At 42.3% G+C, this 144,179-nt stretch overlaps 1 protein-coding gene across 8 annotated transcripts; it reads right to left on the reverse strand.

The window, feature by feature from the left end:
• Positions 1-30,588: 30,588 nt before the first annotated feature.
• KIT (KIT proto-oncogene, receptor tyrosine kinase) lies at positions 30,589-112,851 on the reverse strand. 8 transcript variants are annotated; one of them, XM_014853517.3, is made up of 21 exons: positions 112,335-112,851; positions 76,593-76,862; positions 73,723-74,004; positions 72,492-72,628; positions 67,678-67,846; positions 63,060-63,249; positions 60,824-60,939; positions 47,772-47,886; positions 45,906-46,087; positions 44,347-44,453; positions 44,127-44,253; positions 43,753-43,857; positions 43,556-43,666; positions 42,158-42,308; positions 39,891-39,982; positions 39,261-39,388; positions 38,089-38,211; positions 34,672-34,783; positions 34,456-34,555; positions 33,995-34,100; positions 30,589-32,852 (listed from the first exon to the last, which is right to left on the reverse strand). In XM_014853517.3, the coding sequence occupies exons 1-21, from the start codon at positions 112,717-112,719 to the stop codon at positions 32,724-32,726; spliced, it is 3,237 nt and encodes a 1,078-aa protein (XP_014709003.3). In that variant the 5' UTR covers positions 112,720-112,851; the 3' UTR covers positions 30,589-32,723. The 8 variants fall into 8 exon arrangements, with proteins under 8 accessions (XP_014709003.3, XP_014709001.2, XP_014709002.2 ...); XM_014853515.3 differs by having other exon boundaries at positions 45,894-46,087; positions 112,335-112,521; XM_014853516.3 differs by having other exon boundaries at positions 67,678-67,849; positions 112,335-112,502.
• Between the last annotated feature and the right edge of the window lie 31,328 nt (positions 112,852-144,179).

A 144,179-nucleotide genomic window follows, 5' to 3' on the forward strand; every position in this document is an offset into this window, starting at 1 on the left:
TTATTTGTTCTCTTCTCTGACCCTTGCCCCATCCACTAGGACCCTTTACAATCTTCTCTCTTATCCCTTTTCTCTCCCCTCCATTTTTTCCTTCTTTAGCACCTCAGCTGATGGCAGATACTGTTTTCATTTCTAAGCTTCCATCAGGATCAACACAGACAGCTTCACTCACATTTCCCTTCCTCTTTTTCTTGCCTGTCCCATTCCAATTCTTCCCCATGGAGGACAGGGGACTGTGTGCAAACTGGGACTGAATACAATCGACAAGGAACCTAATGAGCCAAGTCCCACCCCCACAGTACACTATATTCCAGGACAACATGCAGCAGTTCACAGGACCAAATATCAAGCCCTTCTTAGGATGGAATGTTTTTGTACCCTGTGGAGACTTAGCCTCTGTTAACTGAATCCCTTGACATCCATAATACAGAACGGGATAACACGCAAAGAAAGAACAGATCGCAGGTGGAGGTTATGGAAAAGAAGGAGGAGAGAGCAACCAAGTTAATTCAAATAGTGAGTGAGGGACAAAAAGCTAAAGGATACAAAGAAGGGTTTTATGCAGGGGGAGGGGAGGTAGTGAATGGGAACTGCAGAGTAATATGGGGTGCAAGAGAGTTGAGGAGAGAAAAGAGGAGATATGAACAATGTTGCCGGGTTGTAAGTTGGATCCCTTCAACCTTTTTTTTAAAGAGATGCGTCTTAGAGGCTAGATTCCCTCTTGATTACTTTTGGCTGTTTGATCTATAAATCTTTGAATATAAGTCTCTCTAGAAACTGAGCCATGTGGGTCAAGGAGACATACTGGTTACCCAGTAGAGTTTAGGTAAGTCTAGGAACTTCTGGGTTGTCTTTGGATTAAGCTCAGACCACTGAGGTTTAGAAAGAGTGATCATTGCAGGAACTACCCCTACAGGACTCTCTCATCAGACAGATTTTTCAGAGGGCAGTCATTTCAGCAGGATTGGAAAGAGATGAATGGCGGTCCTGTGCGTGTGATATGTGATACATTCTTCCTCCACTGAGAAACCAACACTTTAGTCCCAGTCTTCCCTGAAGCCATCAGGAGACTATCAAAGATGGAAAACTGTGCTGTGCTGAAAGTCAGTAGGTTTCAGAGCTAGAAGAAGAATGGTCTGCCTCTGCAGTTCAAATGGTGTTTAGAAATCCAATTAACGTTTCATTTTTAAAGCAGATCCTGCAATTGTGTTCAATACTGCCAACTGTTCAGTTTGATAATAAAACAGGCTTCTCTAAAGATGGCGTATAGTCATTAGGGAAAGTCTAGCTCTGTAGGGTAAACTTTCTCTTTGGAATAACAATACTTTATGTTTTTATAATTTCTTTCATCCAAGAATTTCAAAGCATTTTAAAATAGTTTGGGGTGACAGGAAATGTAGCATTTCGTAAGTTAAGCTACACATGTCAATACTTTGCCTGGGGACAGAAATTAATTACTCCACGGAAGTGATGTTGGTATCTAATTTTATTCCATTTATACTGTAAAAGTATCATTATTAATAAGTATATAGTTATTATTTATTGAAAGCAGAATGCTTATTCTGTTAGGCATCGTATTAAGTGCTTCACACGTATTATCTCATTTACTCTTCATATGAATGTAATTCTAAATCTAATGCCATTCTAGTATGATTCTTTGAGAAAAGTAACACTTTTATCCTCCTTTCACAGATTATGTAGATTAGGTTCAGAGAGGTCAACTAACTTGTCCACCGTCACATAGCTAGTAAAAGTGATAGAGTGTCCTTTATTGCATGAGGACAAGTTAATAAAAGTTCTGGTGGTCAGTTTCCTTTCCAAATGTCACCTGCAGGACATTTTAATCAGCCTTTTAGATCATGAAGAGATGGTCTTCTTAATCCTTGAACTGTGTGGCTGGAATCTTTGCCAATTCTTGAACGTGCCAAGGGTTCCGTTGTCCCTTGACAGCTGGTAAGTAGAGAAAACTCAAGGGTGATTTAAAAAATAGAGCAAATGAGAACTCTTCTCAACTGTCAACCAGTTTTCTAGAATTACAACTATAGCACATGCCATAGCCAAAAATTCTAGGATTTGAAAATATAGGGCCATCATCTTTCCCCTGGATTGTTGCAATATCCTCCTCTTTATTGGTCTCCCTGCTTCCATTCTTACTGCCCACAATCTAATGTTGATTGAGCATTTAGAGTGATCATCTTGATATGGAAAGTCAACTTCTCTGTTTAAAATCCTCCAGTGCTTTCCATCACATTTAGAGTAAAACCTACTGCTGAATGCTCTACATGATCCAGCCAAGCCTACTGATAATCTAATCTCATCTTATGCCACTCTCTTCCTGGCCCACTCCATTCCAGTCTGACTCACTCAGCCCTTTCCAGATCTTCAAACACATCAAGTTCAGGGCTGGCCAGGTGGCGGCGCAGTGGTTAAGTTCACACATTCTTCTTCTGCGGCCCGGGGTTCGCCGGTTCGGATGCCGGGTGTGGACATGGCACTGCTTGGCACACCATGCTGTGGTAGGTGTCCCACACAGAAAGTAGAGGAAGATGGGCACGGATGTTAGCTCAGGGCCGGTCTTCCTCAGCAAAAAGAGGAGGATTGGCAGGAGTTAGCTCAGGGCTGATCTTCTCAAGAAAACAACAACAACAACAAAAAACACATCAAGTTCTTCCTGCCTGAGAGTCGTTATATATGCTGTCACTTGCTGAAACTTCTTACCCCTACTTTTCTCCCAATTTCCTCCCACTATTTCTCAGGTCTCAAATGTCATCATCAGTCTTCAACAATGCACACACATACCCTCCCTGCATACAAACACACACCACATCTAAATTATGTCCTTGCTACATTTTCTTCCACCACCTTGTGTTTTTCTTTCATAGCTCTTATCTCTGTTTATCATTTTCTATTTTTTTGAGTACTTCTTTGTCTAATGAGCGTCTCTCCAACTGGACTGTAAACTCCACGAGAGAAAATTCCTCATGTCTTTGATCACATTGTATTCCCAGCACCTGAGACACTGCCTGACCATGTTAGGTACCAAGGAAATATTTGGTAAGTTGAGTGACTCTCAAGTTTGAGTCCTTATCAACCACATACATAATTGCTCTGTGACGTTTAGAAATATATTCAACTTCTCTAAGTCTCAGTTTTTTCATCTGTTAAATGGAACCCACAATAACAGCATCACAGAATCTATATGGGGAAGATATACAGTAATGTATGTAAAATGCTTCATAAACCATTGAGTCTTGTATTATAAAATTTCAAATTTGAGATTCAGCATCACCCCTCCGAAGCAAAAGACATTTCCTCCAGTCTGCTAGGCTAAACTTGCAGAAGGAGAAGACTTTGGACAGCATGTAGGCAATTTTTACAAGGCTTGTAACTGGGCTGCAGGGCAGTCAGAAGCTCAGAAAGGAGTGAAATAGGCCCAGCTCATCCCCTGAGGAGTACACCGGTCCCTCGACTGAGCCTACATGCTCATGTTTCTTATTCAGGTTTCATAAACTCAGCCACCTCCCGTTGGCCTTTCGTCCTCTTTCCTAACTGACTTCTCCTCCACAGCACAAAGCCAAAGGGAAACCCCCAAGGGCGTGTGTATCAACAGAGCACATGTGTTTGGAGCATCAGAGTGGCTCGTGATTATTTTGAGGGACGAAAAAATAGAAAAGCTCCGCAGGCATCTAACACAGAGGGTTCTCATCTATACTCAAAGCAGACATCACTCTCTTAACTGCTTATAGATGTTTGGAAGGAAGGACTGCGTCCGATGCACCCTACAACTTTTCCTAGGGTTTTTGGTTAAAACCCTCTTCCTTTTTGTTGACCTGGATTTGCAGTATCAGTCACTATACTAGCGGAGAAGTCAGAATGACTAGAGGTCATCTGGTAGGGGCACAGTCAGAGTAGGTAGAGGCCACCTGTCGAGATCAAGGTCTAACATATCTGTTTTCCTTTGACTTTCCTTTCTCACCAGTGGGTAGACTGATGACCTGGCCATCAGCATCCTTGGAACTTCCTAGAAGTTCTCTAATCCCCTCCAGGGTTTTGAGGTGAGCAGGGTTCCAATCATGTGGCTCCCCTGCTTAAAGCACTTCCCTTGCTCCCCATCGCTCTTGAAGTAAAGTCCACACCATAACATGGCCTATGAGGCCCGCCTACCTCACCAGCATCATCTCTTGTAATTCTTCCCTCCTCTCACTGCCCACCTCTGCCCACCTCTCTTCTCCAACCATGCTACTCTACCAGCCGGTCCCAAATGGGCTGGCTCTCTGTCGGGACTCGGGGTCTTTGCACATGCTATTGTCCACGAATGATAAAGTCTGTCTTCTCACCGCTATTTGTTAAAATATTTCCCTTGAGCTCCTATACTGTGCTTGGGAACAAATAAGGCAAAATCGCTGCCCTGAGGAACTCACAGCCCAGTAGGGCAGACAGATGGGTAAACAAATGATTACAGTTCAAATGTTAGTGAGGAGAATAAGTACAAACATGCTGGGAGCCCAAAGGAAGGGGCCACTGAGTTGGCCAGGGAGGAGTCAAGGAAAGCTTCACAAGGAAATCATAAAAAGAAGAATACTAACGAGAACAGCATGTATTTATTGAGCATTTACTTAGCTCTGTGCTAAGTGCTTTATGAACAGTATCTTATCAAATTCACAAAACAACCCTATGAGATGGATGTTCGCAGAAGACAAGAGAGCATAATGGTTGAGCACATGAGCCAGACCTCTGTCTCTGTCACTTGTAAGGTTCGTGGCCTTTGGTAAGTTATTTAACTCCCAAGGCACTTCCGTCATCTTTAAAATGGAGATCACAACTTTTTAATAAATCAACGTTTCTTGCGGATATTAAGAAAAAAAGAAGTATGTAAATAGCATGATGCCTAGCACCTGGCAAGCGTCCATTAAAAGTTGGCTACTATGAATATTATTCCTCTTGGTTTACAGAAAGATCTAGTAACTTTCCCAAAATTACACAGCTGGTAATGCCAGGTCCAAGATTCAAACCCAGATCTGTCAGCTTCCAGAGCCCAGGCTCTAATCTAGGATGTTTATCCGGAGTCTGAACAATGAGTAGAACTTTGGGACGAGTATTTGAAAGTAATTCTCAAAGTAGGAGTCATAAAGAAAAAAGAAAAAGGGGGCTGGCCCCGTGGCCGAGTGGTTAAGTTCGCGCGCTCCGCTGCAGGCAGCCCAGTGTTTCGTCGGTTCGAATCCTGGGCGCGGACATGGCACTGCTCGTCAGACCACGCTGAGGCAGCGTCCCACGTGCCACAGCTAGAGGAACCCACAACGAAGAATACACAACTATGTACCGGGGGGCTTTGGGGAGAAAAAGGAAAAAATAAAATCTTTAAAAAAAAAGAAAAAAGAAAAGGTGGCGTTGACTCGCACCAGCTTGGGAACAGATACTTGGAACTGAAATCTGAAAAATGGTGCATTCTGCCTAGAGAAGAATGTGCTGAGGCTGATCGACTCAGGTCGGTGGTGCACACCTGGTGAGAGAGCAGCAGCAATTTTCTCTGTGCCCTAGGCTGGCGGGGGGAGCTGGGCGGCCTCCAGGAGTGGACGACCAACTCTCCTTCCCCCCTCCCTCAGCTCAGGCTGCTGCTGCCAGGATCCACCTTGAATGCAAAAGAGCTCCCTCCTTAAACACCAGGTCCGGCCTCTCCCTGCTACTCTGACTGGCGTAATAGGAGCTAGGGGGATGCATCAAAGAAACAGCAGAGCCCGGGATCCATTCAGCAAACTTTAATTGCTCCAAAGGAGCATTTATGGTATGTCTACATAAAAGACCCTAATTATCTATTAACCCAGTAAAATAAGTTTCAAAGGGCTCACAAAGCCCTGTTAACCAAATGTGTAATCTGTAATTGCAATTCACTCGTTAGCCAATCTATAGATGTTTTAAGCCATCATTTGAAAGTTTACGTGCTTCCATGGGAGATGGTTTTCCTGAGGCCTTTCATGTTTGTTTTTAAGCTGAAATATACATAAGAAGTTGATCATGGGTATAAGCTACCCACTGTTATGGAACTTGCACAGTAAGATGGAATGAACTCTGATGGGTTGACTGCTACAGACTATGATATTGAGAACAGTCCCTGAATTGTACTAAAGGCAATGGATTTGGGCCCTGAAAACTGAAACCGAGTCTACACTAATAAAATGCTGATCTTAATTCAAGAACTAGCAGTTTTCAGTGTGTCTCAGCCATGAAACCAGAGCCTGCAGTGTAGGCAAATTGATCCTGGCTCTTGGGCTGAGGGAGGCTTCTGTGAGGTGATTTCATCTACATATTCGTTCATTCGGCCAGCAAATACTTGGACTGTGGTCCCACTCTCTGCCAGACACTTTGCTAGGTGAGGAAGGTTCGATTGACAAGGTCCTGCTCTTGTGGAGCTTATGCTTGGAAGACAGCAGAAATAACTAAATGGATAAGCTCATTTCAGAGAATAGTGGTTGCTATTGAGAAACTACAAGAGGTGACGGGATGGTGACTATCCAGTAGGAGGCTGGGGAGGGCCTGATTCAGACTGAATAAAGGGCCTATCTGAGAATATGATTTTTTAGCTGGAGATTAACTGATGAGAAGGATTCGGTAACACAGAGATCAGCAGTGAGCTTGCCATGTGTGAGAAGCAAACAGAAGGCCGACGTGGCTGGAGCATAGTGAGCAAAGCAGGATGAAATAGTCTTGGAGAGGCTGGCTGGGAGTAGCTCATATGGAGACATGTCATGGTCAGGAGTTTGCATTTCGTTTTAAGTGCAGTCAGAAACTATAGGACTGTTAAGTAGTGGGATGACATGAAAATGTACATTTAAAAAGACCATTCTGGCTGCTGAGTGGATGATGGATTGTAGGAAAGCAAGAGTAGACAGGTAGACGGCTAGGAGGCCATCGCAATAATCCAGATAAGAAGAAAACGTAGGCTTAGATTACAGTGATGACAGTGGAGATGGTGAGAAGTGGCTGGATTTGGAATCTATTTTGGCATCATAGCCAACAAGGCTTACTTCACATGGAAAAAGAGGGAAAGTGACCAATGGAAGTTAACTCCTGAGATCTCGACCTGAGCAATTGGGTGGATAGTGGAGGTAGTCACTGAAATAGGAGAAGAAGAGAAGGAGGAAGTTTCAGGGGATGGAGCCGCAGGAATCAACAGTCCTGTTTTGCAAACGAGTTGTAGCTGCCTGTTGGATATCTAACTGAATATGTCAAATTGCACCGTATGACTTAGAGTCCAGATGAGAGTCAGGGTTGGAGCTTTAGCATATTGAAAAGTAGCCCCATTTCAAGCAAACTGAGGCTTAGAAAGGCTAAGGGATTTACCTAAGGTCATACAGCTCTAAGAGCAACCTGTAAAGGCCCCTGTGATGTGGTCTCCTTCTGCCCCATCAGCCACATCCATGACTCCCTTGCCTGTGCTGTCAAACCTCCAGCCACACTGACTTTCACTCCATTTCTCAAAGGTGCAGAGCTCCTTCTGCCTTGGAGCCTCGCACCTGATCTACCTTCTGCTTGGACATTCTTCCAGTCCTCCATCTGCTTAACATCTAGCACAATGTCACTTCTCAGGAAGGCTTTTTCTGACTTCGTAAGATAGATCATGTATGTCTACAATATGCATTCATGGTTCCTTCTATGTGTTACATGTCGTAATCAGGTCTGAATATGTGTGATTATCTGATTGATTTCTGCTCATCTACTAGAATATAAGCTTCAGGAATGGTCTCTTACTACTGTATACCCAGGACCTGGGTAATCAGGAACTATACATTAAAATTGATCATTGACAAATAGTGGGAATCAATAAATATATGTTGAAAGAATGAATAATGTTTTTAATTGACGACTAGATAGATAGTTGGATAGTTTTATTACGTGGATAATGTTGGGGAAGTTATTTCGCTGTTCTTTATCTTCTACCAGATGAATAAAATTAAAATGAAAACTGAAATCTTCTTTATCCTTTTGGGGATGTTACAAAACTAAAGATGAAATGCTTTGTTAGTTTAAAAATAAGAACTATATAAGTACAGGTATTTTTAAATCCAGAGAAAATACCAAAACATCATTTAGTTAATAGTCATTCTACTTTTCCAAACCTATTCTTAGAGTTGCAAACAAATCCATTTAGACAGATTCCCATTTCCCCTCCCTTCTCATCTTTTGTTCACTCACTTTTAGAAAGTGAAAATTCTTTAAGAAAATGCCTCAAAAAAGAGGAGCCAGTAATGTCCCCAGTAATCTTCAATAACTGCAGAATTAATCTCCAGGCAGAGGTTAGAGATGCTGACTGCATTTTTCTTTCCTGTTGCCTTTTCACTGATGACCAAAAGACCTGGGACCCAATAGAGCCTTCAGAGGGCATCTGTGGGCCGGGGGAAATAAAGTGCTATTGGCCCTTGAGCCAGATGTGAGAAGTCCAGCTACTCTGCTGGAAAGACCATGTGCAGAGGGGGAGGTCCTGGGACCACATGGAGAGTGAGAGAACGGACCAGCAATTCCAGCATCTCAGCGAAGCCCAATCTTCCTGCCATCCCCACCAAGGTACCAGAAACGTGAGCAAACCAAGTCTGGAGATTTCAGTTCATCGACACCCACCCCCACCCCATCAGCATAGCTGATGCTATCTGTGAAGCAGAAAAGCTGCCAAATCAGCCACAGAATCATGAGAAATAATAAACTGTTGTTGCTCTAACCTTCGAATGTGTGTAGTGATTTGTTAAGCAGCAGTAGACAATAGAAATAGAAATTGCTACAGGAAATGGGATGCTTCCATATCAAAAGCCGAAAATATGTGGCATTGAAACCAAATGGCAGGCAGGTACTAGAAGGGCCTTGGAAATACTTTTAGTAAAGACTGGATGGACGCTAAGAACACTTTTACTGGAGCCTAGAGAAAAGGCCACCTGTATGATGTAGTTGCAGAAAGTTCAGCAAAATTGTCACCCACAGTCACAGGGAAGACAGAAAAGGTATTTAATTAATTAGTAGTTGGCTAAGGAAATTTCCAGGCAGAATGGTAAAAGTGTCAACTTGTTTCCTCTGGCTGCCTATGATAAGATAAGAAGAGAGTTTAACTAAAGAAAGAACTGTTCTATTTTCATGCAGAATTGAGAGGATATAAAAGGCCCCCAAATAGTTTTTCCAGCCTGAAAAATGTTCTGCAAAATTAAGAAATGTTCTCAAACAAAGATCAAATCCAAGGCACTGCCAGTTAAAAATGGCCTCAGGGTAGACTCAGCTCAAATATGTGGTAAGACTTTTTAAGACCCTGGAGAAGACGTAAGGTGATGCCTCAGATCCTCCCAGCTGGACAAGAACAGCCTTCTCTTCTTCAGGCACTGGGAAACAAAGGCGAGTTTTTGAGCATGTTAAGTGATGAGAAGAAAGAGATGCTTCAGAGCAATCCATCTGGCAAGACAATATATAATGGAAAACACTGAGAGATGGGGAGACCAAATAAGAAATATCCACCTTGGCGCTGGGGATTCCTTCTCAAAAATAGTTGCATTCTGCTCATGACCCTTAGAAGAATACAGAAGATTCAGCACCGATTATAGTGCCTAGTACATAGTAGCCATGCAAGAAATATCTGTTAAATGAATTAATGTATAAGTGATTTAAAAATATTTCACAATATTAACAGCGAAGCATAAATGGGAATATACTAGGTCTCACACAGACCCAGCTTCAGATCAACTCATTGGATGAAAGTGATCCAACTCTACTGTCACTGCCTGCAGAAGCAAAAGCAAACCTTCAACGTTTATGGAGCAAAGGTGACCCATCCAAAAGAGGAAACAGAAAATTCACAAACACGGTAGGAGATTTTAACACAGCTCTCTTAGTTATTGATAAAATAAGCAGGCAAAAATATTAATACAGATATGGAAGACTTGAACAAAACTACTAATAAAATTGATCTGATTTATAAATAGATATAAATACATAAGTGGATAATGGATATAAATTAACTTTATATTTATATATATACATGTATAGATATATGTGCACTATGCCCAATAACTGTAGAAAATAATACTTTTCAAATGCACATGTAATTAAGTGTCCAAATGCTGAGCTGCAGAGCAAATTTCAAAAATTTCAAAGGGTTGAAATCATATAGAATATGTTCTCTGATCACTGTAGAATTAAGCTAGTGATCAATAACAAAAATATCCCCCAATGTTTGGAAATTAAGGAAACAATTTGATTAGAAAAAGAAGAGCCATTTAAACATCAAGAAAGTAGAAGGAAGGGACTAATAAAGATAAGAGCACAAATTAATGAAAGAAAAACAATGTACAATACAAAGGATTAAAACTTCAATCTTTGAAAAGACTAAAAAATTCTCAGATTTCTTGATAACCTAATTAAGAGAAAAAGAGTCTGCTCAAATAACCAATATCAAGAATGAAAAAGTGATTGTCACTCTATACCTTACAGACATTGAAAATGTAATGAAAGGATGTTATGATCAATATTTTACCAATAAATTTAAAAATTTAGATGAACTGGACAAATAGCTAGAAAAACAAAACCTACCAAAACTGAACCTGGAGTAAATAGAAAATCTAAACAATCCTATATCTGTTGAAGTCATTGAACCTGTAGTGAAATATCTCCTGTAAAGAAAACTCAGACCCAGCTGGCTTCATCAGCGAATGCTTCCAAATATTTAAGATCGTTAAGGAAGAAACAGCATCATCTCATACAAACTCTTCCTGAGATAGAAAAAGAGAAAACATGTTGCAACTTGTTTCATTAGACCAACAAAACTTTGACAGTAAATCCTAACAAGCACATTACAATGCAGGCCAGACTGTGTCATAAACATAGACGCAAACCTCCAAGGAGATTATTACCAAATTGAAAATAAAAAAAAAATACATCAGGACCAAGCTGGGTTTATTCCAAGAAGCAAAGTTGATTTAACATTTGGAAATCAATAGATGTGATTCATCACATTAATGGAACAAAGGAAGAAATAATATAAATCATCTGAATAGAAGCAGGAAAAGCATTTCACAAAATTTAACACTCATGTACAATAAAAAATCTTGCAACCTAGAAATAGAAGTACACTTTGTTAATCTGATGAAGGTTATCTACAAAAGTCCTACAGGACACTGTACCTTGAGATCAGGAGCAAGATAAGAGTGCCTCTCATTACTGCTATTCAACACTGTATTGGAGGTCCTAGCCAATATAATGGAACAAATGCAATAATGTAGCAAAAAGAAATAAATGGTGAAAGGATTGGATGTCAAGAAATAAAACTGTCAGTATTTATGGATGATGTGATTTGCATCCGTACCCAAGAAATCTACATATAAATTATTATAAATAATAAGTTAATTTAGTAAGATTGTTGAATATGAGATCAACATAAAAGATTATTTGTATTTTTATATACCAGCCACAATTAACAAATAAATTTTTTTTCAGATGTCGTTTACAATAACATCAAAACAATCGAATACCTAGGGCTAAATCTTATAAAAGCTGTCCGAGATCTACATCCTGAAAATTATCAAATGTAACTAAGAGAAATTAAAGAAATCGTAAATAAATGGAAGAGTATGCCAATTTTCATGAACCAGAAAATCAACATTGTAAAGATGTCAGTCTCCTCAAATTGATCTATAGACTTAATGCAATGTCAATCAAAATCCCAGCAGTGAATTTTGTTAAAAACTGCCAAGGCAATTCTAAATTTTATGTGAAAATACAAAGGGTCAAGAACTGCCCCCCTCAAATTGTGAGGAGGTTCAAATTTAGAGAACTTAAATTACCAGACACCCAGACTTATTCTAAAGCCCTGGTAAAAAAGATAAATAAAGTGTGATGTTTGCACAAGGATATACAAATAAACCCAAGGAACATAATCGAGAGCACAGAAATAGATCTACACATATAGTGATGCTATATTGGCAATAAAAGTGGCAAAATAGAGCAGTGGGGAGCCGTGCTCTTTTCAATGCATGGAGCCATGTCAATGAAATATCCATATGGAAAAAAATGCTACTTGACTCTTACACCACATAAAAAAAAATCAGTTCCAGGTGGATTATAGTTTTAATGTGAAAGGTAAAACAATAAAGCTTCTAGAAGATAAAATATGAAAATATCTTCGTGGCTGTAAAGGAGGAAACTATTTCTTAAACACAAAACAAAGAGTAATAATCATAAAGGAAACAATTAATATAATAGACTATGTTGAATATATATATAGAGAGAGAGGAGAGAGTAAACAGAAGGCAAATGAAACGAATGTTAACAACTGGTGAATCTGAGTAAAGGATATTGGCTGTTTTTGTGTTCTATTCTCATTCTTGCACATTTTCTCTAAGTTTAAAGATATTTCCAGATAAAATGTTTTTTAAAATGACATTAACTTGTTGGACAACTTCAATGCACTGACAATAGTTAACATAGCCTCTGAGTTTACAAGAGTTACACATGAATGAATAAATGACTGAATAGCCTGCATGGCCCATTCTATGTGGTTCCTGACAAGATTCCACTTCCAGCCATACAGCTAGATTTAATGAAAAAGGGGGTCCCCAGCAACCCTATCAAATTGCTGCCTGTAGAATTAGCAATGACTTGCAAGTCATCTTAAGTCTGGGAAAATTGAATGTCTGTGACACTTGCATAGCTTTTCTCATCATTTATCAGTTCAGTCATTGAACACCTACCATGTGACAGTCCTGTTTTAGGCACTGAGGGTAGTGCTAGAAAGTGGAGAACATATATGCTACCTGAATTCCAAAAGGGACAACAAGAAGGTAACAATATAAGAACAAAATAATTCAACCAATATTTATTTTACAAATGCTTCTTGACTGAAGCCCAACACAATGCAAAAGGTTCCAGATGACAATTACGTACAAAGACAATACTGCTGTAAGAGTTCCGTCTCCCTCTTAAGGAGTCAGACTCACTGTGCTACAGAAGCATGTGTGGCAGAGGGGGTCCCTTCTACCAATATATTCAGAACTATCCAACACAACAGCTTCCCATGGAGTCCACACCAAGGAGAAGAAAAAAAATAAGAGTAGTCATTTATTGAGCAATCATTATTCACCAGAGAGTTAGAATCATATCTCTTGATGTGGGTTGAAACTGTGTCCCCTAAAAAGATACTTTGAATAACTAACCCCGGGTAAGTGCGAATGTGACCTTATTTGGGAAATAGGACTTTGCAGGTGCAATCAAGCTAAGATGAAGTCATACTGGGTTAGGGCTGGCCCCTAACCCAGCCACTGGTCTCTTTATAAGAGAAAGAAGAGGGAGATTGAACACAGAGACACAGACACATGGAGACATGCAGAGAGGGGGGAAGAGAATGCCACAATGTCAGAGGCAGAGAATGGAGTGATGCAGCTGCAGGTCAAAGAATGTCAAAGATCGCCTGCGACCGCCAGAAGCCAGGAAGAGGCAAGGAAGAATTCTTCCCCAGAGCCTTCAGAAGGAGCCCGGCCCTGCCTACACCTTGATTTTGAACTTCTAGACTCTAGAACTGTGAGGGAATAAATTTCTGTTGTTTTAAACCACTCAGTTTGTGGTACTCTGTTATGGCAGCTCTAGGGAACTAACACACCCCTGTTTTATAACTGAGGACCCCAGAGCTCAAAAGCGCATGCAACTTGCTCAAGTTCACACAGCTAGTAATTAGGAGAACCAAAAATCAAAGCAAAGCCGTCTGGCTCCAAAGTCTGTCTTGTCAATTTCTATCTCCAACCTTGACCTCTTTTCTGAATCATATCTGCAATATCCAAATGTCTACTTTATATTGTCACTTGGATTATTAATAGGCATTTCTTCCATGTCAAAATTAACATGTCAGAAATGAACTATTGATTTTTCCCTTCCTTCCCCCCGCCCCCAGACTCTCCATCCAGTAACTTGCATTAGCCGCCAAATTGTTTCATTGAAAAACTAAAATCACCCCTGATTATCCCCATTCCCTAGTCCCTTACATCTAATCCATGAGCAAGTCCTGTTCATTTCACCTCCAAACAGAATCCTGAATCTAACCCCTCTCTCACCTCCTTCACCGCAACCACGCTGGTCAAGTCAGCACTACCTCTTGACATTCACTCTTGCCTCCTTACCATCCGTCTCCACCCAGCAGCCAGGGGGACCTTTCAGAAATATAAATCGGATCATATCACTTCCCGTTTAAAGTCCTCCAATGACTTCCCATTGCACTTAAATAAAAAGCTAACTCTTGCCATCACGGAGTAGACACCTGCCATTTCTTTGGTTATCCAGAATCCGAACTCACTTTCTACATTGGGAAATTCCCTGACTTTTGAGTTTTGTTGGGTATACACTCTACTTCCCACTCAAGAATACTTCAGGCACTCACTTCCCCGGCTTTTTTGTCCTCGAGAAATGGCAAGTGACCACTCAGCCAATCGGCTGTACTTGCCCACTGTGATGGTTCATCTTACATGTCAACTCGATTGGGCCACTGGGTACCCAGATATTTGGTTAAACATGGCTCTGGGTGTGTCTGTCTGAGTGTTTCTGGATGAGATTAGCATTTGAATCTATAGACTGAGTAAAGTGGACAGCTCGCCCCGATGGAGGTGGGCCTCATCCAATCACTGAAGGCTGAGCAGAAAAAAAGGTTGAGTAAGGGAGAATTCACTCTCTCTTCCTGTCTTCGAACTGGGACGGTGGTCTTCTCCTGCCCTCAGACTTGGACTCGGACTGGAACTTACACTATCGGCTCTCCTGGGTCTCCAGCATGCCAACAGCAGATCTTGGGATGTCTCAGCCTCCATAACCATTTGAGCCAATTCCCTATAATAGTAAATACATAAAGACACACACGCACACACAATAGGATATAATATGTAACGCATATGTGTACCTACACATGCACGCACATCCCACATCCTGCTGGTTCCGTTTCACCAGAGAACCCTAAGATATCCATGTGCCCACCAGTGAAATCAGGCTTCGGTGACTGCAGGGAATCCATCTGCATGATAGTCCAGTGGAGGTGTCCGGTGACCAGAACTGGCAGGGATGGCAGCACAAGCACCAGCAATGCCAGTGTCCAGCTGCTGTCTCCTTTCTCTTGTCACTTTCCCGCATCTGTCCCTGGCAATTCTCTGGGCTACCTCAACTCCTTCCAATAAATTCCTTTTCTGATCTAAGCATCTACTCAGTCTCTGAGACTTACAAAGGGACTTAGAAACGTGGCCTACAAGGCCTTCCAAGTCCTGGTCGCTGCCTCCCTCCCCAATTTTATCATATACCACCCTCTCCACTCGGTCCCTAAGCTCCATCCCTCAGGGCCTGTTTCTCCAGACTCTTGGATGTCGGGTCATTGGCCTCCGGGTCTTTACATGGTTCCTTCTTGTTATCGAGCATCCAGTTCAAAGGGCTCCTCTCAGCGAGGACTTTCCTGATGGTGTGATTCAAAACAAACCCTTCCCCACCGAGACCTTTATATTGATTACTCTATTTTATTTTCTTGACAGCACTTGTAGCTAGCTAAAAGTATCTCATTCATGATTTTACTCCTTTGTGGTCTACCTTTCCCATCAGAAGTTATCCCAGGAGAGCAGGGACCTCTTCTGTCATGTCAGCACTACATCCCCTGAACCTTGAATGCCGTCAGGCACATAGTCAACACGCAGGAATCATGTGCAGAATAGAAGAAATGAAGGCCCTTCTCAGGAGGTGCCCAGGCCAGACTTCTCCGAGGCCTTCTGTCCTGCTCCAGGGCTCACTCTTCATGCCTGAGCATTCATTTCCGAGTGCAGGAAACTCGTGAATTTTGTCTTTCTGAGGATCTAGGCTTTGTCCCCCTCGGGGTGTCAGCAGGGGTGGTTCTGTCCATGTGATTACTGCCATTTAAACCCTGAAAACTGCTACCGTGTTTGACAGTGAAAAGTTGGAAGGCCAAAAGCCGCGATCACCCCAAGCTACAGATGTCATAAGGGAGCCCTGGCTGTGTTGGCAACAAAGGACACCCACTGGTGCTTTTCCCTGAGAGGCAACAATAACAAAAAAAGATTTATTTCTTTGTTCTGATCTGTTTTAATCCTATTCCCATGCTTCTTGTTGGAGGAAGGGGGTGCAGAGAAGAGGAGGGTCTGGTTTTTCAGGCTTTGGAGAAATATGTATAGGGCCAGCTTGGCTGGGGCGGGCAAGGGGAGGAAGAACACAGATACAGGGAAATGAGGAGGGAGGAGAAAGAGAGGATGAAAAGAGCAGATCTCAGAGGGCTGACAAGAGAGGAGGGAGCAGGGAGGACAAGATGGAGGCAGGGCCAGTAGGACTGAGTGATGGAAAAGCAGAAGGAACAAAGGAGAAGCACAGGAAGTACAAGAAAGGGAGGGTTACAGAAGGAAGAGAGCGTGAGACCAAGGGAAGGGAAGGCAGACAAGCGCTGGGAACTGCGGCTCCCGCGCCACTTTTTAAAATAATTCCAACAAGAGCACATTCCCTTAGTGGGTTACTGAAAGGAACTCCTGTGTTTTTAATCAGGATCTCATGCACTATCCTTTCTTCTTTTCTCTACCCTACAATCTCCTGTTCAACGCCTATGGTAATCGGCAAGCCCCCTTAGTGCGTCTATCATGTGCCAAATGCTGTTTTAAGGACCTGATGTGTATTAACTCTTCAGCCTCACAACAACCCTATGAGGTGAGGTCAGTACTATTAGCCCCATTTTTCAGATGGGAAAACTGAGCCACAGAGAGGTTAAGCCACTTGCCAAAAGTCACACATCTGACAAAGTGATGGAGCTGGAATTCAGTTCCAAGCAGTCTAGCTCCAGAATCCATCTTCTCAAACATCCCCACATTCACTAAATATTTATTGAGGAGCTACTATATTCTGGGCACCAGAAAGTGTCTTCCAACTCCACAGGCAAATCTAACTATTTCCTTCTCTGTGCTTTCAAGGCATTGTGTATACCCCCGATCCCAATGTAATAAAGTGGACATGTATGAGCTGCCTCCCCAGGAGACCGTACAGTTCTTGAGGGCATTATCTAGGCCTTATTTATCACTGTACACCTGGCACCTAGTCCTGGGCCTCATATAGAGCAGGTACTCAGAAAACGTTTTTTGGAAAATAGGAATTAAATGATTAATTAATTCATATTATCTGCCATGACTCTGGAGATAGTGCTTCAGATCCTAGAATTTCAGGCTTCACTTGGCTGCTATAGAAGATGCCAAAGCAGCAGTTAAGGCAGCCAAAAGAGAAAGCGTGCAATTGCCTGTCTGTGTCCCAATTCATCTACTTCAACTTGTGCAGCCCACAGCAAGACTGGGGGAAGGAAACTGGCAAGGGAGAGTGACCGCCAAGAACAGGGTAGGAGACCAGCAACTCATATTTCCCAAGGAGATGTCCACATCCCAGAGAATTTGGTCCTGATGTTGGATCTCTGGGTTCTGAGCCATGGCTAGGGCTGCAGCCCTCATCTGCTCACATCAAAGAGAGGGGCTAGTTAGGACAACACGCAAGAGAAAGGTCATTGCCTGTTCTCAGCAGATTCAGCTGTATTCACAGAATCACAGACACTAGAGACCAACCAATTCAGTGGTTTTTATAAACTTTTTCTTGTTTTGAGTAGCAGAACTCTTTCTTCTAACCAGATAAATGTCAGGGGGCTCTGGTTAAAGCCGAAGTGAGGATCAGAAGTCCCGCTCACTCCTGTTCTTGTGCTCACTGAGTATTTTGAAAGCCACTGATATATCACGATCATCTCATTGCGAAGATGGTGAACCCAACCCCCACAGAGCTTAACCAACCCTTACGAAGTCACCTACGTGTTCAGCAGCATACAGGTAGGATTCAAAGATTTGAAGAAGGGTTTCCTCCACTACGTCCCTCTTGTTCTTTTATAATAAATACAAGTCCACTAAAAACAATGATGAAAATGGTGCTCCGTATTTTCCAGTATGTGGTTTTCAGGGCACTCTCTGAAGCCTACAGCTGAAATGCTGCTGCTTGTTAGGACCAGCCTACAGCCAGAGTAGACAAATAGCACAGCCCTGAGTTACATTCTGTGCACTTGTATAACACTTGATGGGTCAAAAAACTCTTTTTCAGATGCTGCAGTATAATTTGTTGAGAGATTAATTTGTGTGATAGGTAGAAGTTGCCAGAAGATGACATCGCCTCCCTTTTGTAGCCATCACGGTCTAAAGCCTAGGGTCATGGAAGGCATTACGTGAGGTTTTCCCAGAGCAAGTGAGGAGGTAAGTAGGGACCTGCAGGGGAGGCTAGAGGACATTTGGGGAGGCTCTCTGGGACTCACAGGGTGTAAGAGTTTTGTGGCATAGCAAGCGGCCAGGACTCATATTCTGCACTGCCACAACATTCTTGAGGAGGCAAGTCCTCAAAGAAAATAGAGAGCCAGGGCCCTAGACATCCAGACTCTCAGCCAAGGCAAGGGCCATGTGCCCCAGTTGGCACGGAAAGAGCAGAAATGCTTGGCTTCAACGGACCAAGTGTGACTGTTTTTTTTTTTTTTAGCTTTATTGAGGTTTAACTGACAAAATCATAATATATTTAAAATGTACCACATGATAATTTGATATACGTATACATTGTGAAAGCGTTCCCACAATTGGGTTAACACATCCATCACTCACATATTTACCTTTTCGTGTGTGTGTGAGAATGCTTAAGATTAATCTCTTGCCAGGTTGGTAGGATGGGTGTGTACAGCAGATAACATTTAATTTAGAAAAATAAATGTGATGTCTTTTAGAGACAAAAGTGCTGACTGAGATCCTCATCATAGATGAGTTTGATGAAGCAAAACGTGCCTCACACCTTACCTTCATTGATCCCTGCAGTATCATGTGAGGTAGCTAGGGCAGCTGATAATATTACTCTCGTTTTATCAGGGAGGAGACTGGCTCTCAGAGTGGTTTAGTGTCCCACAGTTAGCGAGAGGTAGAATCAGAGCTCAGCTCTTGTCTACTAACTTCGAGTCTTCTCTTCTTTCCTCCAAGTATTACTCCCAAGATTTCTCTCAGAAGAGAAAGGTTTATTGGATATGACTTTATTGGAGAACTTACTACTTTTGTGTTTAAGAAAGTAAAGGTCTGGAAGTATGTTTTGAATTAGATCCCCCAAGCTTGTACCAGAAAGGATTTATGGTGAGTCATAAAAATACTTAGTCTAGTGTAGTCAATTGGCCCTTTGCATTCATTGCAACCTTCTTCTAGTTTGATTTGCAACATTGCACAGTACTTGGCTAAAGGGGTTTCCCGGGCTCTCCTGAAGCTGGTGTTCTGGCTGTGAATCCATTCCACCTGTTAGAAGTACTCACACGAGGCTTAGAGGTGGAAGTGAGGTGGAGGTCATCTTTTCCCTCCTGTGTCAACTATTGCTACTGGCAAACATGGGCAGGAGGACGTGTGGTTTTCTGCAGCAGTGCCCCATCGCCCAGCCCCTGCCTTCAGGGGTGTGAAAGGCAGTTGCAGCAGCCTCAGCAACCACAGTTCCCTCCTCCCGGCATTGCAGCTCTCAGGCGGCATTGCAGCTCTGAGGCGAGCCTTTGAAGTCAACAATTCCAGTGGCGGCCTCCTGATTTTCATTTCTTGGCTGTGCCAGAGGCAGCAGCTCCTTTTGTGGGTCAGTTCAGCCACGTTTTTCGGGGAGGCATTGTGGCAGGATCAGTCTAGAGCTCACCCTTCCAGCTCTTTAAACCATGCTATCAGCTCCTAGTTGCCTGTATTCAATCCCTCTCTGCCTGAAGGAGTTAGAACAGTTATGGGTTGTGAATCTGTGCCTTGAAGGATACATAAAATAACATAAACCTTAGAAACATTTAAGGGAAAAAGGAGTGAAGGGGAAATAAGGAGCCAGCTATGAGATTAGTACAAAGTGCATATCATCAAATTATCTCCATTTGCGAGGGGTAGATCACTAATTTGGTTCTAACCCTTCCAGGAGTGACTACAAAGAGGCAAAACAATTATTTGATTCACAAAATCCACTAAGCCAAAACGTTCCATTTTATGGAAAAGTACCACTTGTTCTGGGACCAGAAAGAGGTTTCTCTCATGGGTCTTAAGAATGCTGTTAATGATAATAATACAGTAGAAGTGATCTGGGCACTCACGGGTTGATTGAAAACAATAAAAAAAGTAACAACGCTGGTTAAAGTGGTGGAAATTATTTACAAAAACATCATGATACAGGCATACCTTTTACCTTTTATTTAAATAAATCCCATGAATATACATTCATTCCTCAATCTTTCTGTGTACGGCAATGCCGTTTCTTTGATTCTGAATCCTTTGATTTGAGTTATGGTGCCATCTTTCTTCTATAAATCATATCCACAATACATCATCTACAATTTGGACTTAAATTGGAGTGTAAAATTGGACAATTTGTGAAGCATTTTGAGTGTGTATTTCTTATAGTTTTTTTAATAGTCTTTTCCCTATTTTCTTATAGTTGTTATACCCACAGCTACTCTGACAGTATTTTTTCTTGGCCACTCACCTTTATGAAGTCTTTCCAAATATTTCCCTTGAGTTTTACTGAAATAATTCCAGTCATACTTTTTTGAATATTTTAATATAAATATCAAAATATATTATTACGATAACAAGTTCAGTTGACATTAATATGTTTGGGAACAAAACAACTGACTTTGGTAAGCACACAACTTGTGAGCACAAGTGGGTGAGGAAACCAGAGAAAAACCTATTGGTCCAGAGCGTTCATTGGGTCTGGACATCAGTCTTTATGATTCACATAGGGCCCAGAGGGCTCTGGTTAAAACAATGGCTTCTCAAGCAAGACCACAAATTGAGGACTCTACTGCCAGAACTTAACGTGGATTATCTCATTTAACTCTACAAATAGGCTATGAGCTTAGAGCTATTTTTACTTCTACTTAATAGATGAGGCAACTGAGGCTCAGGGAAATTACAGGACTTGCCTAAAGTGTTATAGATAACAGATGGCAGGGCTGGGATTAAAACTCAGGTCTTCTCAACTCCAGACACCGATCACAATAATGTTCTTTGTACAATTTCCTTAACCTGAGGTGGAAACTAATGGAATACCTCAAAGTATAAGTCAGCAAAAGCATTTCTGGGGTTAGGCTATAATACAACCTAGTTGGGGCACACAGCTCTCTTCTGTTCATGGACAGAACTTGAAATTCAAAGGGGAGGGCAGATGAACTGATCATTCTTTAGACAGTTGCGCATATGCATTGTTTCTATCATCTGGGCTTTTGATGGGTTCTGCGTGTCAGGAAGCTGGAGGTTACACTTCCTGACAAGTACCTGGAGTGCAGCTCTTTGCACTGTCAGTTAAGGCAGGCTAATGCTTACGAATCAGCCCAAACAGGGGTCGGGATTGACATTCTTGGGGGCAGGAGAGTTGCAATCTTTGGAGAGCAGTTCAAAGAGAACGTGATAACCTATTGTTATCTGAACAGTGAATATCTAATGTAACCCTGGGGTGGGTTGGCTTTATTTTAATCATAGGCAACTGAACGGTTGAAGCATGTGTGTGATTGGAAAATAACTCCTTTCCTTCCAATTTCCTTTAGACAGCTAAGAAAAGCGAATCATCTTACTTTTAAAATACGTTGAATAAAAATCAATCCAGGCACACTAATATTCCTTATACCTTCTCAGTCCTTTTTTCCTTACTGAAGGATGTTATACTTTCAGATTTCGTTAACCACCACTGAGCACATGCACGTTGCCTGGCACTGAGTGAGGCCCTCTCATGGGGATCCTCTTTATTTCATAAACTGACAAGTCTCTTATCACATACTTCCCCCTAACTTAGCTCTTAATCCAAACAAACAAATGCATGCCAACCTCTACATTTGTGAGAAGTGGACAAAACTATAAGGTCTGAGACTTCAGTAGCTAATGTGTTATTATCTGAAGACATCAGGCTTTTGGTATGCCCATACTATGGGAAACTATAAGTTTACTTTATATGTGGTGATCTGGAGTGATAATCATGATACATTGGAAGTTAAAAAGGTAAGTTGCAAAACAAACAGTGATCCCATTTCTTTAAGGAACAGGAAATATCTATCTATCTATCTATCTATCTACCTATTGCATACAGGAAATATATATGTATTGCATACTTATATAACATAGAAAGGAATGGAAAGAAACTTTTCAAAGTTAACAGTGATTATCTAATGGGGAGTAACAGTTGAACAAGTCTTTTCAAAATGATAGTATATTATATACAATTTAAAAGCAACAGCTTTGGTACTGGAGAAGTCTAGAAAACTTGCAGACAGGGAAGGTGTACTTCCTTCCCTATCTTCCTGTTGAGTCAAAAGAGGAGTCTGCATTTAAGTGGCTGGGGAATGCCCTGAAGTGCCCCAGGATGGGAAATCTCCCAGCGCTGGCAAGAGGAGACATAGTCAACCACACTGGGGCGGGATGGCAGGATGGGATTTTAAGCTGCTAAACTGCAGGGGACTTTCAGTGGTTTCCCAGATGTGGTCTGTGAAGGACCAAAGAGGCTGGGGGCAGCTGTGGGAAAAAGAGGCTCCAAGTCTGGCAGGCAGACTTCTGGGACCCCCATGGCCACTGTCTGCTTTGCTTACTGGGATTTTCATTTAAGTTGGAATTCAGCAGCAACAAAAACCAAAGAAGTTGAAAACTTCCGACTCCATTGAGAGGGACATTGGAGTCAAACAAAATTTACTTCATCTCCCTGAGTCTTAGTTTCCTCATCTGCGTAATGCAGATAAATGCCTACCTCCTGGGGCTGTTGTGAGGATAAGACGAAATCATGCAGTGAAGTGCTTAGCATTCAATAAACGATCGCTTAAAAGAAAAAAGGGTCACCTAAGAGGTAAATAGAGGCACAAGTGGGGCAAGTGAGGGGCCTGAAACATCTTACACTATACGGTTGTCTTTGACTTGCCCTGTCACCTTTAGACATTATGCATTTCAGAGATCTGGGTCAAATGGTCACCAACATGCACTCTGAGCACCTATTCATCCTGGGGACTCGCTCTTTGTTTGTTTGAAAAAGTCCTCTCCTTTTACAAGGTCAGGAATCTAAATCCTTGTCAGCCTGGGAGTAAAGAAGGGTGATAGACCCACAAAGCTCATATCTAGTAAGCATCATGGTAGAAAAGACCCCTTCTTATATCCTAAGCCAAGAAAAATGCGAGGCTTTTACTGAACCAGGCTGACATATGTAGTCTGTCTTGATCAAAACAGAAAAATAAATACAAGGAGAGGCAGTTTGACATAGTGGTTCAGAACCCAAACTCTGAAGCTAGACTCCCCTGGATTCAAATCCTGCCTAGGCCACTTACTATGTGACCTTGGTCAAGTTACTTGACCTCTCTATGCCTTAGTTTCCTCATCCATAACATAATAACTATTGCATATGGCTGTTGAGAGGATCAGATTCGTTAACATATGTAAAGCACTCAGAACATACTAAGAGCTATATAAGAATTAGCACATATGCCACATTCCCTATACCCACATCCAGGCAGACAGAACTAATCGACAACAGCATTCTTTTTCACTGAAGCTGTTTGAGGTCTTTGTATCCTTCTCAACAAAGCCAATCCACATAGTTGTTGATTGATTAGCTCACCAAATGAAATCTGCTCCACATCCTTTTATAATGTCAACTGGAATATCCGGATTTAAGCAGTGGAGAAAGTCAGTTCACCCATACCAGTTTTCTATACCAAACACTTCACAAGAGTAACATGTACCCTGATTAGAGGCAAATGATGCCATATAAGGGAGGTTTGGCACTCAAGCCAGGCAACATGTTGTGTGGACACAAATGTTTTCAGCTGCCCTAGTGTGCCTATTCACATCCTGAGACAAGCAGACATGAAAAGAGTCCATTTGCCTGTCCTCATTCTTCATTCGCTACAGAACAAGAGCGGCTGCTAAAGCCACAGACCACAAAGAAAAAGGTCAGTCTCATAAAAACACCACAGTCCTGCTGATGTGCTTGACGAAGCACGCACACTTCAAAGCCAACCATGAATGGAGACACGTAGGTGAGCCACTTGAGAATACTTATTTCAACCAGGAGCATTTCCCCTGAGGACCCAGCCTTTGTGAGGTTAAGCTCCTCATAGAAGAACCCACATCACAAAAGCTGCATTTAACCAAAGAAAGTAGAATCGACAGTGAAGGAGACATATGGGTAACGGCTTCTTAATCTATAACCAACAATAACAACTGTTGAAGCAAAGGAAAGGTGGTATTTTCACCCACTCTCATGGATCTGAAATTCTTGACTCGCCCTCTCTCTCTAATGCTCCTCTCTACTCTTCAGACCCAGCCTCCTGTACAAACCCAACATTTTGTTTTTCTCATGAGGCTCAAATGAACAACACTATTCTTTGAAACATAAAGGGAAAAATGTTCTTGGAAGACATGGAGAAGTTCACATGGTACGTAAGGGAGCGGGCAGATCATGAACCTGTGACATCAACACATAATTCTGCAGCCTTACATTAACCTTTACTTCAGCCACCATCTCACTAACATTTATAGGAGTTAGTAATGAGCAGCCAAGTGGTTGACTTGATTTCTTTACCTTTTCCTGTATTTTTGAAGGTGAACTGAAATGGCTAAAAGATCATCCAATGCCCTGAAAAGAACAACAATCTAGTCACTCATATACCAACTAGATTGGTGAAGTTGCTCTTTAAAATCCTAGGATTCAGGAGTCAAACAAAATAGAGTTCGCCTCTTAACTCCACTGCTTGTAGCCATGAGATTTAGGGCAAGATAGTGAGCCTCTCAGAGGCAAAGTTTACTCACCTCTAAATGGAGATAAATAATTCCCACTTCCTAGTGTTATTGTGACGCTTACATAAGGTAATATGTGTGAAACATCCAATATTGATCCAGGTACATAGTAAGCATTCAATAAATGATAGCTATCATCATCATCATCATCATCATCATCACCACCATCACTGATAACTACCCAAACAAGGCAACCTATCAATTATCACTGTTATTTATATGACCAAAATCCCTAGAAAGGTCCTAGAGATAAGAAATGACTCGATGAGCGAGTGTATCTAAATAGTCAAATATGTGGCATCATCTTACAAGGCAAGAATAAATGAAAATTAACTCACTAAAACTACTTAAATACCTACTAACTGCAGGCAGGCAAGAGGGAAATTTGGGGATGACAGCAGTGCTCAAAAATTGCATCATAGGAATGGTTACACAACTCTATAAATTTAATGAAATCATTGAATGATACACTTAGAATGAGTGGATTTTCTGGTGTGTTAATTATACCTCAATAAAGGAGCTAAAAAAATTCTCCAAGGACAGGATCTGAAGGGAGATTCAGATAACAGGAAGAACAGAAATTACCTAGCATGCAGCACAGAAAGATACAAAGAAGGAAAATATGAAAGATAGGTTAAGAAACATGGAGGATAGAGTGAGAGGCTCTAAGATCTATTGAACTGGAATCACAGAAGGAGAAAAGAAACAGGATGGGCAGAGGCAATTTAGAAAGGGGTGAGAATTTCCCAGTATTGACAAAACACATCAATCTACAGATTCAAGAAGCCCGAAGAATCTACTGATTCAAGAAGCCCGAAGAGTCCCAAATAAGATAAATCAAAAGAAATTTGAGCTTAGAAATGTCATAGTGAAACTACAAAGAACAAAGACAAAGAGAAAATGTTAGAAGCAACAGAGAAAAAAAAAAGATACCTATCTTCAAAAGAACAGTAGACTGAGCTGAACTCAACAGCAACAATGGAAACCAGAAGAAAGTGGAAATAAACATGCTGAAATAAATGTGCTGAAAAATATAATTGCCATCCTTGAATTCTATATCTATTGAAAATATTTTTTCAAGAATGAAGGTGAAGTAACAATTTAGACATGGAAAACTCAGGACATTTGCCACCTACAGATCTTCACTAAAATAAAGTTCCTCCTCTGTTTTTCACTGTCATTGAAACTTTACATTTCTTCCACGTGCTGGACCCTGAATATTCCATGATTAATTAGGTGCAGTCCCTAACTTTAAGAGGCCTAAAATCTAGACAAGGGTTATTAGATAGGAGACTCAGTTAAATTTGAATTCCAGATAAACAATAAATATTTAGTAACTGTACATCCCAAATATTGCATGAGACATTTAACTGGATGTCCTCTGTTTTATCTGGCAACCATAGTCTATATGAGGGAAGAGATGTTAGAGACATAGTTGGAAATTATCAGCTGGCCGGGGACAGCGCATCCCAGCGACTAGATGAGACAGACCAGAGCTTGGTGAGAGCATGTCAGATGAAAGAAGACAATGAAGGACCAGACTCTGGAATTCTGACCCTTAAAGGGGTGATAGGGGAAAACTGAGAGAGGAGGAGGACCTGGGAGGGCAGACCAGAAGGCAAGTTCCAAGGAGAGGTCCCTCAGGGCATAAAACCTCATTCGTTCAACAAGTATTGAGTGTCTGCTACAGACCAGATACGGTTCTAGACACTGTTTTAAATAATGGAATAACTAAAAGGAGTGCTCTGAAATTGGCACTTTGGAGACCATTTTCTTAGAGTTTTTAGAGAGCCAATTTCAGTACTCTAGCAAGGATGAGATCACATGCTACAATACCGAGGGTTTTTGACACCATTCTGTTATGGATTGACGTGTGTCCCTCCGAATTCATATGCTGAAATCATAATGGTAACCCCCCCCCGTACCTCAGATGTGACCTTATTTGAAAATAAGGTCATTGCTGATCTAATTAGTTAAGACGAGATCATACTGGAGTAGAGTGGGCCCTTAATCCAACATGACTGGTGTCCTTATAAAAAGAGGGAATTTGGACACAGACACACACCCAGAGGCGGACCGCCATGTGAATTAGGCAGAGATCTACAAGCCAAGAAATGCCAAAGACTGCTAGCAAACCACCAGCGGCTGAGAGGGAGGCAGGCAACAGATTCTCACACAACCCTGGGAAGAAACTCTGCTGACACCCAGATCTTGAACTTCTCACCTCCAGAACTGTGAAACAATACATTTCTGTGTACAAACCACCCAGTTTGTGGTACTTTGTTACAGCAGCCCTGGCAAAATAATACACTTTTCTTTTACTAAAATTCACTCAAAGGCTGCCCAGCTGGTCCCAAGACCCCTCCTGGGGGGTGTTTCCCCATGGAGATGCTGCCCTACTGACCCTGTCCAGAGGTCAGCCTGCAGTGGTGGAGTCTCTCGTCTTCAGTTTCTGTATTTCCAGCCCAGGGACTTCTCCTTGGGAGCTTCAGCACCTCTCCCTCTTCTGAATAAGGAAGAGAATTTCTGCCACTTTCCCTTCCTGCCCACCCTTCCCCACCCACCCGAGCCCTCCTGTTCTCTACTTCTCCTTGCTCCCAGAGAGCAGCTGTGCAGACCCTGGTAAGGTTGCCCAAAGCACTTTCTTAGTTCCCCTTTCTCCTTCTCCTCAAAGCCTCACCCCTAGTGTGAAAGGAAGCTGCCTTTCAAGGTCCTACTCTGGGGAAAAGTTATGTTTTCTTCTATTTGCTGTCTTTCCCGGACCCATTTCCTCCCAGCTGGCCCTCCTTTACTCCATGCTGATGGAATGTTTAATCATTCATTCAAAAAGCATTAATTAACCCTCATGAAGCACTGTGCTAGAAGCTTCAGGAGGGTCTAAAATAGAGAACACCTGTGCCTCCAGAAACTCGAAACTTGGTAATCATTTAAGGGTGACAGGTAAGGCTCTCCTTAGACTAACTCCAGTTGATTTGTATGGGCTTCCTGGAGGAGGCTGAGACTTCTAAGACATCTTGACTCCATGGGAAAGGGTGCTGTGAGAGACGAGTGATGTCTGCACGGACATGGAGTGGGAGGTGCCAGCTCCCCAAGGGAAGACCAGGTGTTTGCCACCACTGAAGTGCAGAGACTCAGATCAGGATTCAAATTCTGGTTCCATGTACTACTACATGATCTTGGGCAAGCCTTGACCTCTTACAACCTCTTGAGCAATTTAACCTCAGAGTGTCTAGATAACTATTTTAACAAATAAATGATAACCAGTGAAACCAGTGACCCTAGCACATACAGTCATATGCCACATGATGATACTTCAGTTGACAATGGACTACATATATGACCGTGGTCCCATCAGATTTGGACCATATAGCCTAGGTGTGTAGTAGGCTATACCATCCAGGTTTGTGTAAGTACACTCTGTGATGTTCGCACAATGATGAAATCACCTAACTATGAATTTCTCAGAACGTATCCCTGTTGTTAAGCATCACATGACTGTATAGGTATTTTGCGTTGATTGATTTTAACACTGGATATAGTGGGGGTGGAGAGGAGATAGGACAAAACAACAATAATTATAGTACAAGGCAGAATAGACAGTAAGAGCAATAGGAAGTCTGAATGGATGGAAGCAGAAAAGAGTGGGGCATATTCACGGATCTATGGTAATGTGAGAGAAGCCCAGAAGGAAGGCTGGAGCAAGAACAAAGAGCCTTGAATTCCTGGCTAATGAGCCGGGATTTTAATAAAACACAGAAATCTCTAAAGCAAAGTCAAGTTTCACAGCAAACTAGTACAACATTGTTTGCATTTAAGAGAAAGACAACAATTAGAAGCAAGCTTTTGACTGTATAGTTCTATATGGGGTAACAATTGGGTTATGTTGGTACAGGAGTATCTTCTTCTTTCCTAGTAAGCCTAACTAGCCAGGACAAAAGTTACCATTTTTGAGCACTATTTATGTATAAGGCAAATGAGCAAGGTGGTCTTGACAGCTTCATATTAGTACATTGAGGCAGATACCAATATTATGGAAACCGAGATTTCAAGAGCTAAGTCCATCCAACATCACACAGCAAAGTAGAGACAAAGCTGGCACCAGGATTTGAACCCAGTTTGAGCCTGGACACCGAGCATCTGATACTACTCTGTGATTAAAAGCTGGGCCAGTGAGGGCCGGCCCCATGGCCGAGTGGTTAAGTTCGTGTGCTCGCTTTGGTGGCCCAGGGTTTTGCCAGTTCGGATCCTGGGTGTGGACGTGGCACCGCTCATCAAGCCACGCTGAGGCAGCATCCCACAGAGCAGAGCCAGAAGGACCTACAACTAGAATATACAACTAAGCACTTGGGGGATTTGGGGAGAAGGGAAAAAAAAAGATTGGTAACAGATGTTAGCTCAGGTGCCAATCTTTAAAAAAAGAAAAAAAAAAAGCTGGGCTAGGGAAGGAAATAGCTACAGACTAATAATACAAGGGCTGTTGCCTGCTTCTAATTCAAGATTTCACACACATGAAAAAGTCTAAACAACACTGAAAACATTCAGAAAGAAAGGACTTCTTTGTTTTCTGTCAGTTAGCATTCATTCCTGTCTGTAATAAAATAATGGAAAACGCTTGACTGAAATGTGGGTCTGTTATTCACTGACGATTGATGTGTTCCTGGCCACACAATTCCCCTCCTGATTTTAAAAGGATTCCTCCTTCATGAAAGGTCACCTTTCACCCCTCTTCCTTTTCCCTTCAGGAGACACTTGTGCAGGTATAAATGTGCTGATAAAGAAAATCTAAACTGATGATGTTCTGCGTACCTAACTCATTTTTAATAGGATTACGTGGCACGGGGTGGTTCTTCATGTCAAGCTGGAAGAACTCTCAGGCTCTATGCAGGTTCCACTGGTCAGGATTGTACTTCCGGATCACAAAGATGCTCCAGCCACAAGACAAGATGCTTAAACTAACAGGCACAAATCGCCTCCCTCCAAGAAGTGACAGAACTTAGCTCTGTTCCAGAAGCAAGTGAGAACAAAGATTGAAGCGTGGGGCATGAACATCTCAGGACGAAATAACCTCTCTTCAGAACCCAAGCCAACAAGAATACAAACCACTTTCTTAGGATTCCTCATGTCAACCTTGTGAATTACTTTACTGTTCACGTTAATTTTAAGCAATCTCTTTTAGGAGGAAACATGGCAGTGATATTAGATTGACCCACATGAAACTGCTGCTATTTGACTATTATTTTGCCCACAAAAGGGGTCATTTTACATGAAATCAACCTAATAATAATCATAGCAATGTGTAGTATTTTCAAAATGCTTTCTGTATTTATTTTTCAGTTTAAATGGAGACCTTGGGTTGTAAAAATAAAGTGAGAAAATACAGCACATACTAAATTTTTAATAAATGTCTGCTGAGTCTTCAAGTATATAAATCCTAGTTTTCTTTTTTTTTTCCCCTTTTCTCCCCAAAGTCCCCCAGTACGTAGTTGTGTGTTCTAGTTGTGAGTGCCTCTGGTTGTGCTATGTGGGATGCCACCTCAGCGTGGCATGATGAGCGGTGCTATGTCTGCACCCAGGATTTGAACCGTCCAAACCCTGGGCCCTGAAGCAGAGTGTGTGAACTCAACCGCTTGGCCACGGGGCCGGCCCCAAATCCTAGTTTTCTGATAGTCTTGAATGTCCCTTATGCATACTAGCTACAAAACTTCCTAATGTCAGGTGAAGGCACTTTCAACACTTTAAAGTTTAATTTCGCTAAGCTTGAAATAAAAAAAAAATCCCATTTGATTTATATATTTACATTTTTATTAGAATTCTTCAGAACTGTCAACAAATGGACACCATATCAGGAGAAAAACACATTGAACACCAACATCCTTTAAACTTGCACGGCTTACATATTTACACATAAAGTTACTGTATATATAAAAAATATTTTCAAGGACTCATGGGCCTGGGAATATTCAAAAGACATTATTGCTACATTTCAATATTTACAAAAAAAGCCACAAAATAATTTCAAACATTAAGCCACGGCAAAGAAACATCTGATGTAAAAAAAAAAAAATTATAAAAATATAAACTTTCAAGAATATCCAAGACAAAACTCTCAGTGAGGTGCCCCTGAAGTACCTGGACATCTACTATGAACAACCACTTTTCTTACTTTAATGAAAGTCAACAGAAACGCAAAGGAAATTTTCAGACAAAGTATGGCAAACAGCAACAATCTCTTATGTAACAACAAAACCTCAAAACTTGTTACCTTTGGAAAGGTGCGAGAGCATAGAACTCCAGTGCAAATGGTTACTTCCAGATACATGGCCACAGTTCTCTAAACGTAGTCTAAGGGACCTAGAAGAGGAAAACCAGGAAGGCAGCATACCTGACTCTTGCAAGACATCGCACGAACCTTGCCATGTACACATGGACCTCTTATAGTTGGCCAGTGATGAAAAAAAAAAGGCAAACTTAAGAACAATATCCAGGCTACAGCCTAAAGGGTAAATTTAAATATGTTTCAGTGGCAGAGTAGCATTAATAAAGTCTAAGGGACAGGTACAGTATGTTGAGTATAAATATCCTAGTGCCTTAAGAGCAGGTGGATTGCAAATAAATAGGTACTCAAGCACGCTGCTCCTCCACGCCTCTACATGAGCTTTGATAAGCTTCTCTAGACAGCTAGGGGAAGAGAAACAAGAGCAGTCTTGATGATGGAAGCCAAGCTACTCCTTGGGTACTAAAGGATCCTTTTGGGCTCAAGGCAAGAAAGCCCCCCAAAACATATGTCTACAAGCATACACAGGCACGCACACATACACACTTATATAGATACTGGCCCGGTGTCCAGGACATGCCTGCAAAGGAGGCTCAATCTGAATTTTATTTCCTGCTACAGAAGAACCCAAACGAAGACAGCATTGTTTCGTCACTCCTGCTGGAGTCATGCAGTAAATCAGTCACTTTTTCAAACGGCATCAAATCCATCGAGCACAATGCCATTCTGAACCTGGTAGGCTTATTCTGGAGAATCTAGAGAGCAAGTTCCTCAACTACAAAAGGAGATTTTTGTTATGATTGTGCTTGGCAATTATGTTTTTTCTTTAACAAAAACACATGAACTGTTTCCTTCAAACTCGTCTGGCTCTGAACCTATTCCTACACACAGCAGACTGGAGCCAGGGTTGTATCCAGAAACGACACCTTGTGGGTTTTCCCCCCTCAACTATATGAACATGTACATTTATAGATGAGTATATACAAATGCTGGCTGGGGAGGCCTTCTCTCCACTTCAGCTCCCTAATAGCAAACTCTGTTTAGAAACCAGGCCCCTAGTACACAGGCTTGTGCAGAGCAGCAAGTCTTTATTCATGCTCAGGAGCATTTTTTCATGGCTTACGTCTCATTCCCAGCATGAAATACTAGATTTCTTAAGCCCAGACATTCATAGATTTCTGTCCCTTGTTCTAATAACATTGTATTTTCCACATCAAGGGCTTAGGTTTCAGCTTCTAATCTTGCAGCGTCATCATATCACTATGGATGGTTACGAGGGTCACATGTGCCACTTATTCAAATAAACTATCAACCATCCTTTTGAACAGAAATTGGAGAAGCCTTGGAAAGGACTCAGGGTGTCTAGCCCATCCCACTCTCCATTTCTCCAAGTCAGAACTGTTTTCATTAATGGGGGCTACTTGGCTATTGGGAACATATGCAGTTCGAACCTTATAATGGGATGTGGCTGACGACAAAAATCATCAGCCACCAAAGAGTGCTCATGAAGATGGGATTACAGCGGGCTGTCTACTACCCTGGAGCAGGATGCAAGTCGAAGGAAAACAAAATAACCATCATAGAAACCAAAAGAACGGGGATCATTCTTGTTGGGGAGACCCCCAGACACTCGTTCTGCTTCAGACATCTTCGTGGACCAGCAGAGGTTGGGTGGAGGAAGCGCTGCTGCCGACAGAATTGATCCGCACAGAATGGTCCACCGCGGAGTTCTCCGGACGGGGGCTGCAGTTCGCTAAGTTGGAATAAATCTGAGGAGAACAAGTCCATAGTCAACACACCAGTCCCCACTACACACACAGCAACAAAGGGGCATGTGTGCAGCTTCGGAACTGCAAGTAACTGATGAAGACTCTTAAAGAGAAGAGGTTTACAAGACCAAGCCAAAAACCAAATCATATTGACAAAAGAAAATACATATTTTGTTTTACCCTTCATTTTCCCCAAAGTCTGATTATATAAGAAGTGACGGCCAAAAAAAATGCGCTTTTCTGCTGGGACACATCTCAGAGCAAGTACTATCTAACCTACTAAAAGGGTTTATAAATCTTTCTAGCCAACTACAACCCAACAGCCGATGTAATTTGCTGAGAAATCGATGGCCTTTCCAGGGGGGTCTTCCAAAAAGAACCAAGCACTTGGGTAGAAAATGCTATTTAATTTGAAATATGCTTTGACATCTGGAAAAGCAAGCTTTAACCCAAAAGTTATCAGTGATATACACTCTTAGAAAACATAGCTCCAAGCACACAATCCAGAAAAAAAGCAGCTTAAAAAAATCTGAGTCAAAGTAAGGATCACTAATTCTTCCTTAAAAGCAGGAGAGGAAATAAATGGATTTGAGTTTTGAATTCCCCCCTCCCCAAATCACTGGGAGGGATGTCCCAACTTCAAACAACTCTTCATTCTCTGTGACTTGTGGGCATGACAGCAATCTGCCATTTTCTGGCTATGCTTGTTTAAGCAGAAGGCTTATTTCACTGCTGTAACAAGCTGTCTTTTCTATGCTTTTATTCTAGTTCACATCCCCCCAACCCTCCAAAGCCTGAATGGCCATAACATGTGAGAGAGAGAACATGCCGACCGCATGACCAGGATTTGGGGTGGGGGAGGAAACATGGCAAATTCTTATGGAAACTTGTACTTCCACACTTCTGGGTGTAAAGCCCTCCACACTTTCCCCTCCTCATCCCAAATCCTTTGGCTCAGAATGGGAGGTTGGGCAGACAGAACTTGTTTCCATTGCTTTACTTTCCTACTCCAAGCCCAATTTATAGCCCAAGCCAAGGAGGGAAGGGGTGGGCAGCCTGGTCGTCACCCCCAGACCCTGAGAAGGAGGGTACACTTGGAACCAAGAGAAGGGAAATTCTATGTCTGTCCAGAGTGTACTCACATGATTGGTGCTATCTGAAATCTGCTTCTCAATTAGCTGCACGATCTGCTTGAATGTTGGTCTTTTCAGGGGATCAGCATCCCAGCAAGTCTTCATTATGTCATACCTGCAAAACAAGGGCCATTTAGCATCACCCCTCCATGCCTTTAACCTGTCTTCATGTGTATGCCGTGCAACAATTTCAAAAATAATCTCAGGGCCATGCAACTGGCCGTACTGAATGATGTGCATAAAATAAAACACTGTATATGTATGAAATGTTCCTCAAACTTTCTGGATATTTGGTGACAAGAGATTATGAAAATAAGCTACAGAAATTACATTTGAACAGGATGCAATAAAAAGGAACCAAGTGATATTTCAACCTTGCTAGTGAAAACCCTCAACAGCTGGGTTTCTGTCTTTAAAAAGGAAAGTAAAAGGGGAAACATCATAAGAAGGAAAAACATCTTGGCCCTTACATTTCAGCAGGTGCATGCTCAGGGCTGAGCATTCGGAAACCTTCCTTGATCATCTTGTAGAACTTAGAATCGACTGGCATTCCAGGGTAGGGGCTGCTTCCTGAGGCAGAGACAGTTTGCAAATCAGTGTGAATAATAAGCAAGCAGGACACTGATAAAATCTTAAAGAAGATGCTGTAAGTCTAATCAAGATGCCTTTGGTAAGGATCATTTTACCTAAAGAGAACAACTCCCACAGAAAAATCCCATAGGACCAGACATCACTTTCAAATGTGTAGACACAGTTGAAAATGCTTTCAGGTGCCATCCATTTCACAGGTAGCCGAGCCTGTAATGGAAGCACAACAGATCCAACAATGATAATTAAGAAGGTCAAAAGAACTGAATAGAAACTGTTCCTATAGATGTTGCTCTCGCTGAGAGGTGAGGGTGAGAACTTGACTGCCATCTCACAAAGGCCTTTGACCTGTATGGCCTCAGATGACCCCAAGTACCTCTGAAACAGGTGGACCACAGGTATACTATGCCCATTTTCAAGATGTGACATTGAGTCAGTACAGCATGGTGATTAAGAGCACAGACGTCAGAGACAGACACGAGTTCTAATCCTGGCTCCACCACTGGCTTGAGTAACACACAGGTTTGTTAGATTTGTTAGTTACCACTGAATATGTTTTCCCCTTTTCCTCTAGTAACAGAAACATGGCTTCCCACAATAAGGGCCTCATTTTCCCAGCTCCTTTGCAGTGAGGTGTAGCCATGAAGCCACTCAGTTTTGGCCACTAAGTTAGAAGAGTTGTTTGGCAGCTTTAGGAAAACACCCTTTGCCCTTTTCCTTCTTGTCCCTTTCTCCATCCTGCCTTCTGGATGTGCTGGCTGGCTATCTGATGACCCTTCTGGACCATGAAGATGAGGGTTACACCCAGGGAGGGTAAAAAATGGAAAGGTGGAAGGATTTGGTCCCTGAGTACTTCTTGGAACCTCTATACATGCCTGGCCTGCCACTCCTTCACTTCTCTTTCTTTCCTTTTGGGTTTTCTGTCATATGCAACCAAAGCATCCCCTTACTAATACATTGGGAAAGTCACTTAAATATCTGTAAATTAAGCCTTGGTATCTTCTTCTGTAAAACAAAAATAATATACTTCGATTCCATGAGTTGTTTTATAGGTTAAATGTGGGTGAAAGTGCTTAGCACATTAGTGCCCAACTCACTAATATCTGAAAACTGCCCAGCATAAGCAAGCACTCAGTAAAGACTAGCAGCTTAGGATGATTATGACTATTCCAAAGCAGCGAGCAGCAGATTCAGAGTTTAAATTCAAAAGCTAGACTTCACATCCTGAACTCTTTCTGCTAAAATAGACCTAAACTTTCCGTGACTATTATGCGTTTAGAGACATTCTGCATTCCTAGATCTTAATCTACCATAAAAAGCTAAATCGATCCCTACTTAAACCATTTAGGATCGAAAGCTGGGAAGACAATTTTTTCTAGTCTTAAAGTTATTTCAGTCAGTAGGGGAAAAAAATCCTCCCAGTATCCTCTCCCAGATTTGGTGCTAAAGTTCCTACAGGGCTCTTAACCTGAGATCTATGAGATCTTAAATTCGCGGGACTATGAACTTGGAAAACTTACTTTCTTGTTTCTACTAAGTTCTAAATGAAGTTTAATTTCCTTAAATTACAAATGAAGATAATAAAGCACTGTGACTTTGTCACCAACAGTAATCATAGGTATCTTCATTGTATTGCAATACTTACGGTCATTACCACTTTGAATTATACTAGTTTTAGACCCAGAGCTAGAACATGTTATTCTGTATAACAAGGAAGCACATGTATTGACATATCACAAATTTACTTTTTAATATTTTGATAACTGTATTTCAATTTAACTGCTTTTCTTGGTAATCCTATGTATTTTATTTTATGAATTTAAAATAGTGTTCTGATAAGAGATCCACAGCCATCCTTAGATTATGAAAGAGGTGGCACAAAAATGACTAAGAACCCATGCAAAATGGGAGAACTTTCAGAGAAACTGGCACCACAGGGACATCTCCAATGACTCTGATGGAAATTTTGGGGCAGTAACACTTTGTGTGAGTTTCCTTGGTTTTAACTTGCCCCATAAATTCTCCTTATCCAGAGCCTGGTGAAGAGCGGTATCTGTGATGGGTTAGTTTAGCTCAATTGAGCTGGAGGCCACAATCTGGAAGCCTAGGGGGACCTAACCCATCCTTGTTAATTCCAACTAAGGTCACTAACTAATAACAACCTATTAAGAAGCTTCAGCATAACCACTTTCATGATTATTTATATTCCAAATAAGGCATCTATAAAGAATAGTCAGAACGCTAAGTGCCACATATAAGTGTTAGCTGCACTGGGCCTGGCACTGTTTTCAGCACTTTATATACATTAACTCATTTAATCCTCATAACAACTGAGGCAGGTGACACTATTATTCCCAAGAGGAGAAAAACCAAGATTCAGAGGAGTTGGGTAATTTTTGCCAAGAATTACACAGCTGCTAAATGACAGAATCCGATTCGAATTCAGCAAGACTGGGTCCAGAACCCACTACCTTCTTCCTCTTGCTCTTCTGTCAATATTCAAAGGCCTGGATAAGGAACCACCTTTCATTCTTTCCTCTGCTAGTACACCAGGATGGAGAGAACTTGGTTTAACACTCCTAATGATGAAATCTAGCCTCAGAGAAGATTTATTAGAAATGCAATGCTTTAGTCTGGAAGTAAACCCAGCAACATTTCTACAAAACCAAGTCAAGCATAGCCTACCTATACAGATGCCATAGTGATGGAGGAGAAAATATTACATTATTATAAGGCACACAAATAGCTACCTCCAGGAATAAATCTGGACTGTAGAAACGGTGCTGTGAAAAAAGACAGAGAAGAATATCTGTATAGAACTATACGGCTTCCAACTAATGGGAAATCTGGAAATCATGGGCTCTGGTTTTGCCTCTACTGACCATGTCATCTCAGACAAACCTCACTAAAATATACTGCACTTTAGTTTCTCCAACTCCTAGAATACAAAGACACTGCATTCTAATGCCAAGGGGTTGTTCTGATGATACAATGAAAATTGGCCATGAAATAAAGGCCTCTGAAATAAAATCACAATGTTCTATAAACCAATTATTATTTATGAACCTATGTAATAAGCTCTCTATTGATTAAAGAGCCAACACACTAGATACCTAATTCTGAACATTATCTTAGATTTTCATCTTTTTCACATAGCATGTCAATCTCAAAATAAAATTCTCCTGCTGTGACCTTCAGGTCTGCATTTGTTTCACTTGAACAAAATCCAGTTCATTGCTATTCTCAGGCTATAATGAAAATTAAGGCTATTTCTGTTTCTTTCACGTGCCCCATAATTACACAATTAGAATTAAGAATCCTATTATCAGAATGTTAGTTGTAGTATGGTTCAGCAATACCACGCAAATTTTGCTGAAGTACACTTAATTTGACTGCTAAAATGCATGCTATCTCAAAGGAAGCATTTGCATTATGAAAATCATAAAAAACAATTCTTATAAAAATGTGAAACTAAAATCCTTCACTGGACTGTCAAGCAGAGAGTGAGTACTCACATTTCCTTTGACCACATAATTAGAATCATTCTTGATGTCTCTGGCTAGACCAAAATCACAAATCTTTGTGATTCGACCATGAGTAAGGAGGATATTTCTGGCTGCCAAGTCCCTATGAATACACTATTAGGAGAGAGGGGGAGAAAAGAAAGCCATTTAAATTTATTTTAAACTTTTAAAGAGTAAAACTATGTTTAATGCTAGAATGCCACTTATGTTCTACCAATCCAATACTTTTTGCTTTACATTTAAACTATTCAGTGCACCAAAAATAAATATCTAAATTATGCTCTGAATGATGTTCAAAACTTGTGTTTCACATCGTTAGGACCTTAATTACTATAATCACTTTCAAAACCAACTCCAATAAATGCTTTTCTTCTTCTTAGGACGGCTTTCATTCACAGGAAAATACATTATAAATAGTTGTATCGTATTTTTTAAACTGAGAACTCATTTTGCATGCTTCTCTTTCACTGTCTTTTTACAGAGTTTCTAAAATGTCTTTGCAACTTCAATGTGACATCTCCCAAGGACACAGGGAAGAGGCTATTTCAGCCATCCTATATCCTCTTTTAGTTTGGTAATTGTTTGGAAATGTCACCAACACTTAAGGGCAGAATCTGTAATCTTATTCTATTCTGCTAGTCCCATGTCCTAGGGAACTCCTCTCTCCTATCCAGGGACCATGTTCCTTGTTATGGTTCCATCATTCTCTCTCCACCCCTGTCTTTTTCCCAAATGTTTATTATCCTGATTGCTTCTTCCCCTACACTACATAAACCACACATGCAATATTTGGGGTCTAACTTTAATAAGACTCAAGTATATGCTTCACCAAGCACTGCAACTACATGAGGTACCTGCTCCTTTTGCTGATAAAATAATTATTTCTCTATTTTCTCAGAGCAGCTCCTATATCCTAAAAGCCAAAAGTTTTACATGAATTCATTGCATACAAAAATATATTCATAGAAAGCTCATTTAGACAGGCTTACACATTAAAGCTTATAAATGAGAACAGGAATTCCAAAGAGACAGCAGTTGGAACATGAAGAAACTAAATTTCCTGTGCTTTTGGTAACCACACTTCAAAATGACACTCTGCATTCTAACTAGGGCTCTAAAATGCTCCACGATGAAGGAAAAACAAAAGGACTCTTCCCACTTACGTTCTTCGAGGCAAGGAACGCCATGCCCTTCGCCACCTGGTAAGAAAAGCTGAGCAGGTCTTCCAGGTCTAGGGCCAGCTCGTCATCTTCCATGATGGACGGAGCCACGTCTCTTTCTATGTACGAGCCTGAAGGAGGAGAAGGATTTTCTCAGCAATTAAAACCCTCATGGCAAGGAAAATAAAAGACGGCGACAACAACAATATCAAAGGCTGGTAACGAATTAACGGATGTGAACTTGCAGGCAAATTGCCTCCCCAGTGTGAGGAAAGGTGGGTGTTGAATCACAAAGTTAGTATTTACAATCCTGGACTAAGTTACAAAATCTTTAGGAGAGAAGGATGGTGGAATAATACAAAAATCTCGTATTTTTGATATGCAAAACATATATTTGGTATATTTTGAGATGCATACATTTTTATATATGCAAGTAAGATGCTCAGTTACAGTAACACATGCTCTGACCCCAAATGCCCGCTTGCAACCCTTAACTGCCATTGATCATTGGCATGGCCATGAGACCCTACGTGAAGGAGAACCAGGCACTACTAGGAATGATGTTACATTCCATAGTAGTATACGAAATCCTCGGTAAAAGAAAGCTGTTTTTATTGCTTGATAGGTACGCACCTATTCTCGCAGCTCTCCTCTTGTCTGTCTTGGTGGGTACGACATAAGAAACTCCAGGTTTCATGTCCATGTACTCATTAGTACTATCATTGCTGGGAGAGATGAAACATCCATCAAATGACGATTGAATAAAATAGGAAAGCGGGGGAGCACCCATGGAGCAGGCTCTACCTCCCTACTCCCTTTTTTACAAAATATGCTAATTTTATTCAAAGAAAAGTATTGCCAAGTTTGAATGAAGAAAATCTTGTTCAGTAAGAGAGGAGTTTTTAATATACATTAGGGTCCAATCCCCAGGAGCTAGATGGCCTTTTTTGTGTTCAATCATATGTGGGACTCAGGTTAGAAATTTCCCATCTTTTGACACCAGGGATTTAATGGGAAACAGAGAGCCAAAAACATTATGCCACAGTACTTCCAACTCTCTAAATGAGCCCCAAGAGACAAGAAGAAGGAAACTAGAAAGAGACAAAGAACCAGAGCTTCTGAGACGTGTTACGTGGCGGAAGGCAGAGACTGTTAATATATAGTGACTGCTGGGAGAAGGTTTAACAAAATCAAGTTTGGTTCAGATAAACACCAATAATTTGGATGATTTTCTGAACCATCTGGACCTCTTGAATCTGCAACATTTGGCTGGAGAGTCTTCAAGATTTCTAGTACTTCCTGCTTCTGATTAGCATAGAAACACCATGACAACAATCTCCTTCAGAGCGTGCTGGGGGTTCCAATCCCATATGGGATCCCAAAGCACAAAGAATACCACACAGGATGGAACGATGCAGGCCATTATCTCAGAAAGTTAAGAAATACATATGTGGCCAAAGTTTTAGAAATAAGGCAAAGCAGCTCATTTATTCATATAAAGAGCACATGCTCTGGAGTAACCAAAAAAAGGTAGTTTGTACTGTATTTTATTACCACTTCAGACTACTCAAGTTTACAGGATTAAAAAAAAGTTAAAAAGCTTCACCTGGGGTTTAAAACTTTAGCCAGAGGGGCCGACCCCGTGGCCAAGTGGTTAAGTTCGCGCACTCGGCTTCGGCGGCCCAGGGTTTCGCCAGTTCGGATCCTGGGCGCGGACATGGCACCACTCGTCAGGCCATGCTGAGATGGCGTCCCACATAGCAAAGATAGAAGGACCCACAACTAAAATATACAACTATGTACTGGGGGAATTTGGGAGAAAAAAGTAGGGAAAAAAAAAAAAGAAGATTGGCCAACAGTTGTTAGCTCAGGAGCCAATCTTTAAAAAAAAAACAAAACAAAAAACTTTAGCCAGAGGTGCAGAAAAGGGCTCTAAGGGTAACTGCTCATCAAAAATATTTACTGAGGTTTCCCTGAGGGCCTGGCGTTAAGAGTTCAGGAGACAAAATCTTGTCATCTGGAAATGTAGGGGATATAGCAAATAAAATGGAGAGGAGACTCCCTCCATACAACCACAGAAATACACAGTATAAGGGACTGGGCGTGATGAGTATGACTTTCTTGGGCTGGGTGAGTCTGGGAAATCTTACGTGGTGGATCTTAACAACATCTGGAAAGAACAGGCCAAGCATGGCAGAGAAGAATTCTGTTCTGGTGGTAAACCAGACTCATTCTCCTTAAAGGAACCTGAAGCTCTTTACACATCAGTCAAATTCAGAATGCTATCAATGATGAAAGAGATGAAAATAAGCAACAGAATTTTTTTTAAATGTGCTACAGTTGTAGTGCCTTTTTATAGCATGATAAGTTTAAAAAAAAACAAGGGTAAGGTATACAGAAATAATTCAGAGGTAGACAGCGAGAAACCTAAAAGCAGAGATACGTTCAGAGCTTTCTGCCATCCTGTTGAAGGTTTTAAAGGAATTTACTGTGAGAACTTGACAAGTTTTCCCGTTTTCCCTATAAACAGCATCTCCCTATAAAGAGGCGTATAGGACCAAGCTCCACAGTATAAATGGAATGACACCAAGAGCGGAACCACGATGAGAGAAACAGGTATAGACTTCCTTCAGTTGAACAGAACTAAAGCTTAGAAAAAAAAACTAAGGATGCATTTGAAAAGAAATCAACAAAAATCTAAGTTTAACACCATTTGAATCTTTAAAAACACTATTTGAACTGCCTAAATGGTTAATCACATTTAAATGACTTAATAATTCTGATTTTGCATCTCAAAGGACCTCAGTTCATTTTTTTTAAAGAATTAGCCTTGATTGCAAACCCTTATGACCCCACGAACTACCTGCCGACAGCTAACTATCTATGTAAATCGGTCTTACCAGGAGGACTCCTTTGAATGCAGAAGGTTCTTATAAAGTGCTGCTTCTGCGTGATCTTCCTGCTTTGAGCAAATAAATGAATCACGTTTTCTTCTCAAAAAATTCAGAAGATCACCATAGCAACAATATTCCGTAATGACCAGGGTGGGCCCTAAGAGCATATAGGAAAAGGGTAGAAAGAGGTGAGACATATAGACAATCTTGCCTCCCATTAAAATACCCAAGGGTGATCAGAGTCATTAATATTCAGGTTCAATGGATGAGCCTACTTAGTTCCAATACAATCCTCTCTATTAACATTGCTTATCAAAACCTGGCATTATTTGGAGTAAAACTAACCGAGCAAGCCCCTTTTTACCTGAATTTCTGAGAGATTAGGGGCCAGGTGTGACTGCTGGTTTTACAGACAGGAGTTACGGCTTTCAACTTACGCTACTATCAACCGTCCTACATAAATCCTTTGATTTCCTTCAGTTTACAGTGGGGCTTCACGCCTCTCGGTTAACGTTATTACGGAAACGATGAGAGCGCAAACTGCGGCACAAGAGGAAAACCAACCACACGGAACAGCCCAGCTCGCTGAGACGAGACTGGAAAGCGGGTGACAACCTGAAATGAGGTGGCGTCACCTGCGTTCTGAGCACTACTAGCCGAAAATGTTTTTTGGTGTTGTGAATGCCTAAAACTGCAGCTCTGAAGGTAACAAGCAACTAATTAACTCGGGCGGAAATTTCTCACGAATGAGTCATGACGTGGTGAGGCAAAAATGTATGGGGTCTGCTTTAAGAAATTATATAAAGCTGTCAACGTGACCATGGATCTCTCCAGTTCTCAAGGAACAGCTCGTTTTACTAATCTTTGTTTCTTTAAGACCAAAATGCTTTCTGGAAACACCACAGAAATCCTTGATGGGAGGCTTGACTATTGCTTTAGAATTGGAAATTTATTTTTTACAAGAGTGAGGTGTTTGCTTCATTTGGTGTATATTTGTGAGCTGATAGGCTTAAAGGCCTATTTTTAATTATGATATGCAAATGAATATTAACCCTTTAGTGACTAAATATGATCCAGCAAAACATAAAGCTTGCAAGATAAAAAGAAAAGCTTTGGGCACAAGATGAGACATTCTCGAGATATTCAAGAGGTCAATGCTGTGGATGCAACATACGTGCTAGTAACTAGGGTATGTCATGGGCTATCCCACCCCACAATGAGAAAACTAAAATATACACTCTTAAGAACAATAACTCTTGCAGGGGGGACTCTAGCAAGAGGTAACAACAACTTGGGTAAAAATCTTGCAAGGAGCTTATAATCAAGCATTGTCAAAATCATATCAAAATCTCCCCCTTCTGATAATTCGACAGGTGATAAAATGCAAGCGGGTCACTGCTTTACCTCCAACGGTGCATGCTCCGAGAAGATTCACAATATTCATGTGATTACCAAGGTAACTCAAGACTTTGAGTTCAGACATTAGGGCTTCTCGTTCCGTTAAATGAGCGCTTGCTAAAAATTAGAAACATCTTATTTTAGCAAAAAAGCAAATTTGGAAAACTGATGTTGAGCGCGCGCCGTAGCGTATAGGAACTTACGCTTGAGCATCTTCACAGCAACAGTCATGGCCGCATCCGACTTAATTAAGCCATAGGCAGTGGCCTCAACAACCTTTCCGAAGGCGCCAGCACCCAAGGTTTTCCCTGTAGAAAGGAAGACAAGGAAGTAAGTGGCAGTGATGGTGAGGGACCATTGGTGCGGTTTCAAAATCAACAAAGGAATTGAAGACAAATTTGTCTAGACGTATTTCCCTAAAATATACTTTAGCTCAAAGCTATCAAAGGTGGTGAAATTTCACATAAAACACTTCTTGTTTCAGGTGGAATAAAACAAAGGAAGCTACTGGGGTTCCTAAAGTCATTGTTGTGTGTGCACAAAAGTTTACATGGAAAGCCCCCGTTTCAATACTGACCAAAACTCAGTCTGTTTCTGGGAAACTCCCATTTGTGATCATAAGGAAGTTGCGTTGGGTCTATGTACACATAATTGTTTCCATTTATCTCCTCAACAACCTTCCACTGTACTTCATACATGGGTTTCTGCGGGCGGAGAGAGGGAAAGAGACATCATCTTTCGATGGTTAATGTTTCAGGCAGTATAGCCCTCAGGGCAGAGAACAAAGAAATGGTTACCTGTAAATATTTGTAGGTAAGAACCATCACGATGATGCACATCATGCCAGCGGCGACCACGAAACCAATCAGCAAAGGCGTGAACAGAGTGTGGGGATGGATTTGCTCTAAAATGAGAGAGGAACATGGAATCACAGCCTATTAGCAGAGTAGGATCTTCACCACAATCACGGAAACCCAAGCTCACCCACCTCCCATCTTACAGCCCCTGGCAGGGTCCAAAGCCACCGGCATCTCAGCTGTGTGCCTTGGTTATTATCTGACTCTTGTTAGTCAAAGAAATTTTTAAAAATAACATCTCTAAACCAGACTACTGTGGAAGAGAAGTTGAGATTTCTATAGCATAAGAATAACTTTATGGGGCCAGCCCGGTGGCGCAGCAGTTAAGTGTGCATGTTCCGCTTCTCTGCAGCCCGGGGTTCGCCGGTTCGGATCCCAGGTGCGGACATGGCACCGCTTGGCAAGCCATGCTGTGGTAGGCGTCCCACATATAAAGTAGAGGAAGATGGGCATGGATGTTAGCTCAGGGCCAGGCTTCCTCAGCAAAAAAGAGGAGGACTGGCAGTAGTTAGCTAAGGGCTAATCTTCCTCAAAAAAAAAAAAAAAAGAATAACTTTATGCTGTTTGTCAATGAAAAGCAACATCTGAATGAACTTTGTACCTCAACAAAACTCCTGTCTTGGACAACTTTAGCCAGTTTCCTTTGCGGATGCTTTACATTTTCTTCCTTATGCTTTCCTGTATTTTCCCAGTTTTCTATATCAAGCATGAATTTCTTTTAACAACCGAGAAAAACATTTTTAATGTGTTCCTTTCATTGCCCTGTCTGAAAAAAACTATGACGAAGAACAATGTAACATTCTTCCCCTCATTACTCAAAAACTGAAAATTCACCACTTTTTGGCATTCATCTTTGCCAACTCAAGAAAACAAAACCTGAGCCCTAAAAATGTAGGTGCTCAGTTTCTTTGTCTTCTAACTTCATACCAATTCATCATTTCATCCACAAGGATCATTTCACCTACGTTAGGAGAGCTAGTCACTCATAAATCAAACTTTAAAGACGTTATAGAAAGAACTTACTAACATGACACCATAAAAGGCAGTGTTAACTCTCATATAGTGTCTGGCAATGTGTTAAAATAACTGATTTTAAATAACTGAAATTTTAAATTGAACTTAAATTTTTAAATTGCTCTGTTTCTGGTTTGAGCATAAGGTAAATATATTCCCCTATTTGATTTCTCTATCTCTTTTTAATGGAAACAATTGGAAACATACAATTTCTTTAGAGAGATATATATGTCACACGGACAGAACACACATATGTACACACACACATAAAATATATATAGCACATGGTTAAAATTACTGCATGAATTTTAACAAACTAGTACAGAACGAAACGTAGGGAGTGTGATGACAGTAGAACGCAATGCAGGTATTACCAGAAATGACATGGCCAATGATGGAATGGACTTAAAATCATGACTGACGTGGTAGGCAGTGCCTAACATCCCCTTAAATTGGATTAAAAAGAAATATACCTTTGTTGTTACCTTTAAATGCAAAGTTAAAAAAGGCCGAACTCTTGCCCACATCATTGTAAGCCCTACACTCGACCGTGCCGTTGTGCTTGAATGCACTGTAATCGATGGAGCTTTGAACCACGAGTTTTCCAAACGGTGACATGGATGAGTTTTGTATCTTCACATCCACCGGCCCCACAGGAATGGAACATCTAGGGGGAATAAAATAACAGCCCAGATTTACTCCAGGAAAATCAATCAGTGAGCCAATCCAACACCTCGGATCTGGCGTACTTTTAAAACTAAGTTAAGGGTTCAAGATTGGAACTTTCCTCTTACACGCTGATGTCAGAGAGTGATGACGAATGAGCACTTCTGTGGCCCCGTGAGCAGGGAAAGCACCGGGGAAGAGAAGGAAGAGGGAGATGAGAGTTTGGAGTGAGATGTGGGTTTGAATTCAAACCCCTAATCTGTTGACCTCTGACAAGTTATTTAAATTCTTCAAGACTCAGTTCCTACAGCTGTAAAACTGGAATGGTCGTGCCCATCTTGGAAGGTTATTGAAAGGATTAGAGAGGAATTAAGTAAGATGGCTGGCACACATCCCGGTACAAAGTAGGCCCTTATAAATAAACTAATTGCAAGAGGATGTACAAAGCATAAAAAGGAAAAGCATACAGGAGGAAAGCATTAAAGTCTCAAAAAGGACAACAACAGGGCAACCCCCCCAAAACCCCAGTAGCGAGGACCCTGCAGCTCCAGGTTCTATGGAGGGAGGTACAGGCTGTGCTTCTAGGTCGCAATGACGAACCCTGATGACCCTGTTTGAAATCACCCATACCCCTCACATGCCTAGCAGTTTTCTATTCCCTTCTCTTGCTTTCTCTCCTCAGCACTTAACACCTGTACGCATTAGTTGTTTATTTCATCTTTCGCCCATCTCCACCTATTAGCATATAAACTCACAAAGCCAGGGTTCACATGTGTTCTGTTCACTGGACCAACGTTTAGCATCCAGTTGACACTCCAAAAATACTTGCTGAATGAATGATTGTATTACCAGAGTTGCTTCCACTGTGGGCATGCTTTCCAGGGGTCTTGAACCCTCCCTATTACTCCCTGCAGAAAACATTCCACTAAAACTCAGCTGACAACACTCCTATGGAACCTCTTCCAAGTTGTTGTGATAAAAAGGTCTATTTGATGAAAAATAAAATTTCTATTATTATCTTGACTATTCAATTGTGATGTTACACTGGGCTTTTAAACCCTGAGCATAAAATAGCTTTTGATGGATAAAAACAGCAAAGTTGACCCCATTTTCATCTTCAGGTAATGTGAAAGGACAATTTAAGGCTTAAGGGTCGCTTGTGAGGCAGAGGAAGCACATTGCCACATGCGCTCTGCTCAGAGGCCGGACACCTCATCAAGCAGAAAACCATTTGAAAACCCGCCGCTTACAAACACCACGTGTATGTTGTAATTGCACGATCATTACTTTTTGGTAACTTGGCAATTAACTTCTGAGGTAATTTTTTTCATGATAACTACAGCTGCATTTCCCACACACATTACCTCCTGTGTATAGAATGGAAATCTAATTACTCTGCCCTGGAAAATTGCTTTATCTACCTGCAGGCTGGAAATTGCACGATAAATCCAAAAAGATAACCAGCAAAATAGAGAAGTCATTCAGTAATCATTTTTCAGCAAACAAAATTAATGTCTACCAAGAAAAATATAGCAATTATGACCTCTAAAAAGCCACATGGATAGAAAAAAATAATAAGCAAAACAAAGCTTTAAAAAAAAAATCTGAAAACACCATTTGAAATGCAAGTGAATCGCAGTCCATCCCTTCTGCGTGTTAAGTAGGACCCAAAATAATCATCTCACCTCTGCTCAGTTCCTGGACAAAAATACCAATCTATTGTGGGCTCTGGGAATCCTGCTGCCACACACTGGAGCATGCCATTCATGAGCCTGTCACGAGTCAGGATTTCTGGTTTTGCTGCAGGAAAAGAGAAGCAGCCATACGTCAGATTGCTGGAAAACCTCATCAAGGTTCACTCCATTCTTTTAGAAAACTTAGCACCTTCTTGAGGCTGAAGAAGACCCGGAGGGAATATGTTAGTCAAAGGGGAGAATCTGAACCAGGAAGTGGAAGGTACAGGGAGGTGGATGTGAGGGGTCAAACCAGGAGAGGCTGTCAGTGAGAGCTGCCCAGCCCAGCTGGACTGTCCGCCCCGCAAATGTGGAGGTCTGTGAACTGGCTCTTCCGGGGATCTGGAGGTTGCAGGACCACCTGGCAGGGTTTCTGTTTCCAGTGAGGGGGAATCTGACAGACCGCTTCTAAATCAAGACTCTGGAATTCCAAACTGTATTAAAGGTGGAAATTTGGTTTAAAGGATTCCTGATATCGGGCTTTCAAAGTATTGTAGAGACTGGAATGGACGAAATTAGGAGTTGTTACAGGAAAAGAGAAGCCCCCCCACCTTGGAAATTTCCTCTTTTGGGGGGAGGGGTGAAGAGGTGATAGATATTAAATAGGTGAATCACCCTTTTTACAGAAAATCGAAAACCTAAGAGTAAAATATCATACAGGCTTTTAACCCCAAATTTTTATTTCAAATGCAAAACACAGACAGAAAATTAGAAGAGGAAACCAGCCCGAGAGTGTTATTCATACATATATCTAAATCTGAGTACAATCACCGAAAAAGTAAATTATATCAGCAGGAATGCTCTAATTTGACATTTCTGTGTAACTACAATAATCAACTGATATTCAATCACGGGTGCCCTAAAGCACTGCAAATTCTTGAGATTATTTCTAAAGCGGAAGGAAGATGAACTTGCGTTCAGCTGTTCTATTGGTAATCTATTTGAAGGATTCTAACCTGCTGAGAACAAGTTGGCTAAACTGTAAGCATCCGGTGGTGGGGACAGGGATGTGCTTGCCCTGTCTCCCTGGTACAGCATCAAGAGCACCAAGCCTGAGCACAGGACCACGGGAGGCCATGTGTGTGGCCGACAGACCTGAACACTGACTACAAACACCCATCAGCTCTCTGCCCTGGATCAGATCTCCTCATCTGTCAAACGGGAACAACAGTACCCACTTCACAGAGGGGTTGTGACAATTCAATGAGATGGAGCACACAAAGCACAAAGAACTAAAAATGATTCACAGAAATGAAACAAAAAATTTAAGAATTATTATTGATTCAGTTCTTCTTTTCTTGCCAGCCTAAATATTCTCTTCAATGATCTAAAAATTACTTAAGAGTGTGATAATGCGCATGTGTTTTAACCCGATGCACTGGAAATCTGACATCAATTTTGCTGCGATTGATGGGAACAATAGATGTGGTGAAAAAGACAGACTGACAGCCCAGAAGCCTAGTAAGCTTATTTCCTCAAAGGAAGGTAACACTGATAAATGACATCTTTGTGGAACAAGCTCTCAGCACCTCACCTCCTTGCAGGCAAAATGGCTTGGCAGGGAACGGAGTATCCACATGCATGGCACACCCACCTGTCACTCAACCTGGCCCTGCTGATGGGCAGGCCATTTGGCTAATACACACAAAAGAGTGACACTCCAAAGCAATCTCAAGGTAGGGGCATCCTTGAGAGTTTGGATCCCATGCCAGCTTTCACAAATAGAGCAAGAAGACGAGCGATCGTCTTGCGAAAGCATCCATCTGGCAAGTTTCATTTAATTATCATGGGCAACTGTGTGATTGGGCTGAAAAGTAGGACACAACACAAAAAAACAGTGGAACTTTAGGAGAAGGCTATTTGCTGGAGACCACAGGCGCCATACGGTGGGTCTCTCTGGACTCGATACAAGTGTCACCTCCTTTTCCGAGCCATCCTCAACTCGCCAAAGCCAAGGTGGTTGGTCTCTTCTCGCTAGCACTTAAGAGCAGCTGACACTCTTAATCAGACTCTATATTCTCAAGGGCAGGAACCACATCTTACTGACTGTCCCTCTGACTCCTTGAAGAGCCTGACCGACGGGAGACACACAGTAGGAGCTGTTGAACGATTAAGTCCTCCCCAAAGCAATAAGTGCCTCAGATTCCAAATGAATTCAACTAAAGTCACAAGAAGGGACTGGAAGAACAGCCTAATGGTCACTTTCCTGTGTAGGGGCACTATTTCCATTATTTTTGCAGTAGCAGTTATAAAATAAGAAGTATACACAAATACCTGGGTCATGTGAATTTTTTTTTAATACTGCAGTTAATGAAGAGAAGGGTCTATACACAGACAGCAAAGATAACTGGATAGGACTCAAATGGGAATCAAGTTCATAAGACAGATTTCCTTATCCCGACATTCCTTTTGTCACTCATCCTTCCTAAGGCTACATGGTGGATTTCTAGTGGAATTAAATATTAACTCAATACCAAAAGAGGCTAAAAGGATAGCTTAAGATATTAACAATGGTTATCTCTGGGTAGTAGGGTTACAAATAGTATCTATTTTTTTCTTTTGACTTGTTTTCCATTTTTTTATAATGAACATGTAGCTAATAATGAACCTATAAAACATTTTTTAATTAAAAAAGTTGGAACGGCTCAAAATTACATAATCAATTACATGTAGCTTTGGTTACAAATGCTCTACGATCCAAGCCTTCCAGCGTGACACCTGGTAGCAGTTATACAATGGCCAGGGCTGGCAAATGGTGTGTCCGGATGGCCTACTTGTTCCCTGTTTCCGTGTGCTGGTAATTAGGCAGGTTTTTAAGGTACTATCCCAGGTGGGCCATAACCTGAGGCTCAAGGAGCAGCTTTTGTCCTCTTGGGCCTGAGGTTGGCCAACCAAGCTCAGAGCGTTCACAAACTTCAACGTGCATTGGAAGCACTTTGCAAAGAGGTTAAAATGCAGATTCCTGGACCCCATTGCCAGAGACTTAGTAGGTTTAGGATATGACCCAGCAATGCACTTTGTAAAAGTACCTTCAAGGGACCCTGTCCAGGGCTGGGACTAGGGTGAGGCAAGAAAAGCATGAAGGGTGCAGAATTTAAGACACTTACCCTCAAGGTTTTGCAAATGGAGGGTTGGCACCATGAGGGAGCACCTCCTTAAATTTGCACCTGAGGTGCCTCTCTGGCCTGACCCTAATACCAGCCCCGTTCTTAACATTGGCGATGAGAGACTTCCTTCTGCAAAGGCTGAGTTACACGAGTACAGTGTGGGCTGTGCATGGCAAGTTGCACTAGGAAATGCTTAATGCATAAAGAATGAGCTAGGTACAAATCTGATTCCTAAAAACGAAAATCTGGGCTCATCTGCATTTTGTAAGTCCCTCATTGCACCATGTTAAGACATTAAGTATACATTTTGCTTTTAAAGATACATAACTCCCTGCAGTTCTCCAGGTTAAGTCTGAGCTGTGGTTTCTCAGATATTCTGCAATCAGCCATAGACCAAATGACACCTTCCCTAATTCCTCCCAAGTTGCAGGTTTAGATAAGCCTAAGAGGTGTGTGAGTTATGTATTTCCTGTGGAGATAAAAAATAGCCTTTTCTTCTTTCAAAGCATTATGGACCTGAGTCATTCCGGTGTCTCCAACAACACTGATCAGCTTGTAGGCAGATTTCAGAGTGCTTATGACTGGACTGAGAATTTATTGCTCATGCAATTAAAAATCCTAACCATTCGCTGATTTACCCAACCGATATGTGATCTTGAAAAATACTCCTTTTCACCACCATTAGGTCCATAGGGAAGGCAAGAACAAAATGAATTTCTAAGAACACAGCCCAGATTACAAGAGCTGAGGGGGTGGGTTGGGAGGAGATATACATGTAATGGGTGGGGAAGCATTTTTGAATACAGCTCTTCTCTCTAACCACCCCGACCAACTACTGCTATAAAATTTGCCCACACTCTGTAATAGCAGGACTAAGAACGACGACATAAGTCTCCAAATAATAAAACTAAATGAAGAGAGATCCTAAGGATGGATTTGTTTTTAGGATGGTTTAATGACCATACAGCAATGCTTTGCAGCAATTTGTCACCTATCCTGGTTTGGGAGTCTGGGTCAAATCTACATTCCTGTCATAGTACCGTTACAATAAAGGAATTTAAATCAGCTAAAATAGAAGTACTAATCAGGTTAACTTTTACTGATAAAAGGAATAGTATAGTTTTTAAAAATCTCCCAGAATAGATATTTTAAAAATAAATTTTGTCTTAGACATTCTTCAAGATAGCCAAAAACTGGCTGGGCACTTTAACAGAAATTTAAAAGATGAAACAAAACTTCAACTATAGTCTCCTGTATCCAGTTATCTTCAACAGACTGTTTATCATTTAAAAAAAAAAAAAAAGTCATTCTCCTAATGAAGTAATGTTCCAAACTAGGGGGAAGCACACTTTTACCGTAAAGGGCGTGAGGGTAAATCTTTTAGGCGTTGTGGGCCATAGGGTCTCTCGTAAGTACTCAGCTCCACCCCGTACCACAAATGTAGCCAAAGACATGTAAATGAATATGCATGGCTGTGTTCCAGTAAAACTTTACTTACAGACACGAAAATTTGAATTTTTTCATGTCTCACAAAATCTTCTGATTTTTTTTCAACCATTCAAAAAAACACAAAAATTCTTGGCTTATGGGCCATTCTAAAACAGGCTGTAAGCTGAATCTGGCCCCAGGGCTATAGTTTGCCCACCCCTGTTCTAAACAGCCATCAAAAAGATCTCCCAAATCTTACGATTAAGTCAAAAAAAAAAAAAAAAATGATGAAACTACTTGGAGAGAGGCTTCCTCAGCCAGAATCACTGGGTTCAACTTACAGGAGCACCATGGCCGTGTGACCCAGACATGGGGCAGGTGATGAGTACCTGCCTCACAATGCAACTCTGCCTGCCGCCAAGGAGGGCAGGCATGAGATAAAATGCCATTTTTGCTATTTTTCTACTCTGTCAGAGTAGGGAACTCATTTTGCCACCTAATTCACAAGTAGAGGAGAAAGGTTATTGACACAATGCCCATGGAAAAATTATGTACCTATTCTTGGATTATTTTAAATTTCCACTAAATTAGAGGTGACCCTGCATACATTTGTAAATGAAGAGAGCCAACTTGATGTAAAAACACATGTGGCTCAACTGGAAGGGAAATTTCCATAGAGTAGAAGTTCCACAAACATAAAAGGAACTACTCTTGCTGTTTTTAGAAAAGTTAGGTCCCAAGTTCAGGGTCAGTGCTGGCAGAAGTTTACATGGTTACATATCTAAACTTCTTTCTCTTGCTTTTCCACCATACACATGAAAAAAAGGCCAGACCACGCAAATACAGTCAACAAAGGGCTTAACCATCTACACAAGTTACCTTGTTTTCGAACAGGTTCAGCATTTAATAAATCCCCAACTTAGCAACACGCTCCATCAGACCAACTGTCTTAGGAGACACGAAGGAAAAGAATAACAGGACTTGAGGGTGGGAAAAATGAGACTCTTGGTCAGAACCACATTTCCTAAATTTTCTCAGAACATGAGAGAGTCAAATTCTATTTTAAAAGTAGGTTGCCATGATATCCCTTTTTGCTTGATTTAAATGTCTATAACACTTCTCATATCCACAGAGATCCTCTTCATAAGAAGGAGCTATTAAAGTGTCACATCAAAAACAACACTCATAACTCCCCAGCAATTTAAGAACAAAAACTCATTTCAAGTTCAGGAAGAGAAAATAAAAACAGAGTTCAACCGTCAGATATCTCAAATGAACACATATTACTTATAAAAAGATTAATGTAAAAAGACAAGCAACTATTTTCACAGAGATGAGCTACCACACTAAGAAGATCTGAAAACTATTCCTGAATTCAGATCTGTCCAGCGCAGCGAATCCACGACATATGTTCAAGATGTGGGAGCATGAAAGATAACAACAGATGATAACCTTACTGACTCCCAGGCACTCAGGCAAGGTTGCTCATTTGAGAATAAACAAGATAACTATAAACTTTAAATAATCGTCTGATGGGTTTCTTTTAAAACTTAGTCACACCATTTCAGAGTCCCATCTCTCACTCCACAGTGTCTCAAAATTGCATCAGACATGGGTTCAAGAAGTTATGAAATACCCATGCAAGGAGATACCAAAATGATGCCACAGAAGAGCATTTATGACATGGAAAGATGCTCACAATCCTTTCCTCGTTTAGCACCAAAAGCCAAGGTTATGAAGCAATAGGACCTCATTTTGTCCAAAAAAAAAACACCTTTTTTTAATGGTCTGGAAGTAAAGGCTATCTCTAAAATGTAAATAAACTTAAAAAGGTACAGTTAAAACTTGCTTGATATTTATTCTTGCTTACTTATATTTTCTAGTTATTCTATCCTTCACATAACATTGTTATAATAAAAACAATTGTTTTGGGGCCGGCCCAGTGGCACTGCGGTTAGGTTCCTACGTTCCACTTCGACGGCCTGGGTTTCACCCGTTCAGATCCTGGGTGCGGACATGGCACTGCTTGGCACACCATGCTGTGGCAGGCATCCCACACATAAAATAGAGGAAGACAGGCATAGATGTTAGCTCAGGGCCAGTCTTCCTCAGCAAAAAGAGGAGGATTGGTGGCAGATGTTAGCTCAGGGCTAATCTTCCTCAAAACAAAAATTGTTTTAATTTAAAAATACATGTACACAAATGTTTGCACAAACCAAGCTACTGTGGTTACTGTCGTAGCCTTACAGCAAACTCTCAAAAGTAAGTAAATAAATAAAAAAGGAGTTCTATTCAGCACCAGCTTTATTTAATGTTTAAGGATTCCAGTAATTTAACAACCATAGAAGTAGGGCCATTAGAGTCCACTTAATAGGAAAAAAACACCATCACTAAAAAGCGAAGTCTCTCAAGCAAAACTCAACAGACAAGTGGGCTAGCAGTTAGTCTTAACATTCTTAGCCTCTAACACAAGAACGGTTTGGACACCCAAGTGTTTGGAAGGAAGGTGCCTATAACCTTCAAAAAACAAAAATAGAATGGCTAACAGGTTAACAGGTAGGAAAACGCTTCCAACCTTCCCAAAACTCTAAGTTCTAATAACTTCACTCTCATTTCATGAGGATCTTAAAAGCCCCCAAACTGAGAAGTCCTTGAAGGCAAGCCCACCATTACTATTGTGCCCTGGGTAAAGGTCCTGGAGACTTCCAGCCAGGTGGGTGACCCAGACGGCTGGCAGGCAGTCTGTCCAAAGTCAGCCATCTACACTGCCGGCTTGACAGGTATAACTTCACCTTTGGCAAATGTCAGGCGGACCATGTCCTTTATTTGTAGGGTGTTGCTACTCCCAAAAAGAAGGATTGTTGAGCCATGCGTAACTGGATTTCACTTTGGAACCAAAAAATACATAAAGGGTGGCCCAGATTTCACAAATGTGGTCAAGGGAAACTTTCTCATCAAGAGGCCTCATTCTGGGTGATTTATTACTTTGACTGATTTGGGTATACTGTATGATCTATAAATAATCACTCACACCAGACAGGATGTTAATTACATGATGCAGTGATTTAGAAATAATACATTATTTAGCATTTCCTTAAATTGTTTCAACCCCTTGTTAACACTCTACAGTAAATGGAGTGAAATTTGTGACTTTTGAGAGTTAATTTGGTGCAGTTCAGCAGTCATCTGGAGACCCAATCTAGCTTAACATTACCTGTGCTCCATGAAAGCCAACGAGACAAGAGGAGCCCTTTTGTTCTCTATACCTTACTTGTCCTGCTACCACCACCTGACAGGACTCTCACTCAACTGGCAGGTTTGTCATTAAGGACAGACCTTTAAGATGGGAAAGAGATCTACTTATGGCTCCTAGATATCATTTGCCACAAATTTTAGATTTGTAATACTGATCTAGAAATGCTACCGGATAAGGTTTAAAAAGGGTACAACACTTTCAGCTGTAAGATGAATAAGGATATAATCGAACATAAAACATGGTGAGGATAGTTGATAACACTGCATTGTATAATTGAAATTTGCTAAGAGAGTAGAACTTGAACGCTCTCACCAAAACAAAACAAAACAAAATGGGTAAATACAAAAGGTGATGGACGTGTTAATTAACACAATGTATACATATATCAAACGATCACATTGTACACTTTAAAGATCTTACAATTTCATTTGTCAATTATATCTCAATAAAGCTAAAAAAAAAAAAGTTCTTCTTAAAATCTTTCCAGAGGTTTGAAAAACAAGTGATTTATCATATCAATCATAATTTCTTTGCACAATTTTGTAAATTATTTCAGGATTCACATGAGACAGTTGAAAATACAAGCCAAAATAAACATAAAATATTTATATTACTGATTAACATTTAAGTCCACCAAAATGTTTGAAATTTATTCAAGAAATACTGAGTGGAGAGGGAAAAGAGACAAGTGAATAAATTAAGGTTAAAATACACATTTGTCCTTTTAGTTGTCCTGGATTTGGTAAAAAAAAACTTCATTGTGTGACATTTATCATAATCAAAGAGACCATAGGTTTCCAAGCAAAAATCGCAAGCTACCTAAAGAATCTGGGTGGTGTCACTTTTTCTAACACGTAGAGGAACTCTGGAAAGAGTAGTGCCTATTAAAGCACTTTGGGAGAGTTTGATAGTTCTTAGAACTTTATTTTTCTCCCAATTTTAATCTGCAAGGAAAACAAATGGGCATTTTCCCCAAATGACATCAAACTTTTTCTAACTAAGAATATGATCTCTGTATACAACTTCAGTAAGCAATGCAAGTTCAATGCAAAGAATCACTGGCTTGTTTTGTTTTGGTTTGTTTGTTTTTAAAGATTGGTTTTTAAAGATTTTAAAGATGAGCTAACAACTATTGCCAATCTTTTTTTTCTTTTTCTTCTTCTTCTCCCCAAGTCCCCCCAGCACATAGTTGTATATTTTAGTTGTGGGTCCTGCTAGTTGTGGCATGTGGGACACCGCCTCAGCACAGCCTGACGAGCGGCGACATGTCTGCGCCCAGGATCCGAACCCGCGAAACCCTGGGCTGCCCAAAGCGGAGTGCACGAACTTAACCACTCGGCCACGGGGCCGGCCGTTTTGTCTTTTAATGAAAATCCCCATCAGTTTCCGCTGGAGGTCGTGCTGAAAAATGGCAAACATATGACTCTTGGCCATTATAAACCACCTTTAATGTCACTGAGCCAACTTTACAGACCCATGTAAATTATGCCTCAGTTAGAGAAATAAAAACAGTATTAAACATTTTCAAGCTTTATATGTTACATATTTTCCTCTTAACACAAACTGGCAGGACATGATTTTTTTTAAACTGCCCACATAAACAATCTAAACACACACACACACACACACACACACACCTCTCTCCCACTATATTCAAATCTATATGTAGAATTTTCAAAACAAATGGATTTTTCTGCAACCAAACATTTAACCATTCAAAATCAGGGATTTTCATGAGCATTTCTCATGAATCTATTAAGCAATTATGCATCAATGTTACTGAGTAAAAGTACCCTGAACTTCTGCCCTTATTCTTTGCCTTTATTATTCTGATTTTTATTAATTCTAATTTTTGCAGAGTGTAATTTCTTTCATCCTTGGGGCTACGCTCATTTACAGAATACTATACAGTAGATCCACATATACATTTGGCTCAGCTAAAACATTACATCAAAATGGACACAACTGCTCCAATTTTAAATTTTAAAACTATTTTTAGCTTTTGATTTTAAAATTTAACTTAAAAAAATTTTGCCCCATAATAGTATTCACTAGAATTGTTTTTCAATCCAAAAAGGAAAAAAAAATCAACAAAGAAATTAGCTAACTATACATATCCATGAAGAGCAACTGGGGCATATTTCACAAGAGGCAAATGTTTTAAGTTTCACATAAAAATGCTACCTGTCAAAGCATTTGGAGATCAAGAAATCCAACCTGTTAGGTAAGTGAAATAAATGCCTTTAGTCAGTTTCGTGTTTGTAACACACTGACATCAATGAAAAGACTTCCTGAAGAGCTTAACCCAAGAGGTCACAGAACAAACATGCTACCCTCATCTGTTCACTCGGTGCACCAAGCAGGAGCTCAGTAAATGCTGTGGGGAGATCTGTGACCCAGGCCCCAGAATACAGAAAAGGCCTCCTGTACTAACAGGGAATCCAAGAAAGGATCGTCTGGGAAGGTTGATGCCATTTCCTATCTAGTTTCAAACAGGCACGAGTTCACCAGCAGAACTGATTAATACTGATCCTGCCACATGGTAAATTAGCCTGGCAAGTAAAACGGTAGGAACCCTGTCACCCAGAGAAAAGTAAGGATGACTTCGGCGACATCTTTCTAAGGTCAATGACTCACAACTAGCAGACCATACACTGGCAAATGAAAGCATGAAAAAGGGGAAAAGAAACAGATCTTAATGCCTCCTTGCCCTTGAAGCCAGGGAAAGAGAGAGATAAACAGCATTTAATTTAATAAAATCCCCAACACTGAGCTTCTCAAAGCAAGGTCTGCGGAGTAGGCCACGTCCACAATCTGCTGTTACTGGACCACACGAGGGAAGCACAGAAACTGAGAACAAGAGTTGAGAAGGAGCAATTTGACAGGGTAATTTTTGTATCTGTTGAATTTAATAATAAAAAAAATATGATCTCGTATTTTGTATATCTTTTCTTTTTTGCTTTACTTTTCTAGTAATTGGTTCTTACTGTATTTTATAGGAAGTATTGATCCAGAATGAATTCAAAATTTAAAAAAAAATGTCTTTGACCACAGATAGTTTAAGAAGCACCATATGAGAGCATCAAGTTTTGTTTTCTTTTTTTGAGGAAGATTAGCCCTGAGCTAACATCCGCTGCCAATCCTCCTCTTTTTGCTAAGGAAGACTGGCCCTGAGCTCAGATCTGTGCCCATCTTCCTCTACTTTATGTGTGGGACGCCTACCACAGCATGGCTTGCCACGCGGTGCCATATCCGTACCTGGGATCCAAACCGGCGAACCCCAGGCCGCCAAAGCGGAACGTGCGAACTTAACTGCTGTCCCACCAGGCCGGCCCCCAAAATAAAGTTTTGTATGGACAGTATGCATATTATGCTCACATGGATATGGATTTATCTGCAATCATCTCGTAAATTACTTGAATATTAAAATTTTTCAGAAGCAGGTAATTTTGCCCATTTGTAATGCACTAATAAGCTGCTCCAATTAACATCTGAATTAATCTAGAGATATTTGAATTGTGGGCCAATGAGACACCGTATAATCAAAACTGTTCCAAGGAGCTGAGATATTAATGAACATGATACCCTTGGAAAGGAGAGTTCTGTGGTCAAACAAGCTTGGGACAAGCCCTCCACAGCCCCCTCCAGGGGAGGCATAATACACATCAGCACAGCGAGCGCCTTGAGAAGGTCGGTCGGTTAGAAAAGAGTTTAATGGCACAGATGTGACCCTCTTTATCTAAACACATATCCTGTTCAGGAAACACAATTTTGGAAATGCTGGTATAGTCAAAAGACTCCAGGTTAGTAACCAAAAACCTGTCCTGAGTATGACTTACTAGCTGTTTCTCGTCTTCACTGGTCCGTGGATCCCACTGCCCAGCCCACTACACCACTGAGCTGCAGCATCAAGGGCATAATGATGTGAAATCACTTCATGTAGCAAGTAGTAAGCTCCTTGTGGACAAGGGACTGGCTGCCGTCCTGCAGCCCAACACACGTGAAGTACCCAGCAGTTACTAAGCCGTCCTCTAGGCAATGTTCCAGGTTGTCTCCTCGGCCCCCACACACCCAGGGTGGCTAATTCCAATGGTCATTTTGTGGGAATCCTACAAATCCCAAAATGGGGAATCCCATTTTGTGGGAATCCCAAGGATTCTGTCTTTGGAGGCCTCCCATGCTCTGGTGCCCCAGCTGGTGTGCTGCGGTAGGCATCTGCCGCCCTTCCTTGGAAATGCAGATTGGCACCATGGGAGAGCCAGGAGGAAGCTGCCCACTTGGCAAAAGTCCCAGTGGGTGAGTATGCGCCCTTGGCCTCTACCTCTGTGCAGACATTTCTCCAAGGCGCTGTGGGGGTGCAGGCCACAGCAGGGCAGGACTCAGGTGTTCACGGCCATCCCCCACCCTAAACCGCCCGCTCCCTTCTCCCATTGCACCCACAGGGTATGCAGTAGGGACCCTCTGAGCTGGGTCAACATTGCATTCATCTTAGTGGGAGAACAATCTGAACACAAATAATCTCACAATCTCCAAAGAGAAAGCCCTGTAACAAAGAAATCATGTCAGGGCTTGATAGTGTCTCCTTCCACCTGACACCGTAATCCAGCTCCTAGTCAACCTCTGGCTCCCCATTTCAACAATCAACAAGAACACATTTTCTGGGGCCAGCCCGGTGGCAAAGATTAAGTTCGCACATTCCACTTCTCGGCGGCCCGGGGTTCACCAGTTCGGATCCCAGGTGTGGACATGGCACCACTTGGCAAGCCGTGCTGTGGTAGGCGTCCCACATATAAAGTAGAGGAAAATGGGCACGGATGTTAGCTCAGGGCCAGGCTTCCTCAGCAAAAAGAGGAGGACTGGCAGTAGTTAGCTCAGCGCCATCTTCCTCAAAAAAAAAATACAAAAAGAATACATTTTCCCTCAAACCACTGTTGTTTTTAACTTCTGTGGCTCCTCTGTTTACTTCAAAGGTAGCACCCAGAATGTGAGCGACGTCTACAAGGTCACATGGTCAGTGCAATGTAGGACAAGGAACTGGTTTTCATACATATTCTTCCAACCACCAAACCACGGGGTCTTTGTTAAGGTCAGGATTATCATGAAACATTATTTACATAGTACACAATGAGCTCAGTTCGGCAGCTGTTACAAACACCAGCCACAACTTAAAATAATAAAAAACAAGATGATAAGGAGCCAGTCGTTTTACTCACTGTTCACGTAAACATTAAATGTCACGGAAGAATCGACATCAGAATTGGACACTAGAAACGTGTAAGTGCCTCCTTCGGTGCCTTTTAATCTAGTCAGATGAAGTTCGCTCACATATCTACAAAGAAAGACGATAAATTAGTCACCCCTAGATGGCCTGCCTCAGAGGATGTGCCTTTGTCACAGCCCCCCTCTGGAAATACATGTCTGGTTAGGAAAAATGACTCATGTAATGCAGTAGTAACAAGATCCACATTCACAAACAACAAATACAAACACACACACACATACTTAATTTGGGACAAATGCCTGTCATGTGAGAATACACAGTGAGGAAAGGCTTTCTCAGCATGAAGGCAACCTCACAGAGACTGCAGCCTCTCCTTCCTCCCGTGCTGTCCTCATGGCCCTGTCCTCTGCCCAAGGTCCTTTGTTCAACTGCCCTCTCACCAGTGTCCTGAACTTGCCTGCCTGCAAAACCCCAGACTGGCAGGCAGCTGCATGCAGGCTGTCTCCATACAGACAGCGCAGGGCCCGAGCAGCAAGGGTCAATTTTGTTGCCCTTGCCCTCCTTCTTGCAACCCCACAATCTCCCGGTTTCCCTCCGCCCTCTGTTACTTCTTCCTAGGGTCCTTTGCAGTATTTGCTATTCAAGCTTCTATTTCACTGTCGGGCAGCCAGATACAGCTGTGCAGACTGAGCAGAGTTAACGATAAGGGCTCCAGCGTGGATGGAGTGCCCTTGACCCACACGGGCTACACAACCGATTGGACGTATGCAGTGGCTTGTTCAGACTTTCTTCACACCGCACACACTCCTGGCCAGGGCAATCCACTCTCACACTGAACTACCTGCTGTTTGCTCACAACTTTTGAGCAAAAGTCTCTAGGCCAGACTCCTCTGTGCTACACCTCCTGTACAGAGCTATCTTCATGCCCATCCCTGCTGCTATGGGGGCAGCTAATAAGGACTCACACCTGCAACCTTCTCCCACGTTTGCCCTTGGCTGCTTAGACCCACATGGAAGTTGACTGCCCACCAGGTTTACAGCCAATGAGTGACTGACAATGGGAAGGGAGACATGCCCAGCTCCAGAGTGCCCTTGAGATCAAATCCTTTCTTTCTTCCTTTCCCCTCCCCACCTTGCTCCTCCACGCCCGGGCAGGGCTCTTTCTCCCTTAATGAAGCCCTTGCCAGAGAATCCTTGTATCAGGCTCTGCTTCTAGGGAAGCTGACTTAGGATACTTCCTACCTCAACATCACTAGAGATCCCATGGTCAACCTCCAATTCAACAAACCCCAAGCTGAACTGTCTCCCCCTCCTCCTCCTCCTTGAAGGGTATCTCCTCTCACCGTCCAACCTGGCTGACGGCCTCAGACTCCCAAGGGACACCTTCAGCTCCTTCCTTCTCTCTCCTACCCCTTCAATCACTGAATCTTGTTAAAGAGGTAGGCTGGACACCCCCCAAATCATCTTCTTCCCTCCAACCCTTAGACCTTGGCCCAGAACACCAATATCTCTCACCCACATTCTTGTAACGGCCAACAGCTGCTGACTGGAAAAAACTACAAACTCTCTAGGCATCGACTTCTTATTAGTCATCTGATCTCGGTCAAATTACTTAACTCATCTGGGCCTTAGTTTCCTCTTCTATACAAACGAGGGAATTAAGAGTTCCCACTCATAGGGTTGTGAGGACTAAACTTATCAAGTTAATAGACATAAGGTACGGGGAACAGCGCAGGACAGAAAAAAGCACACACAGCTTTCATAACATGTTACTATTGCTACTATTTTTATGACAAATGTTTTGAGGATCAAATGAGAGACCTGATGAAAAAAAACTCAAGTTCACTGCCTGGCCCAAAGCTACTTAATGATTCTGAGTTTTCCTAAAGTTTTAAGGAAACGATTGAAGGCACTCACTCTTCTCTTTCTCTGAAGAGAATTATTTAATGTGCCCCTAGTATATGCCAGTCACTGCTGTGACATATCCTCAGAACTCTGGGGAAGAACTATCCCCCATTTTACAAATGAAAAAAACTGAGGCACAGACTTTTCATGTGCGCTAAATACACAGCAAAATGAAATACGGGATGGAGACTCAGGAAGCAGCCCCAAACTCCCTTCCATAGCAGGTGTCCTCTCATACATTTACGTGTCACACGGTAGGATCTGGTAAGCCAAGTGGAAGCGGGGGGAAACGTGTAAGGTCCAGTGCCGGGCCCTCTTCTTACCTGATATTACTTTCGTTCTCAGACTTGGGATAATCTTCCCACTTATCAGTGGAGGTCCTGTTCATATATATCCACTGCTGGTGTTCAGGTTTGGGGTAGGCTTCATATTCAACAATCAGATCTACATTCTCTCCATCGTTCACAAATACGGTAGTATTCATCATAGGGAAGACATTAATGAACCCTTTATCTAATCATAACAGAGTCAAACAGAAAGAAACTGTTATCCACAACTACCCGACAAAAAACACAACTTCATCTTTGGATTGCAAAGATAATTGACAGGTTTCCAGTATTAATTGACCGTAGCAAGTAAGAGAACGTTAACTCGCCGTTTCACACTTTATTTTGCTCTTGCAGAATCACTGTCACAAAGTGAGAAAGGACACACAGTTGGAATGTTTATTCTCCCACCTCAGTCTCATAAGCAGCTCTCTTAAAGATCTATCACCATCTTGTAGGTCTTCTAGAACTGCTAGCCTTGATGTTTATTAGGTTAAAAAGTATTCAAACTAAAGAGTTAGCCTATACCCAGACCCAGGATAATTGTATGTGTGATAAGAAGCTGTCATAAATCAAGAAGAGAAAGAGACCTCTAATGTTCAATTAAAAAGTTGAAAAACTGTCATTTAGTATTGGAAGAAAAATAAACTTACATCTTCTCATCACATCATCTGTCACAGATGGATCAAAGATAGCATTTTAACAATCAAACTGGGTTTGTTTTTTTTTTTTGAGGAAGATTAGCCCTGAGCTAACTGCTGCCAATCCTCCTCTTTTTGCTGAGGAAGACTGGCCCTGAGCTAACATCTGTGCCCCTCTTCCTCCACTTTTTATATATGGGACGCCTGCCACAGCATGGCTTGCCAAGCGGCACCATGTCCGCACCTGGGATCCGAACCGGTGAATCTCGGGCTGCCGAAGCGGAACGTGCGAAACTAACCCCGGCGCCGCTGGGCCGGCCCCTCAAACTGTATTTTTAAGTAAACAACAGAATTGACTCCTATCAAACTTCTACAGAGGGGGCAGTTTTCTGGGCTGTTTAGAAGCAACAGAAGAAAAAAGTTATAAAAGACAAATCGGAATATATAAACATTTAAAAATGTCTATATAGTAAAATTAACCGAGGTAATAGGAAAAAGAGGACATGAAACTATAGAAGAAAAAATATTTAAACTAGTAACTAAAATAAGGCATCACATGTCACTTATTAAAAATAGCAAAACTTCAATAAAGCTGTTAAAAAATAAAGTATATCCATCCTATGGAAAAACAATACCGATTTGAAATAAATGCAATAGTTTTGCAAGTGTGGTAAAAGTAGCACACTGAGTGTGACACATTAGAAAGTGGCACAGCTCTTTTAGAAAGCATTTAGCAGGGCTGGCCCTGGGGCACAGTGGTTAAGTTTACGTGCTCCGCTTCAGTGGTCCAGGTTGACGGGTTTGGATCCTGGGTGCAGACTGCCATGCTGCGGCAGTGGCCCACATATAAAATAGAGGAAGACTGGTACAGATGTTAGTGGAGGGCAAATCTTCTTTAAGCAAAACAGAGGAAGATTGGGGCTGGCCCGGTGGCACAGCAGTTAAGTTTGCACGTTCCACTTTGGTGGCCGGGGGGTCGCCAGTTCGGATCCCAGGTGCAGACCTATGCACTGCTTGGCACACCATGCTGTGGCAGGCATCTCAAATATAAAGTGGAGGAAGATGGGCACGGATGTTAGCTCAGGGCCAATCTTCCTCAGCAAAAAAACAAGAAAAAAAAAGCAAGCATTTAGCAATATAGACTTTTTAAAATTATCTGTTCTTCAATTTAACCCTGTAATTTCCATTTGAGAACTCTTCTTAGTGGATGGCTACATGCAAAAAGAGGTGCTATTTACACTAGTTATAATAATTTTTAAAACAAGAAAACAGAAAACTGGTTAATTAATAAAGCAGCCCTTAGACATGGTTATATAATAATAATATAAGAGGTTGGAAAAGAATGTAGTAAAACAATTATCAATATTATTTTTATAGCCACCATTTATGAAATGCTTACTATGTGCCAAGAACTGTCCTAAGTACTTTAGCATACATTTCATTTAATAATTATGACAAATATTTAATCTTGTAACAATACTGAAAGAGAAAACTTATAACTCCTAATTTAATAACTCCTAAAAAACCCAAGTTTTGGAAAACCACATGGCTAGCTACCCAATGGCAGAGCCCGGATTTGAATACAGGTCTGCAGGAAGCCAAGGCTGGCCTCTTCTTAAGATAGCACATCCTAGAGTCACTGTATACTTTCAGTTAGAGAGAGAGGGAGAATAAAACTGTCTGTGTAATTAAAGTGCTGCTGCATACAAAAAGATAAACAATATCTTAAAAATGGTTACATTCCAGTTAGTGAGATTAGGGAAGAGTTTTTATTTTATTTTATTTATTTTTCAAAATTTAAAAAATAATTGTAGAATGTAAAATGATCATTCACTATCTTTGGCATTATTTGGTTAAATACACTGATGTCCCACAGGAGTTGTCATTATCGTATCTACTGCCCTTTCGTTTCCTTATAGATTCCGATTACAAATTAATTCCAACTATCCTTTGTACCAACGGAAAAAGGGTTTTTCAGGTGAGAACAAAAAATCATCCAAAGGAAAACTGCAGATAGAAAACTGCAGATAGAAACCACCACTCTGTTCTAATACCTGAGTCATAAATCATACCTTCCACCATTTTTAAGCTAATTTAGGTTAATTTTGAGGGAATAAATATTTCATCTGAATGCTGCATTAAATTTTCAGGTTCTCAAGGTCTTAAATCCAAAGAAAGCACACAATGCAAAGTATTCAAATATTACAAACAACAACATTCGCACTGATACTATTTCTTTTACAGTCATATACAAAACACTAGTCTGAAGTTCCTCATTTAATCCAGTGCAAACACTATGCCAGGCACTTTAATAAAATCTATTGCCTTTTCTCCTTTCACAGCCTCGGGAGTTAGAGGCTGTGTTTCTCAGAGGAGAACATGCAGGCAGAGTTAAAGTAGGGTGCATTCGAAAGTTAAGTGACAGAGCCCAACTGAAAACCAGATCAGGGCCAAGCCAAAGCCTTGTGCTCTCCACCACTCCACCTTGCATCCAAATCCCTCTCTCAACCCCTAAAGAAATTACTTTTCTCTTTGTCTCTTCCTGTTCCTCTCCCATCCCAACCCACTCCTGAAACAACACAAAACCAGATTCAGGTTTCACGGCCACAAGTCTTTCCAGTTATATAGTTATATTCTTGGAAATTGATGAATGGATTTTAAAAATCTGATTACACACAACAATATGCTGAAAACATCCTTCTAATTGCTTTCTGGAGCTGAAGCTGATATATCAACACACTCCCTAATCAACTTAGCAAATTAGCACTTATGGAGTTTAATATTTTAAAAGCATAGCTTTCTATTCAAATTAATAAATGGTTCACAATCACGTTCAGGGACAAAGTAGCACTCTTTCTGTGTGCTAACTCTATAATTGCAAGTAAAATGTCTTCTCCACATTCGGTCTGCTGAGCTACTTTCCATTAAAACATGGGCAGAAACGCCAAAATTATATGAGATTATGGTGGGATAAATCACAGATCTCTAACATTGCTACATAAATTATTGAAGAAATATGGGGGAAAGGAGAGAGAGGAAAACAAATATCACATCATTTTATTATTGCTCGTGCTGAAGAATTTCACCAGCCTCAAGACTTAGTCAAAGCCAAGCAAAAAGAATGAATATGGTTGCATTAAAAAGACAAGAAAACAGATTAAATTCAAACAATACTCAAAAGACAAGAAATGTGCAAATGAAGTAATTTAAAAATTAGTATTTTTTTCAGTAAATCAAAAACATCAAGTACTTCCCTAGACTTTGCTCTCATTAAGTAGATGATTGGAAAATATTTAGAGAGATTTCTAGAGTGGGGAAGAAAAGGCTAAAGCAATTGTGTACACCAGATATGATGGGGTTAGGGACACAGGCTACCATGTTCCAGTTTACACTCTGTAGGACCCATGACCCATTCCCCAGTGGCCTCCTGCCTGAAGGTCTATGCTATGGCCTAAGGTTGGAGAACAGGGCATGGTGAGGTGCGTGCTAGGGAGGAGAGGCTCAAATTCAGCCTTTCTTGCTACAAATGAATGAGAGCCTATGAGGGGTAAAACTCTAAACCAAAAGGCCGAGGGGCCTCACCCAAAGATTCAGAGAAATATCTTAGGCTCTAAGCCTTTGCTCTCCTCCAAAGACAAAGGCTACACCATTTCCAAATGCAAGTCATTCAGCAAGGACTGGAATTTTTGAAAAAGCTCAACTTAAATTTTGTTTGTTTGGTGGGGAGGGGAGGGTGCGTAAACAACGTCAGTTACAGCTTTCCACTTCCCTCTATTAAACCGGTAGAATTTCCTTTGTGCTCTAGTTGGAGGGGGTGACGATGTTTTCATTCATTCATTTCATTCATTCATTCATTCAGTGATACTAAAATTTCTAAAAATCTGTTCAACATTCCATTAACATGAAAAGGAAACTATCTAGTAATTTCTTCTTTCACTACTGCCAGTAATTCATACATTCTCAGAGATATTTACCTACTACTTCCAAGGTTGTTGTGACATTTGCTGATCCAAAAGTATTATTGGCGTAACACATGAACACTCCAGAATCGTTAACTCTTGCTGGGCTGATAGTCAGCCTTTCCTGACGTACAAAATTGAAGTCACCCTGATGCGAGCTACTACTCTTTACCTGTTCTTTAGTCTGCTGGTTTCAGAAGGGGAGAAAAAAAAAATCAAAGATTACCATAAAATTTATATTCAGGATCCTTCCTAGATAAATTAAAAATAGCAGCAATTAACTTCTCCACATTAGCATTCATTATACACTACTTAAGTAAGAATAATAAAGCATCATGACAAGTCTGTCATTGGAACACTTCATATTACATGATTATATTGAAAGATAGTCATTATTAATGATTAGAAAAAAACATGAAAATTCATTTCTTAATAACCACAGCATACATAATTCCAAATTCTCTGCAGTGCTAAATATTTTTTGTGTCAAGTTTTAAAAGTTACTATAAGAAATATTACAGAATATGCATAGTTATATGATATCAATATTTCCCATTATATATTTTTCTATTCTATATCTTAGTGACTGAAAGAAAACACACTGCTAATAATAATAATAGATTCTATTTTACTAACATTTATATTATTTTCATGAAAAAAAATGGAATCACAATGTCTAAAACTAACTTAGAAACTCATCCCACTGTTCTCACCCAGCAGAATTCTGGCAACTATTAAGGGGAGTTCCCAAGTATATAAGACCCAGCCCCAAATTATTTAAGCATGAGCTGAAGAAAAAAGGTTGCAAATTCACTCTTATGATATCATCATCCCACTCTTATTATTTGTCTCCAGACAAGACATGGAGAGATTTCTTGTATGGAAAACATCATGGGAAAAAAACATAACATAAACTAGAGCCACTCCGAAAAGATTAAAGGGAGTAGCATATAGCTTTCTGCACCTTCCAAACTTTTTGTATTGTGAATACGTTCCTATTACAATGGGAAAAAACAAAACAAAACTGAAAAAAGAAAGTAAACAGGAGCTGACATGGACACACAATGAGATCAAGGGTGATTTGTTGGCCAGGCTATGGTGAACCTACTGACATTAGACCATTCTGACAGCATTATAAATCAGAACTGTCCTCGGGAAAGCAACTTGGCGGTATGTTCATATCCCTGATCAACTCCAGCAAATTTAACTCAAGGAACTTAACTCAGTAAAAAACAAAAGCTCCTTCCCATGTATGGAGATTCCTCAAAAAATTAAGAATAGAACTATCATATGATCCAGCTATTCCACATCTGGGTATTTATCCAAAGAACACAAAAATACTAACGCTAAAAGATATTTGCACCCCTATGTTCATTACAGCATTATTCACAATAGCCAAGACTTAGAAACAACCTAAGTGCCCATCAATGGATGAATGGATAAAGATGTGGTGGACGTAAACAATGGGAATACTATTCAGCCATAAAAAAGATAAAATCTTGCTATTTGCAACAACATGGATGGACTTTCAAGGTTTTATGCTAAGCGAAATAAGCCAGACAGAGAAAGTCAAATACCATATGGTTTCACTCATATATGGAAGACAAACAGCAACAAACACATAGATACAGAGATTGGATTGGTGGTTACCAGAGAGGAAGGGGGAAGGGAGGAGGGCAAAAGGAGTAATAAGGCACAGGTGTACAGTGATGGATGATAACTAGACCTAGTCTTTGGATGGTGAACATGTAGTCTATACAGAAACTGAAATATAATGATGTACCCCTGAAATTTATATAATGTTACAAACGCATGTTACCTCAATAAAAAAAAAAAATGCGCAAGAGAAAAAAACCTCCAAGTTATTTACTGCAGTGAAACCTCAGAGATCACCTAAATGTGCACTAGGTATCAAAATTATGAGTATGAGAAAATAAGAAAAATGTTTATATTAATTAAAAAGCATTAATTGAGGGTACCTTAAAACTGCAACAATGTGATAATACATGCGCAGAGAGAGAAGAAATATGAAAAAAAGATGCAGGCAATATAGCACTTATAAAGACTAACCACATGTGACTATTGAGCACTTGAAACGTGGTAGTCCAAACTGAGCTGTGAATATAAAATATGTCCCAGATTTTGAAGTCTTAATATAAAAAAATTATGTAAAATATCCCATTAATAATTATGTTAATTATGACAAAATAATATCTTTATATACTGCATTAAAAAATATTAAAATCAATTTCACCTTTTTTACTCTGTCACGTGCCAGTAGAACATTTTAAATTACATAGGAGGCTCACACTGTATTTCTATTGCACAGCACTGCTATATACAATGGTGGGATTCTATCTTTTTTTCTCATGTGATTATATTTTTGGAATGTTTTTACTTTAAAATCAGCACACATAAAAGCCAATGCCAAAGTTGAATGTTTTGCAATAAAAAGAAGAGAAACCTGCTTTGTTAACTAAGTGTGAGACCTTGGGCAAGTCGAGGATACCACTAGTCTCAGCTTTTGTTTCTAAAAGGGGACAAGAACACAATGGCCTTTAAAGGCCCTTCTAGTCCGGAGCACTATATGGATTTGAAGATACTCCTTCCTAAGAGAGTCTTCTAGCAATTGGCAGAAATCTGTCATTTCACTGCATAAGATCAATGGTTAAGAAGATGTAATAACAAGTTGAAGTGACATTTTCCCTGGCCTCTCCCAGTCCATCATGTCACAGGCTTCCCCTCTACAAAGGTAGAATGACAATGGACAGTTAATATACCATATTCTAGAATCACAGTATCTTCTTTCTAGTTCTTGCAAGAGCCTAGGAGCCTACAATAGGGAGCTACACAGAAACAATGAACATGCCAGTGCTGGAAGGAAGAGCTTGGTCATAAAAGTGACACAATATTGACACCCAAACTTGAAGATCATAATTTAGGATACTGTCAAAGATCATAATTAAAAGTGAGTAAAAGTACAAGGGTTTAGAAGCATTCAAAAGGTAACCAAGACTCAAAAATGTTGAATAAACGCCAAGACTCACGTTTTAAAATAAACAATTGCAAAAAATGCTAAAACAGTCATTTTACCCAAAATTTCATTGTGAGTTAAACTTATTCCTAAATGGTCAATATCACATACTATGGATTTTTAAAATAATTTGATAGTGCTAACAGTGCTAAATATTCCAAATTAAGCCAAACGATACCAATAAAAGATTCATGGATGAACCTTGGCATAGAGCCATGAGCCCCATCTGCAAGTCACACATTGCATATTGTTTGCACGTGATTTGGTTTTCCTTAACCCTTGGAGGTGCACACTGGGATTTCCCCAAAGAGCTCCCAACACTGAAAGCTTATCTACCAGCGCCAGTGGATTAATTGGGAATGGCATGCAGGGCTCCTGGGAAAAACGGTTCAGAACAAAACTGCCTGGGGCAATTTAATTTCTCGTCTCAAAAAGGCTAATTTCCAAGTTATACAGAGGCTCAGATACACACACAGTCTAAATTGTTCTCTCATCTGAAATCAAGGATACAGAAAGCCAATTAATATGGGATTGTGTTCTGTAAGATTAGTCAAAAATCCATACATAAGCTATTATTTTTATTAAATTATATGTTATGAACACTCAAACTTGTTTCTCTGAGTCACTGGTTTGAAAGAACAAATCTTACGATACAATCCATTCTTCTAGTCAATGGGAGACTTTCTTTAGCAAGCTACCATCCATCACAGGTGTACAGGAAGACTATCATGCTTTGCATTATGCTAATCACTATGGTTACTTGTTTAGCAAAAAATTCTTTAAACAGGCATGAAATTGCCAATGTTGAATATAGAGCATGAGGAGGAAGAAGAGGAAGTGGAGGGGAAGAAAATAGCATGCTTTGTTTTTCCAGTGTAATGCATACATATGCACTGAAAAAAACCACCATGAGAGCTAATTACTTAGATGACCAAGATTATTCAAACAAAAATTATTGAAAATTCAGTCAATGGGAATTTTAAAGCAAAATATTAGGCATTTTAAAGACTTTGCTATTAATATGACTATGCAGAGAGAGAGAAAAAAACAACCTTCAAATATAACTGGCTAAAGTTTAATTTTAAGATACACCTCAACATGGTCTCTGACATAGCAGACATTCAACGTGCATTTGTTAAACAAATGAGAACCTAAACATGTCTAAATGTTTCGGATTAAAGACAACCATTTTATTAATAGGGACTAAAACAAATAGAAAACCATTAGCAACTTGATCTCAGGTAACCAGCCTCAAAGGAGGAAATTAGACCCAGACAAAAAGAAATCTGTCTCTCAAATGGATAGGCCACTTCGTGGGAGAGGAAAGAGCTTCCTGGTAAATCTCTGAGACCCATTTATCCTTTTTAAACATGGAAGGAAAAAAACTGGCAACTCTTCCCCATGTTTTAAGTAATCTGGCCTGAATAGTTTCGATAAGAAGTTTTAAAATCAACGTATTTATGCAGTTAACCATTAATTTTTTTAAAAATTTCCCTACTAAAGTCATTCAAAGAAACAGCATGAAGTAATAAGTCTGAAGTTCTCTTTGATTTTCTCACAATAAATTTACAAAATGACACTTATTTGTTACTAATAGCGAATGTACACAACTACATATGGCGTTATGAAAGTGGAAAATACACATCTCAACACATTCCCAGCCAGTTCCACCTCACAGACACACCAGCTGAGCCATCCCCGAGATAATTAATAGACTCTTTTAAAGAAAAACCTTAAAATCTCCCACATAAAGAGAGTGATATATTGAGAAAAATGAAGGAAACTATTCACTCACCCGGCTGTTTTCCCTTATCCACATTGAGTCCACGGAACTAGACACATCTTTTATCAAGCACGTCACTGAAAATTCTTCCCCCTCCCTAAGAAGATAGCTTGCTTTGGAGACAGACACAACTGGCACAGCTCTGATGGCTAGAAAAGAAAAGAAATGTGGCCCTCAAAGAATTTATTCTATTATAGCATGACATTTTAACTTATGATTTTTCCTCAAATGTGCACAGCTTACTTTGCCGCCTTTTAAATAAAACATAAAGTATGGTACTAACTGATCTCTATTATGTGCATATCTGAAGATATCAGCAATTAAATCACGCATCCTTCAAGGAAATTCATTAACATTGAGTGAAAAAGGTCAGATTGTCTATTGTGAGGTTCTAATGCTCCTGGACAATGCTTTCTCAGTACAGGGAGAAGCCCTGGTGTACGGAAACTGATTTAATCTTTGCCTCACATAACCTTCATCGTTTCATGAGGATGTGACCTAAAACTAATTCTATTCTTTTAATCAAATAGGCATCTTTCCCACGTATTGTAAAAATAGTATCTTGCTTGTTTCTGAAAATCCCAGGTTTTAAATAAACTTTCCTTAATTCCAACGAGCATTCTTTTTCAAATGCCTTAATAAAAACTACTCAATAGCTGCATGCCAACTGGTGTTGAATTAGATGATCTCTGAGATACAAATCTGGATATCATCTAGCTACCGAAATATTCTACATAATGCCACCATAACAACAAGGTCCATAGTCAATTGGTGCTTTCCTCCTCAGATTGTGAACAGTTTTGAGAATGCATTAAAATTAAACAGCTGAGGAGAAAGTCAATTCATATTTCAACAGTAAATCAAGGAAAGAGTGATCTGTACGCTAGTCTTCAAACAGTGTAACTAAAGCTGCCCAGAAAGCTTCTCTTGCAAGGAACACTTAGTGTAATTATGAAACCTGGGGTGACCTGAAGTCAGGAGGTTAACGACTGTCCCCAGTACGGTCTAAATGCCAATCTGTGGTAGACACACCTAGCTGGAGGCAGTCACGGAATGGCCATGTGGGGCTGGGACTGTGAAATAAAGAATTCACATGCAGCTGACATTATTGTGATGCTGAGGGAATTGATGAACAGCCAGCTGCCTGATTGACTATACTCAGATGGACCAATGGGAAGAGAGAAGTCTTCTTTAGATCAACAGATGCTCCCACTTCCAGAATCAAGGAGGAACGGGCTCGTACCTGCCCTCACTTTCAGGGTGAACTTATTCGACAGCACTGACTTGCCATCCTTGTCTGCAGAGCAGCGCAAGCACAGTCGATGATACTCGCGCTTCACGTTTCTGATCGTGATGCCGGCCTTGGGATCAGCGACGAACGTCAAGTCCTTGGGAAGAGATTTCCCCTCGCACGCCATGAGGGAGTAATTGGTCACCTCTGGGTCTGTCAGAGGACAGCGGACCAGCGTATCACTGCCTTCTTTCCCATACAAGGAAGGATCAAAGAGGAAAAGCTTTGCAGGATCTATCAAAAATTAGCAGTTTGAATGGTTGATCACAGGCACTGAAAACATTTTTAAAAGATCTAAAATGTTGCCTTTTGTAACAACAAGCCCTAGTGACTCAAATGGCTGCTGACTCTTTTCTTTGCAAGCAAAAGTAGAAATTACCCAAATAACACTAACGAGTAAGAGTTAACATTAAACATTTTCCATGCACTCAGCTTGGACCATTATACACTTTATCTATCTCATTTAATCCTCAACACACCTGTATGTGATGGACACTATCATTATACCCATTTTATAGATGAAGAAACTGAAGTCTTAAAAAAGTGACTCTCCTGAAGTGCCATGGCCCAGATATGGCTGGGCGGAACTCTAACCCCCAGGTCTGACTGATATCACAATGTGAGCTCTTGAAACTCTGAGAATATCTTATTACCACCATTACTCTCTTCTACAACAGGGAATACCTCAAGGAGCATGGGCCAGAAGCAGCCAGTCTAACATACCTAGCAGAGTCAAGAAATCCTCTAACCCCTCTGTGTGGGTCCTTTTCCCGAGCTCCCAGTCTCCAGGATCTTTAAGCTTCTGAATTGAATCTAGAAAACTATCAGCAGGCCACCCAGTACAAATAACACGTGGGCCTCACTCTATTCATATTCCTTGAAAGCTATGTATAAATGTAGCTTCTGGAAATCAGATAAATTCATATGCACAAGGGGAGCTTATGGATCTCAGAAATGCCGTAGCAAATACTTTATTGCCCAAACCAGGACACTTGTGAGTGAGAGGGAGTACTATGAATAATTATGCAGGAGACCAGGTGTGGAGTCTCAGGCAGACGGAGGCCTCATATAAGCCAAGACAAACCCCATTCCATATAGTCAATGTGCTGCCATCTCTACTGTGTAAAGATAACACAGGTATACGATTGGGCCAACAGATTACATTTAAATGTTTTCTAATTGTCCTTTCCAACCGGAAATCAGGTGTTCCACAAAAATCAATTTGACATAATTGAAATACACTTATCATTTAATTTTGCCCAATTTTGAAAAAGAGCTTCCCAAAAGGAATTATGTACCTCCCAGCCTCACTAATTTATTCTGTGAATAAATCACCTCACGCTGGCTGAACTATGGTCTGAGGCCATAGTGGGTTATTTTTCCATCTACTCTTTCTCAGTTGCTCGAGTCTAGCTCCTACAACAATACCGCATTTCCCTTCATTGCTGTAACACAGATTCCATAAGTACCCCCCAAACATCTTAAATCAGTAATAATTAAGTATAACTCTAAGTTACTGAGGATGACGTCCCCTATAAAGAAAATTCATGAGCTCTGTGAGACTGATTTGGCTAACTCAGCGTTCCCCATTGATTCAGTTGTCTACCCATCCTATTAATAAGCAGAATGATACTTCATTACCAAGTGGAACTTACTGAGTACATTCTTGAATGTCACAGAACAGCACACAGGGTGGCTCAACAATTATAGAACCATATCCAGAGGCTAAGCTGGGGCTTATCTATGTATATTTATTTTCAGCTACCCACCAAGGAAAGGACACCAGATAAGCTAAGGAGAGGCAGAGTCAATTTCATGGCAACCTTCTTTATAGCGAACACGTGAGTCAACTTTATTAACCCTTGAATTATTCTCCTCCTAGAATTTGGAGAATTCTGTCTCCCTAACAATAATTAGGTAAGGAAGACAGAGTTGGTAATCTTATCCAAATGTCACAGTTGCTCAGAGCTACAATTTGGGATAAATGTATTCATTATTCTTCCACAGTACCATGGATGAGGCCTCCTCCTCAGGCCCACTTATTCCAGTGACAGCCCCAGTCCAGGCACAAACTGAGGAGTAGAACTGGGCCTCTATTTCTCCTCCTATAACCTGGGGATGTCTCTGAAGATTTAAGTACTTCAGTTTTTACATCAACAAAAAGATACTACCCCCCACCCAACTTCCCAGCAAACCTCCTCTTGACAAGGATATTAAAAGCCCAAATGCAGATGAATCACTGAATTCATCATAGGAAATGAAGTCTAGAAACACAACTGTCATATTTTCCCTTTGTTTCTAAGAGGTCACAATTTTTTAAATGAATCCACTGACGTCTATTAAGAACCTAGGAAGGACAGGCACTGCTTAGCTGACTGAGTTATTTTTCTGGAATTTACTCCCTAAAAGTGGGTCAGTTCTTTTGAAGTGTTGGTCTGTTTAGGCCTTTAGAGGCCTTTAGTTCCCTGAAGTGTTTTTACTAAGTGGGAGTATCTGGGATCTCAAGGCATTAAAATGCAGCTTTCCCAAAGGGCCTAATTTATTCTCAGGGTTTACTCAGAGCACCGGGACAAAGGGGCTCACCATATTGTAATCTCATTAAAGAAGAGTATCAGAGCCTTGCAGACCTTCAGCTGGAGTGGTACCCAAAGCCCCTATGTAGCAAAAGATGGGGGAAACTAACAAAGAAAAACTTGTTTTAGGCTTTCTAGACCCAGCCGGTGATATTTTATCTATAGGTCAGCCCTCTACATGTCGTCCATAATTAAGAACAGGATATTAAGTTCTCTAAAGCATAACATCAAAGAAAGCCGAACATTTACCTCTAACAAACACATAAATGGAACTGCTTAGGCCGCCTTCATTGGTGCATGTGTAACTGCCCGTGTTTGTGGCCTCTGCTTTCTCCGTGACCCATTCTTTGTGTGTATTCTCACTCAACTGACCCCAGGTCTCAAAAGTCCATTTGACAAAGCCTGGATCAGCGCATAACAGCCTAATCTCGTCGCCAACACTGACGATTAACTCTGATTTTGCTGGATGGATGGATGGTGGAGACAGTTCCCCTGGACTCACAGATGGTTGAGAAGAGCCTGCCAAGAAAAATGAGAATCGTGTTGAGTATGATCTTTTTCCTTGGCGAAATAAAACATTTCTTCCAATATTGATTTCCATCTTCTGTGTACTCTACAATAAAAATAGGACAAAGCTGCCCTATTTATGGTTAGAAAGAGCTCTGTTTACAGTTTCTTAAGTTCATCCAGAAAATTATTTTCTGCAACCCTCCATTAATCCTGAGGGTCACACTTGGTATGCAAGCCAAGACTTGCCGGATGCCATGGCCTTCTCTGGGTTAAACATACAGTTGGGTCAACCTTCCATTCTGAACATGGGCCACCGCAGTGATACTGACATGCTGACACCCAGCTTAGAAAAAACAAAAACAAAATCTCACACTACAAAAAAAATTATTGGCCTGTCCCTCTTTTGGCAAAATGTACATGACCATGACATAGCTTGGCTTTTCTTAAAGCTTTGTGAATTCAGTTATTTCTAGGCAATTCTCCTTATATGGTGACGTCCATCCAAAGGAAAACTATTTATGAGTTTCAAACAATAAGGCAGAAAATTAAAAGCCAACTTTTAATGATCAGACCCTGAAATCTTTCACGGTATATGTTGGGCTGCAGTCTGACCAACCTAAAGCCTAGATAAGGCTTCCTGGAAAAGAAACTAGTTTAAAGATGCAAACTTTAGACTCTGAATATCAAGCTTGAACCTTAGAAAATTCACAACAGCCCATTCATTGATACATGCATCTATTGCCATATATGCAAACATCTGTTCATTAATTATGATCTGCAAAAGCATTGTGCTAGGTGCTGGGGAAAAGTCCATGTAAATGTGACATGTGGTCCTTACACACACTCCAGAGTTAGAGAACACACTGCTCAAGTATCAGAATATGGGAAACACAGCTACAAGATTTAGTATTTTAAACTGAAGAAAAAGTAAGGTGGGCTGGACCTTCACAATATCAGAAGAGGCAAAAGAGAAGACAGACATGTACCATAGATATATAGCATGTAGACCATGTAGAGACACCATAGGCTTGTCAGGAGCAAAAAGACAAACACAGTGAGATACCAGAGGCCAACTAGATTCAAGGAGATCAGTGAAAAACTCTGGTCCTTGGGCAGGTAGAAGCGATAAAAACCTAGAGTAAAGATTTGATACTAAAGAGGAAGATCTGATATACTGTCAGAGGAAGAACACATTAATGGTTATAGGTTAGTGCAATGAAAAAAACAAAAGGTTGACTCATGGATGACCCGGGTGAGGGAGGTGGGCTGGAGCGACAGGATAACAGGTCTCCCTGGGGGGCTTTCAATCACTAGTGCAAGACCGCGGGGAAAATGGCTCATGTGCATCATCGGATCTGTGCCCTCTCCACACACATACAAGGTTGGAGAGAAGAACAGATCTGAGTTCTGAAAGAAGAGTGAAAGCCATCTAAGCCAGATGGGAGGCAAAGGCAGCAAGAACAAGCCATACTAAGAAACTCTCCACAAGTTCAGGATGGCTGGGGTAGGGAGATGGAGACATGGTCAGAAAGGGGCCGGGACAGGAGAAGCAAGAGACCTGTTCCCAGATGCTCTCTGGCTGGTAGATGGACTTCTCACTTGATGCCCTGAAATTTAGATGGCAGAGGCAGAGTGATAATGGGTGAAGTTAAAAGACGGGTTCAGATAATCAAGGGAAAGCGCTTGTGGAAAAAAGGAGGAACACACTGAGGACCAATCTTGAAGGGCTCTTCCGGCCAAGAGGGTGTAGGAAAGAGTCAAGGGAGATTTTAAAAACAAAAACAGCAGAAAGAAAGGGGAGAAGCCTAAGAGGGAAGGAAGGCAACACATTTGAAGGTTTCAAAAGAAGGTGGGTAGGTCTTAGGGCAGAGACTGAGCAAGCTCTAGGGAATGAGCAAAAGTCCCCAAATTTGGTTAGACAGAGACCACAGGAAATCCAAGAGTACAATTTCAGTTGAGTGGAAATTTCTGTTTGTTCCAAGGTTAAAGGATGCTCGTGTAGACCTCTCGTTGGAGAGCTATGGCAGGAGAAGGCAGAAAAACAGATCTGTAGTCAAACAAGGTGAAAGTTAAAGAAAAGAGGAGACCTGCTGACATTTGAAGACAGAAGAAAGAGAGTCTGTGGAGAGGGACAGATCAAAGGTGCTCTAAAGAAGAGTTGAAACGGTCCCCTGCAAGTATGTAATGATGACCCATCGCAATTTGCAGCTTGTTATTCCAGACAAATATTTCATGCGGGTGCCTTTCAACCAGGGCATGGATCATAGCTCCACGATGTCACGCAAAGTACACCCTCAGATCAGAAGACGCCCGGCAGCCTTGATTGGCAGAAGATGACGACAAGGTCAATTATAATCATCAAATGTTATCAAGCAGCAACAACACGAGAGGTGCTCTTGAGCAGCATTATCTGTGGCCACTAGGCTCAGCACCTAAATGGGGCAGAGAGGGTACGGAAACGAAGGGGCTGGGATTATTTTCAAAGCCGTAGAGCATTAAATAATGAATATGGGCACCGCAATAAATGGAGGCACTATTATTTCAATTATTTATCCCTTTTAAAAACAGTAGTTCCAAGTGACTATGAGTGACATTGATAGCAAATTCAATCCAAAAATGCTTAAAGAATTTATATTGGAATTTTCAATTCCGTTTTCTCATGAGTGGATCTTAAAGGCATACGTAGGTACTACAATCCAGCTGAATAAATATTGCTGACTTCCAGAGACCTACCATGCCAGTGTCGGCAAGGCCTAGCTGTGTAACCTAAGGCAAGTCATTCAACTTCTCTGTGTCCAAGTTTCCACATGTGAGAAATGATGATAAAAATGCCCTCATCTCATAGAGTTCTTATGGGATTCAAATGTGGTCAATACACGCAAGGAGCTTAACACAGAACTGGGCAGTTTTTAATAAAAGCTAGCTCTTACTGTAAAGGAGGAAAGCATCCTGGGTAAGAGCTTGGCTCTTGTGTTAAGACTGCCTAGATTTGCATCCAGGTTCTGCCACTCACTGAGCATGTAATCCTTAGACAAGTTACTAATCAACTCTGCCTCAGTTTCGTCATCTGTAAAGTAGGGACAGTAACAGCACCAATTTCAAAGGCTGTTATATAAAAGCATTCAGAACTGTGCGTGAGGGACCGGCCCGGTGGCTCAATGGTGAAGTGCAAACGTTCTGCTTCAGCGGCCCGGGGTTCGCTGGTTCAGATCCCGGGTGCGGCCATGGCACCACTTGGCAAGCCATGCTGCGACAGGCATCCCACATAGAAAGTAGAGGAAGATGGGCACGGACATTAGCTCAGGGCCAGGCTTCCTCAGCAAAAAGAGAAGGATTGGCAGCAGTTACCTCAGGGCTAATCTTCCTCAAAAAGAAGAGAGAATTGTTCTTGGGCACACAGAAAACACAAAATAAATATTAGACACAGTTATTCTAAAAACAGAACCTCTTATCACCCCTCTAATCAGTCCTGACTTACTCACTTCCTATGGATGGGAATGGTTCCATCATTTCCCAAACGGGTTCCTGCCTGACTTCTCCCTCGTTGGCAGCACATCCCAGCAATCTTTCCTTCAGAGCCTCTGCCACACATCCTTGTATGCCTTTCCACTCCTGCTGCCCCACCTCTCACAGAGCGACAACATCCTCTCCTAAAACATACCCACACCTCCAGCCTCCGCTCACTCACCCCACCCGCCACTCAGCACACCTCACAACTTGGTTCCATCAGCCTAGAACACTTTTCAACAACTCCACTCCCAGCTTCAAAAACCCCGACAGAGGCAGCAGCAGCAAACGCTGACATCAGGTACAGCTTACAAAGCTCTTTCATGAGATTAATTTCTAGCTGTTTCCTCTGGACCCAGCCTGCCTCTCTAATAAGACAGACCCTTAGGCTGGCTGGCTAAGGATCCTGCAAACATTCTTCATTCCTCGCTATGCCTATCTTTCTGCCTGTGTCCCCAGGAGACACCAACTCCACCCATTCACCTCCTTGTCATGTGAAAAGCCTCGCCCTCAAGGATGCTGTTCCCTAACTGATCACCTGCCCTGACTAAATCCTCCCAACATGTCCAGTGCCATCTCCCCTTTGGCCTGGACTGATGCTCACTAGTGATCTCCGTCTAGATCTTCCCTCCTCTGCCAACTCCAAGGTCTCCAAGCCCTCGGAGTAAGGGTCACACATGTACTTTTTCCCTTAGTATAGTCATAAAACACAACCTTGAACCCCTGAGCATATAAAAGATGAAAGGAAAAACCGGCTGCTAAACACCCAGCCCCTGTAACAGTCCACTCACCTATCCCCAAAAGACAGGACAACTCTGCAGCTCCGCTAAGAAAAAGGAGTGGCCTAATTCATCCATTAAAACTATTACGGATACCTCCAAAAATGGGCCCTCCAAATTTGAGATCATTAGTTTACGCTTTACTCCTAGAGTTGTAAAATATAAATTTAAAAAAAATAATTACCACGAGAAGCATTGAGGGTTTTACTTTCAAAATAAATTATTTATATGTTCAACCCTCAAATTTACACTATAAAATGAAAATAGAGCTTATATTAGAGTGGGACTGTATTATTTATTCTTTTTTTCCAAACTATTTTGAACGTTGTTATAATGTTTTCACAATAAAAAAGACTAGAGATTCATGCTAAAATATACAGACACACATACGTTTATTATATTTAAAATTCAATACCAATAAGGTATTCCAGCTTTGAAATTAGACATTTTGAAATGTGTCTAGTACACAGCAAATTCTCCACAAATGTTCACTGAATTGGGTTTTATCTATATCAGGACTGTTTGCATTAGAAAATGTACTTCCCTAATCATTTTTGGCTAAGGCTAATACTAAGAGTTGTTTTCTGTTCCCTGAACACATGTTAATTAATGAGCCAAAAAAAACCAAAACATGATAGTTGGCAAAACTCACCATTCTGGGGACCAACTACTATAGTGATAATGGCTCTGGGCTAGGAACTCCAGGAACTATTCAGCAAATATTTATCCCAGGTGTCTTGCTAAGTGCTGAAACTCGAAGACAGTCCTTGCTCTCCGATAGCATAAATAAGGGAGGAAAGGGGCACTTATGAACAGTTAACAATGCAAGATTCTAACAATAGATCAAGATAAATGCCAACATACCCTCTCTATAACCTTTCAATAGTATAAAATTCAACCATACCCAGAAGAATTGAAAGCAGGAACGCAAACAGATACTTGTATTTCCATGTTCATAGCAGCATTATTCACAATAGCCAACAGGTGGAAACAACTCAAGTGCCCATTGAAAGAGGAACGGATTAACAAAACATGGTATATACACACAACAGAATATTATTCAGCCATAAAAAGGAATGAAATTCTGACACATGCTACAACATGAGTGAACTTTGAAAATATTATGTTAAGTGAAATGAGCCAAACACAAAAGGACAAATATTCTATGATTCCACTCATATGAGGTACCTACAACAGGCAACTTCACACAGACAGAACATAGAATAGATCTTACCAAAGGCTAGGGGGAGGGCGGTAAGGAGAGTTACTGTTTAATGGGTACAGAGTTTCTGTTTGGGATGATTTTTAGAAGTTCTGGAAGCTGATAGTGGTGTTAGTTGCAAAACATTGTGAATATACCTAACAGCACTGAATTGGACACTTAAAATGATATATTTCATATTACATATATTTTACCACAACAAAAAACATTCTTCAAGGCCCAGGTGAAGCTTCAAACTTTCTCAGCTACTTTGGCTCTTGCTTATCTGACCCCTTTGACCTCCAGTCTTAGCCTCTGTGAGCCCCTCATCTTTGTTTTAAATCACATGATTTTAAAAAATTAATCGTTGTCATTATTTTTATTTGTTCCCCATAGTTGTACTCGAGGACGTGAACGGCATCTTCGTTCCCATCTCTCTACTACCTTCCACAAAGTAGGCATTCCTAGGAGAAGCTCTTTCAACCCGTCAGGCTGAATAACCTCGAAGTTTTAAACCACACTGCGCCCAGAGACTTTGAACACCAAGGCTATTAGGTCCTTCTCTCGTCCATCTTTGCTTTTCTACTCACACCATCTGAGTCATTTGGTTTTATTCTCAAACCTGTTTATGGAAAATTGGACTTGATACTGTATTACATATTAGTGAAGTACACGTTATGAAAATTGATGAGATGAGCGTGTGTGTGTTGGGGGAGAAGTGTTGATTCTCTGATAATGAAGAAACACTTCATAAGGGTGGCTCCTCTAAAAAAAGACTACTGCTGCATGAATGCGGGTGAAACATTAGAAGATGAGGGGAGGGCCCCCAATTCACAATCACGGGGGGATTCTGCATTCCGACTGTTTCCCAACCACTACATTTATGGAAACCGAAATTAGAAATGGCAGACCTTGCACTTCGGGTGTGGTGCATGGTGAGGACGGCAGCTCAGAACTCCCCTGAGAACTCCCATCAGTCAACCCAAACTCCAATCAACCAAAACTCAAAGAAAAGGTTTTGCTCCTACATCAAAAAGAGCGCAGCTGTCCATCTTTCTTTTCTTAAGTGAAAATAAAATATTAAAGGTATACTTGTATTTTTTGTGATCTATTAATGAAAAGAGTAATTAAAGAGTCCAGACTGGGCTTCTCCTGTAGAAGGTTCTCAATGACCTGTGTAACTGCTCCCCAATCACCTTCACTAGCGGTTGGACCATGTCAATGGTTACTGCAGTCTAGAGTCTCCACGATCCTCCTAAGCTTTACACCCTTCACACATGTCTGTAGCTGCAAAGACTGGATTTATAGCTGGGGTTAAAAAGTAAGGAAGTCACTTCAAAACCTTTTCTCCTTTTGGACACCAATATAAGGAACCAAGCAAAATAGTGGCAGGGAAGAAAACCCACGTAGAGAGGCCTTTTCTAGTTTTGGGGAAATAGAGCAGGAAGCGCCACGACGAAGGCAAAGCTCCACTGTAGTTCAACTACTCATTCGTTCACGTACTGTTTAACCACAACTCGTAATACAAAAGCTAATGCTTTGTACATCCTACTCTTTCTGACATACTTTTATATTCCCATAGGAATAAACTGGATAAAAACCAAGATGGAAGGATCCTAGTAATTGCCCACAACACCCAGGAGGCTTTAAAAACAAGTAGATGATACCGGAAATAGCATAAAGCCGGGGGGAGGGGGAAGATGAGCTCAGTGAAAACCACACAAATCCTAAAAAATGCTCTTGCCCAGTGGCAGGAAGGCTGTAAATCCACTCTGGATCACCCACCCAAAATGAAGGAAGCCGTGCCATGGAGGATCCCAGAACAGCCCGCATTAAGCTGTGATGCAGCCACGCCACCATAACCATTGAAAAGTCTTTTGTTTCAACACGCATCTATAGCATAATTATTCCTCTGGTTGTGAACTAGATGCTGACGGGGCGCTCAGCCTTGTGTAGGAGACAAATCCAATACAAATGAAATAACAACACTGAAAGGTGACGAACACATCCCAGGACTCAAAGGGAGATCGTCGGGGACATCATCCTTACAAAACAGTCCTTCTCTGATCTAGGGTGTTTGTTAACAAGTCTTCTTGAAGGTCGATTTCGCTCAGTGACAAATAATTTTAAACATCCTTTTATATTATATTACATATGGTAAAACAGGAAGTAAAATCAAATGCATTTTTCAGGGGAAAAAGCATGAGCTTTCAAAGAAACTGAACTACCTTACAACTACATCCTCCCATACACGGCACCCAATCCCTCCAACCTTTAAAAGCACCTCCATAGACAATTTTAAGAACAGTCCTAAATGGATCACATGAACTCAGATTCACAATTCTACTATTTCCAAAGGATTTTCTGGGTAAGAGAAAGTTCAGATATATCTTTAACCTTGTAATATAGAGATTAAAATACCACTCTGGATAGAACTCATTGTTAAAACCTAATCAGGTTTAGACATGAGGTAAATAACAAGTAATTGACAACATCTCCCATCTTTTTTAAGTCTTTCACTGCAATACGCCTATGTCCAGGGCCTGAAAAAAGAACTCCTTGGTATCATGCAAATTTATATTTAGCTTTTAAAAATGAAAGAAATTTTCCATCTGTATGCCAGGTCTTGGTACTACATTTGGTACAGGATACTTAGAGAGTATACAAAATCTGTTTCAATATTTGACACAATTGATAGTTTCAAGCAATAGCCATATACCATTATAAAATGATCAGCCATTTGAAAGTCGGCTTAAAAATCACAAAAATAACAAAGACTTCACTGTAGCACAGTTTTTTAAAAGCAGCTCCTTAAGTATATTTCAATGTTGGTCTAAAGATTATGAACTGACAGACAGAAGGGAATCATCAAAGGACAGAGAAATAGAAGATGGAGCGTTAGTCGTCAGTGGCAAAGAAGGATGGATCAGGAACAAAGCAAGCACTTCTGAAACCTGTCTTCATTGAAGAAGTGGTAATTGAGCTCCTACCATTTGGCCTGGGTGGGGCTGGGGACCAGGAATACAGAGTGGGGGCTCACAGCGCAGTGGGGAAGATAGACTCACACAGGTTAATTACTGTCCAATGAAGCAAGCTCAGGCAAAAAGGGAGAGAATGGGAGTGGGCAAGAAGAGAGATCAGAAAAAGACTCCTAGAGCTCCAATTGGACACTATGCATGACCTGGCCAAGCTGTGGGGTAGAAGAGGAGAGAGGTCTACTGGATGGGGGTACCCCAAGAGCAAATATCACAGAACTAGCAGGGCACACGTGTAGGAGTCAAAATATCATTCAGAATCACTGCAGCATTGAGGCGAAGCCAGAGGGACTGAGGACAGGACCACCGTAGGGTCTCCTTTGTCATGGTAAGGGGGTAAGCCTGCCCTGATGGGGAGCTATTCATGTGTGTTTTGGGGGGATGCCTCTGGGAGCAGCGAATGTTAGTGCAGACAGAATAAGACTAGAGACAAGGACAGCTGCGAGACAGCTAGATCCAGACAATGGCTAATGAGAGCATAAGCCAGAGGTGGTGGGGCCAGAGAGGATAGACGGGTGTTTACTCAGTGAGTAAGAGGCCTTGGGATGGGCAGTGAAGAAGCGAGAGGAAGGAGAGAAGATATCTCTGTTTTTGGCTTAGGTCATGTGGAGATGGGGTGTCAAGAGATTGGAAGAGGAAAAACAGATTTATAGGCATTTGGACTAGCAGGTGGCAGCTGGAAGGTCCTGGATATTGGCGAGTGTGGGGAAGGTCAGGCCCACAGACATACTTACCAGAACACAGAGGGTGGTTAGCGGACGGTAACTAGGGGTGTCCATGAAATCATCCAGGGAGGGAGTGGAGAGTACAAAGAATAGAAGGCAGAGAAGGAAATGACAAGACCCAAGGTGGCTCCAGTAGGGTAGAGATGGCAATGACTCGACCGGTAAAGAAGAGCCAGGAAATTCCAGACTAGATGGTGCAGAGGGCCTTCTAGTTGGATGTTAGGATCTCTGAGAACATAGCAGCAGGTGGGGGAGCAGAAATTGACAACTGACCGAGAACCAGTCCCAAAGTCTTCAGTATACAGGAGTGGTCACTGACAGCAGTGAGGAGGGACAGTCACGTAACTAACATCACTCATTCCTAACCCTGGCTGCACACTAGAATCACTAACATCTCAGCCCCATCCCATGCCAGTCACACCAGAATCTCCAACAGTGTTGCAGTCATGGATATGGGAGAAGAGCCTTGCGTGCACGTTCTGTTGGGGAACAGCAATCTCAGGACAGCTTGGGGAGAGGAGAGATGAAAGAGGACGAGGGAGGACTCAGAGTCAGTGAACACAGGACACAGTGGCTAAGGATGGAATGGAAGAAGTGGGTGCTCCCAGAGGGCTCAAAGGAAGAGTTGGATGGGTGCGCATCCAGAGAGGCAGGCAGCCAGGGAGAACAACGAAGAGGGAAGGAATGGGAGGCAGGAACACAGAGGAGTGACTAGCAGAGAAGGCTGCTAAGCAGACCTGCCAGAGGCTCGTGGGCTGCTGCTGCCTGACCTCAGGGGCTGATGAACATGGCCAGAAAGTACACGAGCCCATTTGGGGTTCGAAGGTACTAAAGGCAGGGGAAAAACACCTTATTTAAGACCCTCTTTCTTTACACCTACTCTTTTCAGGAAAATACATGAGACACAAAGCAGCCAGTGGTACCTCATGTGGGTCCCACATTCCCATGGGCATCCTGAGGAAGAGTGTCTAGCCAGGCTCCCTGGTGCTAGAAAGGGATGTCCCACCACAAACGGGGGTGGTGCCCTTCTCAGGCCATGCCATCTTCTACCCGCCCACCTTCCTGTGGGCCTTCAGCCTGGGTGGATTCACCTGCAGTTTAGGCCCTTCCTGCCTCTGCTACTGAGAGTGGTTTCCTCCTGGGGGCCAAGTCAACCCCCCCTTATCTTCTGCCTTAACCACATGGACAAACCCAGCGCTAATAAATCTCCTGTGTTGATGACACCTTTCCTGTAGCATTTGCATTTTCTGCTTTTCTGCTGTTATTGTGATCCCTGGGCAAATCACACAGACCTTGTTCTCTACTATAAAGCATTTCCCCACTCAAATCCCTCCACTGTGCCCAACTGGGAGCCTCACTGTAGTCGAACCCTCCACACTCCTTCCTTCCATCAGTTCCCAATTCACAAGCATGCCATCTGGTGGCAAGAGAAGATGCCCTCGGGCTGCTTTGGCTTTTAGGAAAGCACACCCAAGATCAAGGAGATGTGAAATGTTCTGCATGCGTCTAAGGAAACTTACTAAGAGGCCCAGCAGCAATGAGTCAAGCTTCCAATAAATGTCATTTAAAGATATGACATCTGTCAAAGCTTTTCTCAGGTTGGAGGAGATGAGCAAAACTAGAGCTTGGTGTCTGCTAAGATATTTAATATTTGTATGTTTTAGATAAAATCTCTAACTGCATATTTTTGCTCTTAAGCAGGTAGTGAGGATGTGAAGACAAAACGCAAGAGTGGGGGCATGTAGCAGTTCTTGATTCTAAATCTTGGGCAACTCACTCAGGTTCTCTAGGCCTCAGCTTCCTCTCCTGAAAAACTATAAAGAGGCCATCAAAAGCTCTACGATTCTAGGATCGGTAATCAAATACTTAGGCCATAAAAGGGTCAAGATAAAGAAATCCCCTTATAAAGATCCAGGGGTTGGACATAAAAGGTACTATTTGTGGCAAGAATGAATAGCAGTGGTTCTTTTATGATATAAATAACTGATCACCTACTTCGTTTCTAAACCAGTGTTTGAACACAGAATTAGAATAAGGGCCTAAACATGGAATTTGATCCCTGGCTCTTACATCTTATAAAGTGAACAGTAAGTGTGGAGATGCAGACATCATTCAACACTGAAAGAAGGGCCCTTCTCAGCTTACTATTTTGCAAAATTCCCTGTAGATATGTATACATCACTAGCAGCAAAGGCTTTCATAGGGCGACTCAATATATTTCCTACGCACTCATCCTAAGAAAAATACAACCCAATGTTTGAGGAAGCAGGACTTCCCCTTTTGATCTCAGACAAAGATATGTGTGGAGAGGAAACCTTTCTCTGCCATTACAAAGTAGGTCTTTGGGGAGTCAGATAAGGTCTGGATCTGACAAGCACAATAGATTAGGATCCATCCTTACAGCAGAAAAGAGGAACTTTCTCATTTCCAGTGGGTTTTTCCCAACAGCCCAGTTCAGTTCCTGTTGTAAATATGTAGATTTCCATGTTTTGAGTTCTGGAAAACATTTACTGAAATCTGAACCAGATAAGAAGCAGTAAGGGTTCGAATCCAATAATCCCCAGAATAAGACCCTCACCATCTGCGAAGTTTGGGGGTGGGGGTGGGGGGAGCTCAACTTCTTTTAACATCAACTTCCTTAACATAAAGAATGACTGAAGAACAAACTCAAAAGGAACAGGGCAAAAGAGCGTGGCGAAGGTCAGCCACGCCAGTCAGGGGGCGGCTTTACCCCGAGAACTATCAAGCACCAAGGAAGAGCCCTGTGTGCACAGCTCACCAAGTGGACCCGCCTGGCTGCAGGCTCCAGAGACAGAGGGCTACAGTTGGATCCTTGCAAGATCTTGCAGGACATGTGTGGCATGAACATTGTCCTGGACACATGTGGTAGAGAGTAGACAAGTGTGGGTGCAGATCACTCCAATGCTAACTAGTCACCATACCATTTCCTCCCACCAGGAAACTGAGAATCCCTCAAAATGCCGACTCAGGCTCAGGAGGGGAAATGAGGTTGTGCTGGCGGCAAATGCGAACTTTAAGAAATAAAAATTTGTTTCGTCATAGGCTCTAGTTCTAATTCTATAGCATCTAATTCTAACGACATCAAATGAAGTACAAGTAAAGGACTGTCTGGTCAACATTTACACACACAAACAGAAATACATGACAACCGGGACATTAAAAAAGTTTTCTTATCATGGTAAAATACACATAACATAAAATCTATCATTTAAACTATTTTTTTTTTCTCCAGGAAGATTAGCCCTGAGCTAACTGCTGTCAATCCTCCTCTTTTTGCTGAGGAAGACTGGCCCTGAGCTAACATCCGTGCCCATCTTCCTCTACTTTATATGTGGGATGCCTGCCACAGCATGGTGTGCCAAGTGGTGCCATGTCCGCACCCGGGATCCGAACCGGCCAACCCTGGGCTGCTGAGAAGTGGAACGTGCGCACTTAACCGCTGCACCACTGGGCCGGCCCCTAAACCATTTTTAATTATACGATTGAGTGGCATTAAGTACATTCACAATGTTGGGCAGCCATCTCCAGAACTTTTTCATCATCCCAAAGAGAAATTCTGTACCCATTAAACAGTAAAACTTCCCATTCTATCTGCACCTCCCAGCCCCTGGCAACCACTTGTCTATTTTCCGTCTCTATGAATTGACTACTCCAGAGACCTCATATAAGTGGAGCCATACCATATTTGCCCCTTTCTATCTTGCTTATGTAACTCAGCATAATGTCTCCAAGGTTCATCTGCATTGTAGCATGCGTCAGAATTCCTTTTTAAGCCTGAATAATATTCCATTGTATGTATATACACATTTTTGTTTATCCATTCATCCTGACATTTGGGTTATTCTCCTGGGGCATTTTTTAAAACCTGCCTTCAAATGTGATCTACATTTCTGGAAGGCCTCTCTGATTTCCTAGCTCTGAAAAATGCTAGGAATTGGGGCCAGCCCCATGGCCGAGTGATTAAGTTCACCTGCTCCAATTCGGTGGCCCAGGGTTTCCCTGGTTCGGATCCTGGGCGCGGCCATGGTACTGCTCATCAGGCCATGTTGAGGTGGTGTCCTACATAGCAGAGCCAGAACGACCTACATCTAGAATATACAACTACGTACCGGGGGGCTTTGTGGAGAAGAAGAAGAAGAAAAAAGAAGATTAGCAACAGATGTTAGCTCAGGTGCCAATCTTTAAAAAAAAAAAGCTGGGAATTATACTTGGCTTAACTAGATACTCAAGCTAATTTTCACCATAATGGGTAAATCAATACATTTTATTAGTGGATATACTCTAAATCCTGCTTTTAGTGGACCTGATAGATAAGGGAAATCGCACCTTCCCCTCCATCCCATACACAGAGCAGAACAGAATGTTTTTCCCTGTTTCCACTTTCAAAAATGTCGTTTTATAGCCACAGGGCTGGTTTACACCAAAGGAAGTAAAAACAAAAGTATTAATTTTTTAAAAAAAAGGAATTTTATCTGAGGCAGTTGCGAGAGAAAAGGTTAGCAGCATTGATAAGTGTCTTGCAGACAGACCTGAATTAGCTGGGGCAAAACAGTTTAGCTGCAGCTCTGGATAACAAGCTGGGGTGAAGCCCATCTCCCCTCTGTTCACAGAATAGGTAGAAACACAGAGGGAACCCCCCCGCCCCCGCCGCCGCCGCCCTTTATTCCTTTTTTTTTGCCTTGGTTACCTTGTCATAGAAGAGGTTCTGTTTTTTAGGTGCTAGAGAGAGCGAATTTCCAAGAAGGCAGAGGATATGTTTTGGGGTCTGAGCTGAATTTAAAGGGTTTGGACTAAGGCTGAGGGCAGGTAAGAAGACAAGTGTCTCTCCTTGGAGCAAGGCTCCACCCTGGAGGAAAGGGGGCACAAAGACCACACTTGGGTGGAGGGCAGAAGAAACTCATTCTGGGTGGCCTCCAAGTCCTCATAAAACACAAGCCTCAGTCTCAGATGGGTCTTCAGGGGGGCATGTGAGCAACTTACTCTCAAATGGTTCAGAAAAAATAACATGTATATACACAGACAAAGCAAATGTGGCGAAATGTTAACAATCGGTAAGTCTAGGTGAAGGGCATCCTGGAGTTCTTTGTACTAATCTTGCAACTTTTGTAACTTTATTCAGCAATATTTTAAAGTCCAGAAGCAAGCTCAGAGACTGGAGAGGATGGTGCTTCTCTGAGCTGCGGTGAGCAAGCGAAGCAGCAGGAATATAATGAAAAACGGTGTGGGTTTTGGAGCCAGACAACCATAGATTCCAATGCAAGCTATCTGAGACTTTGGGGAAGTTAACTGGCCTCTCCAAGCCTCAGCTGTGACAGCTATAAAATGGAGGTGAAACGTATCAGGATTCTTACATCATCTCTAAATCCTATATATATCTTGCACTCCATCAATGGTCCTGTTATTACTACTCTGGCTGTAATTACTATGCTTGACAGAAACAAAGGAGGATAAGAGAGTACCAGAGAAAGTATTAAAGCCACACTGGGGTCAGAATGGGCAGGAAGGTGGCCTGGGGGTGGGGGGAGGGGGGGTGGCGGGGGGGGGGGGCCAGGGGCGGTATGTGGAATGAACTGAAGTTATGAGGAAAAATGGCATCTGATAAAAATAAAAGACACAGGCGAGAAAACACAAAACTATAGCCATTCACACTATCCACGCTCCTGGCCAGCTCAGCAGATTAAAGCTATCCTGACAGCAAATGAGAAACTGTGTTTATGACTTTTGTTCCAAAATTTACCATGTTTACTACATTCACTTAATCCAACAGATGTTTACACTAGATGTAGGAGAGTATGTTGAGCCGGAAATGTAAAAAGACAAACACAACAATCAGTCAATTTGCAAACAGTCAACAGATTACCAGTTCCTCTATCAAAAGCAAGATTCCCCTAAGCATGTCAGCAACTTTGCCCTCTAGGTCTTAAAACGTCTATCTTTAAAAAAATTTCAGCCCTCGCTCTCACTATACGTATTTTTATAAATTACATACAGGTGTGCTATTGCCAATCCTTCTATTAAATATCAGCAAGGCTTACTTAGTTTATTATTTGAGAGAAATGTCCCCACTTTGAAGCTGTCGCCTCTGAGAGGCAACTCGCACCCTTTCACCTTCTAGAATAGGAATGGAAACCCCTAGCTTTATCCAGGCCAAGACAAATTGGCTAAAATAAGGCAAAGGAGTGCATCTCTGTTCTCCTATTAAGCGGATTTGGAAGTGGGTGGGAAGAAACATGGTGCCCCAACCTCAGCTTCTGTGAGCAAAGCAGGCAGCTCTTCTCGGAAGGAAGCCCTGAGGGGAGGGGGGACAACAGTCACTTCCCTGAAAACTTCCCAGGTGACACCTTTACCACTCAGGTGCTGGCTTCTGGTCCATGGATTATGAACATCTCCAAGATCAGAGGAGTTCACTGCTTTCCCATATCCCTGGAAGAGGAATATTCAAGAACATCTTCCCTGGGGTGTCCCACAGGCCACACTCCAAAACAGAACCAAATTCAGAGATTTCACCACCACTGTGCAAGTGGCTTGTCTCCCCAGCAGTAGGATTAGATGGTGGTGGCAACTGCTCCCGTGGGCTTCATAAAACACATTCGGTGACCCCTCTACCAAAAATGCATATATTAACTAGCTCACACATCCGAGGGATAAAGAGGGGACCACTCCCCCACTACTCATTCACTCATCTAAAAATATTTACTGAATGCCTGCTGCGTGCTGGGCCCCAGTGAACAAGGCACGTTCTCTCCTCCTCATAGAATTTCTATTTAGCTCCACCTGTGAGCAATAAACCAATAATTATACAATAATTTAATTACAATGTGATGAGTGTGAAGAAGTGCACGGTACAAGGAGAGCTGACCTGACCTACCCTGGGGGGTCAAAAAGGACTGCAAAGGAAACATGTGAGCTGGGATTCTGAAGTGTAGGAGGAGACCAGGGAGAATGTGGTACCCCGGGCCGTGGGCAGAGGGGCGGCTCCTGCGGAGGCCGCAGCTCAAAGGAGCAGGACATCTTTGAGGAGTGAAGAAAACACTGGGAGCACAGGGTGAGGCAGGTACTGTGTGCAGAATGGAGATCAAAAGGAGACACTGGAGGCCTTGAGACAGACTCATTCTAAGAGCACTGGAAGTCTCCGAGAGGTTTTAATCTGAGGGACTCGATCATATTCATCCAAAGGGGTCTTCCCGCCCCCTATCCCCCCAGCACAAGCACATTTCTGAAGACCCCCTGCTGCCCTCCCGAGACACCGTCCCACGGTACTGCAATTGTCTGTTTTCCTGTCTGGACCCACGGAAACTCACATCTACCTATTTAGTGCAAGAGAAGAAGAACTGAGAAATGCACCCTGGTCTGACATTTAAGAAGCCACATGAGCTTTAATTTTTTAACTATCACAGCCCAACGCTGTGACAAAGGCTAGTCATTTTTACAAGCTAGGTTCTCAAACATTAGCCTGTACCAGCATCACCTGGAGAGTTTGTTAAAACTGAGTGCTGGGCCCTGGTCCAGAGTTTCCAATTTGAGTAGGTCTGGGGCGGGGCAGGAGAGTTTGCGTATCTGACAAGTCCCAGGTGATGTTGCCGCTGCTGCTGCTGGTCCAAGACCACACTTGGAGAACCAGCTGCTCCCCTCCCCTGCAAGACAGTCAGCTACCAGAAGAAACCCGTGGCGTTAGTGCAGCAAAAAATTTTCACCAGTAACTGTATCTTGGAACTCAAAGCAAACCTGCAGAAACAGATTTTCTTGAGTGAGCAAATCTGCCTGGCTTTTACACCTAGAAATCGGCCTCGCACTGGGTCCCCCTGACGAGAGTTGGCAGCCACTCGGGCACAGATTTCTCGAATCCCCAAGCTTTAGAAGTGGGAAATGTTGCAGAATTCACCAGTCACAGCTACAGGACTCCAGAATAGTGACATTGGGTGGCAAATACAACTTCTGCAGCACATCAGACCTCAATCTGGTGCAGTACATCTGAGGGCCCAGAGCCCACGTCCACAGCCCATGCTAATCCAGCGAGAGCCTCTGAGCTCCCATCTGCAGCGGCTGAGGAACAGAGCACAGGCTTCCCTCTGGCTGCCTGTGTCCTTCCACTCAGCCCTACCAAGTATCAGACGCTTCTTGGTGAGTAGTCAGATACCACTCATCAATTTTCTAAATTGCTAATCAGCTAATTGTTGCAATAGCTAATTCTGCAGCCATTCTACATTTGAATAAACAAAATAAAAAATAATTAGACAGAAACAATCACATTGGTCTAAAAGCACACTAATGGACAAAATTAGTTTATTCAAATTTGTTGCAACATTCATCAGAACACACGCTGGTCAATTTGCTTAATAAGTGTTCACTTTTCTCTTAATTTTTCTTGGGTGACACTCAGAACAATACATGAAGCCTGCTTCTTTTTTGCAAAGAATTCTTAATGACCAGCCCCATATTTGAAATGATTTCTCCTCAATCTCTTTGCAGAAAACAAAATGAAAACGATCTTGCTCTATTTTCTAGAATTGGGGAAAAAAAACATTTCCAATACATCCATTGAGAAAGTTTCACTTCTTCCTTATATGGCTGTAGGATAATGGCCATTCCTAAAAATGGAGGAAAAAAAGGCCAATTCTAAAATTGTAACCTTTTAGTATGTGATTTAAAATCAATGGAGGAAACCAATTGGAGGAAACAAGTTGGAGGAAGGAAATTTCGTATTTTTGGAAATCTAAATTAATATTATGTCAAGCCCTGGCAGCATTTTTTCCAAATGACTATAATTAGAGATATGTAAATTTTTCACTGGGGGAAAAAAAAGCTGAAAGAGAAAAATGTACCCAATTAAGTAATGATTTTATCTTTATTAGATGGTACTAAAAGTGTAAATGTGGTTTAAATGCTTTTAAACCTTAAAATAGTATTATCTCCTTTGGAACTCAAGGACTATCACACCAAACAAAGAATGGCAAAAGTGTGTCACTTTTTATACATTTTCCTCAGAAACAATAGCTCAGAGATGAGGTTCCTTGTACTCAAATGATTTAAACCACTACATTTTGTCATAAACAATATGATTAGAAAGTTAATGCCAGGTAGGCCGTAAGTGTTCAATTCCAGTTTTCAGATAATTACAACCACTAACTTTTCTCTCTACAACACGTTTTTAACAACTTACTTTGGAAGAAAACCTTTTTTTTATTTTTTGAGGAAGATTAGCCCTGAGCTAAAATCTGCCGCCAATCTTCCTCTTTTTTGCTGAGGAAGACTGGCCCTGAGCTAATATCTGTGCCCATCTTCCTCTAGTTTATATGTGGGACGCCTACCACAGTATGGCTGGCCAAGGGGTGCATAGGTCTACACCCAGAATCCGAACCGGCGAACCCCGGGCCACCGAAGCAGAATGTGCGCACTTAACTGCTGCACCACCGGGCCAGCCACAGAAGAAAATTATTTTTAAAAGCAGCTACCAGTGATTTAACGTTTCAAGAATTTGCTACTTTGGTCCTGATTCAGTTGGTGAAAAGTATATATAGATTCTGGCAAGATGGTGGTGGCTGCTGCAGTGGCAGCATAATTATTGAATATCCCCAACTCCACTGCTGCCCCATCATAAAAAAAGACAGAGAGCAGAACCAAAACCCACTGGCAACATCTGCACTAAACCAGGTGTTAAAGTATCCCATGAACCCTAAATCTCAGGAGGTGGGGACGAACTAACAGACCGGCAGCTTCAAAAAGTGCTGTTAGGTACCGACTGGAGAGCTCAGAGGGCCATTCTGAGACACCCACAGAAACTGGCAGAGGATTCTGCAGGTTCCGACTTCACCAGTGAGTGCAGAAGGGGTTGTGACCCACGTATGTCTAATGTGCTAGAATGTTCTAGGGTGGGGGAGATCTGATCCCCATAAACTAACAAACTGGGACAAAGCCCCATATTGAGGAGAAACTGCTGGGGATGAATTTAAGATGAGAAAATATGGGCAAAGGAAAAAGAAGGTTCAGACAGGTAGGGGGTGGGAACGGGGACAAAAAAAAAAAAGTCCGATCTTGGGACGTAGAAAAGCAGAGCCCATATTTTTATCACTTCATGAAAACAACGTAAGTGGGTACTCTAGAACTGTGGAGCTAGAAATCTATACTGGCCCTACTAAAAGTACAGGAAAACTCATAGTGAACAAGAGGAAAGAACTGCAGTTGAATTCCAAATTGTTATTTAAAGAAAAAATCAGGGGAGGGGGGCCCCGTGGCCAAGTGGTTAAAAGTTCTGCATGCTCTGCTTCGGGAAGCCCGGGTTTGTGGGTTCGGATCCCAGGTTCAGCCCTCCTCCATGCATCAGCCATGCTGTGGAGGCATCCCACATACAAAGTGGAGGAAGACTGGCACAGACGTTAGCTCGGGGTGAATCTTCCTCACAAAAAAAAGACAAGAAAAGAAAAAATAAGGTCAGAATGACATTCTTAAGATAGACAATAAAATCATGCCAGAAAGACATAAAACTTATGAAAACTATAACCTAATAATTCAAAAGGAGCTAAAAAGATTAAATAAAACAAGGTGTAAAGAGAACCATAAATTAGAATTTTAAAAACTCAAAAATGAGTTGATTAGAGAATATGAAGATTTAAAAATAGAAGTAAAGAACTAGAAGTAAAAGAAAAAAATCATTTCAGCAATGAAGGAGGGGCCAGCCCAGTGGCACAGCAGTTAAGTGTGCAGGTTCCACTTCGGCAGCTCAGGGTTCACTGGTTCGGATCCCAGGTAAGGACATGGTACCACTAGGCAAGCCATGCTGTGGCAGGCATCTCACATATAAAGTAGAGGAAGATGGGCACAGATGTTTGCCCAGGGCCAGTCTTCCTCAGCAAAAAGAGGAGGATTGGCAGCAGTTAGCTCAGGGCTAATCTTCCTCAAAAAAAAAAAAGAAGAAATAAAAAGAACATAAGAGTAAATAAAATGAATAGTACCTTAAAGAACTAGAAGATGGAAAGGAGGAAAACTTCTCAATTCAAACAAATTACTAAGTCATTAAAAAGATTCAAGAGAAGGTGATTGATATAAAAGATGGGCAAAGAAGATCTAACATACACATAATGGTAATTCCTAAAGCCAACAAAGAAGAATAAACAAACAGCAAAAGCTATATGACAAGAAAACTTTGCTGGGAAAAAAAAAAGGACATTTGAAATTACATATTAAAGTGGTGTATCACATCCCTGGAAAAACCAACCCAGAGCAGCCGACACTAGATAACTACTGGACTTAAAAGAAAAAAGGTTGGGGCCGGCCCAGTGGCACAATGGTTAAGTTTGCACGTTCCGCTTCTCAGCGGCCCGGGTTCTGCCAGTTCGGATCCCAGGTGTGGACATGGCACCGCTTGGCAAGCTGTGCTGTGGTAGGCATCCCACATATAAAGTAGAGGAAAATGGGCACGGATGTTAGCTCAGGGCCAGTCTTCCTCAGCAAAATGACGAGGATTGGCAACAGATGTTATCTCAGGGCTGATCTTCCTCAAAAAAAAAAAGAAAAAAGGTAGAAAAATCCCTTTGGGTATCTAGGCAAACAGGCCAAGTTAAACATGAGGGAAAGAAAATCAGATTATCAGCAGACTTTGATAAGACTTTATGGCAAAAGATGATACAGTAAAATATTAAAGAAACTCGAGCAAAGAAGAGATGGGCCAAGGATTTTCTAACAGCCAACCTGACTTTTAAGCATAAAGGCCACAGACAAGCTGTTGTAAACATACAATTCAGGAAACACTTCCCATGAGCGCTTCCTGAGGCGTCTATCTAGAGGAGGAGCTTCCGAAAACCAAAATGTCAGGAAAGGCAGGACATACGGACTAGTGGCAAGCAATAAACATATGTTTACTTGTAGAACTAAGACTAAATGGTGATAACAAAGGAGACAGTAGAGTATTTGATTGCTACGTATTCTGATAAAGTACAGCTATTAAAAAAATTAGGGGAGGGAGGAGCATCTGAAAAAATATGTTCACTGATTGCCTTATAGATAGTAACTGGGAGCAAAAGGATATTGCTTCAAATTCCAAGCTAGGCAGAGAAAAAGGAGGAAAGAACAGGTACCAGCTAATTTAAATATTACTCACAGTAGGAAACCAGTAGAAATTAGCCCCCCAGAAAGAGCAAAACCAAGGGTATTATATAAACCTATCAGTATTTAGGCAACCGTCAGAACAAAAACATGCAAATCTTTGCAAGTATCCAAAGGTATACCAAAAAAGGGGGAAAGTAGAATAGTAGAAGAACACACCATGTATTAAGTAGTATTGTTAAAAAAAAAAAACCCGAATATGATCAAACCTCCAAATCGCCAATTTATAGGAAATACAGAGAACATGTTTAAACACCACCACAGGAAAGCAGAATTCAGACTGAAAAACTGCAAATACTCAGTTTCTTCAACAAAAATAAGGCAATAGAAGCTATAAATAAGAAACGACTTAAAGGCAACATCAACCAATTGCAACAGGTGGATCTTGTTTGGATTCTATCAAATATTTATATATTTGCGTATATTTTTATATTTACTTTCAATAGGGGAAATGTGAATACTGGATACTCAACGACTTGGAATGCTACTGATGTGAAAGGCTGCGACACTGGCATTATCACTATGTTTAGGGAAGGGAATCTGTATTTCAGAGTTCCATACTGAAAACATTTACAGATGAAATTGTCATGCTTGAGATACGCTTCAAAATAAGGGGAGGATGAAACAGACAGAGGTAAGGCAGAAAGACTGGTTGTTGGTCCAACTCGTGAAGCTGGATGATGGATATGTGAAAGTTCATTACATCATTATCTATGTATGAAATAGTCCCATAATAAAATATATATATTTTTTAATGTTAATGTAAGGTTCAGTTCCTTCATCTTGAAATAAAATGGCTGCTAATAGGTTTTCAAACAACCCAGGGTATGGCCTAGAAGTCATAGGCCCCTTATTTATTTATTTTTTTTTACCCTTCCCTAGTCAACTGATAGCAACCTTAAACAAGGTCTATTGAAATGTAGGCCTGAAGGTCTCACCCAAAACAATAGGTGCTAACCAATGATGATTACACTGGATAAAAAGAATTCTCTGGCTTAGAAACACTAGAGTCTTTTGTCAAGCCCAGAGCAAGTACATTGAAAGCAACTGATGTCATAATTATTCAAGTACTCATGCTTGTACCTGAAGCTGGTAGTTCCATCCAAACTGTTAACTGACATCCTACCAAGCACCTTGGAATTCTCCTAGATGCCTTCCACCAAAGCTGTGGTCACTGGGGATGCCTGCTTGCCCATAACTCCAGAGAGTACCACTTTCTGCCCCTAGACAGTTTTTGTTTTTAAGGGATGCTTTTTGGTGAGGAAGATCGGCCCTGAGCTAACATCTGTTGTCAATCTGCCTCTTTTTTTTTCTCCCCAAGCCCCAGTACATAGTTGTATATCCTAGTTGTAGGTCATTCTAGTTCTATGTGGGACACCGCCACAGCATGGCTTGATGAGCAGTGAGTAGGTCTACACCCAGGATCCGAACTGGCGAACCCCAGGCCGCAGAAGCAAAGTGCACAAACTTAACCATGCGGCCATGGGGCCAGCCCCCCTAAACAGTCTTTACCTTGGATTCCTTCCTGAGGATCAACATTAACAATACCCAGGGCAGCAAAAGTCCTACTCCATGCCCAAGAATTGACAGAAAAGGAACTTCCCAGTCCTGAGTAATTCAGCAGTGTCAATTCTCATTTTGGGAACTCCCTGATTTGAAAGTGGAGAGCTGACCACTTTAGGGACCTCTGCAAGGCCACCCTAAGGCTAAAATGCAACAAATCAGGAAGTCAACCTGATGTCCCCTCACACAGCAACAGCAGAGTTGAAGCGAGATGCGCAGTATGACTGACAGTGGCTAAGTGGCGCTCTGTCAGACACAAAGTGCCATCTGTGGGATATAGTTATTATTCAAACCAAAGACGGTCAGATTTTAACAAGAAAAAGAGGAAAGAATCTGCAAAGGAGGTGCAGAACTGCCCGTCCTTGGAGACCCGCTGAAGAGCATTCAGTCTGGACCCCTAAAGCATCTCTCTCAGCTGTGAAAAAGCATTCTGGTATCTTCTGAGAAAAACGGTTCCAAACCTACAGGCTGACAACGCACTCTGGCACATTAAAGGCTCCGGGAGGTCCTGAAAATGAAGACACCTGTCTGTGTTGCCCAGCACTGCACACACTTATTCAATGCTCTTTGGCAAGGCCTGCATCAGGACACCTGCTCAAGAGGCTGGTGGCTCTGAAGCCACAAGGACCGGAGCAGGAAAAAGCTGGAACCACCATGAGTGTTCAGCCCTTCCAGGGCAGGACCGGTGGCAGACAGGACTCAAGTGACAAACCTCTTAGAGAGCTCCTCCTGAGTGAACCCCTAGCCCTGTCCCCGCCCCCATCTCTCTCCTTTCCCTGTTCTCCTGGTTTGCCTCCTCTCACCCCTCTTCCCTGTGAACCCAGTCATTCCCCCCACCCCCGCCACCTGACCCTCTGAGAGACCTTGCCTTTCTCTGCTTCCTTCCTTAATTGACCATAATACGGAACTGAAATAAATCTAAATTAAGCCGCTTTCTATGAGAGACCCTAGACTTTCTTCCTGGGCTAGTGTGGGCCTGGGCTCCTGAAAGAAAAAGAATTCACTAGAACATAAGCCCCAAGAGGACAAGGATTCTCGTCTGGTATGTTCACTGCTACAGCCCCAACACCTCAATAGTACCTGTGGAAAAATCTATGAATTCCTGGTATTAAAAGACATCAGAAGGGCCCAAGGGAATGAAGCTGTAAATCTTAAGCATCACAGTTTGAGGCCAGAGTTGCGTGCCAGGTTTCCCTATGGAGAGCAGAGCCCACTGCCCTCTGCTTTGGGTTTTCCTCACCCGATAGCACGCCACCCGCCACGTTGGCTCGTTGGGCATCCTCTCTCCTAGCCAGCCTCCCTTTAGAAGGCAGTTCTGAAACTAAGGTGATCCTTTTAAATAATATTCCTTGAAAATGCTCAAATGTAAATTAGGCTACACATTCAGACCTACTAAAAAATTCATAAACCCTTCCACATATGCTAGTTTATTTTAAAAAGCAGGAGAGGGGGGTGCTTTTTTATGAAAGTGATGCATTTTGGTTGAGCTAGAAACTTGTCTACTATTTCTCTGCAGTAAATATACTGACTATACTAAAATAAGTAGAAAAACATTTAAACATCCCAATTAACCGTTTTCAAGTGGTGATTCTAATGACATATTTTGGATTAAGAATTTTGGTTTGGGGCTGGCCTGGTGGGACAGCAGTTGAGTTCACACGTTCCGATTCAGCAGCTCAGGGGTTCACCGGTTCGGATCCCGAGTGCGGACAGTGCACTGCTTGGCAAGCCATGCTGTGGCAGGCGTGCCACACATAAAGTAGAGGAAGATGGGCATGGATGTTAGCTCAGGGCCAGTCTTCCTCAGCAAAAAAAAGAGGAGGATTGGCAGCAGATGTTAGCTCAGGGCTAATCTTCCTCAAAAAATAAATAAACAAACTTAAAAAAAAAAAAGAATTTTGGTTTAATGACAACAAAAAGCCTAAAGACCAGTCCATGAGGTTTCACCAGGCCACTTCTTTCCAAGGTACATTCACTCCACTCCAGCCATTAAAAAAGAAATCTACATTGTGAAAATTAGGATGGAAACCCATTTAAAACATTTTACAAGCTAAAAAATTGTATTACTTTAAAAGTACTCATAGTCTTTCCAAGCAGAATAATTCACAATTTTTTATTCTAAAACATAGCCTTGTTTTCTTTTAAACATGCACTAACCACGTAGGATAAGAGCCCATGCCACCAGCCACCTTTCACACTTCTAAAATCGCCAGTAAATGTTTTCCCCAGAAGTCAAATCTACATTAGATGTCTTTCTATAAATACTTCCTTGCAATAAAATGATACACCAAATAATTTCCAAAGTTCTTTGTGATAACAATTCCTTTGTTCTAACTCTGCCAAGCAACTCTTCTGAATCTACATAGGCCATTATATTTAAATGACTAGCAGTCTGGGATTGTACTGAAGAATTTTATAACACCCTTTGAAATAACCTGAGTCACCTGGGGTAAACCCAAATGAAGCCAGATGTTTTGCCTCACTAAAGAACTTAAAGATACAGGAAAAGGAGTAATAGTTTCTCCTCTTTTCATTTTCTCTATTATTTTTTTCCACTTGGTCAAGAACAAGGCATTCCCTGGCAAGTGCCATCACTCATACCTTTTCCGTAAGGAACAGGCTTCTGCCTCCCACAAACAGCCACCGCCTCCCCCCTTCCCGAGGCTCACTGCTTGGGGGAGGGCAGGAACCAGTGGCCCTAATTACCTTCTAATTACCTTCTAATGCAGGGCTGGGAACCCAGAGCAGAATCTCAAGATGTCCTAAGCCACCCAGGACCCTTATCAAGGCTTGGGGGTTTTGCTTGTTGCTGGTTTGTTTGTTTTTTAACAAATGAATGTATGCAGTCTGCTACATACCCAGCTTACCATTTGACTAAATATTTAAAATCTGCTAATAAGCAAAGAATCAAAGATCATCTATTGCCACTATCAGATGTCGAGTCTATAAAATCTGTGATCTTGGCTGGGGGTGATGGGGGAGGAAGGTGGGGGAGGGTAATAAGCCCTGGACTTAAAAACAACCCAAAGTACCTGTGCCGGAATCTACTCTGGATTTGCAATGTACATGCAATATACGTGATACATGTAAAAGTGAGGTCTTTCCTTTTCCATTTCTTAAAGTTATTGCTCTGAATAAGCAACTACTTGATCAGATCAAACTTACAAAAATCTCACCATATATGGCATTGTAGGGAATACTGCAATTACTGAAGAACAGAAATCCAGGTGCCCTAAAAATGATCCTATCCCATCTTCTGCTAGTCTCCACAGACTCTTCTATGGGAGTCTTTGGGTGACTGTAACCCTTTGCTTTCGCTGTTCACCCCTTGACCAATTCCTGTCCCACTCTTCAAGATTTAACTCAGGTCCCAGATCTTCCTCTGAATCAGCCATTCTACTCAAGAAGCGATGCCCATTCCTCCAACCCAATGGTAAATGATTATGGCTCCTGGCTTCTGGACCAAGACTGTTATTTAAATCCTATTACAGATCTTATTACATTAGCATCTACCCAGCACTTATCTTCCCATAGATCCTTGGCTCCTTAAAGGCAGGAATCACGTCTCGGACATCATCATAGATTTTGACATGACAGGTGAAATGGTATAATCAACTAGAAGCTGGTGAATTGCAATTTCATTTCTACCACCTTCCCCTACAAGACCGCTGGCCAATCTAATGTTGCCATTGACCCATGACCATGAAATGACCAAAGGAAAAGGACAGGTGGGAAGGGAAGTCATCAGGGTGGTGGGTAAACCACAGCGTGAATGATTTACCCTTGAGTAGTCAAGGGAAAAGGCCTTCCTTCGCCCTTACAGATCTTTCAGCCCACATGCAGCAAGGCTGGCCGTATCTCAAAATTACCAGTCAGTTGGGTGATCACAGAGCACAACCATTCTTAGGTTAGGGCTAATTATGATCGATTATGGATTTCTCTAGACCTCGAACTTCCTTTTGTTTTTCTTATTTTGGCACTCAGCTTAAGCTATCACACTGCACACTTCATTCTGTGGTTAGGTCGCCCACCCCAACAGATCAATAACCCATTTTTAGGCTGTGGGTTCTTTACTGGCTATTTTCAGTATACACAAAAACCGTGAAGAGAGTAGTGGATCATGTTCAAGTCTACCCAGAATTTATGAAAAACACCCTACCCCACTGCCAAGGCAGTGAAGAAAGAAAAACGGCTGGTTATTTTATTTAGAAAAGATTTCAGACCCTCAGAGGGTCATGGAACCAATTGAGGTGGGCGTGACCTAACCATTTCAAAATGACAATTATTTGGCTTTCCTCATACCTGCAGCGAAGACCCTATAACCAGCTCTGGGAATGCAATAGTCTTTTCCAACTCTTCCAATTAAAGAATTTTCACGAAAAAAAAAAATCTCAGTTTCCTTCTGGGGCAATTTAAACTCCTCTCATTTTGTCTCATTCTTCACTCACATACTACAAATATTTGAAGACTGTCATTCACTGATCTTCCTTCACCTTATCTTCTCCAGGCTTAATAAATCCAATTTCTTTAAGTTGCTTTCAAAGGGCCTACTTCCCAAAGCTTTGATCATCTCTACGTTCTCTTCTATACCCAAAATGTCCATTTCATTCTCTGAGGAAACCAATAAACTTACTTTAAAAATGGCCTAATACAGAGAATACATGCAAGATTATTTTTCTGCTATTTATTTCTTTTCATGAACATTTACATTTCATTATATGACTGATACACAACCCACAATTCTTTATAATCCCCAAATTCTAAAATATTATAGAGGCATGTCGAGTGACCTTTGGGCTTCAGCTGTGTTTCTTAGATGGACCTGACCCTAAGAAGACTTTCATTTGTATCTACCATCAGGTCTGGGGAATTGAGTTTCAAGTAAATGCACCCTGAAAATAATCAATGAACAGACACAGTGGAGTCCAATATCCTATTCCCTCCCTCACACGGGCTGCTCCTCTTCTTGGCTTGATTTCCATTAATTCCACAGAACCACCAGTTCTCCCAGTTACCTGCACCCATGCTAACTCCTGCTCCCTGTCCTCTCAATCTCATCAGTGCCTGACAGGTCCAACGTGCCCGTGAATTTGCTAAGAGAATTAAGTCTCCACCTTTATCTTCCTTATGTCTCTTGGGTGCACTCTTTTCTTTCCAGAACACGTACCCTAACATCCAGGCCCTCACTCCTTCATCCACATGCCATCTAAAGAGTCTAACTGATCATCCCTCTGTCCAGCTCCCCACCAACACGGCTCTCGGCCATAGATTAACCATCCCAAAACAAGCCCGTCAGAAACTCACCCTTAGACATGCTATGCCATGTTCACAGCAGCATTATTCATAACAGCCAAAGGCAGGAAGCAACCCAAGTATCCACTGATGGAAGAATGGGTAATCCAAGTGTGGTACACACATACACATAAATATACATGCATTTCCTTCCTTAAAAAGGATGGAAATTCTTGGGCCAGTTGGGTGGCGTAGTGGTTAAGTTTGTGTGCTCTGCTTCAGCACCCCAGGGTTCACCGGTTTGGATCCTGGGTGTGGACTCACATGTCGCTTATCAAGTCATGCTGTGGCAGCGTCCCACAGACAAAATAGAGGAAGATCACCACAGATGTTAGCTCAGGGACAATCTTCCTCACCAAAAAAAAAGAAAAAGAAAAAAGAAAAAAAAGGAAGGAAATTCTGACATACGCTGCAACATGGATGAACCTTGAGGACAGTATGCTAAGTACAATAAATGAGTCATAATAGGACAAATACCTTATGATTCCACTTATATGAGGTCCCCAGAGTAGTCAAATTCATAGAGACAGAAAAGTAGAATGGTGGTTGCCAGGGGCTGGGGGCAGAGCGGAAAAGGGAGTTAGCGTTTAATGGGTATAGAGTTTCAGTTTTGCAAGATGGAAAGGATTCTGGACATGGGTTGCACAACAACGTGAATGTACTTAACACCACTGAATTGTGCATCTAACTGTGGTTAAAACGGTAAATTTTATGTTATGTGTATTTTACTAAAATTTAAACACACACACAACCCCTCCCTTAGTCTTGGCCATCCACAGCAAGTGGGCGTCTGAGTTTTCCAAGGGGGCTGGAGAGCGTGCTTAACTGGACAGAAGGATGGAGCAAGCAGCCCTGGGCCAGCAGGCAAAGCCCAGAGGGCCACCACCGGGTCAAGTCCACCTTGGCCTTGACTTCAAAGCTGTTTTCAGAATCTGGACCCAATGCAACACAGAATACACCCTGGCTCCAATGCTCCTTGAGGCTAATCAAAGAGCCCCTCTTTCCAGGCTCTTCCCTCCAATTTTCTACCCCCAGCCACCACAGCAATGGAAAGATCTGACAATCCTCAAAGGAGATCTTAATTCACGTCTTGCTCCCTGTTTCTGTAGATTTTTCCAACTGAAGCCTCAACTACACTCTCTGCCCTTTTAAGATGCAGAAATTCATCTCAAATATTACCTCCCACATGCACACTTTTACTGACACCGGGTCTCTATTGCCTGCCCATTAAGAGTAAATTCCTCTCGCCTTTGAAACCTCCGCAAGCACTTTGCGCCTCTTAGGACACCAAATTCCACTGAATCGGTGGCTGTGCACTTACCGGGTCCCCAGCCGACCCCAGCGGATACCTGTGGTCCCTGCAAGGTTGAGAAACCTTTGTCAAACTGAATCTGAAATGTTTCCTGAGCATTTCTTATGTTCAAAGCGTGGTGCAAGTGCTGGAGACGGGAGAACTGCTAATGCACAAGGTCAGCTGGGGGCCTCTCGCCCAGGGAAGGCAGTCACGGAGAAGCTGCTCTCTCTCAGGGTGCTTTCAAAGCCACTTGACCTTGACCTTGACCTTGACCTTGAAGGTAACAGAGTTCATGGCCCCCTACACTTACTTCTTCACCCTGAAAAAATGGCCATTTACAGACCCTTCCCCTTCTCAACTTTTATTCAGAAATCTGTGCCCCCTTTGGTGGAAAGCCAACTAAGTTTAAACAAAGAACCAGAGAAAGAAGTATGCATTACCACTAACTGGAGACTTTTAAAAACTACACATTAACTGTATAAACTTCATCTTAATACCCAAAAAAAGCCCTCTACATAATCTTGCTTTAAATCATTTTCAATTTTTTTTTGTTCTAAGAGAAAGCTGAAAGCGGAACATAAAGTCAGCCTGATGGTGGAGTCCCCGTGCTCTTCCTGTGAGGGTCCCCACGCCAGGCAGCTCCGAGCATCACCTCGTTTAGTCCTCGCAGTAGCCCTACGCCATCACCCCCATTCCACAGATGAGGAAATAAAGGAGGCAAGGGTCTCATCCCAGATCACACCGCTGGCAAGTGGCCAAACTGGCTAAGACCCAGGTCGTCAATTTCACAACCCGAGTTCTTACCTCCGATGCCACATGCCCGGAATGACAATTGAGCTCAAACTTTACAGTTTGCAAAAGTGTTGAAAACCTAGCTGTCAGAAAGGCATGCGCTGGAAGATATCTGACAAGTGTCAGAGCCAAATGTAAGCAGGAAGCCTAAGCACAAGATGAATGGAAAAATGAGCAGGTCTGAATGTTAGCGTTGGAGGAATCTTCTAGGTTTTTTTCCCCCAGGGGAAAAAAAAGTCCAAGGTCTGTTCAATCTCTAAGAGTAGTGATTCCCAACTGTTATGTCAAAAGCTACATAAAACTCAGGACAAAAATTAAAATTGATTTCCTTTTTAAAGCTGTCATGTTAGTACTTATTGGTATCGTCACGCAAGGATTATAAAGAGAAATAGTCAAATTCTACGTTCTTGTGGAGTTTACTCATTATTAGGTGCCTCTCCCACCCCAGACCCTATGCCAAGCATCTCTACAAGAATGTCTTTCTAATCTTTAGGGTAATCATATTAGAGTAGGCATTATTCCCATTTTAGGGATAATAATTCCTATTTACAGATAATAATTATAGCTGACATGTACTAAGCTTGTACTATGAGTGTGCCAGGCAACGCCATTCTAAAAACTGTATATGTAGCAACACATTTACTGGCACAGCGAGGTCAAGTAATTTTCCCAAAGTCACACAGCTAAAACTAGGATGAAAAAGTGAAGCTCAGCAAGGTTAAGCAACTTGCTCCAACACAACAAAGCTGTCAGCCATGGAGCCAGGAGACTAGAACAAGGCTGTCTTCACTCCTTGGGCCTGTGCCCCTTCTACTGGGTACCTCTGTGGTCACACCTGTGCTCACCAGGGCCCGAGGATAAATGCCCAAATGTCTACAGGCTGGCAATGGAGCGCAGTATTGCCCAGAGCAACCTGAAGAGCACAGGTCCCATCCAAAAGGGCAGTAATTCAATGCTTCAAGAGAACAGAGGGGCCGGCCCCGTGGCGCAGCAGTTAAGTGCTCACGTTCAGCTTCAGCAGCCCGGGGTTTGCTGGTTTGGATCCCAGGTGCCGACATGGCACCACCTGGCAAGCCATGCTGTGGCAGGTGTTCTACATATAAAGTAGAGGAAGATGGGCACGGATGTGAGGTCAGGGCCAGTCTTCCTCAGCAAAAGAAGAGGAGGATTGGCAGCAGATGTTAGCTCAGGGATAATCTTCCTAAAAAAAATAAAAAATAAAAAAAGGACAGAGAAACCCAGGTCTTAATATAAATTCTCCCAATTTCTAAATATTGCCTCCATGCTTTCCAAAAAAGCATCATGTGGACCAAACAAAACACGTCTATGGACTGTCAGCTTGCAACTTCTCTTTACTCATTAAGAGTCTAAAGTCAAAAGATGGGCTGTCTCATGTCCAAAATGTCACTAATCAGAGCTGTGAAGCCAGGCTTACTCACAAGGCCCGCCGACTCTGAACAAAGACTTACACTGGATTTGCTCTAGATTCAAACTTTTGCCTCTAATAACTCCCTTGAAGGCCCTCTTTACTCTGGCTTTGCAGCCATGAAAATATCTATTCAAGTTATAGAAACTGCACATGAAATTCTGCATATTTAAGATTCTTTCAAATGTCTTTCAATCCCTTTTTTCAAAAGTTACCACACACGAATGCAGCAAAATAAAGCACTTCCCACATCCTAGCTTGTTGACTGTTCAACTAAGTTCATTTTGGAGAAAACGCTGCTGCCGCCTGGATGACTGCCTTGGAGGGGTCCCTACCCCGAGCCTAGCTTCGAGAATTCCGCTCAGAACACCGCAGCTCATTTCCTCATGTCCTCCTTTAATCAGCTGGGAGAGACTCGAGGAAATGAGTCAAAATCCTAAGGGCAGCTTCTAGCAGCCGTCAACAACAGCAGCAAAATCCATCACCACAACATCTGTACACAGACGTGCTCCAGGGGAAGCACACAAAATACTTGGCACATGTCTGATGAGAATTTGTTTTGGGAGAAGAAAGGCTATGAATGGTAAACTGCCATGATAGCTCATCGTGCCTGTCCGGGGCAAAGGGCCAACGGTGTTACCACCACGGGGGTTTTATCTTTCACGAGTATGCCACGAGTATATAATGCTAAGACCATTTTTTATTTTGGGGAGCGGAGGATGGAGAAAATTTTCAACTGGCTCACACCATCATTTTAGAGCCAGCTTATCTTCATTTCTCAGAGACTAACTGGAATGGGACAGCTAACACCTAAGGCCTCATACTCAGGGCTATAATTTAATGACTTTCCTCAAACTAGAACACTCTTACTCAGACATCATAAGACAGGCAATTCTAGGGCTTTTTCACCAAAATTGGGAAAGTAATGACCTTGGCCACCTTGTATTCCCAGAACCTGGTATATAATAGGTCCTCATCAAACAGTTTCGAATGGGTAAGTCATGTGAATGGATGTACAATTGGGCATATGGGGCCAAGCTAGGTTTCACCACTGATTATTCTGGGAACTGACATCCTCAGCCGGGTTCTCCAGCTGTAAAATGGTAGGGATGGTACCAGTCCTATCTACCTGCAGGACTTGTTGAGAGGACTGGAAATGTCAGGTAAAGGAACCACCAAAGGCCTGGCAGTTTCCAATTAAAGAGCAACAACAATGTACAACACACAAGTAACGTGAAATTTAAGGCACATTAGAAGACGTGTTGTAATTGCACAGCATTTGTGATTTATAAAGTCATAAGGAAAAACATGTGGATGAGCAGGAAAGACCAGGATGGGGATAAATGATTTATCTGGGATCCCTTTACAAGACCATCATGTTATTTCCAGCAGGACAACAATCCAGAATGTCCTGTGTCCAGCTGCCGGGGATGACTCCAGCCTCACATCTGCAGGAACAAGGAGAAGGTATGATTCACAATTCCTTGCAGGTTCATCCTGCTGGGCATAGGAGTTGTAAATACTAGGGGGGAGGAGGGAGGGGATGGAGGGTCCTGCAGAGTTGGCACCTCCTAGCTTTCAAAGGGAAACTGCAGGCGACCGTGAGTGGATTGAGGAGAGGGCAGCCTAACCACACCTCCCTGCTTTAGCCAGGGGGAGACCAGTAGGATCCCACCAAGTGGTCCCTCTGACCAGAAGAGGCAGAGGAATTTCAAGGAGGTAGGAAGGAATCAGGGAAAAAGTTCAGAAGTGCAGAATCTACACTCAGAAGACTGAAAGAGAATTAGAGAATTTTGGACCCAAAGATGCCTCACTGTCCTCTTGAGGAAACTGGGCTCCCCAGAATTTAAGCGACCTGCTCAAGGGCACACAGGCAATAAACGGCTGAGACAAGGAGAACCAGAAGGGCATCATAGTGCCCCCCAGGAGCCAGACCTTAAAATTCCTTTGCCAAAAATCTATTGGATGGAGCAGGCTAATGATGAGGAAGAAGGAAGAAATTGACTCATTTAATTTTCAAAAAGGAAATATTCTGTGTGGTCTGTCTTTCTAGCGCCCTACTCCCCTCCGGTCCACACACCTTAACTGAAATTTAAAACGCCAAGGCATAGAGATTTAAGGACCAAACATGTCATTTGAAGCTTAGGCGGTCAAATCCGCCACGGAATCCGGACACTCACTCATGATCCCTCCTACCTCACAGGGGTTCAGATGCAAGACCCCTCGTCCCCCCACAGGAAAGCCCTGACAATGCCTTCCAAGCCCAGGAAGGCGGAGGCTGCATCTTGAGACTTTAAGAGAAAATTGACCGGGAGTCGATAGAGCCCCACAACAGTTCACAGCGATGCTCCCTCTGGAGCCCTTCAATTCCGGTTCAGACTCACTTTCCATCCTTACACCATCAGGGTAGCTGTAAAGGTTTTTTCAAAAAATGACCTGGGAGAGAACAGGGCTCCAGGGGTTAGCTGGGCGACGGGCACTCGCTCGCGCACCAGCGACACCCAGAGAAAAAGGAGGAATGGGCAGGAATCTGACTGAGGGTTCCCAGGAACCTGCAAATCCGCCGCCGCCGCCTTAAGACCCAAGTTCCCGCGCAGATATAACCGGATTTTCTTAACAGCTTTAAGATCCAAGTAAGATTTGCAGAAAGTTCCACTCCATCTCCCACCCCCCACCTCAGGCAGCCCTTAAGTATTGATATCACGTGGGAGGGGTATTGCAAACCTCCAAATTCCCAAAGAAAACAGGGACCTGCGATTACAGGTCGCAGACACTGGTTCACGGGGCTTGCAGAGCCCCGCCAGCCTGGCCAGGCACTCTGGCCGGGCGACGGAGGCGGCCGGGGTCAGGGACCGCGGCGTTCCAGCGCAGTGTCCCTGCCTTCCCCGGGAGCAGGCGGCAAACGCAGCCACCAGCCGCTTCGAGGCGCGTGGCAGGAAAGAAAGCGGCAGAGAGGGGCGAGTCTCTCGCACGGGATTTATAAAAGCTAAAAGTCTGCGACCTAGCGGCTGCTTTCCACACGCCTTGCCTAAGTTGTCCCAGTAACCGCCACCTCCAGGTTCGCAGGGTCGGGCCCCAGAGCCGCACCGCGCGCTCCCGGCGCAGCATAACCAGGGGACCGGGGGACGCCGCAGCCTCCGACTCGCGTCCACGGGTGGCGCCGCGAGCAGAGGCGGCAGCGCGTCGGTCCTCAGCTCCGAGGCACAAAGAGTGCCCGCGGTGTGCAAAGCAGCAGCCGCAGAGCAAGGAAAAGCCTCTCCAACTTTGCCCTCGGCGCAGCTGAGAACCTGCAGGCCGGTCCTCCGGGGCGCCGGTCACACAAGCGCAACTTTTAACAAAAGGAAACAGCGGCCGCGCCTCGCACGGCGGAGATAACGCGCTGGGTGCGACCCGGCGACCCGCCCGCCGGTGCCCCCGCGCACTCTCGGCACAAAAGCAACCCCAAACTCGCACGCAGCTCGCTGCCCTCAGCCTGCACCTCGCTCATGGTTAAGCCCCCTTGCTGCCCTCATTTCTGGAGGACCCCAGCTCAGCGTGCCCACCACCAGCGCTGCGGTCTCCTCGCGCAGGTGAGCAAGGCAGGGCGCAGGAAAGTCCCAGCGACGCCTCCAATCTTCCCGGAGGCTGAAACGCGCAGGCACTGGACGACCTGCAGCCCCCTCTCCCGACCCACACCAGCGTATTCGACCCCTCGGGGGCCCAGGCTGGCCGGGGGGCGCGGCCCCAGTGCCCGCGGCGCTCTCCCACCTGTCTGGACGCGGAACAGGAGAAGCAGGACGCAGAGAAAATCCCAGGCGCCGCGAGCGCCTCTCATTGCGGTGGCTGCGCTGGGATCGGAGCTCCGTTCCACGTTCCTGCTCTCGCCCAAGTGCACCGAGCGCTGCAAAGCCGAGCCCCCAGAGCCGCGAGCGGCGAGCAGCAGCCCCTCCTCCCAGCGCCCTCCCCCTGCGCGCCGGCCACGCCCCTTCTCGGCGCCCCTCCTCACCTCCCCTCCTTCCCTCCCTCCCGCCTGATTCGCGCTCCCTCCCAGCTCTTTCGACGTGCTAATCCCGGGGGGCTGAGCCCGCGGGGAGGGGGAGGGGGAAGGCGTGCCGGCCCTGGTCGCCCGCTCCCGACCCCGGAGCCCCTTCATCTCCTCCCCTGTGTTGTGGTCCGGCCGCCGGGGGCGGTTCCCGTACGAGGGTGGTGCTGCCCGCGCGCTTTGTGAGTCTGGGCACCACGCGCAGATTAGGGCACGGGCCCGCCACCTGGCAGATGCTCCCCAGACAATAAAGGTCCGCCGCCTGCCCCTCGAGCACGCTCCCGAGGGAGGAGGCTGGACGCGGCTGGTGGGGAGGTGGTGCAGGGACAGGAATAGGGGGGCAGGGGGATAAGAATGGGGCCCCGACGTTCTTCTCCATTTCTCTTAGTCGGGGAGGACCAAACGCAGCGCCTGGCACCGGGGTAAAAGGCTGAGCTGCGGCGTAGGTAATTCTTTCCGCTCAGTTTCTCCACCTGCTTCTTAAACGGTAAGATCACACTTGGTTTCTATTGGTCGGAGTGGCCTCCGTCCTACAATCCACTGCCGAGACTTTTCTGGAGACTGGGGCTTTGGAGAGGGGAGGGGCGCCTTGCGAAGTTTGCTCTGGGAGCCAGAGCTTTTAAACCCTTTTGCGCCAAAATCGTTGTGCTAAACTCTCTCGGCATTACTCCCTCCCCCCCCGCCCCCCCGTAGGGTTTCTCTGTCCCTCTATCCGAGGACAGTTACAGGGTGGAGATCCCGGCGTTCCTCTTTAGCTGCCCTCGCCTGCACCAGGAGCGAAATAATAGTGCAAGGCTTGCACCTAAGCCAGCTTCCACTGCCTAGGAAGTGCTTTACTCAGGGTAACAACTTGTAGCGTTTTACAGTTCCTCCTTAACCTGAATATTATTTCATGCTCACAGTAACAGCTTTTCGAGGTAGGTAGAGCAGATAATGTTTATTATTTTAGTTCTAAAGTGGCCCAAGATCACACAGCTAATAGAGGGGAGACCCAAGATTGTAAGACTGACTCCAGGCATGACGAGCTTTCCCTGCGTCTTCTAACAAACCAGTAAAACACCCCTCCAGAGAGCTTAGGAATGGAAAATAAATGGGAGATGCCCATCGGAAAAATCGAGGAAATAATTTAAATACACCTAGATTCTTCTCTAAAGTGGTATTCAAAATTTATAATTAACCAGCACCTCCACGCACACACACTTTATTTAACATTGAAAGCTTTCCTGTTTGATGTTGATAGGACCTAAACTGGTTTAAGAAAAATGATTTTTAAAGCTAATCACTTAAAAATTATCACTGCTAGATCATTGTGTATGATTGCCTCTCTTTGAATTTATTTATTCATTCAACAAGCATTAAAGTGTCTACTGTGAATGAGTAAGAGCTGTGCACTGGGAGTACCATTGTTAACAGACAGATGTGGGCCCTGCCGCAATCCTTGTAGTGAAGTGTGGGAACCCACACCCCAATGTCCTAGCGAATGGTTCAAGTCATACAGCTGTGGGAGAACTGAAATGCAAAGGTCTCTGTTTGTGCTCTGAGCCATCAGACCACATCTTTTTCTTTGGATGACAGAGATAGAAGCTACCACTCAAAGCAATCAGAAGTTTCTGGGATCTTGATTTATTTCTAAAATCCATTTTGTAGTGAGAAAAAAATCACTGAGTTAAAATATCAACATTATGCCCAAGAGAGAAAATTTACAATTTTCTTCTTCAATCAACTGATATTGGAGAGGATAACAAGTCTTCAGAAGAGTGAGTGAAAAGAGACCATATTGCAATTTAATTCTAGGCAGGAAACTTCTATCAGAGGAAAAAAAAAAAAAACCTAGAATAGGGAATGATACAATGCTAGACTGTCGTTCATATTCACCATTCAACAAACATCTCCTGAGCACCTGGGTGGACACAAGACCTACAAAAATCAGTAGGACAAGGTCCCTGTCTAGGGGGAGTCACAGTCCAGGGGAGAAAACAGATAGCCAAATAAGAAACTGTAATATCTGCTAACAGGGCTCGTGTTCAGCCAGTACACACCAATTTGGTTGGTAGAATATTGAAATCTTTCTGTACTGATTGGAAAAAAGCCACTCCCCCAAAACACCTAATCACCCCCTTACTCCAACCCTCCCTTGAAATACCCCAAATCTCCCCAGATCCAGCAATTAACAGTTTAATGCCAGGCACAACAGAGCCTCCAGTCCCTGTGCCTTTAGGGCGATTAGCTATTTTTGATGATAGCCCCTGCCAGCCAGGTGCTCGGAAGGAGGCATCTAGAAGGTGCTCTGAGTGAAATGCTAGGGGAGTGAACTGTATTTTAGATCATGTCCAGTAGAAACATTTACAATGATGGAAATGTTTTATATCTCAGGTAGGATGTGTGGCACCAGTTCTGTGCCCTTGATGTGTGATAGCCCTGGACCCTTTCATGAATTACACTTGATATGTTTTATTGTTTTCATAATTGTATTAGTGAGGACTCTTAATTGCAACTTGTAGAAACCCAGCTCAAACTGACTTAAGCAAACAAAGAAACCTAAAATTTATTGGCTCTTATAACTGGAAAGTCCAGGGATGATGTGTTCTAGATTCCTAGATCCACGAACTCAAAGTCGTGAGGGCTTGAAGGTGGTGTGTGTGTGTGTGTGTACACACACAGGCATTTTTCTCCATCTCCAACCTTCAGCTGTACTTTCCTATATTGCTTCCCTATCCTCGTGTGCACTCAGCAGCTCTAGGCTGACAGCTTATTAGTACCAATGTAAGCAGAATTTTTCTGCCTTCGTTAACATCTCCTATAAAAGTTTTGACTTGGCTTAAGTCACATGCCAGTTTGGAACCAGTCACAAAGCCAGACGGATGGAATATGATGGTTGGCCAGGTCTGGTCACATGCTCACTCCTGGAGCTAGGGTTGAGTACCCACTTCATCCACATCTTAAGGCCTAAAATGAAGAAGGATGTGTCCCCAAAGAAAATCTGAGGTGCTCTCACCAGAAGGCAAAATGATGCTGCACAAATAGAACAGATGTTCACTATAGTCTCACACCCCAAATCTCTAACTTGAAAATTTTTTTACATTTCTGATTGTAAAAGTAAAGATGCTTACTGTTGAAAATTTAGAAAATACCAAAAATTACAAAGAACAAAACAAAATCACCCTAGATATAATTACTAAAGAGTTCCTTTTGGTGTTTCTTTCAAATCTTTTTTCCGTGTTTATTCTAAAAGGTTTATTTTCTTATATAATTTAAGATTTTATAATACTTGCTCGTTTTCTATCCAGCTTTTTCACTAATCATAACTTAAGCATTACTTCAGATCCTTAAAGATTCTTCGGAAACATAACATGAAATGGCAGTATAATGTTCAGTTGTCTGTATGTACCATAATTCCGGATGTTTAATCATTTCTCTTTTCTTTTCCAGTTTTTTTCTGTCATAAATTACTTGCTGATGAACATCTTGGTAAATAAAACTTCTCTGCCTCTGATTATTTATTTAGGATAGATTCCTAGCGGTAGAATTACTACACCAAGGGTATAATCCTTTTCAAGTTTGCTACCTAATAGTCCTTGTTTTTCTGGTAACCATTTGAAAATGTTTTGTCCATGAAGTGGGAGAAGTGAATATATGATCCTTATTGGTAGACTCTATACTGACAATACCCACCTCGCCTTTTGTGAGGATGGAAGAAGATAACGTATGCTTAGTTCAAGCCTTCAGCCAGCGTTTATTGAACACCTTCTATATGCCAGATGTGCTACGTTAGGTGCTGGGAAGGAAGTCAGACAAGACACAGATGCTGCCCTCATGGGATCTGCAGAGAACGAAGAAAGACACGTCAGGGGGTCAAAGATTAAATTGTCGTACATTTTCTCACAGAGCTATGCTCAGGATGCTGTGTGAACACCTGCATCATATTATATGGTGCTCTCACAAGGCTCCCCCAAAGAGGTGGCAGTTAGATTCTGAGGGACCCGGAGGAGAGGAAGGCAGAGCAGGAAGAGGAGCATGTTCAGGCAGTAGGAAGCACACACGCAACGGGCTGGAGGCATGAAACAGCGTCAGGACTCTGAAGAACCACAAGCAGGGCAGCACAGTTAGGGAAACGGGGCCTGTCGGGAAGGGCAGAGTGCAGACCACAGAGATAAACAAGAGCCATTCATGCCAAGAAACGTGAACTGCGTCCTCTAAGTTATGAAGAGTCGCTAAAGGACTTTATGCTGGGGCCAGATGTAATAAGATTTACATTTTGGAAAGATAGTGGGGAAGCTCAGTGAAGGATGAGTTGAAAGGGGCCTAAACTTGAGGCTGGAAGAGAAAATAGTGAAGAGCCTAATGCAGTGATCCATGGGAGCAATGATGAACTGAATTAAGTTCGTGGAGGTGAGCATGGTGAGAGGGGATGAATGAGAGAGATGTTAGGCAGACCCAGTAGGCCTTGATCCCTTGGAAGGTGAGTGGAAAGGACTCCAGGATGGTGCCCTGATTCCTGGTATAAGCTACAATGTGCTTCCCCTCAGTAAGACACAGAAGCAGGTTTGTGGTGGAAGATGAAGGATTTGGAGTTGGGCCTGCTGGGTTTGAGGTGATCATGGGCTTCTTGAAAGCTAGATATGCAGACCTGGAGCTCAGCATAGGGCCAGGCTGTAGGGAGGTAGCTGCAGGCAAGGTTTGGATGAGGTCACCCCAGATAGCGGGTACACCACAAGGAAAGCAAAGGGCTGATGTCAGCACCCAGGGAAACAGCCACATTTAAGGGACAAGCAGAAGAGAATCCCACACAAGATCCTGATAAGCAAGGGTCAGAAAGGCAAAAACAGAGAGGGCTGTGGCAAAAGGAGATTTTCAGGAAAGCAGAAGTGTTCAATTGTATCCTGTCTCCTAGGGAACTCACATAAGATAAGGACAGAAGAGCATCAATTGAAGTTTGTAATCATAATGAGAACTGACAACGCCCAACCATTCTAAATTCTTTATATACGCGAACGCATTTAATCCTCATAATAACTCTACCAGGTAGGTACTCTTCCTTTTACAGTTAGGGAAACTGAGGCACAAGGAAGTTAAGTAACTTGCACAAAATTTGCACCAAGATTTGAACCCTTGGCAGGCTGACTCCATAGCCCCTGTGCTTAGTACTCTGTTAATTAACTGGGGAAACTCACGTCCCCAGTTAACCTAGAGGTCTTTAGTGACAAAACACATACTCTCACTCAGACACACACACACACATCCCCATAGAGTTTGTGAGGCCAGAATTCAGGCTGCAGCCGGTGGAGCAATACATTAGAAGAGAAGAGATGGATCCAAGGATTTACTGTTTCTTAAGTTTTCAAGAAATTTAATGCTCTAAGGAGATGATAGGGCAAAAGGTCAAGGGCAGATTGAGGAGCCTTGAGCTGTTTGTAGGCTGAGGTGAAAGCTCCAGAAGAGGGAGATTTTGAAGATCCAGTCAGTGGGGGAGGATGATTGAAAAGGGGAGATGGAAACAGAATCTAAAGCCAAGATGGAGCAACGAACATGAGAAAACAGAAGGGACACGTCTGGTGAAAGATGGGGAAAGTGTGTGGGGTCAATTTAAAAACCCTAGAGGCATAGATATTTACTACTTAAACTATGACAGTCAAAGATTACTTTGTCATAATTATCCCCAACCAGTGCTGAGAACTTCCTCAGCCTGGGGCACTGTACAAAAATAAATAAATAAGTAAACACCTTATAGGGTGTCTGAGACCATGCTACTTCCCAGAATTAGGAGTATTTCTACACTTCAGAGGCACATTCATGTTCCATAAATCCCACAGCAAATGGTTCAGACATCTCTTAAGTCATATATCTTTCATTGCCTTTTATTAGAATTATTTGTAACCTTGTCATAGTCTGTCCACTAAATAATACATTTTTTGAGGAAACTGTGCTATAATTCAACTGTGGGTCTCACTGAAGGGCTTGTCCAAAACAAAGCCACGCACGCAGTAGGCACTACATGTCTGCAAAATGGAATGACTGACACATTATGTATCTAGGAGCTTTTTTCCATGATTTTTATTGTATCAGGATTTGTTTGGCCCTGAGAAATCCAACTTCTTTTTAAAAAATTATTTTTGTTGTCATAAATTTGTACAATCCAAATCTGTCTTAATCTCACAGCACCACGACCTTTTGCCTTTTTACATTTCCTTTAGGATCTGTTAAAGAAATATCGTTGGAGGAGTAAGAAAAACTTGCTTTAAGGTTAAAAGTATTAAATGGTTGAGTAAATACAAGGAGTAAAATGTATTTAACACACAAAAAAGACTGCCTGTAAATTAGTGAGGGAGGAGGGGAGAAGCATTGTCTAATCTATTTACAATTCGTAAAATTAGCAACTCAGATTAGGGAGCTGCCCCTCATTCTTGATTGATTATTTTCACAATTGAAAAGATAGCAGGGAGAGTATGGCCCTGTTACGCCGGTGCAGTCGGTGCAGTCGTGTAAACCATTCCCAGTGACAGGAGTAGCTGTGGTCAGAGCTTGTCCGTCGGCCTCCGGTGGTTAAAGAGGTGGGGGTATTTACAGGGCAGGGCGGAGTAGGGGGATGGAGGGAGGGAGGAAGGAGATAAATGGGGGAAGGTTGACTCCAAAACTTGTGCTTTTTAAAATTGCCTGATGTTTTGATTGGGTACAGGCAGAGGGATCATATAATTTATTTTCCAAACTAGGACACTTTGGGGAGAGAAAAGGGACAACAGGCATAAACCAAGCAATCTTGGATGGATGGTTACCCTGTGCCTAGAGATTCTAGCAACCTCTCTGCTGCTACCCCATTTCAGTTAGGAATCAGATCTCTTCTATTCCTTAGGCCCTTGAGGAAAGAAATGCTTTGGAGATGTGGCTGCAGGGGTGGTGTCCCTCTGACCTCAGCTTGGAGGAAGCTGTGAGCAGAGAGAGAGAGAAAGAGAAAGAAGGAGAAAGACAGAGAGACTATGAGTGCAAAGACACTTGCACATTAATTGTAATTCACAATTAAAGTCAATTAATTTTAATTGACTTGCACATTAAAAAATAAATCCTGGCCAAAAGCATCATCATCTTCATTATTGTAATACAAAATAATATTATTATGTATTATTATTTTTTGTGGCATAACAACCAGAACTATCCATCTTTCTACTAAAAGTGCCTTAAGACTTATTAATGGATCCTAACCATGTTGGGATATAATAATAATAGCTAATGGTTATTGTGTAATTATCATGTTGTATGTGCTGATCTAAGTGTTTGCCTGTATTACCACATTTCTTTTCCAAACATCCCTTTGAGGTAGGTCTATTCGTAGCCCCATCTCACAGACCAGGAGAAGAAGGCACGGGTAGGTCAAGTGACTTAGTTAGGGTCACCTGGTTAGTAAGTGGTGAGGTAGGCTTAGAACCCCAGCAGCCAATGAGCACATCTCTCCACTGCTTCCCTCTGTACCATGTGCACGTTTGTTCCACTTTAACAAGAGGTTCTCAATTTCGTACTTGATTGTTCAGAACCGAGGGTAGGGATTGTTTTTTACCCATCCCTGTGTCCTCCACAGTGTCTTGCACTTGTTAAAAGTTCAAAACTTGCTTTCTACAAACCAACTATAAAAAAAATAGTGTGTGGCAAATGGGGCAGTTTGAACTGAGTATTTGATGATATTAAGCAATATTGTTATTTTTTAAGGTGTGGTAATAGCATTGTGCTAATATTAAAAATAGAGAGTTCTTATGGTTTAGAGATAAATACAATATTTATGATGAAATATATGATGCCTGAGGTCCCCTTCAAAATTATCCAGTAGGGGTTGGGAGGTGGGGAGTAGGTGGGAATATAGATGAAGCCAGATTGGCCGTCGGTTCACGATGTTTAAAGCTGGGTAGTGGGACATTGAGGTCCATTATACTATTGTGCATGTTTAACTTTCTCCACAATAAACAGTTTTTCAAAATTGTTTGTGGTATTTAACCAAATAGGGAAAACCATGGGAATGACTGAAGGCAGTGGGCAGCAAAGTCTATGTTCCAGCAAACTTGAACCTTCCCCACATCCTTTATGTGCTCTGGGCCCAGTGTCTTCCTCTCTTCAAATGAGAGGTTTGCCCTTGACTATCTCTGAGCTTCCATCCAGCTCCAAAATTTTATGATTCTCTGATTTGGGGGCAATAGTTGCAGGAAAAAAAATCACCAACTCTTTGCCCTGGTGGCCAAGAAGAGATGCTAAAACCACTCTTCTTTCTTCAACCTTCTTCAAGCCTTGCATTTCTTGCTTTCGTTTCTTGCTTTCTAACTCCCTAGCTATGTGACCTTGGGCACGTTATTCAACCTCTGCTCCTGAGTTTCCTCATCTGTAAAATGGGGTAAGAATAGGGTCCCAATCACCTTGTAGGGCTGGGATGACAGTGCCATGAGTTAATATATGTCAAGTGCTAAACAGTGTGCCTGGCAGAGAGGAAGCACCCAGTAAATGGTAGGTATAGTTCAGTATCTCCATTTTACAGCTATTAAAACTAATTGTGGTTCAGTGAGGAGAAATGAGTTCACCAAAGTCTATCAGTTTTAATAAACAATGGAGCAGACGTTTAAAGGCAAGTTTTCTGACCATAAATCCAGGGCTGCTGCTACTCAGATTGCCGTCTGAGGGCATTATGATGAAAAATAGCAATTAGGAAAAATGATACTAGATGACAATCTAGGAGGATCAGGTACTATCCTAAGACTCTGGCAGTCATCAGAAACTAAGTTAACATTTGTTGTTAACACACAAACTTAGTCCGAGCTGCAGACTCCAGCCTCTGGTCTTGGAGCCAGCCAGCCTTTCTCCCAGACAGCCTGGAGCCCAGCACAGTGCAGTCCAAGGACGCTGGGTGGCTGAAGGGTAAATTACAGGGGCAGCAGGAGTCAGCCCAGCACAGTGAAGGGAATGGGGGCATTCTTTTGTTTGCAAACTGAAAAGCTTCTTAACCATGCCCCCTGGGCCCCTTGGAAAGAACTGGGCCTTCTGGGGAGGCTGACCTCAGGCGGGCAGTTTATTTTTCCAATGATAGCATATTATGAGTAATTTTTCTAGCAGCTCTACCATCATCAGCTTCTCTTCTCTGTAGTGTTAATCTATCATCTCAAGATTATTTTAGTTTTGGGGGGGAAGATTAGCCATGAGCTAACATCTGCCACCAATCCTCCCCCCTGCTTTTTGTTTTTGCTAAGGAAGACTGGCCCTGAGCTGACATCTGCACCCATCTTCCTGTACTTTATATGTGGGATTCCTGCCACAACATGGCTTGACAAGCAGTGTGAAGGTCCGCACCCGGGATCCAAACCAGCAAACCCCGGGCTGCTGAAGCAGAATGAGCGAACTTAACCGCTGCGCCACCAGGCTAGCTTCTCAAGATTATTTTTTAAACAATCCATTTAGAGATGTTATGTGCCAAAGAAATAAAATTGATCTTAGCGAAAAAGAGGAAGTCACCAAATAATCTGTGTAGGATGACTCCAATCATGTTAAATATTAGTTGGAATCCTATGAAGGGGCTGATAATTTGAGCATTCCTTTTTTGTGTGTGAAGAAGATTGGACCTGAGCTAACATCTGTGCCAATCTGCCTCTGTTTTATGTGGGATGCCACCAACGCATGATTTGATGAGCCGGGCCAGGTCTGTGCCTGGGATCTGAATCCACAAACCCCAAGTCACAAAGGATAGCACACAAACTTAACCTCTACGGCACCAGGCCAGCCCCAATTTGACCATTTCTGACCAAGAAAAACAACAATTTTGCAGGATTCCACCTAATCCATAACTCTGTCTCTCAAAGGGTGTGCACCAAACTATCAACTCTTCGTCTTAGGCAAGAAGGGTCGACTTGGGGAGGGCTGTTCCATTTTTCCTCTTTTTCTTTCCGTACTGTTCGAACTTTCTTCAAAGATGTTCATGTATTACTTTGATAGTTTAAAAAATAAAAAAAAAAGTGGCCATTTGCCCAATTTACCTACGTCAAGTATTTTTTGGAAGGAACTTAGGAATTAATAAATATTTATGTCAAATTAAACATTCCTATCCTCCAATGTTTTGCATTTGCATATACCAGGGCTGCACACTTCAGATATCACAAACTTCCAGACTCTCCCTTGATTGAATTTTGTATTTTTCTCCACAGTGTGACCTGTTTATTTATTTATTTAGGAGGGGAGGCTGGTGGAGATCATTTTCTTTTCGTTTGTGTTTAATTTTTTTAATTTTTTTTTTTTAAGGAAGATTAGCCCTGAGGTAACATCTGCTGCCAATCCTCCTCTTTTTGCTGAGGCAGACTGGCCCTGAGCTAACATCCGTGCCCATCTTCCTCTACTTTATATGTGGGACGTCTGCCCCAGCATGGCTTGCCAAGTGGTGTCATGTCTGCACCCGGTATCCGAACCGGCGAACCCCCGGCCGCCTCAAGCAGAACATGCACACTTAAACACTGTGCCACCAGGCCAGCCCCTCATTTGTGTTTAAATAGAGGAAACATTTCTAACCCCTGAAGTCTGTTAGGAGCTCCACTCTGCGTTTCAACCGGTGTGACTGCTGACACACCTTTAGTGTCTTGGCACTTTCTCGCTCTGTATTGTAAGGGTCTGCGGCTCCCAGTGCTCCTCTCCCCTGCCTTCCCCCAGCACAGGCTACTAGAAGGCAGCCACCAGGGCTACTTACCCAGGCCTTCCCAGCATAGAATATCCAGCATAAAAGGAGCTCATCGACATTCATTAAATGAATGAAAGCTTGCATGCAACAAGGGCACAAACTCTTTTCATAAATTGTTCATTTTTATCTTAAAGAAAATACATGCCACAGTTATGGCAGTGGCAGAGCAGAGCTTTAAAGAATTACTCATGTAATGGTTCAAGGGCAAAGAGGTAAAAGCAAGTCAGAAACTTCTTCATGTTTTGTGCAAAGCCCACTAACACTTCAGCATGTATTAAATGTTAATAAGCAGTTATCTGGGTCAGTGGGTTAAGTAATCGCCACGGTGGAAGGTGAGAGGTGAAGAAAGACACGGAAATTACAGTCAGAGACGGCCTGGCTCACCAGAGCGCAAAGTGTATAATAGCATGTGAGCCATTTGACCATGGTATCTTTTTCCCTTTTTTCTCACAGCAGGCTTGGTAAAGTGACAACATTCTCTTCACTCAGGCCTCTGCAGAGCCTGGTAAAATCTGGAACATATGGGGAAGGATCCAAGGGTTGGGTCACCTTCTCCTTAGTGGCAGAAAAAAAAGAAAATCACTACATTTAACAAAACTGTCAAGAGCTGATTATACAGTCTGTGGCTCATCCTTTTGTGATCCTTGCATTTGACCATTTGTCTGCACGTTCTCACAAAAGGCCAAGGAAAGAAACAAAGAGACGGTGTGAGCGCCACATTGCTGCTCCTTCACGGCAATACAAAATGATGATGATAACGATAATAGCTAATATATTTTGAGCACTGACTATGTGCCAAGTACCTTACTAAGATCATTGTTTAGGGGAGGGGAGCGGTTTTGCCCCCAGGGGACATCTGGCAATGCCTGGAGACTATTTTCATTGTCACACTTTGGGGAAGGGGAGCATGGGAAGGTGATACTGGCATTTAGAGGATGAAGACCAGAGAGGCTGACAAACATCCTTTAGTGCATAGGACAGCTGCCCACCACAAAATTAGCCAGCCCAAAATGTCAGTAGTGCCAGGATTCATAATCCCTGCTCTAGATGGATTATCTCATTTAACACTCAAGACAACCCTAGGAGATTACTGTCTCCATTTTATGGATGAGGAAACCGAGGCATGGAAAGGTTAGCCAGCTCGTTCTAGTCACACGGCTAGTAAACAGCAGAGCAGCTTTCCAGCCCAGGCCTGCCTGACTCTGGCGGTCTTGATGTTGACTATGGTGTATTGGTGGGAAGGGAGCTGATAACCTTGAATTACCTGTGGATTTTATGATCACGTAACAGAGAGTTGCTGCCAAAGGACCCTAGTGTCCATCACCGGCACTCGTTAGGAACTCAGAGGCAGCTGACTTCAGCTCCACCTCTTCTCTTTGCTCAAAACGTGAACTCTGTGAGTGTACTTACTGCTCTTTGCCATCTTTCCAACTAAAACGGCCTGAGATTCTATTATTTTTACTAAGATAATATTGAGTGATAATTAGTAATAGTAACATTTAAGACAAATATTTATAAAGCAGTTTGCAAATAGTTCTCCAAAAGAATAAAAGGATTAGCAAAATAATGAAATATTCAATTCAGCCTTCCCTCATTCCACAGGATTTTCCTTTAGTCATGCATATCACTGGGCAGAATGTGTCCCGAGTTATGTGAAATTCATGAAACAGCCTTAAATTCCTTATCAGCTGCATTTTTCTGTATTTCACAAGGATTGACCATTTAAGTATGTCTCTACTAGTGCAGTGCAATAAAACCAGACCCAGCAATAAGATATTTCACATGGTTGTAACTGCATTTTGTACGGAATGGCTCTCTTTTCACTTCAAAATTCCCGAAGGCCTGTCATTGGTGGACTCTGCTAAAAATCATCCATTGTCCTTGAGGCGGAAACAGGTTCTATATATAGTAGACCAAAGTAAAACACGCTAGAAAGAGCGCTGTGTGTGTTAGGTTTTTTCCCCTTTCTCCGTGGGTTATGCTTCTTTTTTGTTTCTACTTCTTGTCATAATCAGATTTCTTGTTTATTGGCTTATTACCACATTCGCCTGGATAGTTTCCATCCCAAGTGTCTTATGATGCTCTCAGCTATCTGTAGCAAAAAAAGAAAGGGATATTGAGAGTCACTGAGACCCCCAAACTATATAGGAAACATTACTGTCCCTGCTTCGTTGCAGATTTGGTAGCACCCCACCAAAGATCCTGCAAAACTGCTCACAACAGAGGGGAAGAGGAAAACAGAAGGGGGAGAGGAAAAGGCCCTAGGAAAGTCAAAAAGAGGAGGAAATCCTTAAATAATCGAAATGGTTGTTTTTTTATTTATACTACTTTTTCTTTTTCTTCTTGCCAAAGCTGCCCTAAACATAGTTGTATATTCTAGTTGTAGGTCCTTCTGGCTCTGCCATGTGACGCCGCCTCAGCATGGCTTGATGAGTGGTGCTAGGTCCGCACCCAGGATCCGAACTGGTGAAACCCTGGGCTGCCGATGTGGAGCACGTGAACTTAACCACTCAGCCACAGGGCTGGCACCTATTTATACTACTTTTTAAGGAAAGAGCTGTTAGAATAAAATAATATGTCTACTTTAACAAAATAATCCAATTTACAAGGAGGGCTGTTACTCAAATCGAACATTAAATTAACATTAAGGCACTCTTTGAACAAAGTATAAATTAATAGATATTTTATCTTTTAGAATTAAGGCAGAAGATAATAACAAACCCAAGTTAGAAATCTCAAAATAATTGTGAGTCTTCTCACCACCCCCCTCACACACACAGCCACCTCTCCCATCCATGCTGCACGCTGTAGGGAGAGTTATTTTTCTAAAATAAAAATATGATAATTCCCATGCCCATCTCAAAAAGTTCCAATGGCTTTCACCATTACCTAAAAATAATGTACCAATGCCTTCTCAATTTGGCTGGAATTTAGCTTTCTTGCCTTCTTTCTTGCCAATTCTCACTCCTTTTTACCTCTTTCATCACTCAAGTTGCTTCCACTCCAGTCCAAGCAGATCACTCAGGGTTCCCCTAACATTTGTTGCTACTGTCAGTCCTTTGCCTAAATGCTCCTTGTCATTTCTCCACGCAACTCAAACCATCCTTCTAGACCTAATGCAAGTGATGCCCTCTTCCCTTCCCCATGGCACGTTGTCATTTCTCAACAATGGAATTCTTTAAAACTTCTAACAGGTATTTTTGTCACTTGCATAGATATCTGTAACATACACTAGCTTCTGGGCTCAAATTTTATCCATCTTTTGCAACATAGAATCATGCCCATAATTGGGGAATAAGAAATGTTGGATTTGAATTAAGTGATCACAGAGAGTATGCTTTTGACACTAATTTGCCTTGGGAAGCTGAGAATAATATCTACACTGGCCACTCTTTACATTTTGTGTATGTTGAAGGAATTTAGTTGGAAGTGGTGTGAAAACCACATCCTGAATAGGTCAATCCTTCCAATAACTATGAGATCTGATTAACTCACAATCAGATTGACGGCAGTTCAGTATCATTTCCCGAGGCCCTTAAAATCCCAGCGGTCCCACCTTGAGGCTGAAGATGCTTCTGAAAGAGCTAAAAGAATTTTTCCCACTTTTTGTTTTCCCACAAAAGCCACTTCCTTTCAGTAACTCCAGTCATGTGGTAATTACCATATTGGCACAAGGATTTTGGACTGAGTGCCATGCAATTTTCATTATAATTTGCAAAAACCTGGCAATTTAGTCATGCCTTTACTCTTGGTAGAACTGCACGTAACCAGTGGTGCAAACATTTGGCCTAAATAAGGCCCACTTGGGGATATGTACTTAGGAATTTGTAAACACAGCAATTTTAGTTCTTTGGATCCTTGCTGGAGAAGCAGACACCACATTCCTTCAGGCTCCCTCTCTCTTGATTCTTCCTTAAAGACTCCCTGGACCCTGAAAATGGAAGAGCAGAAATTGCTTTCCTGACTCAAAAGAGGAGGACCAAGCAGCTGCTGAGGTGCTGGTCAGACACAGGCCTGGTTAAAGGACCCACCCCGAGGATGCAATCTAGAGGATCAAGGGATGTTAGTATTGAAATGGCCGTGGGGCAAGAGTCGACCGTTCCCCCATCTCCCTGTGCCAAGCAGAGGCGTCAGTGGAGGAGCAGGCTGGTGGGTAAGAAGGGCGGCTACTGTCACATATAAGAGCTTGTGGCCCTTTTCAAAGAAACAAACACTACTCTACCCAGGGACAGGTGCTGGGTAAGAATGAGGGCCCCATTGTTGCCCAGAATTTCCAATTTTCCTTGAGAAGCTGAAAATCTCAATTTTGGGGAGAAATCTCCCTATTGGGGAAGTAATTGAAATTCATTTTTGAACATCATGTAGGTCCAAGTAAAATCAATGTGCAGGCTGGATGTGGCCTAAGGCCACTGGTTTGCAATCCTCATTTTAGGGACCATTTAGCCCCCCTCCTTCATTTTACAGACAGCAATGCAGCAGGTGAGATTGATTTCACACAGCTGGTTGGAAGCAAAAAGATGATTAAAACCCAAGCTTTCTGATTGCCAATTCCCTTATAATCATTCACTTCAGGCATTTTAATTCTTCTTTTCTTTTTCTGCTTTTTCTCCCCAAATCCCCACAGTACATAGTTGCATATTTTAGTTGTGGATCCTTCTAGTTGTGGCATGTGGGACGCTGCCTCAGCATGGCTTGATGAGCAGTGCTGTGTCTGTGCCCAGGATCTGAACCGGTGAAACCCTGGGCCGCAGAAGCAGAGGGCACAAACTTAACCACTCGGCCACGGGGCCGGCCCCCACTTCAGGCATTTTAGTCTGAGACAATTGGAATGTAAGGACTGCGTCAGCTTGGAGGGCTCTAGGCTGGTTCAGAGCATGGGTTCCAGGCTCACCTGAGTTTGAAGGACAACAGAATGACAGATCCATTTTGGGTCCCTCTGGTGTTCTCAAATCCCCTGGAAGCAGACTAGTACTTCCTTAATATGCCTGATCAGCAGATACACCTGTGGAGCCTTACAAACTACAGATTTCCAGGTTCCATCCTAGAAGTAAGCAATCCAAAGCTCTGGGGACATGTCTATTTTTAACAAGTCCCATCAATGATTCTCACTGATTCTAAAGCTTGGCTGCTCTAGGCTGGGGAGTCATTGTGGACCAGACCAGGAATTCCAGATTAATCCCATTCCAAGCCGGTGGCCCTTGAACACGGAGCAGTGCTACTCTTCCAATGAGTGACTACACGTGAATTCTTTCCATGTTCTTTTTAAGAAAAAAAGAAGAAAAGCAAACCTTGTTGTGGTAAAACTTTTGGTTTTCTAGAATACTGCTGGGTGCAAGATATTTTTATTCAAGAATGAACCTGAACAGCTGCAATGAACTGCTTAATTAAATCATGAATGATAAATGCCTCGTAAATTATACTTAAACATTTTGTAATTTTAACAGTTCTTATTTTTTTACTATAATCTGTAAACATTTAAGTGGAAGCTATGAATTAGATTTCAAAATAGATGAGTAATTTTAGACTGCGACATCCATTTTCATAGCATTCCAGTCTATTTTCAGGGACAATTAGTAGCACTTGTAAAAATGTACCTAATTGCTAGGCTAAATCATAGTCCGCAGTCCTTGGATGTTTTTACCCTCATCAGGCCTATTTTTTTCCACAGTGACCAAAACAATAAAAGAGGCAAAAAATAAAATTCTAAAAGCAAAATGGTTATAATGAACTTAATTATCGTTTTGACATCAGCCCAGATTTACTTAGGCCAATAACTCAGTTCTCGATCTCATAAATCACTTGTTATTTTGACCCGTGTTGGGGACATGGCCAAAGTATTTCCTGATCAAATGTAACTCGAACTTCTTTATATCAGGTTCAAACAGTTGCTTACATTGTTTGGGGGCTTAACTTGTTTTCAAATGCCCGGACTAAATCTCAGATTTCCTGGGTGGCGGTGATGATGGCAATCCTCTGCTGCTGCTCACTGGTCAGCAACCGATGGATAATCCCTTTGACTGGTCTCGCCCAGGTGCTAGTTGTTTGCCAACTTTCAAGGCACATGGCCCAGTAACAGATTTAAATAATGCTTATATTTATTTCCTCCCTTCTTTGGAAGTTGGGGACATGATGCCCTTGAATAATTTTTATGAGCTGAGTTAGCTTGGTCCTAAGAGGAAGAAATCAGTTTAGCTTCTTTCTCCATGCCCAGAATTTAACAACATAGACGATCTCCAGGGTAAATGATTTCTATTCCAGCCACTACTTACTGCACCGCTTGCAGAGAACTCTGAACAATTCTCGGAAGGACTAATCAGGCCTAACTCCATCTCCATCTTGCACAAATATTTCCTCAGTTGGTTCTTCATTTCTGATGGGTTTTCTGATGAAATTCCATATTTACCTAGTTTAAAAAGCCCCCACTCTTATTTTCAGGACAATTGTAAGGGGGCAGGGTCCTCGCATCAACACGACTGTTAGAAAAAGCAAACGCAGAGGACGTGGGCCTCCAAAAGGGGCAGCTGCCACCCAGGGTCAGCCCATGGTGCCATGAGGCAGAGGACCCGGTGTGGCTAGATCTTCTGGCTTTTCAAGAAAAGTTGGTGTCTGGATTTTTATATGAAATCCCAGTTTTTCATTATAGGCAACTGATTTAAAACAATTTAAAATTCTACCCGAGTCAAACATTACACTTCTAGCTGATATACTGCCACTTTGCAAACTCTATATCCTAAGACCCATTACGGTACTATTGGAAACCATTGTTTATAGTCTTAGTGCTAAAGCAGTTTAGAAATTTGACCCTGGATAGCTTTTCTGTAACAGCAGTAGATGTATAATACCTACTGTGTGCCAAACACCATTATAGATACTGGAGATATAGCAGTGAACAAAACAGACAAAATGAAGCTTACATGCTAGCATGTTCATGGAATTCACAAAGAAGACAAGAAAACACGAGGAATGGGGGGATGGAAACAATCTCAATGAAATTACCAGATGATTTTAATAGACACTCCAGCATGTCATAGAGTTTAATAAAATTAAAACTTTAAAAGCAGACTACTTCATGGAAAATGCAGTCATGTTTAAAACTCTCTATCAGAATAAAGAATTTCTTCATTCCACAAAGATTTGTTGAGTACCTACTTTGTGCCAAGCGCCTTGCTAGACAGAAAGGATACAACCGTGAACAAGAAAAACATGGTTTTAGCCCTCTACATTCAAGAGCAAAAAGCAGAAAATAAATCAGAAAAAAGAAAAACAATAATAAATAAAAAGCAATGACAAGCTGTGATAAATGCTATGTAAAGACTAAAATAGAGACAAATAATCAGAATGAGAAACCTAGCTTAAATAGGATAGACAGGGAAGTTCCGCCTGAGGAAGTGACATTTAAGGTGAGGTCTAAAGAACGAGAAGAGTCACTTGAAAGAAGGGGATTGGGTGGACAGAAGATTTCTAAACAGAGGAAACAGCATGTGCAAAGGTCCTGAGGCCTTTAAGAGCTTACTTAAGGAATTGAAGTCTAGCGGGCCTACAGGATAGCAGATGAGCCTGAAGGGACAAGCAAGTCCGTGTATCCACAGTAAGAATTTCCAGTTTACCCTAAGTGCAAGGCAAGTTACTGGAGAGTTTTAGTCAGGGGAGTGACACAATCTGATTTAGACTTTTTGAAAATCATCCTGGTGATTGTGCAAAAAACACACAGGAGTCAGGCAAGCATCAACACAGGGAGGTCAATTAGAAGGTCATTGTGAGTAGTCGTCTCAGCGATTATGGTTGACTGCCCTAGATTAGTGACACTGGAGATGGAAAGACAGGATTAGATTTCAGATACATTTCGTTAAGAGGATTTCCCCTGTTTGCCTATTCTTTTCTTTTTTTCTTTCTGGGAAATAAAAATACAAGGTTAAAGTCAACTATGCCTTCTGATATGAAAAGTCAGTGCAGGAGGTGGCGAGTCCATTCTGGCCTCCTAATAACTCTGTGAACTGACTTTCCTGGGGTTTAAGGCCACAAAGATAAAAATCAGGGGCATGGTCCTGTCTGCTAAGTATCTCCTTTAATGCCGAAAACTTGGGTCACTAGGAGCTCTTCGGATTCTGAAAGACACAACAGCATGATTGCCCCCTTATCAAAATACTTTGCACGCTTGTTTTATTGCTTACTTGCTGAAAAAAAAAAAAAGAAAGAAAATCTGACACCATAGTTGCAGAGGAAACTTAACTGCGACTCTTAATCAAATAAAATTAATGAAGAGTTAGTCTTGGAGAAAGTTTAAATGAGTCCAACAAACTGTCTCCGTGACTTGGGACTCTTGCAGCTTATTTTTTTACTCCGTGTGGTAGGAACCCAGTGAAGTCAGCCTGGACCCGGTGGGGCAGTGTTCCCCACAAGCTGGGCTTGAAAATCAAGCACATTTGAAAAGGAAAATCAAAGTAAATAGCTGATGTTTTTTCAACTTGATACAGAGGGAGGAGCGAGGAGGGGAGAGTAGAGGATGGGCAGGAGCTCTCAGCCTGGAGCCTGGGCCCCTGCACGGAGAGGTTCTCTTAAACCCACTCTCTGTCTCCCAATTCAAATAGTGTGGCCCCCGCTGTACTCTGACCATTCACGTCTTCTGCAATCATTTCCAGCATGTGTTGGGACTGGGGAGAAAGAAAACTGGAGGACATCGAATAGTAGGCAAAGTGGCAGATTTATTAGCATTAGGGTGTTTGAAGTTCCTCTAGTTTTAACTTTCCAGGTAAAAAAGAATTAAGAGGGGCCAGCCCTGTGGCCAAGTGGTTAAGTTTGTGTGCTCTGTTTTGGCCACCTAAGTTTGGATCCTGGGCATGGATCTAGCACCGCTCATCAAGCCATGCTGAGGCAGCATCCCACATAGCAGAGCCAGAAGGAACTATAACTAGAATATACAGCTGTGTACTGGAGGGCTTTGGGGAGAAGAAGGAAAAAAAAAGAGGGAGAAGATTGGCAACAGATGTTAGCTCAGGTGCCAATCTTTAAAAAAAAAAAAGAATTAAGAAAAAGTCGTATGGGGCTGGCCCGTGGCTGAGTGGTTAAGTTCGCGCGCTCCGCTTTGGTGGCCCAGGGTTTCGCTGGTTTGGATCCTGGGTGTGGACATGACACCACTGATCAAGCCACACTGAGCCGGCATCCCACATGCCACAACTAGAAGGACCCACAACTAAAAATATATAACTATGTACCGGGGGGTTTTGGGGAGAAAAAGGAAAAATAAAAATCTTAAAAAAAATACTAAAATATAAGGCTTAAAAAAAAAAAGTCATATAACGCAGAGTTCAGTCACTTTAACATACCTTATTTTACCTGGAAGCGAGGCGTAGGATTCTCAAAGACACCAATTCCTTTAGCTGATCTCTGGAATCGTTTTTCTTAAAGCTCTTTTCTCCCTCCAATCCCAGCTCAGACTAAAGAAAACATCACTCTCTTTGACCACTCTGTTACAGTTGTAAATGATGACACTTCATCCAGCGATTCGGCTATTGAGGGGTTAAACCTAGTAACAGATGAAGCAGGGGGTTTGCAGCCAACTTCAGGAATGGTCTCCTCGTCCAAGTGTTTTAAACTTCCCGGGCAAACTGCTAGGTCTGAATCATGGGCTTCTCCCTCAATGTTGCCTCTGCAGCTGTGTGGTAGCGTAAGAATGATAACGGCAAACACACATAGCGCCTGCCGTGCAGCAGGCAGTGTCCTGAGAGCTTTTCTCACATGTCTCATTTAGTTCTCACTATGACCCCGCAAGGTCATCCAGCTAGTTAGTGGCTCGGAGCCTCACTTCAGCAGCCTGGCTCCAGGTGTGTGCTCTTAACACCTCCCCCCACCCTCTAAGCCCCAATCCCTGCCCCACCCTCGCATCCACCAGCCTTCCTGATATGTGTCTTAAGCCATGATGGGTATTCTTAGAGGATTCTTCCCTCTCCTTTCCAGCTCGCATTTTAAACATTTGGGCCAAAAGGATACAGAAGGAAAGGGATTGGGAGAATAGGATTAGTCACAAAATCTAACAAGTAGAGGACCCACCAGATGTCAGGCTCTGTGCTAAGATTTCTTCATTTCTTCTGTTTCATCCTTACAACCATTCTAAGAAAAAAATACTACTACCCCTAATTGGGAGATGGGGAAGCTGAGACACAGAGAGGTTAAGTGACATCCCAAATCACACAACAGGAAGAAGTAGAACTGAGATTTGAAGTTGGGCTTACCCGCTTGGGAGCACAAGCACTGAGCCTCAGAGCCTGGGATCCATCGGCCTGCTAGGACTCTTACCATCTGTCTTCTCTCTGGTCCTCACTCAATAAGACAAGAGGGTTAGCTGCTGTAGTGGATGCCATGGTGCACTCCCCAGATCCCCACTTTGGGACTGGCACATGCCTCTCCCAGCTGCTGGAAGCGTCGGCCGCTGCCGTGTGCTCTCCAGGGATACCCTCGGTGGGAGATGGCCACCTTGGCCAACGTCACGCCCCTCCCCAGGGCAACCCACGTATAGCGACTGGAAGCAGGGATATAAAAGCTCAGCCCCTCGCCCTAACTTGAGTCAACTCTGAGTTCCCCAATGGGTAGGTTGAGGCCTTTTTGCATCTTCATCACAGCCCACCTTCTCCCTCTGCCCAGTCCTGCTTCCCGCACCCGCCCCCCACAGGTGTGGATCCTAAGACCACCCCCCGATAAACTTCCTGCACACAAATCTCAGTCTCAAAGTCTATTTTCCAAGGAATTCAGCCTGCGACAGCTGCCGAGCATCCCAGTGCTTTCTCCCAATCGCTGGCCCCATAACGTCTTTCATCGCTTGCTAGGGAAGAGGGAGAGAAATTGACTCTTACTGTGCCCTTACACCAGGCAAGGCACGGTAGTGGGCATCTTATATAGATTACCCCTATGGGCCCTCACCGTAAGGGAATCTAGTAAAATATTGCTACTCCCATTTTACAGGTGTGGACGACAAGGCTCAGAGAGAAGTGAGTTGCTTGAGGTCACAAAGTTCATAAGGATGTAAATTAAATTTCTGGATACCAAAGCTTAGGTGGTGTGGTAGGCTGAATCATGGCCGGCCCCAGAACCTGTGAATATGTTACCTCCCGTGGCAAAAGGGACTTTGCCGATGTGATTAAATTAAGCATCTTGAGTGGGGAGATCACCTGGGTTACCCAGGTGGGCCCAATCTAATCACAAGGATTCTTATAAGAGGGAGGCAGGTGGGTCAGAGTCAGAGATGTGAAGATAGAAGCAGAGATAGACGTAATCTAAAGCTAGAAGCAAAGAAACATAAGTAGCTTCTAGCCACTTATCACTCTATGCCCCTCCCTTCAACTCTGAGATTGGGGTCCAGCTCCTTCAGAAGTCTAAAGGAAACTTGAAAAACAGGGGCTAATATGACATCCTCATTCCTTTTTAAGATCTAAGCTTTTCATCTCTGCTTAGAGTTAATTGGGTTTTAACTTTCTCAGGTTTGGGGTAGGGGTGGGAAGAGAAGCAATCTTGGTCTGTTGGAGTGGAACGTAGCATTTACTGAGTCTCTACTCGGAGTTAGTATGGTCCCGGTTTTACCAAGGAGATTAAGGTGCTTACTCAGGACCGCAATCGAAAAAGTGGCAGAAGTGTAAGCAAAGCCACATCTGCCCAGTCCACAGCCCTCATGCTCTTTCCTTACTTGCTGCCCTAACGACACCACTGCATTTTAAGAAGATAGAATTGCAACTTCTCATCAACATCACATCGAAGACCACAAAACACAACACCACTTGTAATGTTTTTTTACCATAGTCCTACTGTCTACTCTAGATGAATCCTCCAAGCCTCTTTGTACCACATCTCTACACCCCACTCCAGCTCTCCTTTCCCCTGCCGTCACAACTCCATCCTCTTGCGGAGTGGTTTTAGCTCCTGGGAGTCTCTGGACTCAAGGGCCCCTGAATGAAACTCCAAACTTGGGTCGACTTTCTGTGTCTTTTCAAATTCCTAAATCTGCAAGATTTGCTACCAGCTTGTTCCTGAAGCTGGAATGATTGTTCTCCGGACTCCCATTAAGAGATTCTGACATGTTAAAGTGCAGAATTAGAGAGCAGGCAGGGTCGCTGGAGAACATCCATTTTACCGATAAAGAAACTGAGGCCGAAGATCACACAGTTAACTGCTGTGTTAGAGAATGTCCCTGTACTTAAGAAATATACACTGAATGTTAAGAGGTAAAGGGAAACGCAATGTTTCAATATACTCTGAAGGGAGAGAGAGAGAGAGACAAAAAGAGAGAGAGACATGGAGGGGGCAGGGGGCAGAGAGGAAATAGGATAAAATGTAAACAATTGGTGAATCTGGGCAAAGTATTTCTAGGAGTTTCTTGTATATTCTTGTAAGTTTGAAATTATTTCAAAATAAAAAGATACTCCCATCCCCCCTAAAAAGTTTAGTGGCCAAATCGACTCCTTGAATCAGTAATAGGACTCTCCACGCTGCCCTAGGTTTTCAGTCATTGATTGGGCTGTTATTAATAAAGAGCATGAGGGGCTGGCCTGGTGGCTCAGCGGTTAAGTGCGCACGTTCCGCTTCAGGTGGCCTGGGGTTCACCGGTTCAGATCCCAGGTGCGGACATGGCACTGAGTGGCAAGCCATGCTGTGGCAGGCATCCCTCATATAAAGTAGAGGAAGATGGGCACGGATGTTAGCTCAGGGACAGGCTTCCTCAGCAAAAAGAGGAGGATTGGCAGCAGATGTTAGCTCAGGGCTGATCTTCCTCAAAAAAATAGAAAAATAAAAAAAGATAAACAGCATGAACTCTGGATGCAGACTGTCCAGGGTTCAAAGCCAGCCTCTGCCACATGTGGCACGGACATGTTTCTTAACACGTCTATGGTTCATCCACCAACTGGGAATAATATCAGTATCAGCTTCGTAGATTTGATATGAGAATTAAATGGTTTAATACGTGTAATTCTCCACAGTAACTGTTCAACAAGTGTTAAGTTTTCATTATTATGTCGTCCAATGGACTGAAGATTTTAATGAAACAGAATTACCAAACTTTTCTGCAGTAGTTTGAGAGACTTCCAGACATAGTGGGGAGTTATAGCAGAGTGGATAAGAGCAACAGCGAAAATGAATTGCTGGAGTCCATACCCTCGTTCTGGCTCTTTCTGGCCACAAGACTTTGGAAAATTATTTACCTTCTTTGTGCCTAAGTGTCCTCATCTCTAAAATGGGGAAAACGGAAGTCTTGACCACGTAGAGTTGTTGGGGAAATTAAATGAGATCATCTGAGCTCAATACCAGATATGTAATAAATGCTTAATATGGATCTGTTAGCTCTCATTTTCATACAGAGAGAAACACGGGCTTCTCTTCTCTCCTTTACTTTTAGTAAGTCATGCAGAGAAATCACTTAGTATAGACAAAGCTTTGCATTTACAGAATGATTTGTAATCACTGCCTTACTTAACCAGTTAATGTGTATTGCTCAAAATAGCCCTGGGAAGTTGTCTGAGGTTCTCTGTGTTTACAATAAGTCTTGAAACTCAAGGTCAACGGGTAGTTGATGGCAGAATTAAGAAAGGAATTTGCAGTCTATCTGTTACTTAATTCCCTGAAACTGTCTTCTTTTCTATCTATTCCCGATCATTTACCTCCATCAAAAATAAACAGTGCTGAGCCAGCCCTGAAGGCCTAGTGGTTAAAGTTTGGCGGGCTCCACTTTAGTGACCTGGGTTTGGTTCCCATGCGAGGAAACACACCACTTGTCTGTCAGTAGCCATGCTGTGGCAGTGGCTCACACAGAAGAACCAGAAGAACTTACAACTATACACAACTATGTACTAGGGCTTTGGTGGTGGGGGGAGAAAAAAAAAAAGGAGGAAGATAGGCAACAGATGTTAGCTTAGGGTGAATCTTCCCCTGCAAAAAAATAAATAAATAAAATAGGGGCCAGTCTGGTTGCGCACCAGTTAAGTTCACACTTTCCACTTTGGTGGCCCAGGGTTCGCCAGTTCAGATCTTGGGTACAGACCTACGTACTGCTGGTCAAGCCATGCTGTGGCAGGCATCCCACATATGGAGAGGAATATGGTCACGGATGTTAGTTCAGGGCCAGTCTTCCGTAACAAAAAAAAAGAAAAAGAAAAGAAAAAAGGAGGAGGATGGGCAGCAGATGTTAGTTCAAGGCTAATCTTCCTCAAAAAAAAAAAAATTGTAAAATAAACAGTGCTTGTCTAGCCAGCTATCAACTGGTGACTTGACTGCACACGTGCTTTGGGGGACTCTGTCCAAGATTCCCAAAATTGCTCACTTCCTTGCTAAGAGGAATTGTGGCTCAAGTGGAAATTGAGGGCACCAGATGGTGGAACGCTCTGATCTGAAGCTTATGGGTGCAATGGGGAGCAGGGTAAAAGCTGGGAAGTTAGGATAATGAATTTCACAGGATTCTGAAAACACCTTAAAGAGAGCAAAAGAAGGTAACTTCTAGGGGATGAGGTCAAGGAGAAAGAATGATTTTGAAGAAAGGCTGTGCATGTCTGGAGAAATGCAGTATCGGTTAAAAATTATAAGCCGTGTGTCCTAACTGAGCTGTCCCTGTGTTCACAGCCCACACCTCCCCAAGGACAAAATCACCTGGCAGGAGCACCAGCCACAAACAAGTTTCTGGAGGCTTGAGCCAACCTCTTGGGAGGAAAACAAAAGAAGTCCCAGTCTCACCCAGGAGCTGTACAAGGAACCAGCTCCACCCCCACCCTACCTGCCATCCCTAAGCGACTCCAGGGAGATTTCCCAACAATGTGGTCACAGGCTGTAACTCCACCTCATTACGGCTGAATGGGTCACTTCACAGGCAAATGCACCCGATAGGAATCAGGCCCAAGTCAGTTTTATATCCTGAAATCCCGGCTCACCCTTCCAGGCTGATGGGCCTATTTCCCCTGCTCATGTCCCACGTGCAAATGGGTCGCCAGAGCTTCCTTGACACAATAGCCCTGAACCAGGTGGCAAGAAACTGAGACAAAAAGCTGGATGTAAATCAAATGATATGTGAGACAGCATGTATCTGCAAACTGACTTGTTTTAAATACAATAGGAGAGCCCACTTCTTCAAAGACTCCCCTCTTGGAGTAAAAGAATTAGATTCCGTTTTCTGTGGGGTTTTTTTGGTAAGAATGAATTTTTGCCTCTTGTTTCTCTTTCCCCGGCAAGTGCTCTACTTTTAGGAGGTGAAAATGATGCTAACAAAAACAGTGAATAATTGTGGCAAAACAATTATATGGATTGGTCATTGCCCTCCTCTCTTGACCTCTGATCTAAAAACAAGGCCCTACAGTAAAAGGCCCCCAGGAGACTTTGTTCTAAAACAGGTTTATTTACATAACACAGCAGAGTTTAAGGAAACTCAATCCAAGGACACCTTTTCATTCCAACTAAGGCAAGGAGTTTGGAAGGATGTCCAGGGAGCCCAGTGCCTTTGTAGAGAAATTCAGAAGACCTCACTCAAAACAGCCTTCCAGTGTGACCTGGGAGCCTTGTTTCCAATTCGGTCTCATCTCTCTCCCGACATGTTTTAAATTGCTCCATACTAGCTGAATAGAATTCAAGTTCCATACATAAAATATTACCCTTCTTTTATCACGCTACCACACATTGCTTCCAAGAATGTGGGTTCCTCCTGGTGTGATGACTTATGAAAATGTGCCCATTGTCTGTGAAAGCATCCCACCAAACCAAACCCCAGCCCTATGGAAGGGTGGCTGGCCTTTGCCCAACCCTGACAGTCAACAACAGGTATTTCTCTCAGGCTGAAAAAGGCCGGGCAGGTATTCTAAATGTCAAGGCTCTCTATTTTGAATGCCCAGGGTCCCAATTTTAAATTTGAGAGGCATCAGCAAAGAGCATCCTGGCATGACTTAATTGTTGCCAAGGGATGAGGGGTGATTAGACAGATGCTGGTACCCAGCTGTTCCCAGCTCCACTGAGGTCAGAACGAGAAATAACATTTTAGATCAGTAAGGGGGAGGGCAGGTAATTTAGATACAAGAATAGAAAGTATTTAGAAACTAGAAAGTTTCACAGAGAAGGTGCTTAATACACATCAGGTTGAATGCTGGAATGAATGGATGAAGGAGGTGGTAGAATCCTCGGTCTTCGATGTATTGGGTTCATTCCTACAAACATCTGAGGGATGAGCAACATGTTAGCTTGACAAGCAGCTATGCCCATTAGTTCTTTACAGCCCTGAGATGCTACAGTCCTACAGACATTTTATTGAGGGTCGCCTCTGTGCCAGGCACTGAGAATTCCTCTGAGGGGCTTCAGTCTAGTGGAAGAGAAAGAGACTTAAAACAGAGTCCCATCATCCAGGAGGCATTTATGAGGGGAAGCTACGTAGAATTTGTAATACAGAATACGAAATTCTTCTTCAAAATCCACCCTGTAGAGTGAATACATGCATTTATTGAGAGTCTTTAATTAATTCATTCAGTCATCAAATATTTATTGAGTGCTTACTGTATTCCAAGCACATTCTAAACACTGGAGATACAGTAGTGTTACCACACAAAAATGGGGTTCTCCTTCCCGATGCATGTAAACAAGCCAATTTATTACGAATCAGCCTTTGGAAAAGAGATCAGCTTTATTCTGCGAGAGTGATCTGCAGGGAGACAGGGGGCACGTGCCCTCAGGTCTGTCTCCCCAAGTCAAGATTTGGGGTGAAATTTAAGAGGTTAGGGAGAACAGGCTGGCATGCGGAAATGCTGGTGGGACAGGTTTTGATTGATGGGCTCCAAGCATTTATGGTAAGGTTCTAAACATTTATGGTGAGGTTCTAAACATTTATGGTGAGATCCTAAACTTTTATGATGAGGTTCTAAACATTTATGATGAGCTGGGGAAGGAACTTTAACACTGGATCTTCCCAAATGAGGGACCCCTCACTTCTGACAAAAGTCTGACTTTTAAATTCCGGCCATGTCCTGGTCCTTTGATTCCATGGGGAGGAGAACCTTTGGTTCCATGATCATTTCAGGTCAAGATTTCTTCTTCTGTGCATGCCCTGGCTATGCGACTTTGTAAATTTTCTGAAAGACAATTTCTTAATTACTCTGTTGATAAGATGGGGTCAGTTGAACTGGTCCTGGAGGGTTTGTGGTTACAGTAGTGCATACAACAGACAGTCCCTACCTTCCAGGGGAAGACAGCAGACAATCAAATAAATATGTAATCTATCAGGTGGTGATAAATACCACAAGGAGAAATAAAGCAAGATAAGGGGTGTAAAGAGAGTCATAGTAGGGCGTTGATTTATGCAGGCTAATCAGGAATAGCCATTCCAATAGGGTGACATTTGAGCAGGTAAGACATTAGAGAACTAACAGAGTAAGCCATGCGTTATGTGGGAGCAAAGCATTCTGGGTGAGAGAACAGCAAGTGTAAAGGACCTGAGGTTGGAATGAACTTAGAGGGTTCCAAGTATTACAAGGAAACCAATGCTGCTTGAGGAGAAGGAGTAGGGGGAGAGTCGAAGGAGATGAGGTCACAGACATAGCAGGGCCAGATCTTACAGCACCTTTTATCTGAGTGAGCTAGGAAACCACTGGAGAGATCTGAACAGAGGAGTGGCTTGATATGACTCATGTTTCAAAAGGACAATTCTGGCTGCTGTGTGGACAATTAACTGTAGGGGAGCAAGGAGGACAATAGGGAGACCAGTCAGGAGCTTATTGCAATAGTGTACGTGAGAGATGATGGCATCCTGGACTTGGGATGGTAGAAGTAGAGCTGGGGAGAAGTAGTTGGATTTTGGGTATATTTTGATGGTAGAGTTGACCGAATTTTCTGTGAACTGGATAGAGAGTATGAAAGGGGAAAAAAGAGAGACAGGGATAATTCCAAGGTTTGGGACCTAACCAACTAGAAGAATGGAAGTGCCATTTCCTGAGAGGGGAAGGTGTGGCTGCAGAGGAGGGGAAGTAGGGGTTCCGTTTTGGACAAGTTAAGTATATGCTGCCTGTTGGACGTCCTAGTGGAAATGTCAAGTCAGCAGTGCACGACACAAGTCTGGAATTCAAGTGAAGACAAGGCAGGCAAAATAAATGTGGGAGTCATCAGCATTTGGATAATAGGTAAAGCCATGGGGATGGCTAGGGTGTGAGGGTAGATAGAGAGAAGAAGTGGTCCAAGGCCTGGGCCCTGTAGCACTCCAGCGTGTGGAGATCAGGAAGAGAGTTGATTCTCCAGGTTCAAAAAAGCAAGAGTAACAGTACGATTCTTGGCTCAGCAGTGAACATGGTCACAATGATCTAATGACTGGAGATTGACTTAACCAAAAATTGTCCATGTAGCTATAACAAGAGAAAGGAAGAAGAAAGAATAGGTATTTGTGGAGGTATCAAACTAACACAGGATCATCTTCCAAAGTAGGAATATAATAAATATCTAACAATTATAAGTAAATAGCAGTAAAAGGATATATGAAAACAGGGAGGCACGTACCAGGAGAAATAACTACAAGAGTAGAAAGTGACTTCCTTTGGGGAGTGGGAGTGTGGAGAAGGAAAGAATGGAGCAGGTGATTGCTCTGTTTGTTTAAACTTCATACTTCAATGATGAGTAGAGAAACAAAATGTGGCATAGCCGGACAATGGAATATTATTCAGCCATACAAAGGAATGAAGTACTAATACCTGCTCCAACAGGAATGAGCCTCGAAGACGTTATTTTAAGTGAAAAAAGCCAGACACAAAGGATCACATATTATGTGATTTCATTTATATGAAATATCCAGAATAGGCAAATCCATTGAGACAGAAAGTAGATTAGTGGTTGCCAAGGGATTGGAGGAGGGGAAATATAGAGCGACTGCCAATAGGTACAGAGCTTCTTTTGGGAGTAACGAAAATATTCTGTAATTCTGTAAAATATTCTGTAATTAGGAAATGGTGATAGTTATACAACTTTATGAATATACTAAAAACTACTAAGTTGGACACCTTGAAAAGGTGAATTTTATGATATATGAAATCTACCTCAATTTTTTAGAATCATATAGTATTTGAAATGTTAAATTATATAAAAACGTTACCTCAATAAAAGTAAAAATTAATTTAAAAATGGTGTTATACTCAAAACCCTGAATTGCCTTTGAAATAGGTAAGTAACCCCGCCTAATGTAAACCTGACTCCAGGAGTCACATTATTTTCATCTTGTAATGAAAGCAACATAAACCAGGAGGCATGGCTGGCCTCAGGCGGTGGCAATTCAATCAATGAAAGCAGTAGGGATGGAGGAAGACGGGTCCACACCATTTTTGCCTTCCACATCTCACACAAGGGCATCTAATTGACAGATAGGGCCTGCTTCATAGTATGTGGGGCCTGGTGCCAAATGAAAATGCAGGGCCCTTTGTTCAAAAAGAGGGAAAGAAGTGCTGTTAAGTCTAACCACTAAAATATATACTAAATATATAAACCACTAATATATACTAAAATATAAAGCTTTTTCCTTTCTTCTGCAATCTCTCTCTCAACTTACAGTGCTTTTTATTTGCTATTTAATGTCTCTCTAAGTAAGAAAAAATTAAAAATTTAAATTATTAACATTAGTTTTACCATCCATCTTTACATTGTGCTATCCCAGTTTCAAATACACATAATAGCATTTAATTTGCATGTAGAATCACTGAAATCACACCATTTGCATTTTGTAGCTTGTACCTGAATACTATTTTGTTCTTGTCAAAACAATGGGAACACCATACACAACTAACCCAACTGTTTTTACCTCACTTTCGATATGCACATATCTCACCAATGTTCCGTGCCTTCAGCTTACTGATGAACAAGGAAGACAGAAGAGAAAAGTAACTTTGGATTGCTCTCTTTCCCTTTCCATCACGTCTTCATTTTCAGCATAAGTGGTTGGCTAACTACAGGGAAGTAAAAATACGCAAGTAAGAAAAGATATGATAAGGGTAACTGGTACTTCATGTTTCCTAGAATGTCTTTGCCTTCTGTGTTCCAGTGAGTTCTGTCTCAAGTGGGAAGTGTGACCTCTTGGAACTGTCAGCGCCTCTGCTTATTTAGTTGTCTAGGTAATACACTTACTGTGTACTAGTTTGAGTTTTACATGTGAAATATCCAAAATAGGCAAATCCATAGAGTGAGAAAATAGATTGGTGGTTGCCAAGGGCTGGGAGGAGGGGAAATGTACTCCCACACGTGGTATGCTGCCCACCAGATTCTGTGCTTGTGGGAGTGTGGCAGCAAGGAACAGCAGCGGACACCCATATTGTGCGTATTTCCTCTGCTCACGCACATGCACTGTCGTCCCCTCGGACTTCACTTACAGAACACAAATTCAAAGCTAAAATTATTCAGGATTTCAAGACCATGACGGCAGAGCGTTAAACCAAACCTGGAGCCCTTCTGAGAGAGGAGCCCTAAGCAACCACACAGGTTACGTGCCCACAAGCTGGCCCCGCTAGTAGAGCCCAATTAACATCCACAACCCCACATTCAAGGTGAGGGAAAATGTCATTTTTTGCTTTCCAGCTTCTGCAGTGCACATATATACTAGGCAGCAATAGAAATGGATTCTGAATGCCAATCAAGTGTTTGTGACACAGACCCTCGTGTCCTTTCCCCTTCTGGGTTTTCTTTCCCTCTCCCGACCTTGTCTCCCTTGTCTTCTCTGCTTCTTTTACAAAAGATGTGTTCATTAGTCAAACCACTTCCCAATGTCTTTTAATAAATTGCGTTTATTACTGCCTTCCTACTGTTTTGCTCATAATTTTCCTCTTTGACAAGTCTAACCACTACCACCCCCACCCACCCCACTCCACTCCACTTCCACTTAAAAAAAACCAAACCTGTCTTTACTTCTGAGATC

Source organism: Equus asinus, chromosome 3, assembly GCF_041296235.1.
Source record: "Equus asinus isolate D_3611 breed Donkey chromosome 3, EquAss-T2T_v2, whole genome shotgun sequence".
Taxonomy (NCBI): domain Eukaryota; kingdom Metazoa; phylum Chordata; class Mammalia; order Perissodactyla; family Equidae; genus Equus; species Equus asinus.

Coding starts and splice junctions, on each gene's coding strand:
- KIT (XM_014853517.3), bottom strand. CDS start 112,719: ATGAAGGGGCTCCGGGGTCGGGAGCGGGCGACCAGGGCCGGCACGCCT. Junction 74,005..76,592: donor CATTTATGTGTTTGTTAGAG/GTAAATGTTCGG, acceptor AATTTTTGATAG/ATCCTGCAAAGCTTTTCCTC. Junction 42,309..43,555: donor CGGAGCATGCACCGTTGGAG/GTAAAGCAGTGA, acceptor ATATGCTCTTAG/GGCCCACCCTGGTCATTACG.